The 121,896-nt window shown below is 34.6% G+C and overlaps 14 protein-coding genes across 15 annotated transcripts in view; 8 read left to right on the forward strand and 6 right to left on the reverse strand.

Moving 5' to 3' along the window:
• Positions 1-5,561, forward strand: part of LOC106715791 (putative phosphatidate phosphatase) — a 5,905-nt gene extending 344 nt beyond the window's left edge. Inside the window, exons 2-6 of the mRNA XM_045681563.1 lie at positions 287-438; positions 1,029-1,220; positions 3,993-4,160; positions 4,650-4,826; positions 5,420-5,561. Of these exons, the coding sequence (XP_045537519.1) occupies positions 287-438; positions 1,029-1,220; positions 3,993-4,160; positions 4,650-4,826; positions 5,420-5,524 (794 nt within the window). The 3' untranslated portion in view covers positions 5,525-5,561. The remainder of the gene's footprint in view (positions 1-286; positions 439-1,028; positions 1,221-3,992; positions 4,161-4,649; positions 4,827-5,419) is intronic.
• Positions 5,562-11,699: 6,138 nt separating this feature from the next.
• LOC106715810 (hillarin) lies at positions 11,700-46,544 on the forward strand. The gene is made up of 15 exons (XM_014509166.2): positions 11,700-11,925; positions 14,436-14,625; positions 19,004-19,030; positions 20,357-20,544; positions 41,632-41,748; positions 42,503-42,702; positions 42,982-43,204; positions 43,641-43,867; positions 44,027-44,245; positions 44,526-44,734; positions 44,910-45,040; positions 45,203-45,346; positions 45,506-45,619; positions 45,813-45,990; positions 46,243-46,544. Exons 1-15 carry the CDS (start codon positions 11,776-11,778, stop codon positions 46,377-46,379), a joined length of 2,454 nt encoding a protein of 817 aa, XP_014364652.1. The 5' UTR covers positions 11,700-11,775; the 3' UTR covers positions 46,380-46,544.
• Positions 38,215-40,374, reverse strand: LOC106715811 (probable methylcrotonoyl-CoA carboxylase beta chain, mitochondrial). Its single transcript, XM_014509167.2, has one exon. It carries the CDS (start codon positions 40,298-40,300, stop codon positions 38,627-38,629), a length of 1,674 nt encoding a protein of 557 aa, XP_014364653.2. The 5' UTR covers positions 40,301-40,374; the 3' UTR covers positions 38,215-38,626.
• A 2,381-nt stretch (positions 46,545-48,925) lies between the features above and the next one.
• On the reverse strand, positions 48,926-54,261 carry LOC106715737 (dystrotelin). The gene is made up of 11 exons (XM_045681555.1): positions 54,083-54,261; positions 53,868-54,004; positions 53,473-53,674; positions 52,630-52,861; positions 52,048-52,209; positions 51,363-51,494; positions 50,524-50,789; positions 50,336-50,450; positions 49,926-50,226; positions 49,499-49,705; positions 48,926-49,178 (listed from the first exon to the last, which is right to left on the reverse strand). The coding sequence occupies exons 1-11, from the start codon at positions 54,139-54,141 to the stop codon at positions 49,057-49,059; spliced, it is 1,935 nt and encodes a 644-aa protein (XP_045537511.1). The 5' UTR covers positions 54,142-54,261; the 3' UTR covers positions 48,926-49,056.
• A 5,421-nt stretch (positions 54,262-59,682) lies between these two features.
• LOC106715770 (inactive selenide, water dikinase-like protein) lies at positions 59,683-61,108 on the forward strand. The gene has a single exon (XM_014509120.2). It carries the CDS (start codon positions 59,802-59,804, stop codon positions 61,008-61,010), a length of 1,209 nt encoding a protein of 402 aa, XP_014364606.1. The 5' UTR covers positions 59,683-59,801; the 3' UTR covers positions 61,011-61,108.
• Positions 61,109-62,913: 1,805 nt separating this feature from the next.
• LOC106715796 (DET1- and DDB1-associated protein 1) lies at positions 62,914-64,338 on the reverse strand. Its single transcript, XM_014509150.2, has 4 exons — positions 64,211-64,338; positions 63,978-64,116; positions 63,507-63,568; positions 62,914-63,233 (listed from the first exon to the last, which is right to left on the reverse strand). The coding sequence occupies exons 1-4, from the start codon at positions 64,211-64,213 to the stop codon at positions 63,132-63,134; spliced, it is 306 nt and encodes a 101-aa protein (XP_014364636.1). The 5' UTR covers positions 64,214-64,338; the 3' UTR covers positions 62,914-63,131.
• A 312-nt stretch (positions 64,339-64,650) lies between these two features.
• LOC106715738 lies at positions 64,651-73,515 on the forward strand. The gene is made up of 16 exons (XM_045681616.1): positions 64,651-64,910; positions 65,118-65,288; positions 65,786-66,024; positions 66,272-66,362; positions 66,453-66,606; positions 66,763-66,923; positions 67,106-67,229; positions 67,649-67,770; positions 68,399-68,513; positions 68,600-68,782; positions 69,238-69,487; positions 69,839-70,063; positions 70,843-70,982; positions 71,542-71,769; positions 72,232-72,457; positions 73,508-73,515. Exons 1-16 carry the CDS (start codon positions 64,651-64,653, stop codon positions 73,513-73,515), a joined length of 2,697 nt encoding a protein of 898 aa, XP_045537572.1.
• Positions 73,516-73,876: 361 nt separating this feature from the next.
• LOC123721776 lies at positions 73,877-89,919 on the forward strand. The gene is made up of 4 exons (XM_045681472.1): positions 73,877-74,103; positions 85,988-86,079; positions 86,184-86,895; positions 87,068-89,919. Exons 1-4 carry the CDS (start codon positions 74,064-74,066, stop codon positions 89,695-89,697), a joined length of 3,474 nt encoding a protein of 1,157 aa, XP_045537428.1. The 5' UTR covers positions 73,877-74,063; the 3' UTR covers positions 89,698-89,919.
• Positions 89,920-90,247: 328 nt separating this feature from the next.
• LOC106715772 (activating signal cointegrator 1) lies at positions 90,248-101,598 on the reverse strand. Its single transcript, XM_045681474.1, has 12 exons — positions 101,531-101,598; positions 101,326-101,450; positions 101,046-101,237; positions 100,588-100,706; positions 99,747-99,895; positions 99,145-99,308; positions 98,429-98,604; positions 97,960-98,156; positions 91,532-91,653; positions 90,953-91,049; positions 90,618-90,715; positions 90,248-90,340 (listed from the first exon to the last, which is right to left on the reverse strand). The coding sequence occupies exons 1-12, from the start codon at positions 101,596-101,598 to the stop codon at positions 90,252-90,254; spliced, it is 1,596 nt and encodes a 531-aa protein (XP_045537430.1). The 3' UTR covers positions 90,248-90,251.
• A 234-nt stretch (positions 101,599-101,832) lies between these two features.
• LOC106715787 (WD repeat-containing protein 91) lies at positions 101,833-103,607 on the forward strand. 2 transcript variants are annotated; one of them, XM_014509140.2, is made up of 4 exons: positions 101,833-102,166; positions 102,240-102,389; positions 102,554-102,759; positions 103,081-103,607. In XM_014509140.2, exons 1-4 carry the CDS (start codon positions 101,923-101,925, stop codon positions 103,312-103,314), a joined length of 834 nt encoding a protein of 277 aa, XP_014364626.2. In that variant the 5' UTR covers positions 101,833-101,922; the 3' UTR covers positions 103,315-103,607. The 2 variants fall into 2 exon arrangements, with proteins under 2 accessions (XP_014364626.2, XP_014364627.2); XM_014509141.2 differs by lacking the exon at positions 102,240-102,389.
• Positions 103,608-104,421: 814 nt separating this feature from the next.
• On the forward strand, positions 104,422-105,844 carry LOC106715739. The gene is made up of 3 exons (XM_014509087.2): positions 104,422-104,622; positions 105,059-105,240; positions 105,587-105,844. The coding sequence occupies exons 1-3, from the start codon at positions 104,455-104,457 to the stop codon at positions 105,795-105,797; spliced, it is 561 nt and encodes a 186-aa protein (XP_014364573.2). The 5' UTR covers positions 104,422-104,454; the 3' UTR covers positions 105,798-105,844.
• A 2,727-nt stretch (positions 105,845-108,571) lies between these two features.
• Positions 108,572-115,449, reverse strand: LOC106715775 (MAU2 chromatid cohesion factor homolog). Its single transcript, XM_045681493.1, has 12 exons — positions 115,204-115,449; positions 114,845-115,024; positions 113,933-114,055; positions 113,261-113,389; positions 112,909-113,017; positions 112,255-112,419; positions 111,500-111,676; positions 111,172-111,281; positions 110,916-111,017; positions 110,659-110,762; positions 110,247-110,449; positions 108,572-109,715 (listed from the first exon to the last, which is right to left on the reverse strand). Exons 1-12 carry the CDS (start codon positions 115,426-115,428, stop codon positions 109,516-109,518), a joined length of 1,827 nt encoding a protein of 608 aa, XP_045537449.1. The 5' UTR covers positions 115,429-115,449; the 3' UTR covers positions 108,572-109,515.
• Positions 115,450-116,469: 1,020 nt separating this feature from the next.
• LOC106715777 (60S ribosomal protein L12) lies at positions 116,470-117,800 on the reverse strand. Its single transcript, XM_014509128.2, has 4 exons — positions 117,635-117,800; positions 117,486-117,559; positions 116,951-117,131; positions 116,470-116,691 (listed from the first exon to the last, which is right to left on the reverse strand). The coding sequence occupies exons 1-4, from the start codon at positions 117,669-117,671 to the stop codon at positions 116,489-116,491; spliced, it is 495 nt and encodes a 164-aa protein (XP_014364614.1). The 5' UTR covers positions 117,672-117,800; the 3' UTR covers positions 116,470-116,488.
• Positions 117,801-118,836: 1,036 nt separating this feature from the next.
• Positions 118,837-120,274, forward strand: LOC106715773 (tumor susceptibility gene 101 protein). Its single transcript, XM_014509124.2, has one exon. The coding sequence runs from the start codon at positions 118,969-118,971 to the stop codon at positions 120,160-120,162; it is 1,194 nt and encodes a 397-aa protein (XP_014364610.1). The 5' UTR covers positions 118,837-118,968; the 3' UTR covers positions 120,163-120,274.
• Positions 120,275-121,896: the final 1,622 nt, after the last annotated feature.

A 121,896-nucleotide genomic window follows, 5' to 3' on the forward strand; every position in this document is an offset into this window, starting at 1 on the left:
ATTTATAAAAAAAACTGTTTTAAACTTTCATTTTGCTCGTGTTTTAAAGCTCCATGGTATAAGGGAACAACTTTCTCGTAATTAACTTGTTCAGCAATTTACCGTTTCACGACGACTTGAAATTAACTGTCGATTTCCAGTCAACGCAAAAAAAGGATAGTTCTGATCAGATATTGGCTTCGGATTTTCATATAAATTTCAAGAGTTAATAACAATTATATATATATATATATATATATATATATATATATATATATCGTAATTTTTTTTTACTATCTCATTGTAGTGGCGCTCAGTATCTATTTCACACGGTACCTTTGGCTACCCTTCGAGCGTGGCTTTTTCTGCGGCGACGAGAGCCTCATGTTCCCCTACAAGGACGACACCGTCTCTACCACGGTGCTCAGAGCCGTCGGGCTTGGATTACCCATTGTCATTGTAAGTTTATTACAACATTAACATGTAAAATATTGATTATTTTAAACTTGAATGAAAATGGATTTGTTGTTCGAAATTATTTCATCTGCCTCTAAATTCAAATAAATTTAATCTTATTTACGGGGTCAACCATTAATCACGTGATGTTTTTCAGTAACATGTAGGCGGTGATATGTAGATAAACTTTCCCTCCCCTTATTCAAATCACGTGTATTTTTTTGGGTTCCAAGTGATATTAAAAATTTTATAACATTATAAATTTATAAATTAAGTGTATCTCATTTTAGGAACCTCCCAGCTCCCGAAATGTTTCGTGATTTTTCGAAAGCACTCTCTCTTTTCGAACCTCATATGATTAATTGACGATATCTAATGAAGTGTGGTGAGAAATAGATGCTGCATTAAATAATGTACACCGTTTATATGAAAAAACGTATCTCAGATTATTAAACACCAATATAACCTTTGAGCACAACTGCTAATATGACACGAGTTAAGATGATTCCAGTTTCGTAAACTTAAAATAACAGCAGAAATTTTTAAAACAAAAGATAACTTTATATTAATCATCACATCATGGTTGTTGACAGTTCCTTATATGCGAATGGGTGTTACTTCGGAAAGACTACGAGGATCAGCGTTGCCTCGGCCTGCGTGTGCCGAGCTGGTTGCGCGGCTTCTACTGCGCTTTGGTCTCGTTTGGCCTGGGAACCTGCTTTGTTGAGCTCAGCACCAACATTGCCAAGAACGTCATAGGAAGACCACGACCGCATTTCTTTGATGTAAGTACCTTTAATATAGTTCGATTGAACTATTTTCGTCCTGTCGTGTTTTCATACATATGTAGTTTACAGTCATAAAACTTAATTTCCCAAAGATCCCAATGCGGACAGATCATCATAAAAAATGTCATGTGATCTCTATTACTCTTGAATTTTTTTATTTATTTATTTTTTAAACTTTAAATCAATACTGATATCATAAAGAAGAAAGATTTGTTTGTTAGCATTGAATAGGCTCCGAAACTACTGAACGAATTTAATTTTTTTTTTTTTGGGGTTGAGAAGCCACACTACCCCCGGGAGATATGGGCTATATTACTAGATTTACGAACTAATGTAGAATAAAGAAGTTTAAAATAAGGACGTTTCGTTTCAAACTTGATTGAACTTAATTCGATAAAAATACATATTTCCTGCGCATACGCAGATTTAAGTGGTCCTTTGTTAATGCCAAGTACATCTACGTAATATCAGTCAGATAGTAAAGTAATAGGATATTAACGGTATAACATGAAAATTCAAAGGTCTACCAATTTGTACCCAAAAAGAAAACTTATCGTTGGTCCAAAATGTATGTACCATTTTCAAATCGTTTCAATTCTTACTAATATTATAAATGGGAATGTTTAGATGGATGGATGTTTGTTTGAAGGTATCTCGAGAACGGCTCAACGGACCTTAATGAAATTTGGCACTGATGTAGAACATAGTCTGGAAGAACACGTAGGCTTATTTCGATTTTCTTTAATTCCGCCGGACGGAGTCGCGGGCGACAGCTAGTTATAATTATAGCTGTGTTATTTTAAGTTTTCGTATGACATGTTTCAGTTAAATTGCGATTACATTTCGTCAACTAAAACATTATTTGATAAAAAAAATTGGTCATTACAGATAAATATTTTTTATTAGGATCAGATATTTAACGTGAACAGTATCAATATTGTCATTATCATTCAGTATGTATTAAATTCCGCACAGTGACAAGCGTTTTAATTTTATCTATGTGTAACTAGTTACCTCCCGCGACTTCGGTTGTGAGGAAATAAAAAAGGAAGTTTTAGTGGCCTATTTCAAACTGTAATCTTTCTTCAAACATTCAGCTCGGTATAGCCGTTATGAAGTTATGTGGTCAAATGCATCCATACATCCATCCAAACGTTTACATTTATAAAAATATCAATAAATCATTATTTATTATCTACTAGCTGTCGTCCACGACTCCGTCCGAGTGGAATTAAAAAAATACTTAATAAGTAGCCTATGTGTTCTTCCAGACTATGTTCTACATCTGTGCCAATTTTCATCAAGATCCGTTCAACCTTTCCGAAGATACCTTCAAACAAACATGCATCCATCTAGACATTCGCATTTTTAATACTAGTAAGATTATTTTAGTAAAATAAGTAGTATTGTAATTATTTCTATATTTCGCTCGAAAGTTCAGAAACATCAAATATAACACTGTCTCTAGCAATCTTAGTGTAAAATGTTAGTTATTTTAATTAACTTGTGTATGTATATAGTTTATCTTTTACATATCAGTTTCGCTTTTAATCTGCTTAGTTAATGAATTGATTAACAGGTCAAGATAATTGTATTTAATTATGCATCCTATTAATTATGACTGAGGGTCAAGTTTGCATCAATTAAAGCACGTGTTAATGCAAATTGAAACTTAAAACCGGTTGCATTAGGCCCTTCGTACACCAGGAAATTTAAATCTTCAAAACTAATATTATAACCTAGCGTTATGAGTATCGCGTTGCGCGCGGTAAACGTTGAATCTTCGACACAAGTCTTCTACCGACTTGTAGTCGATTGTACTGACCGATTTCATCTTTGTTCCGCCATCTTGAAAATCATGGCGACTTTTTCGCCACAATCTTTACAAACAGGTTGAGAGCGACTGACTTTGGAAGAACAAAATATCAGCGCCGCGTGCCTTTACGATGGTTTATGGCATCGTTTTGCATAAATCGCTTGATTGTTGGGTTTCGAAGAATTACATTGCCTTGTGTACTAACGGCCTTATTGTTACATGATCCGGAAACAATAGAAGATCAAAGTATATAATAATATCTGATGTTCTATTATATAAATAAAGCATAATGATGTCTTAAGTATTATCAAATTAGATTACGACTACTAAGTCTAGAAATATTACTGAAGTATTAGTTTTCGGAGTTTATTTAATTAAAATGTAATATAATAAATGGATAAATGAATGTAGTATAATTTCTCAGTGACTAAATGAACAAAAGACGATAGATAACGTAAAGCAAGAGTATGGTTGAGTTAATCGATTAAACTAATTCGATAACTTACAAATAATTGATATAAATAAATCGATAAATGTCGGTTATCGATGTTTTTTACCGATTAGTTATCGATTGAGTTATATTAAAGTCCGTAATGAATTTCCAAATTATTTACAAACATATATCAACTGCCGTAAACAATGTAATTCCTTATCCAAAAACATTTCCCTGTTTATGCTATATACTTGTTATGTAACGATGATTTGTATCATAAAACTTAATTATTAAATATGTGTTTACACATTTTATTATTGCACTAAGATAATACCTTTACTGAATTATCAGATTCATTAAAACCTAAAAAATTAAACAGATTTTGACGAGCGCGGTTTCATACGATTCGTACTCTTCCCTTAAGTATCACTAGGTAACACATATAATCCTACATCCATATAATCACACATAATCCTTAGGATTCTTAATTTTTTATTAACAAATAGAGTTTTTTTCTCAGTTATGCAAGCCATCAGTGGACTGCGGTATTGAGAGGTGGCGCGGACGGTACATCCAGGCGGATGAGTACACATGCACCGGCACTCTTACAGACAAGTTCACGGACATGCACATGTCTTTCCTCAGCGGACACTCAGCCTGGTCCGCGTACACTATGATTTATTTAGCTGTAAGTAAAAAAGTGTATCTAATTTTTTTTTTTTAAAGTTTCACTCTCAATTATACCATGCCCCGCAAAACTGCTTACGCAGTTTGACTGCGAGTTACTCGCTTTATATAAACGTACCTAACTATAAGTTATTAAATTAGGTTATATTAATACAATTAATTTACGTAAATGGTTACAACGTATTTAACAAGTGTTTTTTTAATAAGTATTTAAATTTAGCAAGACGTGAGCCTATCACGTCTTGTCTTCGGGTAAACTATTGGAAAATATGTGCTGTGGCGAAGGCAAGAGAGATTTAAAAAATTGTCAATTAAATTTTACGTACTTATTTAAGTCTTAACGTAATAGAGGATAACGTTCAATCGGTAAAAAAATAGGTATATGGCGGTAGAACTATCCACTGCAACATCATTGACAATAAGACAAACTTGTCAATACTTTTATCTCGCGCTGTGCACTTATCATATATATTTGTCTCGCTCTGCACAGCTATATCTAGAGAAGCGCATGGTTTGGCGCGGCACCCGAGTCCTCCGCCATTCTCTGCAGTTCGTGGTCGTCATGCTGAGCTGGTTCACCGCGCTTTCTCGTGTCTCAGACTACAAGCACCACTGGAGCGATGTGCTCGCTGGTTATTTCCTTGGTGTTACACTTGCTGTACTTGTGGTAAGTATCTATATTAGACATTTACTTAATATAATTATACCTACTAAAAGGTGATCAACACGCAAGAAGTAAGTGTGTATCACGAAGTAACCGCTGCAGTAGAAAGGTTGAAGAAACGTTGCGGTATAGTTCATATACAATTTGTGTAAGAAATGAATGTGAATAAAGAAATAAAAACAATACATTTTACTTATTTTACTAAAATAATCTTACTTATATTATAAAAGCGAATGTTTGGATGAATGGATGGATGTTTGTTAGAAGGTATCTCCTGAACAGCTGCATGGACCTCGCTGAAATTTGGCAAAAATGTTGAACATAGCCTGGAAGAATACATAGACTACTAATTACGTTTTATTTTAATTCCACCCGGACGAAGTCACGAGCGATAGCTAGTACAGAAATAAAGGATAAAACACTGTCGAATTCAACTTCTTCTTTAACTCCATTTAGTGGCGCGAATTTCGATGATTACTTTTCTTGAGTGACTTGCCCTCAAAAACTAAGACTAGTCATTCGAACAACTGACTGAATTGTAAATTTATTTTGAATTGTTATTATATATTGATGACTTGACTTGTTTTTGTTATCAGTGGACGTGGGGCACCGATATCGTACCTCAGAAGAAAAAACATTCCCCGTTGCCTCAACATGACTTTTCCATGGCAATACACCCACATGCAGCAGCGCCTGCGTAGCAGATACATAATTTAATAATTAATTTACGATAATACTCAGAAAAAATATTCTTTAAAGAAAATTGTAAATATTTTTAAATTCTATATGTTAATTTTCATGTATCTAGTATAGTACTGTTTTTGGTAAGATTTCTCTATAAATGTTAAATAAAAATAAATAATATTATTTAGTTTGTATTTACTGTTAAAAATAACTTAGATTATAAGATGTTAGTAAGTTACGTACGTTCTCATTTAATTGTAAACGCCTGACAAAAATATTATAACAATGTTATGAATATAAAACATTCTAATCAATATTTGCCGGACATAATAAAGTCGTCTGTGATATTAATGTATGCATACAATATTTTGCTTAAATATTCTGTAATAAATATAAATGAAGAAGAAAAATCGTTTTATTTTTACTCATATCTTAAAATTTACAGGTTTTGGATTTCATGGTCCACGCCATCGATAAGACAGCACTCCAAGGAGCTTTAGCAATTTTAATATACATTTTGATTTCTCAGCTTGTAGAATTTGCTATAAATATTTATCAGGCGTATGGTTACAAGGAGTAATAAATGGTCATTTTGTACTACTACAAATTCCGCTCAACCCTTTAACATAAAGTTAAGAGACGTAATGGTTGTTAAGTATGACTTTCTTTTTACGATTTTCTATTATTTAATGAATTGAATTTCTATTAGGTATTAGCAAATATTATCAGAAAGTAGTACAATATATATTTGTAAATGCTTATGTATTCCATGTATATTTCATGTTTCAATATAAATATTTAATGTGTATTGACATGCGAGCATTATTTTTATTTACCACGCTAGTCTACTTTTTCCGTTTTGAAAGCATACACTAGTAAATAAATGACGTAGTAAAAAGTATAAAAATAAAATATTTTTACTTTAGGTACATGATCATAACAATCGTAGAGTTTCGATCTAATTTAATTAACTACAATGGGACTATTATTCTGACCAATATAAAACTACTACTAACGGAATAGCACACGTGACATCAAATCATTCACAAATCGAAGTGACCCAAATCGCAGACATTGTCTTACTATTACTATTTACTTAAATATAATGCGATCTTCATTATAAAATAAAAAATATATCATGCTAATTGCATTTTTATTGTATTCCAGAATGAGATTTCTTTAGAAAATTGCGAATGGCCTTTCTATACAACTTATGACTCGTTGAACTCTTTTCTTAGAGTTACATTTCTAAAAGATTTCCGGTCTAAAGAAGACATCACGTATTTAACAATTCGCTAGGAAAACCACTTATATTAATGTTTTATGTGATTTATAGATTTCATTTAAGTGAAAATGTAACAATTATTTAATACTAGAAACAATAAAAGAAAATAATGGATATGTAATGGACGCTACAATTAAGAAGAAAATGCATGCTTTTTAGTATTAATGTTAAAATTCCTTCATCTCTACCAGAATTTATAATTTGATTAAATTGATTTGTTATAAGATTTTTTACAAGTAATTCATAAATAATTTAGAATAGTAGTGAGTTCGTGATGATGAGAATCCTCTGTTTAGTACTTTACTTTCTCCCGCGGACGCTTCACAGGCCGGAATGTCTCGCGGCCACGGCCCGTGCTCGGCCACTTTACACAAAGAACAATCAACATAAATGTTACACATAACTATGGGTTTCCACTGTCGAAACATTTACGCAAAACATATTGTTATCCCTATCTGTAACAGGGACATATTTATATTTGAATATATTGCAGTAGTAGAATATCGCGAATTTACTGAAAAAGTAATTAATTAATCGTAGACAAGACTAGAGTAGTAGTATAACTTAGTTGTACGCAAGAGAAATAATAATAAAGAGTATAAAAATAGAAAGGTTAGGTAACTGAATTGTTTTTAACCATTACTAATTAAAAAGGAATTATTAAATAAAGTTCAAAACGTGTGTAAAATTATTTTAAATCAATGTTTCTTTTTAAATTTCAAGAACTACCCCCACAACGCTTATAGGATTCAGAATATATTTTTAAAAAGAATATCATTTCGGAAATTCTCTGAGAGACAGCATAATACCAACCATAAAACGTGTACAACCTGCAAATAGAAAAGGCTCTTTGCGAGTCCGTGCCGGCGGTAAACAATCGCAACAGCAACAGTGCTCTGCTGACCGTCGCGGTGAACGCACGCGTGTCACCACAATGACCGTACTTATCGCATAACAGGTGTTTGTGAAAAATAAGTTATAAAACATTCTAAAACAAAAAGGCATAGACAAAGATCCGTTTAGATTAACTTTTTTTTGTAGTTTGTTCTCATTACAAAAGTGCGCAAGTGGTACCGTTGTTATTCCATTTCTTTTTCCGTTAAGCGTGTGCCAGTGGTATTGTGTTGTGAGATCGGATGGCTTTGGCCCGGCAATGTCCATCTAGAGATTGCCTCTATGTGGCAACTTATATTTTGATTGAGGACAGCTAAAAATACAACTCGTTTAGTTAAACATATGTCTACACACATTGAAGTTGTTGTGTAAATATCACTTACATGATGAATGTGGTGAAATTTAGCAAAAGTGCTCTTGGTCTTTTATTGAATCATGATTTCTTATGCTCGTTCAAGTTGAAGTAGAAAGGCCTCTGTCTTAAATAAAACTTCATCAAACATGACGCTAAAATTTCATTTACAAAAGTTTAAATTACTAGCCTACCAGATACAAAAAATTTAAAGAAATACATATTGTTAAAATTAAGGTTATTATGTTTTTCAGTAAGATTTAATCTTACTAATATAATAAATGCGAAAGTTTAGATGGATGGATAGATGTTTGAAGGTATCTCCGGAACGGCTAAACTTGAAAAAATTTGGCATATATGTACAGCATAATCTGGAAGAACACATAGGCAACCTATTAAGGTTTTTTTAAGGACACCTAGTCTTTCATTTATTCTTAATTTTAATTAGTTGCAACATGTTAAATAAATATAAAACATCAAACAAGTTTAGTTATATTCATATTAATGACATATATAACTTAAAGCTAACTTACTTTACTAAGCTAGGTCGGATTTGGTTAATCATACTATAACTATAACATTTATTATTTACTATATGCTAGTCAAGTTCAAGTTATAAAGGTCATCAGATATGCTTAATGAAATGTCAACATGCTTAAGTAGTGCGAAGGTGTAATACTAACTTAATTTTGTATAGTTTCAAAATGCTCTAGTTTGCCTTCGATAGTCTGCGTGGGCGCAGCACCGATGGCGTCCTTGCCAGATAGTGACACTAGCTTTCGCCACAGATATTACGTAACAATGTGTAGTTCCAAGTGACAGATGCACCTTTTGGATCTAGGCTCCCTCAACTTCTATGAAAGTCTAATAAACAATCTTCTAAGAATGGTGTTCCTGCTGTATACAATGGAATGAAATTTTTATCATTTCATTTTTTGGCGCATTTTTTGCACACTCTTCCTCTAATGTTGGTGGCCAGTGTCCTTTTTAATCTTTTATTTTTATTTATATGATTCATAATCACTGATTTGAAAATATGTATTAATAGTATTTATTTCGTGAAGTTATCTTAAACTTCGCAGAGGAGATACATTCTTTTCAGCATAATAGAGCTATAAAATGGTAAAAATAAAATCACATTATCGTTACTATCAATGTCACTTCAAAAACGGAACACGTTGGATAATAAAACGGTTTCATTCAGTTACGATTCATTGAGATAATGCAAACGAAGTAAAAGTAGTTTGCCCCTCAGCCCTGCACGTCCCACACGGGGCCTACGCGACTGTTTGCGGACGATTGACCAACACTCGCCAAAATATGCACCTACTACTCTCTCGTTTACGGTCCCAATAATTTTAATATTCGTAATATAGCTATAACTAATTATCACATAATATAATCGAAAGCTTCACCAAGTCTAAGTGTCTAATTAACATACACTCAAATTTATAAAATGAACGGGTGTTGATGGTTATTTTAGCAGAACTCTAGGTTAGATTTTTAGAACTGAATGTACACTAAGGACCTCCTTTAGTGAACATTCAATGAGTCTCAATGTGGTAATGATTCATGGGGAAGATTTCCTTGAAGTTGTATGATACTCATCATGTTTTTTCTTTCCTTCAATGTATGGTTTGATCCTTAAAAGTTACCAAATATAAAATAGACCAATTTACAAGTAATATGTATATTATCAAAGGAAACTTTATAACGGATCATTTCGTTTTTGGACGTTGATTATTTATGACAGTTTTGTGGCTCGTGTCCTTTTTTGCGCTTTTATTGGGTGTAACTTCGCTATCTTATTGTACCTCAGATGATGTCATCTTTTTATGTACCTGTTCTAGTCAACGCGAACGATTTCCTGATAAAGGCATTTACCTGTATCGTAATACGGCGTTTATATTATCTTTAAATGAACATTCATATGTTTTTAAATTTTCTAAACTCAAGCTTTCAAGTTTATTGGCCGATAATCTCAAAAAAATTAAGCTTTAGTTTAAAATATCACATTATATTATAACACAAAAAAAAGAAAGAAAAAGAACTGACAAACAAAAAGATTCAAGAAGTTTATTTCAAGTACTCATACTTCTTATGTTTCTTTTAACCAAATTGGGTATGAATTTCTATGTTCAATATAATTAAAACAATTAATTAATATGTTATTAATAATAGAAATAATTTTTTCCGACATTTTAATCCATTTCTAAGAAAGTAATATTAAATATCTATTTCTCAATTACTATGCTCTGTAATTTTAGGAAGAGACTTAAAATTTCTACCAATAATAGTTCTCCGTTTTTATTTTAAAAACTAGAAAAATATGACCACTTTAGAAATACTTTTACGGAAAAAAATTATTTATAAAATTTTGCTCCTTAGCTTAGCTTGTTTCCTCATTCCTGATTGTCACTACCTCTCTTCTTAACCTTTTCTTAAGATGTTTATAATATATATAATAGCTATTTATCTTAAATGGTCCAACTATGCGTTAGTTCTAATAACAAACATTGGTAAAGAAGCTTCGTAATTGCGTGAGTTTAAAACAATAGGTGTAGGTTACTTACAAGCAGTTTGCAAATTATTCTTAGCGTGTATCAGGCTGTAACATTGTATTCACGCGGTCCAATAGTCGATGCCGCATTTGTTGTATATCCCAAGTTAAAAGCGTAACTGAAGAAGCGGGAATTTCCAATTAACAAATATAATGTAATAATTCTGTCCGATCAATTTGTAGAATAGACATTGTCATCTTTATTTCTTAACTTGAAGGCTATGCATTTAAAAATCTAGACTTAATTACAGTCAAACTACAGTAAAAACCTCCAAAGCAAGAAACTCGTCTTAGAGAAACGAGAAAAATATAGCGGTCCCTTGTACTTTCGATTCTCCAGGTTCAATTGTTTTTAATTCTATTTTTAAAACTTTACCTTTCCTGTCAATCAGGCAAACATAAAATATTTACTAAAGAGTTTCACTAATAAATATTCTAAATAGAAATCGCTTCAGTGTATAATTTAGATCGTACCGATGCCCGAGGCGGTATGCAACTATCACGCATTGATTTGCAATAAACAATACCCAAGCACTGGAACGAAGCATTTGAAATTAGTCAATTGCGAAATCTTACCAATTAAAACGAAAACATAAATTACTCGATGACACTTAACTAGTCAACGTAAACACTCATCAAATGAAAGTTTAGTGACAAATGAAAAATTATCTTCGCTAATTTTTGTAACACAAGCTACACATCGTAGTGAACCTTAGTTATAAATGTATTTAAAATCAAGTGGTCAGTCATTTAGTTACTTAAACGAAGGGGCAAGAAAGAGGGTGCTTTGGATCAATACAGGCTAGTCGCTATATTACGCATTCTCGCTGCGACGCCATTTTTAAACAAAATTAATGTAGTTCTTAATTTAATGTTATTAATTTAATTTCCTAGGCATTTGTTTTTTGAATTATGTTATCTACTTAATAAAATCCTAATGTAACATTGCCAAAGCCAAAACCAAAATATTTTTGAAATACGAAATAGCTTTGTTGGATAAACTCATCCTCGCATAAAAGTAAAACACAAAACTATTGGCACTAAATCACTTTATTACAACAAAATATTGTCTAATAATAATTATAATGTTACCAGGTGTACAAGTGTAGACAAGTGAAAGTGACACTGAGTGTATCAAGTGTTTATTTTAATAATGAGTTAGTTGTAAAGTGCCGCCATGTATCGGCCTAACTTTTACGAGAGCACATGCTTTCGTTGCAATGAAATCGTATATCAGGTGGACCGCGTGGGCCCACTCAAAGACTTCACATTTTTCCACAGCGGTTGCTTCAAGTGTGCAGTATGCGGCACCAAGTTAACTTTGAAAGTGAGTAATTAAGTACATCATCATCACCTTTATTATCTTCTTATTATATTATTAAATAAATATTAATAGTTTGCACAGATTTGTACATTTGTCTAAAGCATAAAACAGTATTTTTTAAAGCAATTACGCTTTTGATAAGACAGCGAGGTCGAACAAACGACTAAATGGCAGCCAACAGCATCAAGATATTGCGTAGATCAAGGCCGCGTCGACAAATCACAACTTGTTTTGCGACGACTCTACTTGTCCTGATGTATAAACAAAAAAAAATTAAGCAATAAAAATCCATTTTTATAATACATTTACTATATTACAATCGCTTTATTAAAATAACAAAACCTAGCAAAATAAAGCCCTAGCCCTGCCTAGCACGAAAAATTGAGAGAAAGTACTCGTATGTCGTCGACAAAATTTGTTTGAAATTTGTCGTTATACTTCACATCTGATAGGGATACATACGTATTCTGTACAAATCTAATACAAATTTTGTCGATGAAGTTACGAATACTTTCTAGTAAATTTTCGTGTTAGGCCCCCAGATATTCTATTTTTACTTCTTACATATATTTCTTAATAATCATCCAATCAATCATTTAAGGTCACCACGAACTTAAATATTCTAGTTTTATGTACTTTCTATGTAATGTATAAAAACCGTAACATTAAACGTGTTAAAATAAACAAAACATGAACACAAAAGGACAAGATCAGCAACAGCTGTTCTTATAGAAATGATTAATACAATGTAAATAAAAATTTGTAAAAAAAATACGATCAGACGTTAATGAGTCATAGCTCAATCCTTGAGTTATCAACCTGAATTACTCATTGCTTGTATTGTATAATAGTGCTGTAATTTTATCAACTGTTATTATTATATATATTTTACACGGATCCCTACTGTTATTAATAAATTTATTGGGATTATAAAGTTACACGTGTATTTGCAACGATTTAATTTCGACGAAAGTTAAAACAACCCATGGCAATCTGTTTTATGCAACGTATGTATGCTTATAACGCTTTTAGTTTCTAATAAGACATTTAAAAAGCTTTAAAGTTTAAGAATTATTTTTTGTTACTTATAAAAACTACACAGGCATTACAGAGTTTAGACATAGTTTTAGGTTGAAATTTCATTTAACGTCTTGTAATTTTAAATAATATTCAACCACTATGTAACCATATTTTTTTTTTAATTTAAAACGTGGCCTGTAATTCTAATGCCTACTTTTAGAGAATTAGTATTAGTCAAGATCATCTCGAGCGAATTGCGCGCTAAAGTTACCCAAAACCAAGTGTCAGATAGCTGTAGTCAGGCGACGTAAGCGTTGATATTTGACATGTCTAGTGCTGCGCCGATACACCGGCACAGTGTTGATTTTTGTCTCTAACACTACACATTTAAAGGCAATGTTAAATGACTAAAAATTAATAATAAAATAAACCGAAGTAATCATAAAAAATTAACTACACTGCAACCATAAAAATATACAATTATAAAAGCGTAAGCGTAAAATTCGTTTCCCACAGTTCGCGGATGTGAGCGTTCAAAGTAAGAATTAACATCGGCCATTAACAAACTGGCAAACAAACAATGCAATGTGAAAGTAAATAACGGTACATTAATTTCATATGAATTAAATAACTATTTAACGGTGAGCTTGTTTCATTAAAACGTTGTACGTCCACTCTAAATTGATCTCTTCTTTGTCAAATTTTAGAAAATATTTTGTTACTGCCGGATAATATGAAAGGTTAAGTTTCAATGGTTTTTGTGCTATTGTGTTACATGATATGAATCGGTCGAAAAATGCAACCACATGTATACAATAGTTTTACATGATTTTTTTATCCTTTTCTATGCATTGATACAATTTGAATGAATTGACGAAGAAAGAAAACTATAAAATTTTGGGTTACGTTTCATTCGATCAGATCAACATTCTACATAATACCGACCACAATCAAATACCCCAAAAAAAACTTTATAAGATCAGTTTAATAACGTAGCATCAGGGTTGTTGTAGCTTCTTAAGATTGTATACGCAATATCTGGATTAATCCAGTGTACAAGTTATACTTTTCCTTGTTCATTACAGAACTATCGCAACGATAATTGTCACTATTGCGTGCAATTCACGAAACTATCATAATTATCTTTCACGCATCAATCGTGTGCCACGAAATTTTAAATACACCCACTTATTTAGTTTACGTGACAAAATGTACTGTCGGTATGTACTGTCACTTAACTGTCTTGTAACATTTTTTTGACACGTTAATTTTCACTAATCACTTCAAGCAATTATTAAGCTTCACTTGTTAGTTTCAAATTCGCTTTAATTCGTGCGATGACAAAGATAAATTGGAAGCGTGAGGTACAGATTTATTGAATAAAATTATCATTTAACATTAATGTACAATATTAATTTATCTGAAGAAGTTAAGAAATATTATAAGAAGTTATCTTTTCTATACAAATCTAATCTATGTTTTTCTCTTAACAGACATACTACAACAACCAGCACTGGACGGAGGATAAGGAAGTGTACTGCTCGAGCCACGTGCCTAAGATCGGGCCGGGCCATCTCGACAACTCCTCCGTCGGCATCCGCAGCGCCCTCAACGTACCGCGCACCAACAATTACGTCAACGAACAGATACGCGGACTGGCGCGCAACTCACATGACAATGATTGTAAGTTAACAAATTATGTTTATGATGTCCTCCATTACGCGTCTGTCAAATTTACATCCGATAGTGTATTCGGAGATCACTGGCGAATCCGAATTTATTTGAAAAAGTCCGGTCATATGGCAGCGTAACCTCCTGAGGAATCATAACTGAGGCCCTTCGTATACAAAACAACGTAAATCTCCGAACTCGACGATTTTAGTTGTTAAACGACTTACGCAAAACTGATAACTCATAAAGCAGGAACGCGTCACTCACAATTTGTTCCTTCGTCTCCAAAACCAGGCGCTCGAAAACTGTTTGTTAGAAAAGATCCTTGTGTACGAAGGGCTAACTAAATGTAGGTGTAGAAAGGTTAAGGTCGAGATCTTCTAATTAGATGTTAAAACTTATACAAATAAGTATAAATTATTGATATATTAGAAATGAAGAACCTCGTATCCTGTCGGCAATTACAAGTCGTCACGGAAAACGGAATGACGTTCATAGTACGTCAATCACCCCCTTATATGTGCGTTAATACTGTCACATTGAATCATCAACTCTCTCGCCTTATCCCCACTCATGTGGGTTCGGTTTTACTGTAGTATTGAATATTTTTTATTAAGGTTTATCAAATAAAGGTGAAGGACGTTTCAAAACATTTCACTTTGTTAACTTCGATAATAGTGACCAACCCATAGCATTCACATTGAAATGAAATCGAGTATTTCGTAATATTAAATCCTGCGCAATACGATTTATCAATATAAATACAAACAGAATGTTATTCACACATAAGTATACTTTACGCTTGTAAAACCGGAACACAGTCATAGGGTATTGTTGACAGGAATGAACAACACTTTATAGGTACTTACTATTTATTTAAGTGCAGTTACATCTGTGTCACAAATATATTGCCATCCCTCACATTATCTTTACGTTAAACAGAGATACAATAATATTCTAATACAACATAACTGTCCTTTAAATTACAATAGTTTAAATTCAGGTTTACTTTTTTTTAATATCATTCTTTTAACTTCAAATGGTTACAGACCAATGTGTTGATAATAATGTGTCCATATTAATACACTTGATTCATTCCAAATCGGATCCTGTAGTGAGGTGAGCCTTACAAGACGCCATTGCACCGAAACAATGGACACGACCTTGGTCTGTGCCGCATCGTGCTGTGTTGACTATTGACAACTTACAATGAGGTTACGATTTACACGCATACCAACCATCCACCGGTTGCATCTAATGATCATTTAATGACTTATTCGATACCACATTTGATGAAATATTCACTTTTCGACTAAAAGTATCCATACAAAGAAATGTTCCTAAAAAACTCACCAGACTACATTGACGGGGAGCGCCCATTTAGTTTAATTAACAATTCGCAATATTTTGACATGCTCTTGATACTGCGTCTGCGTTTATTTATCAAGTGGTCTGGACAATTTAATTTAATTTTCATATTTGTGCGTCGTAAACGAAATCTGCGCAGAAATATATTTTTTTTAATTCATCGAAAGATTATAGTAAATAGATGTCTCGGTATTGCAATATGTTTTTACCACAAAAAGTTCTGTTTAATATGAGGAAAACGAAGCACTTAAGTAATTAAAACGACGTATTGGTTATGACGACCAAGACTGTAAACCTCGGCCGAACGCCATCACTGCTTTTTTTAACTATAATAGCGGTTAAAAGACTATCAGACTATCGAAAATCATTATTACGAATATATTTATCGTCCCTTCGATGTTCTTATAACCTATTTGCGCTTATAAATTGTTTTGTTTGAATCTTATAATGTATTGTGAAAGAGAACAACGTTATTTAAGAGAGCAGTGGATTCCAAAGTCGGGCAGTTTTCAAAGAAAAATTCCGCCTCAGGAATGTTGTACATTCAGGCCTGCATTGCTTAATTTTTTAACTAAAAATTCTTCCATGTACTTTAAAATGTGTATAATAAATTCTGGATACTTTTTTAAATATACAAATAATGTCTCAATTGAATGTAAAAGACATCGTATATACGTTTCTGAAGAAAATCGAATAAGTACCTATGTATACAAACTGACTAGAGTAGTGTACTAAGAATACGTATTCAAAACTTTTGAATATTAAAACAAGATTTCGATTATAAACTTATTTCGGTTATAACGACCAAGACTGTCATATATTTTGTCAGGATCTACGGTTTTGGTAAACTCATTGGTAAAGGCCATCATAAAATCATCGGTTACTACGACTGAATATTGCAGCTCCTTTCGACGTCTTTGTAACCGGTTTTGATTATATTCACAACGCAAATATGACGTTTACTAAGCAAAGCAGTAAATCTGTTGAAAACACGAAGAAAACGTCGTATCTCAAATCGGCGAGTCGCTGGAATCCGGTCGGACTTCCGAAGAAGGTGGCCCCGCGGGGCTACGGTATATTCGAGAGCCGAGCACAGTTCGGCGATTAGAGAGAGACAAGTTATATTAGAGAGAGAGGCGGTTGCAAAACGACCGCATTCCTCGGCGACAGCCCAGTGACCTAAAGCTCAGGCACAGGGAGTGGACAACCTGTTCTAATCACACGGGCTCAATCAAATCCATAATTAAATTAAACAAATAATGAATTAATCTTTATTTCCGATAAATACAAACATATTCGGATTTCCTGCAAACTTTTTTCGTATAAGACACCGATGAAGAATTTGTTTTTGTTTTATAGAGTATGTTTAAGAAAAAATTAATGAATCAGTACAATTTAACAAATATTCTTCCAGACATATCTTAAAAGGAAGTCACGTAATAATGATATAGTAGGGAGGCGAAGCGGAGATTTTCGAAATTACTCGAACACGGCAATATAACATAATGGGGAAAGGTTTACCCCTAGCAGGTACTTCCACGACACATGGAACCCCTCATAAGGTGCCTCATATTTAAGGCCACAGCTCAGAATAGTAAAAATCTTTCTTTCAAGTCAAATTAATACCTGCATTAAAAATAAAGGAAACATATTTTGTTGAAATGTCACTGAACGAACATAATAGGTAGAGTCATTGCATTGCAAATACACTTGTAAATATTTAATGAAGTTTCTTGTGAAAGTCCAGACGATAAAAAAAACCTATTAATATCGCGTTATGTGAAATTTCTGCACGCGAAATTACGTACGTCTGCTTAATACGTAATCGTGTGATCAATCAATTGTAATTTTATTTTCTCTATAGATATATAATTTACCGTCGGTTTCTGAGACCAAAATCTCTGTTTAAAAATATCGTCATCCCTGTCATTATCTTTGACAAAACAGAGATAACAATATTTTTTAAACGAAGATCTTAATCTCAGAAATTCACAGTATATCTTTCTGTTGACTTTTTAGGATATTTATTGGATTTGAGTACGTTTTAAAATATGAGTGCAAACAGTTTTCTTAATGTAAAGTAACCTTTATCCGCCATAGTGAGTGTAATCTAGGCTACTTTTGACACCCTTTAAAGGCATCAAAAGTGTTTCGCTTAGATAATAGCATAGTTCGGCCGTGTTTGCATCAGGGGGTACACTGCCGCGTCCGCACATATTTTTAGGATTACGCAAATTAATGTTTTTTTTTAATATATAACAGAATGTTAATAAAAATAATGTAGATAGCAAATTAACACTTTAAATTCAATTTTAATGGTAAAACGTAACTTAAAACGTCATTTTAATCAACTACACAAACCGTAGAGTAGCTCTTAGCGGGGATTTCGTAAAACGTTAGAACCTTATCGGGATTATGTATTGCGTGAACTGGCCACTATTAAGCAACTCTATACCGTTTTAGAAAAATATGCGCGGCACTGGATGTTACTTCGCAACAAGGAAATAGCTCATTTCAACTCATTTGCTAATCTAACTTGTTAACGTTCACATAAGTCACAAAATAACCTAACAACTAATTAATTTTTATTGTGTAATAAATAGATAAACTAAATCTGTCATTGTTTTCATAAATTATTTTATTTCTATATTACATGGAAGAGAGTCGGTCCGGTTACGCTGTTATCTTGTATTCTGTAGGTCGTGGGTTCGAATCCTGCGATGTGATGTGGGGACGAAACACCAATGTGTGTTTCGATTCTTGATTTACATATATACAATTATCCGTCGTTCTTACGATGAAGGAAAACATCGTGATGCAACCTGCACATATCTGAGTAGTAATTCAAAGATATGCGTAAAGTCGTGGTTAACTATGGCCTAATCATTCCTAACTTAGGGTAGGCTCCGAGTCCCTCAGTGTGGACGTATAGTGAATGATTACGTGGGATCTTAGCTTAATAATAATTCAATATTGTACGAAAAAAAAACACTCTTAATTAATGTTTTATTGTTCTTTTCAGATAACATTTCAAGAGGAGATGTATACGGTATGTTTATTGTTAGTTTTACTTTTATAACATAAGTTAGATTTTACGCTCGCGGTGTCAACTAACGTGTTCTTGCTAAGACTAAAATGTCACTAACCTTCCCTAATAATTGTTCTGCTTTATGCAAAACTACTTATTCAATTCCGATTAGTACTTTCAGAGACTGTAACGTACAAACATAAATAGTAAAATGTACTACCGTTACTAATATTATAAATGCGAATGTTTAAATGGACGGATGGATGTTTATTTGAATGTATCTTCGGAACGGCTGAACGGATCTTGATGAAATTTGGCACAGATGTACAATATACAATGTACAACATAGTCTTGAAAAACACATAGGCTAGTTATTAAGTTTTTTTTAAATTCAGCACGGACGGAGTCGCGGGCGACAGCTAGTAGTACATAAATAGTATTCATGTCATTCGTCACCTTTTAACCTTGTAAGAAATGAGCCCAATTCTATAATATCTTCAAATAATTTAAATTTTAAATTAAGCATTAAATGATTTGACGTAACATCCTTCATGAATATACATATCAGTCAAACAGACGATTACAAATCGTTTAATATTACATAATTTGATATCAGACGAGGCATATTAATTGTGTTTTAAATAAATGAACCAGTTAGTCAACCTCTACCAGCAGATGGCACTACAAGACGCAAATCAAATGACAAACTACTGGACTTATAGTCCTTAATAGGTAGCCTTTTAATATTTAGTATTAGGAAACAACATTAAGTGTCACCCTTAGTTACCAATTAACGATTCTTATTGTTTTTAATTTTAATTAGTAACAAAGTTATAGTCTCACTGTGCAGTCTATTATTAAACTTTACACATTGTCTTACTTATCCGGCTGCAAATCACAGGCAAGCGGGCTCTAACGGCGGATCCACACGGCCGGTTTCACATACGAATAGTCACTAATCATTCGTTATTGTTGGTCCGTTATTGTGCCTGGACTACTTATAGCTAGCGATGCAGTTGCTTTTAATTAATTGATTGTTAGGAATGAACATTAACTCTGAGTAACTGAACCGATGAATTGTTAATCTATCAGTTAAATAACAGCTAATACTTTACCTTTTTAATCTTTTGGCATCTGCAACGATTAGAAGTAATGGTAGGAATTAAATACTTTGTAATATAAATAATGTACTTTTTAATGACTATAGTTTCAAGGTTCCTTGCTTACTTTCTGCATCTCATTGTACATGTACATATATTTTAAACAAACGAACCGTTATCCCCTGGATTCATAATTATTCACTAATAAGCAACTAAGTAATAACTAAAACATCAGAAATGTATACAGTGTCACCAACCCGAGCCACAAACGGCGGCAGCGTGCATGCGTCCCCAGCGCGGGATGTGTCCCGCGAACCCGACTACCAGTATGGCCGCTTCGACGCCAGTGCACTGCACATTGCACACGCACTCAAGCAGACAGAGCTGCAGAAGGCCTACCATAGGCCTAAAGAGAAACCCATCGACTGCTATTTGGTAAGTCACAAAGATTTATAACGAAAAGGTTGAAATAATCCAGTTCAGAGCGCCCAAAGGGTTCACAAATGACTGCTTTAGCAAGGCATTACTATTTTGGCTCATTTTTAGGTTAGATTTCTAAAATATCTAACAACATGTCTACTGCGAAACATCACAGAATGGTATATCTCAGATATATTATTATTACATTAATATTATAACAAACAGAAGTGTAACAATCAATAATAATAACTTCATCAATGATTTCTACCTAAAGAATTAACAATGTTTAATCATTAAACTGCCATAAAATATTAAAAACAAAAATCACATACTGATTTGTTAAAAACTCATCATCTTTCTGTCCTTGTCCCTCTTACGTAGGGTCGGCGCATCAGGTTTCCGTCCTCCATATCTATCTTCCGTCATCTCAGTCGTTACTCCCATCTTGATCATGTCACCTTTAACGCAATCCATCCATCTCAAACTAAAAACTATTATAGGCAAAATAAAGTGGCATAAAATATTGTATGAACAAATGACATGATTACGAGTACTAAGCTATTACGATTTGTGTAACGACAGACAATATTGGGCAAAACGCAAATTGCAAAGTCCTTCAGCCGCTGGGTGCTGGGAAACCGCGATATAAAGCGACAAAACGGCGTCGTTACCCGACTTATGAAAACGCAATACTTTACTATTGCGATAGTACAGTCACGCACAAATTACAAAGGTGAAGAAACTTATCAATGCTTAGAAAAACAAAGCAAAATTGCTTTCGAATATTTTTACATAAATGAAGATAAATAAGTACTTGCTGGAGAAATGGAGAATTTTCTATCACCATGACTTTCCACTGCTGAAACACATGGCCAAAAACATATTGTTATTTCTGATGTTTCGAAGAAAGGGATGACAATGTTTTGTACATATTTTTCGAAATCTCAAACTGATTGCGAAACACGAAGCTTTTTTTACCAATACCTCCAATTAATGCAATTACCAATTGTTGCATACATTATATAATTATTCCATTTTTTTGATGAAGAAGAATATAATGATAGAAAATAATTAATTTTTTCGTGACTGTACGCTGAGTTAATGCATATCGAAAGGTAAAAGCCGGACCAGTCTATAATATAGCGGCGCATGTCAACATTAATGCATGAATAAACGTTAATAGCTTTGTCCAAAGTGACAGAGATTATTTTGCGAGCTAAGAAAATCGACTGCTTCCTCTTTCTATATCTTTTTTTCTTTTGTACATTGTTACTCGGACTAGTTTTTCATTCATGTGGACATTAAACAAATTAAAATTTTCGTGTTGTTGTTTGATAATTATAAGCAAAAATTAAAATGTAATCATACGCAATGCAAAATACATCAGCAAATAATAATGAAACATTTACACCAATGCAAGATTTTTTCGAAGTATTTTTAAATATATTAGTGGGAAGCATATAACAAAGGTCTTAACTATAAAGTTTTATGAGTTCGTTGCAACAATATTTCTTATCTTTTATGCACAACGCTTGTCTTAAACCTACATATCTTATATGTATGTAGTTAACACGTTACACGCTGTACGTAACTGTACCTACGCTGATGCTCTACATATATTATTATATTACAAGAGTTTGTACTCACCTGTCATTTCATGCAATGTTTTCTACATTACTCATTAAAATAACAGTAGTTTTAAAATAATGCTTAATAGTAGAGATTTTTTTTTAAGTAGACATATTTCTTGATTATTTTTTGATGAAAAGATAAATATATTTTGGTAGAAAAAGTATTCAGTTAAATCAAACAGAAATGTTCCGTGCGGTAATATAAATTAAAACATTAACAGTCGCACTTAGATAATCAAGAGTCCAAGGGACCGCGATATTGTTCTCCGTTATGGAGATTGTCCGTTGGGACCGGGTAATGACACTCGCTTATAGATGTTTATCGATAATACAGGTTCGACTGTATGAATCACTTATTAGAAGTGTTTTTCTACTTTCATATGACGTACAAATTATTATAATAAAAAAAACTTTTCTACACTACTCCGTGTGATTGTACATACAAGTTTCATACCGTTATTCCTTACAATGTTATGCTCGTACAGTTCCGTTGTTAATTTATCGTTGTTGTTTAATTATAAATAGCATATTGGAGTGTTATAATAATGCAGGTGTGATCAACGCCTTGGTCATACATCCAAACAACTTAGCCTAGGTCATAGACACGCCGTTTTTATTGCTTATTTCAATAAAGTAGCGTTAATTATACAATAATTTCCTACACACCTTAACTTCTTAATAATAATAATAAATTTCTTATTAATAGTTATTGAACTGTTTCAACTATGATTCTGTACTAAGGAAGAGACTTGAAAGCAAAAATTCAGAAATAAGTAGCAAAATAATTTTCTCTACGCTGTCTATTTTTATAGTCTGTTTTCAAAAACGTTGATCATCAATATGTTAAAGAATTCGATTAAGTTTAGATCAGACAGTTTAAAACACTGTTTGATGTCAATAAAAACTTTACATTTAATTTCTAATCATTAATTCCAGTATAACATCATAATAAATAGTACGATTATTGTACTTTTTTATTAATATCATTGATTTTTCCCAGCAGTTAAACATAATTCATAATTTAATACAAAAAAAGTCAACTGCAAGTATAAGAGCGTTGCACAGAGTAACATCGCTGCAGACAGCACATTCCGCCAGAGATTGCGTGACTACTTAGTGGAATGTGTACACTGTAGATGTTGCAGTTAACAAACTACAGGCGGCATCGGTTATTTCTTGTAAAGAGATCGCAATTAGATTATTTTTAACATAAGGTTCAGAAACGGAATATTACTGTCCCAAGTAAAGTTTTTTTATTAAAATTTAGGCTAATGGAATCTTTTTGTTTATGTTCTTTGTGTAGGAAAGTCTATTAAGAAGTATTTCCCAGGCGATGTAGGTATAAAATATTAATCTGCTAATAGCTTTATTTTATAATTAGTGGTTAATTAGAATTTCGAAGCTCAAAATCTTAAATATTTCGTTAAAAAAGTATTTTTAATCACCCTTTGCAATGCAGTGTACTTTTGCCTTATAGTAGTTTTAGCTTGTATACATTTTTTTTAATTTCTCTTCGCTTCTAACTTAAGTCGTATCAAATTAATCTGAGAATAGGGAGCTATCATTTAAAGTGGCGAGAAATCGACGTAGCCGGTCAATTACAGGACGATTCATAGTCGATGCATCTCGACTCTCGACCACTCTCCCTCGGTATTTATGATAGTTTCACACGAGGGCACGACAGTGTGACAGAGCAGTACACTTTCCGTCAAAATTGTACTGTTTTGTCTCGGCGTTTTGCGTTCAAGCATAAGCAGTACCTACCGTCTTATGCTCTGCGCCATGGTCTGCCCTCGTGTAAATATAACCTTATGACACGTCTCAGACGGTCCGTTGATAATGCGTATGATTTATTCATACGACTTTTTGTATTTATTCGTATGTGATCTAATAAATTACATGAAGTAGAATTGCTAACTCGATTTGAACTGTGAGAACGTTGTAATATTGTTTTTTAGTGCATAAGATGTTTTAATGCGGCTTCCTGAACGTGTGAAAAAGGTTGTTATGATTGACTTTAAACTTATTACATTTGACTTCCGCTTTTTGCAATCAAAAACACTACCATACCAAAACTTGTATGTGTTGCATCAAGCAAATAATTTGTGTATATTAAACCATCTTACTAATGTTATAAATGCGAAAGTTTGGATGTGTGGATAGATGGATGATTGTTTTTTTTTTATGGACGACACTATTCCATCCTCTCGTTCTCCCCTGGCATGGTGGCCAAAGCCTTTATTTTCCTTTATTAACATTTCTTTTCCTATCTTACAAAGCATACAAGTTTCTTTCTTAGTCTAATACATTTAAAACTTAACTTAAAATACATTTACACTAAATATTAAAATTAAAATAAAATAACAAAAGTGTTGAATAGTAAGATGGATTTTTGTTAGAAGGTATCTCCAGAACTGTTCAACGAATCTCGATAAAATTTAGCACAGATGTAGAACATAGTCAAGAAGAACACATAGGCTACTGGTGTATATAGTTATATTATAATTACGATTAAAGCATGATACAAGAATGCATTAATGAGAGAAGTAAATTCCTTTCTAATAACATCCAACTTTCGTTGTCCGGATCCGCGTTTCACCAGCGCGGCGCAGGATGACGAAGGAGGTCGATTGGGACGTGCAACCTCTTTGCCTCACCCGCTCCTACATTATTCACAACGCGTCACACCTGCCTATGTTTTACTCGGAACGTGCCTCTATTTATAGTAGTTTATTTTTATATCAGATTGAATTACGCGTGTAATGTTTAATCTTACTATTACAGCATTATTTTTTGTAATATCTATAAGAATGAATTAATAGTGTATACATAAAATGTTGCGAAAGTAAATTTCAATGGTAAAACTCTTACTAACTATAGAATAAGGGCGCAATTTCATTAGTCGTTACAGCATGCATGTCCCCGCATACGGGCTTAAAAATAATGAAAATAATCGGTCGATGTAAAGCAAGCATCGTGCGGAGACACAGTTGTCAAGTATAATTGCGTTAAGGAAAAATAAGGACTATCGCCCAATGCATGCGGACCCTAACAACTGATGAAAACGGTTCTCGCATGCGAGAGAGCGAGTGAGCGAACTGCGCCCTTGAAGTATATACTCTAACGAGTAAAAATAATGTGAGACAAACTTTTATCGACCATGTTCATGACGCACAAAAGTTTAGCGGATTATAAGTTTAGTTAAACTATTTTAATAATAGATTATAAATAACTTACTAATATTATAAATGCGAAAATTTAGATGGATGGATGTATTTATTAGAAGTTATCCTCCGGAACGGCTCATTGGATCTTGATGAAATTTTGCTCAGATGTAGAACGTAGTCCGGAAGAACACATAGGCTACTTATTAAGTTTTTGTTCAATTCCGTGCCGACGGAGTCGCGGGCGAGAGCTAGTTAAATATGAATATGGACGTATTAGAATTAATCTGATGCCGCAATAAATAAGGCACACTTTTAGTACTAAGATTACATAAGTTGTTGTGTTCACGGACAACCGTTTATGGACGAGTCAGCAATAGGGCAACTATTGCTGGCTCGTCTCGCACGTTACCATAAAAGTCCATTATCACAACTCCGTGGACACGATCATTTCGATATACCCACGAAGACGAGTTCTGATGACATTCAAATTGCCTTCTTAAATGATTTTATTAATATTATTTTTAAAAAATCATATCCGTGTCTAAAATAAACTTTTACGAAACTTGAATATAAGTCAAGTAAATTTATTAGTTATGTATATTACATTCACTGCTGGATTGCACTTAACACCTTTGATATTTTTTGTAGATTTTTTTATTTCGAAAAAGTCAGTTACATAAATATGTAGCTAACCGCATCAAATTTTTTCCTACATTTTTATCACTACAACCCAAGATATATAGAAAGTAAGAAGGAAATTGAGCAGTATGACGTCATTGATGACGTCATACTGCTCAAGAAGAATTTATAAAAATGAATATTACACAAAAGATTTGATGTTACTCAAACCGATGTCTTGTGTTAGTATTTTCTTCTAGGTGTTGTCAAAACAAACAAGGTAATAAAATCCTGCGGAAGAAATAAATCGTACATCATCTGAGGCATTAAGATCGCGTTCAGAGATCAAATCGTACCGCTCTCTTGTTGCGACGCTCTGTGCATCTTAATAGTGCATTAGTGCGTACATCGTGACGAAACAAACTTCATCTCAATGCATACAAATCTCAAAGCTACGCAACGGACTACAAATGTTGATTTCTTGCCTGTTCATAGTTAAATTAATAATTTATTGTGTTAACATATAAATAGTTAACTTAATATACTTTACTACAAATTTAATATACTTTAAAATACTCTATAATAAAGTAATGTACAAATCACTAATAGTCGAATGATTTTTAAAGAGTGGTGAGTATTGGACCGGGCGAGCCGGACCATTCGTACAACAGATTTTGTTCCTGGCATCTAATTAATAATTGATTTAATTTTGAAAATGCTTCTAGAACATAGTACATCGCTCTTTCGGTCACAGTTAAAGATTGTTTCAGCGTACATTTTCTTAACAAACTGATAAATTTCAACTTACTATATTCCACAAATATGTAGTATGTCGCGTTATTTGCGTTACATGATTGTGAAAGTTTATATCAAATATAACATGTATTAATACAATTTGTCACAATCAGGTCTTACATAACGGCACACATTGCGATCATGCCTCGTGGTTATGAATGAATTGACGACCGACGAGCCGACCTTGCTTACAGTCACCATGAGGCAATATTTTGACGGAACAGTCCTGAAATAAATACAATTATTTTGGTACATTAACTGTCGCATTTGGAGTTAAAACTAAGGAAGAAATCTATGCAACTGTTTAAATAACTATGACTTTACTCCTAGTCAGTAAAGTCGACAGTTAGTCTATACAGGCATATCAGTGCTATGATATAATTTTACCTTCTAAATATTTTAATTATGTCAAAAACTTACAAAATAAAACAAAATTGATGTACCTAAGATGAATGTATTATGTACAAAGTATTAAAAAAAATTTAATACCGACTTTGAAATTATTACCGTAACTGTTGTACGGATTATCCCGGTTGCATTAAAATCATGGGAATCCTAGTTAAAACCCACGTACAGTATAAAATACGATACATCTGAAAGCCAAGACGGGGCTCGATGCAGTGGAAAATTACACGGCGAGGTAAATCGTTACCAACGTGAGACTACGACAGGAATGTTTCTCGTTAACTAATTGAAGACGAGGAAGGAGAAACTAGGATACACTAATCTAGGTACAAAGATATATATTACGTTTACCCTTAGAGTTATTAAGCAGTACTTAATCAATCCATCGAAGTTGTTATTTTTATTGAGCTTAGCATTTTCAAAACCCTATAAATTGTTTAAAATTTCAATTGGAAATAACATAAATCCTTATTCATCTACATAATTTCAAATACATTTATTAAGTTTGTAATGTTAACTTGTTATTAATTTTGCCAGATATTTAAATAAAATTTTTATCGACCTATAAAACAATTGACTTTAATTTCTGGTAATATGGAAACGCAAGTTTTTTTATCCATACCAAAATTAAAGTAGTTGTGAAGTGAAATCTTGAGTATACCGTTGATTTGCATGGGAACGTAACGCTATAGTACCATTTCCTACTGTAATTTAACCTTGATTGTATCTCCTGCTACTCTGTTCTTGAATGAAATACTTCGCTTTCCAAAACTATTGTGAGATTTTTCTTTCATTGAAATAAACAATGTATAGTAAAATTCTATATCTGATTGAATTTGTAATTAATTTTCAATTCTGAGTAAGAGCTTAAATATTACCCGAGCGCAGAAGCTCTGCCGATCGGCTTATGACGTCACGTGTTAATTGACGGTACTCAACATACGAACGCGGTGTTCATGGGACGGAGAGTCATCGGCAAACCTTCTGTGCTCGGCTAATACCATACATAGTGGCTATTACGTTTCATATTTTGATCGGAAATGTTGTAATTTTGTCGAAGTTAGCATAAAATTTTAGTCGTACAAGATGGTTACAATATGGCTTTCATTCGAAACACGGGATATTTACGATTACTTGCATTGTCGAGACTCGCAAATATCAAATATCAACACCCAACAAGGGCTACTTTTTTAGTCGACTTCAAAAAGAAGGAGGTTATCAATTCGACTGTATTTTTTTATGTGTGTTACTGCGAATCTCCGCCCCTGGTGGTCCGATTTTGATAAAAATGATTTTAATCGAAAGGAAGTGCTTGCAGATGGGTCCCATTTTTTTTTAAATAACTAGAAGACTAGTAGATTTCTATGTGAATATGTTTTTGGAAGGCGTGATATTTGTCAATAAAAGACTTGCTTAATCAATCGAGAATAATTGGTTGTTTCTTTTGTAAAATAGCGTGAATAATGGGAGTTAGCAATCGACTTTCTACATTCCAATTGCCAACGTTGTATCATAACAGATGTTTTGCAACGGATAGGCTTAAGGTGGTTACGACATTTTGTTAATAGACGATGCGTGTTTTTAGCAGACTTCAAAAACAAAGAGGTTATCAATTCGACTGTATTTTTTTTATATGTGTTACCGCGAAACTCCGCCTCTGGTGGTCCGATTTTGATAAAAATTATTTTAATCGAAAGAAGGTGCTTGCAGATGAGTCCCATTTTTTTGATTGTTTTAAATAACTAGAAGACTAGTAGATTTTGAATTTAGCTTCAAAATGTGTTGCGAAAATTAGGGACATTTTTGCTTTCAGCGCTTACGTAGGCTAAACTATAGGACCTACATAAAAATGATGTAAAGAAGAATTGTAGCTCTTTAAATGTCCTATATAAAAGTCCGCGATAGCATATATCTATCTATTATAGTTTTCTCACAATAACCATTTTATTTTAAAAATTCAGCTTTGTACTTTAATTTTTCTATGTTGTGTTAATTACATCAGAAAATTTTAATATCTTTCTAACTTGCATAAAGTTATTTAGGTACGTAATTAAAACTAAGAGTATATAACGATCTAATATGAATTTACTGCTTGCTTAAGTTTGTTACAAATAACTCCATTAAGAAGTTACGTAGTACATAAGTAAATTGAGTTATAACTCAACTGATCGGAAAAGCTTATTTTATGTAATTTGTCTTGTTACATGATTATAAATTATAATAATTTATACCTTGGAACATAAAGTAATCTAGTGAAGATATTTCACACAATTAGCTAACGTTCAATTTAAATATGAATATAGTCATGTAACACTACGACTATGACAAAATAAGGAAATGCTAGAAGAAAAATCAAGACTGCTGAGACCATCCCCCAAAAGTATTCCATGATAGCAATAGGTTAAGTGGCAGGTGGTACAGTCTTACTAATATAATATTATAAATGCAAATGTTTAGATTGATGGATAGATGTTTGTTTGAAGATATCACCGGTTCAACGGATCTTGATGAAATTTGAGACAGATGTAGAGCATATTCTGGAAGAACATCAAATTAACTATTTATTAATCTTGTTACTTATCAAATCGCGGGCGACAACTAGTAAGTCTATAAAGAGAGTTTATTTAGTTCCTCGTCCCTTATATTACGATAGATGCACTGATCCTGACATACCAGACATTCAGTTCCCCTAATGGTGTCCGAAGGGATTTTTTTCTGATAAAAAACATGCCAAATTATTAACGAAAAAGAAATAGAAAACGCAATAATTATTTTAAATGCTAAAAACATGTATGCATATAGAAGTATATGAATTCAATATTATTTAAAAATCTCCACAAGTTTAGAATTTCACAAGCCTTAGGTAGAATAATAACGTTTGCTCACTTCGATGTGATTGAGCAAAAACGTGTATTTATTTTTTATCCAAGTTATTACCACAGTAAATCAAACCACTACACCTCGTTACGTTAATAATTATATACTACATCAAATTACGTCTTGATTAATGTTGTCTTCGGTTTACATTAACGAAACATATTGCCATCCTGCTCATTTTCTTTTAAAAAAAAAACAAAGACAACAATAGCTGATAGGTACATTATGTAATTAATACCAATGTATTAATTAAAGATTTTAAGAACCGTTATACCTAGTTTTCTTCTTTGATTCTTAACTTTTGAATCCCTTATAGCCGAATACTGTAACGAATCTCAAAGTAAGCACCGCTTACAATCTGACAGACGTCAAAACAATGGAATTTTTGGAGTTTAAGCGTGTCCTTATCATTTAAGACGCTGTTATCTATTTAAATGTCATTTTAGTATTCGGCCGTGATTCTATAATATTTATTTATAGGATTTTAAATCCAAACGTATTGTAAACAATTTTTTTTCTTTTCATAATAAAATTTAATCCAATTATTTGTAACGGACAACGTTATTTGAAAAAAATCAACACAAAAACTTATAGCAGCTGCGTAATTAGTCGTTGATTAAAAACAAGTTTTTAATAAATATACTCATAATTAATCCAATGAAAAGGTCCAATTAAAATTTACGTGATGTTAAAAGTTTTTTTTTTCTAAATTATCAATTACGCTTGACATATTATAAAATTACTTTAACATTAATAAGAAAGTAAATGAAACAACGGAAACCATTTAAATGGTTTGAACTAAATTATATCAAAAGCTAAATTAACTCAATATACAGGATGTTTCTTAATTGCTGGATTCTTCTTACGGTCGTCAACCTTCAAAAAGCTTGTGACATTTCTGTTAAGAAACACCCTGAATAAAGAACTTTTCGAGTTTTTACCTCGAGTTTCCACTTCTGCAACACACATAAAAAATACTTGTCCCTTTTATGTACTTTGATTTATATGTGTCATTACAAACTAACCTAACTAAAAGTACCAACTTCATTCAATTCTTTGCTGTTGTAAACATATTAATGACCTTGAACTTATAACACTTTTGTACTTTTGTAAAAGAAGTAAACAACAGTTAACAGTTAAAAATATAAAACTTGCACAAAAATATTTTGATCCAAAAGTGTCACAACTACATGATCTTTTAAAACTTTACTTAACTTTTCTCGCAACTTAACATAAGCACGTAAAAGCAGCACAAAAGCATCTAACGGGTGGCAACTTATTTATAAACGGACCGTATTGTTATTAAACATAACAAAATATATAATAAATATATGTTTTTGTTATTTCGAATAGAACTCACTCGATCTATGTGAATAAAGCTGACAAGCATTACTAAAACCGGTTCAACTTAGCTGATTATTCCAAAAGTGGAACATATTATAGGTTTTATAGGTTATATAGGTCGGTTATATAGGTTTCCGTCTAACACGAGTATCTCGCTTATGGATGTTGGCCGTCGTAACCGGACAACGACTCTCGCTTAACCAGGTTCAACTGTAACTGTCAATAACTGAGATTAACATATTTTTACGATGTCCAACTACTGTAGAAACAGTTGAAAAAAAGTTGCTTAAAAAAAGTTTGTGCCATATTTCAGAGAAAACTCACGAATGTAGTTCGTTATCAGAGGTTATTTTCCTGTTTCCTTTATGGGATCTGATGCATTTCAACGATATAAATAAATACAATAGAAACATCTAAATAAAATTTAATTTGAAACTATACCTTACTAATATTATAAATGCGAATGTTTCGATGGATGCATGGATGTTTGAAGGTATCTCCAGAACGGCTCATCGGATCTTGACGAAATTTGGCATAGATGTAGAACACAGTCTGGAATAACACAAAGGCTACTTATTTTTTTTTAATTTCGCATGAACGGAGTCGCGGGCGACAACTAGTATTAATTAAAGGGAACTAGAATGTCAAATTCCGAAAGCCATGTGCGAGTGACTGTTTTATAAGAAATAGATTTGCGGTTATTACAACAGAATAATTCCTGTATCTACAGTATTTCACATTGTATCACCATCGTTTAACTTCACTTTCCTAATAAATACAAACTTATGGTCAATAAGCCGAATGTTTAGCAAAACGACTATAGTTTATACAAAACTGCAAATTAAATACAATGTCTGTAATATACTCGTTTAGAATATTAATTTCAACGGCATACCAATCTAGATTTATACTGATCGTTCGTTTACTTTTATGTTATTACGTGTCGTCGATTTTGTAAATTTTACATAAATATTTTTGTATTAGATTTTCTAATGTAAAAAAAAACAATAACATTTTGCTGTTGATGTAAAAAATAATAGAGATAATAAATAAACAAAAAAGGTAATGTGAAATAATTACAATGGTAAATTTAATATTCTTAAATATTTTTTTTGTTAAATAAAAACAAAAACTTTTATCGTATTATGTATCTGTATGCATATTACACGTTATGTAATCTTGATATCAAAGACTACAAAAGTTATTTATTTTAAAGATTAATTTATTCTCTATTTTATACAGAAAATTTTAATTTAAATATAATATTTAATTTATTATAAATGAGAATGTTTAGATGGATGGATCTCGATGAAATTTGGTATATTGGATGTGAAACAGGGTCTGAAAGAACACATAGGCTACTAATTAAGTTTGTTTTAATTCGTGCGGACTAAATCGCGGGCGACAGCTAGTATTAATATAAAGATTACAGATTATATTACAATCTCCATATGGGGTGACTATTATTATAGAAATCTGGAATAACTATATTACAAAAGAAAGCAATAAATTTTACACATAATAACTAAACTTATTCATGATTTATAAATGTAATTTCAATTACAATTCTCCATACAAATCTCACACTTCCGAAGCCCACTACAATTCTAAGATGTCAAGATAAATTAAATCGATATTTCTAATATTAAGCATTAAAAGGCTTAGAGAACGAGTATGGAAATGCAATTGAACAGTCGTCAGGCGCGGCGAGGCTCAAAGTCTAGGCAATGCTATAAATCATCCGGCATTCGTATCAACAATAACTTCTTATAAACATAAACGCTTTTTCCACTAAGCGTATAGCCGCGTGCGTTTGCTTTTTCTATTATTAAATCTCTATTTAGCAATTACGTAGAAAAAGGCTAAGCACAACACATATTTGGCATCAACAGTGAATCCAATAAATTACCATTTCCATTTGCACGATCGCGACTATTCATAGAAGTAATCGCGTACAGTGGAAAAGGGGCCTAAACCCGTAGGCACATGCAGCATGTCAATGCCGCCGTGGGAACAACGCCTAACTGTAACCAGTAGGAACCGCTCCTATTGTATATTTACAGTGCAACTTTTAAATGGCGGAATACCAAAATTTACCTTATCTAAAAACACACGTCACGCATTAAGATAGTTCTATCAAACAGAATTACGGCCAACAAAAGAATTTTTGATAAATGGATTATTGAATGTTTGTTTCCGCATGCTCCAGAACTGTCTAACGGATGTGGATAAAATTTAGTATACAAGAATATGGTCTAGAAGAGTGTATAGGCTAGCTTTGATTCCGATAAAATACGGTTCCCTCAGCATATATTTGTTTTTGTTCGTAGTCGAGAGCAAGAGCTGTCAATAATATCTAATCTATATATATAAAAGAAAGTCGTGTTAGTTACACTATTTATAGCTCAAGAACGGCTGAATCGATTTGACTGAAAATTGATGGGCAGGTAGCTTAGAACCAGGAAACGGACATAGGATAATTTTTACCCCGTTTTCTATTTTTTATTCCGCGCGGACGGAGTCGCGGGTAAAAGCTAGTTTGAAATAAATACCGTAAAGCCTTAAAAGCCGAGTGGCAATCATACGCGTGTTAAAGCAATTTTCGATGAATACTAATGACCCGTAGGTGTGTATCGGCTGAGACATCTGTACTAATAATGTCGTAAGAAAATAGTTGACCTTGAAAGCCCTTTGTTTTTGTACCTTACTTACTATGTTATTTTCATATCTTATGAATTAAACTTGTATTAATGTAACAGGTATTAAAAATTGAGTAATATCTTTATTTTGAAACATAATTGTATAATTTATTTTCTATTATTTTGACTTGTAAGGTTCTTTTAAACATCACATTGCAAGTATGCATCAGCTAGTTTAGGTTAAATTCGCTTATAAAGCGCTTGGCAAAAGCTTAATATATTTGATAAACTTTTCATGTTTGTCATAATGTTTTATATAATGCGGCTTTCTCTTGTCTTTATCAGATAAAATATTGATCAAAAATTCGACAGGAAAAATATATGGTTACCGGAGGATGTGAGTCGTCAGAATCATACTGACAGTATCGACAGAGTATAGTCAAACATCGCGATTGGTTCTGTCAGAATATATTATATAAAACCTACTTAAACATAGAAAGTTACATATAATAAGTAAATTACATTACAGCTACAGTACAAATAGGATCTTGTGACATTCTTGACGTTGACAGGGGGGCGCTACTGCGCTGTCATAATTTAGTTTGACTTATGCCCACTGGTTTAGATAGCCTTACGATCTATAACTAAGTGTTGGGCGCTGTTGTGTCAGGTCGTTCGTTGACTCTACAGAGAAAGTTGATAATTAAGAGCGCGGCGATTGGCATCGGATTGTATAACCGTACGCAACGGCGATGTTATTTCCTTTGTCCACACTATGTTGATGTTGGCACATTGTTACATTCCGATTGAAGAAAAGACAACAACAACCCAGCTCACACCTTTAACTAGGAGATATAGGCAGAGGCTCCAGATCTTTATGGCGTATTCGTCTACTCTCTAGAGAAGAATCAAGTTATAGACAATTTAAAAAAGCTACATAATGTGTTATTATCACTCAGAGTCCACAAATTTAATGACACATCAATGTAAGTAAATATAAGAATAAGTATACTTGCGCGAAAAATATATTACCGACATGGCAGTTATATAAATGTGGTAAAAGAAAGCATTATATTCTGATGATATATAGTTATATTAGTTTGTGTGCATTGTGGCATTAATACTGGGATTGGCACGCGAGTATGTGAGCTCTGTAGACCTTGACTATACATGAGGTCTAGATTGCTAGTTCACATAAATTTAAATCAAGATTAGCACGCGCCTTGACACAAGTTGTCTTGTGATTAAATTATGTATACAGTTGAACAAAGTTTTTTAGAATAACAGCATATAATATACCCATTTCTGAATTCTATAAAGATGGCGGCAATTATAAAACTGTTTATGATGTATCTGAATAGTTGAAGTCACATAATATAAAACATTATCTGAAGAATTTCCTCCTTGGTCATTTTCTGTCATATAAAATGTAATCGAATACTAGATTCAGGTCTACTTTATATTTATCAAGTAAAAACTGAAAAACATAGTAAGCCTATATGTTCTTCCAGACTATGATCTATATCTGTGCCAAATTTCATCAAGATCCGTTGAGCCGTTCCGGAGATACCTTAAAACAAACAAACATCCATCCATCCAAACATTCGCATTTATAATATTAGTGAGATAAGTTTCCACGATGGTTATTTATTCAATAAAACAAACACGGAAATCAATTCATATTTATATCTTGTGATGTCTACGTATATAAATCCATTTAGTATAGACATTGAATGCAACCAGTATGTTTTGCATTATATTCTAAATGTGTATTATTTTGTTATTTGAATAATCTATATATAGAGTGTAAATAGCTTCGATGTGGCAATACTATAAGGCATTATATTTACATACAATCAGTAATGTATGGCGTAGTTCACATTTATTTAATTGTAATATATAGGTACTATTTGTACATAGCATTATGTACTAATATTGGAATTAACAATTCCTACAATTGTAGTCGCTCGTAGTAGCGTTTATATTTTCAAAACTCAAATAATCTACAACAAAGAAGTCCTTAGTCCAAAGTTTTTGTATAAGAAATATAATAAAACAATAGAGACTGAATAAGTAACAAAGAAAATTTTGAGCGTATTAAAAAAGTTTTAATTTTAGGTCTAAAAAACTATCGTAAGGAACAGCAGTAATCAGATGTTATCTATATACCCTCCCTCACAGCAAATCAAACAATCACCATATCTAATATAAATAAATATTAGATAAATACCATATCTGTATATTCACGATAAAATGCAAATAGGATAATAACGGTGTCCAATTAAATACGCCCGCGCAAGAATCGTTTTCAACGAATCTAATCTTTAGCGAATTTACACCTCCCGATGAAATGACGATAAAGTTTGATGAAGTCACGCCTCGCTTGCAAAATTCTAAACCATTATCAGTCATAGACAAATAAATTATTGGCATTTGTAATAACAGTAAATAATTTATTGAAGTCTTAGGGAAAAAAGCTAGGTATGACAGAATAAGATAAGAAATAAGACTTTGTAAAGGAAATGTGTTTGAAAACAATTAAATTATGTAGTGATATTATCCTAATAGTATAGGGTACAGTTCTGTGAAGTGTACAAATCAGAATGAACAATGAATCAATGAGAGAATCTGAAATAGTAAAAAAGAAGAAACACGGATTCTCTAAAACTTTAAATCAAAATTTGCATTATTTTCCTTGAAGTACATTAAAAAAATCAATTATCATACAAAAGAGATCGATCAAATATTTCATCTATTAAATAGTATCAACAGTAATAAATATCACAAGAATGAGACAATATGATCATAACAGAAATTACGTAAACTTCCTTGTAGAAGTCGAATGCCTTGAAAGAGAATAAAGCTATGTTGTATAACTAAATATATTATGCGGTATGAATGAATGTAGATATTATTGAATACTTAATTACAACCACAATAGATCTGTTTATTTATTTTTAACATTCTTGGCTATTTTAACAGTAGTGGAGTTACAATGTGGCAATGATCCTTATCATCACAAATAATAATCAAGACATTTCTTACCTTCTTTCTGCTACACAGAGACTATGAATAGCTCTTTAAGCAGGTCAATAATGTAGATTTTTCCGTTAATTAAGGACACCCTTTCGCAAAATTCCTCATTCATTCTTCATGATTTTAATTGCAAAAAATAAATTCTAAGGACACTGAAGACCTACTATTCTTTTACATTCATTAAAAATGTATTTAAAAAATATATAGAATTAAATTTTTACATATAACTCATATTGCAATTTAAAAAATCAGCACGTCTCATAATAGATAAGACACGAACAAATAAAACAGAAGCACCAAAGCAGGTCGGACATGTGCATTCGGCATACAATTAAGTACGGTAATAGCTCTTATACCAGATTGGATTTCTAGTAAAGAATGCTATATAGAAAAAAAACTACGAGCACTCGACCACCGTAGCGAGTCTGGAAAGCGTAAAATATGTACGGTACTCTTGATTACAGACAATACTGTACACATGGTACCATTGGAAATACGTTCCGTTTTAAGCATCTGCAGATGGTACTTTTATTTGATCATTCTAGCCGAGCATTCACTGCCGAAAATAGCATGTCTAATAGAGCCTTGGGTAAGATTTCCACACCCCTATCTTTTTTTCCGTGCCTTCAGAGGGTTAACAGGGTTGTGTGAGACTGTTTAATTCGTATATTAGGCTGGTCAAACACAGACAGTGGCGCCCCTTTCTGTTCAGCACTCAGGGCACTCGCCTAACAGCGCCGGCCCTGGCCGAAGCATCTGTGTTAAAATATATTGTCATCCTTCTTAGTCTTCTTTGAAATTCAGAGACAATATGCTTATGAACAGGTTTTGTCAGCAGTGGATACTAAATTTGATCAGAACTCTCGGTAAAGTACAGTAAAACGCTCACTGAATATGACTATTTTATATAAGAAACATTTAAGAATAAAGTTTTTGGATAACGTAGAAATCGATTGTTTGTGACTATTAAATATACATATGTTAAGATAGTTAGGTAAAGACTAGTTGAAATTTCTAGCTTATAAAGAAACTAAGTTTTTTAAAAAATCAGTTCAAATTTATTAACTATACACAAGAATTTTAAACAAACAAATATAATAAGTACAAAAGTTTGTTTTAATAACAAACTATAACGTTAAATTTCTAAATAAAACTCACCAAAAAAATAACATTATCATGGCACGTCGACCTAAATGTTTAAATCTTCAAGGAATACTTGATGTAAGACTTAAATATATCCGTAGATATAAACAATCAGTTTCAAAGGTCTCATAATTTTTTTTGTATTTGTTTTCTATTTTTCCTTCTCAATATTAGTACCAACTGTCTGTGCGTTAATAACACCATTCCAATATGTAAAACTTTAACACCACACATTTTCGTAAAACTGTTCAATACAAGAAAATGTACATACCACAATCAACTATTATAATATATTCAACATAATTTAATCAAGTCACCTTTAATGATATCAAATTAAACATTTGCAACACTCAATGATAAGATAAATAAGTGAACTGTTACGAAACAAACAACGTCATCGTGATACAATTCACTCGAGAAGCGTTCAACTAATGTTATCAAATCACATTCTGAACACTCCAAATTTACTGTCTCTAAACGGCGCATTTAATGCCGCTGATAAGCTGAGCCCTATCACCTTTCTGGTGTCCTGTGGAGCTACGATACCATCGTCCCACAGACGCGCCGTACTGAAGTATGGCAGTCCTTCCCTCTCGAACTGTGCTTCCAACGGAGCACGAATCTTCTTCTCATCTTCATCAGTCCACGGCTTACCACCTCTTTGAGCTTTGTCTTTAGCAACTAAAGACAAGACTGTAGCTGCTTGCGGTCCACCCATAATCGATATCCTAGCATTAGGCCACATGTAAAGGAAATTAGGTGAGTAAGCCCGTCCACACATTCCATAATTTCCAGCTCCAAAACTTCCGCCTACGAGAACTGTTATTTTAGGACCTTTAAAGCAACTTACTGCGGTTACCATTTTGGCTCCATTTTTCGCAATACCACCGGCTTCAGCTTCTCTACCGACCATAAATCCAGTAATATTTTGAAGAAACAGTAAGGGAATCTTACGAGCGGCGCATAGTTGAATAAAATGAGCACCTTTCAGAGCTGAGTCCGATTGCAGAACTCCATTATTTCCTATCACACCCACCGGGTGACCGTAAATAGAAGCAAACCCGCACACCAAAGTCTCGCCATACAGTTGCTTAAATTCGTGAAACCTGCTTCCATCGACCACTCTAGCAATAACTTCTCTAATATCAAAAGGTCTCTGAATATTTGCTCCGACTATGCCGTGAAGGTCGTTTATATCGTGAACCGGTTCCTCAACTTTTTGAGTATAAATTCTCGTTTTTTGATCATTATTCCAATTCAAATTAGCGACGACATTCCTAGCCAGGTGTAGGGCGTGTTCATCATCTTGAGCGTAATGATCTGTAACGCCGGATTGTCGGCAATGCAAGTCCGCTCCTCCCAAATCTTCTGCAGACACCATTTCCCCGGTCGCAGCCTTAACTAGTGGTGGTCCGGCTAAGAAAATCGTCCCCTGATTTTTGATAATAATACTTTCATCGGACATACTAGGAATATAAGCGCCGCCTGCCGTACAAGATCCCATTACTACGGAAATCTGCGGTATACCCTCAGCAGACATATTTGCCTGATTGTAAAAGATTCTTCCGAAATGTTCTCGGTCAGGGAACACATCGGCTTGGTCAGGTAGATGAGCTCCTCCGGAATCTACTAGATAGATGCACGGTAGACGACATTCTTGAGCAATAGATTGCGCTCGTAAATGTTTCTTAATGGTGACAGGGAAATATGTTCCGCCTTTGACTGTTGCGTCATTAGCGACTATCATGCAATCGTGACCGTGAACTTTGCCGATAGCGGTGACGATGCCGGCGCTGGGCACTTGGTCCTTGTACATTCCGGTGGCGGCGAGCGTGCTTAACTCCAGTACGTCGCTGCCCTCGTCCACCAACCGGTTTATCCTGTCCCTCACGAGAAGTTTTCCTCTGCTCGTGTGCCTTTTAATTGCTTCTTCTGGGCCGCCTTTGATAGCGTCACTGGTTTTTAAACGTAGTTCCTGTACTAATTCCTCCATTTTTGCCTTATTTTCTTGGTAGTAGGGATCATTTCTGTTCGGCTCGGTTCCGATAACGCTCGCGGTGCTGTAGCGACGCCATGCGGCGTTCAATCGCCTTACTCCCTTGACCAGTTTGAGCATTTTCGCGGCGTAAATATTGATACGAAAGACGGCCGGTCGGCGAGCGGCTGCCTCGCAACTGACTACTTTAGTGCCATACCCGTTATCTACACGATTAAGTCGTATAAAAATATAAATTCATCAAGTAAGCGACCCTCACTGTAGATAAAACGCGCATTAATTTTAAAACAATAATTTTGTTCATTGTAAACACACGATTGTTTGAATGTAAACACATTTGCAAGTTATTTTTGTGAAATTTCTCTTAGAATATTAGATGTCATAGAATACAACACTACCACAAAATAATGAACTTGTATAGAAATTGCATGAATTATTAAGTCGTAACATTTTTCTCAGTTTATTGTTTTTTGATGAAGCTAACTGGTAGCTTAACTCTTATGATCAAAAAAGGTTCAGTTATATTAACACCCCATCACAAACAAATATTGAAAGCGTTAAATACCTAACTCATACACTCCCATAACGTGTCATTATTACTGGTTTAATTTATAAAAAGCATTTAGCAAAGCGTCCAATATTAATCCATTCTTATAATACTCACTCACGCGTATGTGTTTGACCTCATTGTAAGTACCACCATTGTTTGGAGCGCATATATTAAATAGCACTAAAAGCACTAGGGTCAATGAACGACCATTTCACTTTCTTCGATTCAACCGCAAGGTGGCGACACTGTAAGCAGGTGTTTTGAAGATAAATCGCTTGGTATACCTGTCACCGACTGATTATCATCTTCGTCATTTTGTTATAGAACTAGTTCACAATTTGCTTTTATCTAGATCTAGACAGATATAAAAGTGATGACGTTAACGAGATGACATATTCCTTGTTAAGTAACTTTGTAGTGTCTGCGTTTCCACTTTTAAAACTCAAATAGGTTAGAAATAGAAATGAAATTATATATGTACTATAAATTTGTATTGTTATCTATATTATTTTAAATAGGTACTTAATCTTTGATGACCTACATATGTTTAGTTAAAATTAAATACTAGCTAATGTTAGTACATTATCTGTATCAGGGATGGCAAACAAATGGCACACGACACAACATTTTGGCACGTTACAGATCACAATAATCATTAGGCACTACGGAAAAAGGTGTGAAGTTGACAAGCGAATGCAAGGATCACTTACGCTACAGAATGCTCCCAATAATCACAATGTCAAAATGATTCGGGCACGTCTACGACCTCATTAATCTAACAAAAAACGAAAAAAACTAAATGTTTGCCATCCCTCATTTATACAATTCTTATTATACTTTTTTTAACTGTGAGTTTATCATTATCTTTACTGAGAAATTAACATAATTTGGTCTGTTACAGGATCGAGATGAACAAACCAAACTTGAGATGAAGCACCGGCAAGAGGAAGATGACTTGTACAGAAAGTTCTCGAAACATCGCGAAGAGGAAAACAGGAGAATACGAGATGAGATTCAGGTAGATTTCAATTGAATCATACAAAATATTTGAACTGAGAGAAATTCCATATTGTAAAAAATATACCAGATTTTTAATACATGCGATGCACCTTCATACTGTTAAACAATATTTAATATACGAATCTTCCGACTGTCTCTTACGATTTCTAATTTTTTTAAACCAGTATCTAAATTCATAATTATACACACGACGTTTAAAGTTGATTGTGAGAAACATTGCCGTGAAAATGTTTTATAAAGTATCAAGCTAAAGGTGAGGTTCGTGATATTTCTACAATGACGTTGTCACACCTACAGCCTCGAAAACAACTAGTAAAGTATGTAACACAACTAGTGGAAATATTTACAAAACATTTCTATACAATCGCGTAACAGAAGTCTATCGTATAGAATTCGCCTAATAAATACTGCCGGAACAAAACAATATCATGACCATGTCCATTGAGAAAGTGAAAAAATTGTTTCAAACGAAGCGACGTTTTAACACAAGACTAGTTGCGTTCTCGACATCCGTCGACCTTGACCAGACTACAACAATATCACCTAAGAACCGGTTAAAAAAACATAATACACGGCTTTGTACAATATAATTAAATCGTTGTTGATGTTTTATGATATTGCATTTATCATTACACAATGCACTTACAAGCGAGAGTAGGTTAAAATCCGTTCAGGAATTTTTGAATTTAATCGAAACAAACCATCGCATTCTTCCTTTTCAGTATTATTAGAATAACATGACTTTTCCATAGGACGAATGGGAACGGGAACTGGAACGGTTAACATTAAGGTTTCAACAAGAAATGCAAGTGAAGAAGCGGAGACCGGACTCAGAGATCGGAGCACTCACGCTACGACACCAGCAGGAGAGAGCGGATCTCGAAAAGAATATGACACTAAGAAGAGATAAGAAGAAAGAGAGCTTAACGCGAAAGATGTTGGAACACGAAAGGTACGAGTAGAATTCGAAATAGTTAAACTGTCATGTGAGATTAGCATCAGTGAGATCATCTGGCGATGATCAGTTTAAAAATGGCAAATAATAGAATACAGGAAGTTATACGCCACCGTTGTCGATTTTGTGGCATCGCATTCATAATGTCAATCTTAACACATTCAGCAAATACTAACGACTAGTCATTCTAGTTCCATAGGTGAAAATTGTAGTGCCATTGAATGTGTTAATCACATTGTGCTATAATATCTAAACAACTAAATTACCTATCCACAGAGCGGCAACCGCAGCGCTAGTGGAGAAGCAGAGCCACGAAATGATGGAACTGATCCAGGAGCGGCGGTCAGAGTATATGGCAGCCAGCTCGCTGTACGTGGACGGCGAGGAAGCCCCGCCCTACCCTGCGCGGGCCCCCGCCCCGCAGCCCCCGCTCGTTTCCAAGTTCCACATATACACAGACCCCGCGGAGTTCGCGGATGTCGACAAGATAGCTATTTCGGTAAGTAACCCAGAATACCAACCTCTTAAAATGCAGCCAGTTATTTTATGACGGGTTACTCGATTTGGCAACTCAAGCTGAGTATAACAGTTACGTTATCGCATAAAAAAAATGCTGCCAGTTTTCTACTTACATCTCTGTTCAGCATGTTTTCTGTCTGTAACAATTTTGATTGTCGCAATAAAAACTAAAATCAGTATAAATAAGCAAATAATTAATTTGGCAGGGGATATTGAGTCACATAAACTGCTCGATACCACATCCGCTTCCTTGCTGATTAGACTTCGTGTGAATATCCCTGAGCTCTGCAAAAATAACAAAGCCGGGAAATCGATAAGCTATAAATATAAAAAGTAAATGATAAATTTAAAAAAAATGCAATTTTAACTAACTATAAAATGTGATATTACCGACTTCGACATTTACACAATTCTAGGTAGCACAAGAAGACCAGAAGACATTCACAGACCTGGTGCGGCAGCTGGTGGGGCGATGCGCCAGCGACGTGGAAAAGGCGCGGACCATCTTCCGCTGGATCACCGTCAAAAACCTCAACAACATTCAGTTTGACGATAACCTCAAAGGAGACTCACCTCTTGGTCTGCTCAGAGGCATCAAGCACGGCACAGAAAGTTACCACGTACTTTTTAAGAGATTGTGCAGGTAGATAACTGAGCAATCTATTGTTACTACTAGTTTAATTAATCCAACTGAACCCTACTGACACTCCACTAAATCTCGATTCTTTCTCTTCTCCAGAACGACACAGAGGTAGCCCAATGATGTTCTAATCTGTAACTAAGCAAATACTTATTTCTTTAGCTATGCCGGTCTACACTGCGTAGTGATCAAAGGCTACAGTAAATCGGCGGGATATCAGCCTGGCGTGCGCTTCGAGGATAACCGCTTCCGTAACTCTTGGAACGCGGTGTACGTGGCGGGGGCGTGGCGCTTCGTGCAGTGCAACTGGGGCGCACGGCACCTTGTCAACGCTAAAGACGCGCCGCGCCCCGGCAGCCGCGGCAAACAGGACAGTCTTCGGTAAAGTATTCACTAATAGAAGTGGAGACAAGGAAGAGTCTACTTTTATCGTTTTATAGCGTCCACAAAAGAAATTATCCAGCGTCTAAATGTTAAGTGCGAATCTAATTAGGCTCAATTATAGTTGATGTTACTGACTGTTAATTCTATCTCTATTATTAGTTCGCCATTGATGTAAACCACAGCCGTCAGCGCCAAAATGACAGAAATCAAATAGGTACAAAATACTAGGTCTTATAGCCTAATTATATTGACATTGGATGTCTGTATTGTATATCAGATACGAGTATGACGACCACTACTTCCTGACGGACCCGCGGGAGTTCATCTACGAATTCTTCCCGCTGCAGCCGGACTGGCAGCTGCTCAAGACGCCTGTCACGTTGCACGACTTCGAAGAGCTACCCTTCGTCCGCTCGCTCTTCTTCCGTTATGGTCTCTACTTCAGCGACCCCAACACCAAGGCGGTCATGTACACCGACTCAACAGGTAATGCAATGCTACTTTCAAAAGTTATTTACTAACTAGCGATCGCCCGCGACACTCAGAAAAAGAGTAGCCTAAAATATGTACTATGTATCTAAAATTACTACGTAATATGTATCTACTACAAGTACAGCTCCAATGTAAGAATCAGTGCGCATAATATGAGATTGTTTATAAGGTGCGGCGACTATGCGCATAGCCATGCCGGCACACATGCAGAGCTCCCTCATCTTCCACTACAACCTCAAGTTCTACGACACCGAAGGCGACGGCTTCGACGGTGTTAGTCTTAAGAGATTCGTCATGCAGGTGCGTTGTCTATTTAGCCAATTACTAAGATACCTTCAAATATTATTAGTTTTACTCATTCTTTTTTGCTTTTTCATTTTTTTATCCTGTGTCATTTTGCATTATATTTATGAAAAGTACTCATAAGCGATGGTTTCATTTCGAATATTTTGTATTTGTCAGTCTGTGGTTGGGAACGTGGTATCATTCCGCGTGCATGCGCCATGCAGCGGAGCATTTCTGCTGGACATCTTTGCGAACGCCGTCACGCCGCGAGAGTACCTCACAGGCGAGCCCATGAAGTTTAAGAGCGTCTGCAAGTTCAAGGTAAGGTATACTCACGGTTCAATTCAAACACTTCCTCATACAAGCATACAAATGGATTTATCAATGACGATTACATTTATAGAACAGCGCCCTCTATTTTAAAACACTTCACAGCACAACTAGACAGATCATATTTTGACATGCTCCAATTGCTTTTAGATCTGCTGTGCGGAACTCCAAACAGTAATGGTACCGCTACCGGACTGTGCAAGCGGAGAATGGGGACCCACCAAAGCTACCAGACTCTTCGGTCTGGTTCCAATCACACACCAGGTAAATGATAACTTGAAGGATGTTTTACTCTAAACTAAGACATTCGTCCTTACTTTAAGTTATCTGCTAATTATCTCAAAAACAAAATGTATAGTAGGGAATTACAAAGCAATAGTACTCAAAATTCAATTTAATTGAATGTTAAAATACTGAAAGGACTGTAATTTATTAACAAACTGTGTAATTGACATAGGAGGCGCTAGTGTTCGCTGGTCGGGAGTTAGAATTGCAGTTCCGCATGTCGCGGCCGCTGGCAGACTTCATGGCGACGCTGCACAAGAATGGCGTGGACGAGAAGCGTCTCGGCAAGTTTGTGCAGCAGGCGGTCTCAGACGACGTAGTCACCTTCTACATTACATTCCCTGAAGAAGGTACGTTAAATTCAATCGAACAAGTAGAAGATACGATAACTCTATACGCGGCGCTAGTGTGCGCGAATAGTGAGATGCAGTTTGTCATATCGTAGGGAAAAATATTTAGTATCATTCAAGAAGAGAGCGTACTTGGCCTCTAAATGGCTGGCAAAGCATCTGAGGTTCTTCTAGTGTTGCGATGTTTGAGTCCATTGCTCGTTTATCCTAGAAAAATGTTTTTGTTTTTAATTTTTTTTAATTATGTCACAGGTCAATACGGTTTGGACATTTACACGCGAGAACGCGGCAGCTCCTCTGGTCTACAACAGAACGGGTCTACGGAGAAGGAAAAGCATCTTCTCACGCACTGCTGCAAATACCTCATCAATAGCAGCAAAAGAAATTGACAATAACATGTTAATAACGTTAATGCACCACTAAGGGAGTCCCTAACAGTAGCTTTAATATGCAAAATCTACAATAACGGACTTCTTACTTAGTAGTTGAAATTAAGGATAAAGTTTTTCGCATAAAACGGAACGTTTTCGTTTTCGTGCTCAACTCAGAAAGGATGCCAATATTGAAACATTAAATAAAACAGCTTTAAGAAAATATAAAACTATATATATGTATTGTCTATAAAATTTTATCCGACAATATTTTTAACTGTCGTTGAGTCAAAAATTATTAACACCATTTTATAGTTTTAAAACAGATATGAATTTTATTAAAATTGTATACTTTATCCACTCATTAATATTGCTTAAAAACAGAGAAAAAGTTGTTATACGAACAAAAACAATGATTTATATTGAGTTATATTATTAAAATATTTTAACTTCGTGGTTGTGCTGAAGCAATTTAATTGCTTTATTTGCTAAGATTTTATTTACATTTAATTTTGTATAAAATATATCTAACATATATTAATCACATATGAAATAGTTATAAAAGAAAATGCACCTTCATATACGCTTAAACACGAAAAATAAATTGTTATATTTCATGAAAAATAAAATAAATATGGAATATGGCAATTTATAAAATAAACATAATAGTATTAAGGAAATAAAACACTTAAGAAATATACTTTTATATTCATTATATTTTTAATTTAATTATAAAGACGCAATATGTAAATTTTTTTTAATAAAATATATGGCATGTTACTTTTCTATATTAGCTGTTTAATTTGTTAACATTAAAGAAGAAAAAAAGAAAAAAACCAAAGCACCTCTTCTCGTTGGGACGGCATCAATTTTCTTATACTAATGGGCTTACTTAAATAATTTTTATTCATCACACAGTAAGTACATAATATTTTAAAACTACACATATTCTGAAGCAATCTAATATTTAGTAACAAAACATTCACTAAGGGGATATATTCAAATAAAATTACAAATAACTACATCAATATTCTATCAAATTATATTTCTCAATATTGAACCTTTTTGAGTAAAATATAATGGATATAGTTGAACCTGGATAAACGAGAGTCCAAGGAATCGCAATATTTTTCTCGCTCATAGAGGTATCTCGGTAGACCAGACAATGACTCTCACATATAGAGGCTTCCCGCTTATTCAGGTTCGACTATATAATAATTGGACCCTAAGCGGCTTTTATAATACTAAAAACATTTTAAACTAAATATAAAGTTTTGATTTTTTTTTTTTTAGACATACACATATTATGTTACATTTAGAAACAGTGACTTATGAATTAATTTAGGAGTCATTCATGAGTACATTAACTTAACTTAAAATTAAAAAAGCAAAAATCATTGAATATATAAGTAAAAAATACCTAAAATAAAATTTTACTAAACATGTCATACAAAAATATTTATTTCCTATAAACTATGGGCGGGCAGTCAAATTACAACCATAAAACAACCTGGTTTTAGTTTTTTCTTTTAGTACACAGTTCAATTTTAAGTAACCTATATTCACGTTATTTTTTATTTATTTTTTTAATGCAAATTAAAACTTAAGATTAGTAAAAAAGAAACTTATTTCATTATAAAAAAATATATTACATAAAAAAATCGATGATTTAAGGAAGAATTTCTAAAAGATAGAATAGAAAAAGATTCAGTAAAGTATTCGAAATATAAATTTAAAGAAATAAAAAAAATGTGAGTCTAAAAATATAACCAAATAATAATGATATTTATTAAATAAAATCTTAAAACTTATTCCATTCATTATAAGCCTTTTTAATTAAATTATTTTATTAAGTAATTTACTTAAAAATATCAACACAACCTTCAAATTAAAAAAAAAGTTCGAATACATTAAATGTGTTAATACCTAAATAGTTAATGATTTAAAAAATATTTTGAGACTTCATTGAGCAATGTTAAAAGATCATTTGAATCACAAAATTATTTTTTGAGTAGAATTTGAGATCTTAAACGAGATTTTTAACGTTTTTTATTAAATATATTCGAGTCCACATTACACGTTTATTTTTTTAATATGGATAAATTTTATTTTCGTCCTAAACTAAACTATATAAGTAAAAAAAATATGATATCTTAATACACTGTTCAAAATGAATACCAAAACTTTGTAAATAAATGTCACTATAGAAGTCTTAAGTGTAGGTTTCTAAGACCAAAATCCCCATTTTAAACATATTATCTCTGTTTTGTCAAAGACAATGACATGGATGTTTTATACAGAGATTTTAGTCTCAAAAACCCACCTTACATAAATATATGAGATAATTTACTTTCTAAAGGTTACAGAGAAAAAATCGGTGTCCACAAATATTTTAAATTTTTCAAATTTTCCTTAAAAGAAATCAACTGTATTCATTATTTAAAAAGTTAGATTTTTAATTTGAACGGCAAAAGAAAGTATTGTATAGTTGAAATCAATGGAAATGTGAAATTATATTTAAACATATCACTGGCTGACAATGATTTGTTTATGGTTTAATTTTTTAAAGATCCAGTGTTTAAATCAAAACATGTCTGTTTTAGTAAGGACTGTGACATAGACTTATAAATGAAAAATGGTTTAGAAAGGTTTGTTATAATTTCTCATTTCTATTGAATTCTGACTATATGAATGTCTATAACAGTCCTTTAGTTGCGTTGAGGGTTGCCCTCTGTTCGACGCCACGTATAAGAGTGCCGAGCAAACCCTCCATTTCATTGGCAGTCTCACGCAACTGAGTGTTATCGAAACACGAGTCTGGAATTTTTTTACGTATTATTAATGGCCACTTATAATTTTATCTGATTTGAACATTGTCTTTAGCTTATAAAAAAAATTAAGGACAGTTTTCTTAAATGGACAGGCTATAAGCCGTGGTATTTTGTGCCTACTTGATTTACGCCATTTTGGCGCTGATTGTTGCGGTCGGTAGCGGTGGTGAGGATTAGAACTAATAATAGAGATAGAATTAACTGCCAGGCCTTTCAACAGGTAATAGGATCAAAGAAAAAACTGTCATTTCCAAGCAATGACGTATCCATCTAAAAAATTACTGGACAAAACTCAAAATCACTTACCATCCATAGCAAAGTTATTGGTCAATATCTGCTGCAGTCTATCCAAGACTGTGTCCAGATCAGCATTGAGCTCCCGCATCTTATCATTGCTGGTCTCCACACTGCGGATGTCGTCTGCGAAGCGGCGCTCCGTCACCGCCAGGCTGTACTCCGGAGCCTTCGCCCCATGGACTGACTGCTCGAACTCCTTCGTCACTGCAGCTGTAGCTAAATAATCGATTTACAGATGGCGTTAGTTTCGTTTTACATACTTAGTAACGCCATCTAGCGTACAATTTTGTAACTATCTCCTCTATTTTGTAGGAAATCTATATTCAACGTGGTTCAGATAATATTCAAACGAGTATAATAAAGTTTAGCGTTAGTTTCACTTCATATCATAACACTCAAAAGACCAAAATGTATAAAAAAAAACTCGAATACTTACCATTATACCAATTACTGACATCACCAATGGAGACGGCAGAAATACTGTCAGACGTAGCATGCACAACTACAGGTTTCAGCTCATCTCCTGACATGGTCATCCTCGGTACCTCAGTCTGCTTTGACACAACTGAGAAGTTACCAGAATCCATACTCAACACTCTAGGTTGAGTGTTCATGTCAGGTATCCTGGATTGCTTCTCTTCTACTACTGGTATTGGACTGAAGAGGTCGAACGCTTGAGGTCGACAGACTTTATCAGTCTTCCCTCCTTCTTGTATATCAGCTTGGGTAAGGTTTTCCTGTAATATTTTCAGCTATATTACACATAATGTAACATAGATCACAAAAATCTTTCAATTTGCCTTAATTTCTGATATTTATTTCTATGTCTCCAAATGTTTTACTTACCTTTAAGGCTTTTAGTCTATCAATCTGTGCTGATAACAAGGAATAGTGGGCGTCTACTTTCACTTTTAAATCATCCTCAGGATTGACAGTATTTTGCAACAATTCTTTCAAAGCTCTGCAATAATAAGCACTACATGATGGATACTGGACTCAATTTTATCTTAACACATTTTTTTAATGTAACTTACATATTCCTTGCTTCCAATTGGTTGATGATGTCTTCCAAAATCGTAGTTGGATCGCTGTTATTATTGCCCGAAGCTTTGCCAACTGTGGACGTGAAGATAGCCGGCTTTCCCTTCCTACGAACTGATCCCGTCTTATCATTTTGTTTCTGTTTATCAGAACTTTGCTTCTTAGCTTCTTTTTTTGTCGTCTTTTTCTTTCTTGTCGAAGTGCAAAAGAAGAATCGCCTCATTCCACTCACAAAGCCAAGACATTCGGGTGGATTCATCTAGAAATTAAAAAAGCTGAAGTGAAATCAACCCTTAAATTCATCATAATCATTAAGGAGGCACTCCATATCAAGTAACTTTGGTATCGGAAGCCTAATTTAAGTCGTCTTTTCCTTCCCACCCTTTTCCTAATAGGAAAGGATGAGAAGGGGAAGTGGATTTGGCGGGAGGGGGAACGCATAGGAACGGCAAATATCCTCTTTCTGTGCGTCCCTTTCTCTGTTTATTAAAGGTAGGCAACACATCTGCATTTGCGGATATATATAGACAACGTTCGCCTCGCTATTTCGGCGATATTAGGTGGCCGTATGCCACCTTTTAATATAAAAAAAGTAAGTGTCCAATAGTATATTTCAAACAGATCATAAACAATACAATTATATTCTTCTTTATAATGTGATGAGAAAGCTTTGAGAATATACTAGGTACAGCAAATTTACTTATTACTGAGTATTTCTGAAATGAGCTCACATTGTTATCCCTTTCTATTCCTATTGGAAAAACAAAGATGAGAATATGTTTTTACACAGTTTTCAGCACTAGAAACAAAACATCATACAGTTGTCTCTTACCTCATCGTCAATAATTTCATGAACCAAATGTGTCTTCTTATGTCCGGACACTAATGTTACATTTTTGTCGTACAAGTAACAATTCTCACAAAAATATACACTACGGCACTTTGAGCACTTGAAGTGTAATACCTGAAACATGTAAGTATTAGAAAGTGTAATTCTTATGAAATGCTAGAACATTTGCTAAAAATGCTAGAAACTTAACATTGGCTCTTTTTTAGCCGACTTCAAAAAGAAGGAGGTTACAATTGTGTATGTTTTACCGCGAAACTCCGCCCCTGGTGGTCCGATTTTGATAAAAAATATTGGAAAGGAAGTGCTTGCAGATGGGTCCCATTTTATTGATTATTTTTTACAATAGCTAGTTATAGAAAATGATCAAAATATTTTTTTTAGGTATTTCCAAAAAACAAAAAAGTTATTTTGATGGAATGGACAAGACCCTGACTTTACAATCGTTTTTGAAGATATGGAGTTCCAAAAGTCTACCCTAACCGTTTCCACTACTCATTACATATATCATTTTATTAAAAAGTGAAGCATAAAATTTACACCCCTTTTAAAAAAAAATGCGCGAACGAAATGAAATATGGCACAGATGAAGATAATTTTGAAAAGAACATAAAGCAATGCAACATTTTATAACCATAATCAATGGATGACCACTTGCTAATATAAATACCTGTGCAAGTAGCTGATTGCAAGCTGAGCAAGACCCTGCAGAGGGTGATGCTGCTCTCCTTATGAGGATCCTCTGCAGCACCGGCAGCCATCTGGCACTTGCACTATTCTGTACCCCCCACTCGGCCACAGCTCGAGAACTAACTCCCAGCATACCAGCACTCTAACAATACAATGATTCATACATAGATGTCACTGACTGTTAAACTTTGCCATATTATAATCTAACTAGGTAAATCATACTTTTTGAGCATAATCGCTGAAATTTTTACTTGTTTGGTTGACAATTTGTTTAGATCGTTTCAAATATCTAGGCGGACCAAGGACATACATATGTTGCACAATGCCCTCCTCCACATACCACTATATCTAATATTGTGTGTGCAACAACTCATGCAAAGTTAAGAGCCACCAAGATATCTAAGACCTAGTATAGTCAATTTATAATAATATGCTTGTGAGTTTAAATATGTTCAGAATAATTCAGCAAGTGCATTTAATTGTTAAAGTTCATGTTATTACAGTAACATATGCACTATGAAAATTTATTTCAAAATAAAATATATTTACTTAAATGCCTTACCTTATCAAAGCAAGCATCAACATCAGTCTGTATTTGTTCGCAGTTTATGCCTAGATACTTAGGCAGGGCAGTTATGTAAGTCAATAAAGCGGCCAGTCTCCGTGGAGACACACAACCATTGTGGTCCGCACAGCAGTTGGCTAACGCTTGCCATTTATCTAACACTGTCTCTTCACTTAGTAGTATTAGTAAGCTTTTAACAGCCAACACCCTTATTGGTGTTGTTCTGTTTCTATAAAAAAATAAGACATATAAAAAAGTTTGATAATAACAATATAGCAACATGAAAATTTAAATACAAAACAACATGAGTATAAAAAAAACTAACATGCACAAAACAAATCTCTTAACCTTCAGGTAAAAATGGTATGGTATTTTTTATTTATTTACTGTAATAAATTACTATTAGCTGCTTGCAGAAGATTTGTCGATGATTCCATATCTCACTAACACCATACTTGTCTATTCAGTGTTGTCATTTAACATGTGACATTGCTCATGAAAATAACAAACAGAATAGCATTTGTAGTGTGAGAATACAAAACTTGTTTAACTGTCTATTACTATCTATACAGTTTATTCTTATTGTAATATAAATTTTAATAAATTTTCTAGATAATTAAACATCTTTATCTAATATATAAAACTCTTGTGTCACAGTTTTCGTTCCCGTACTCCTCCGAAAATGCTTGACCGATTCTCATGAAATTTTGTGAGCATAGTCAGTAGGTCTGAGAATCGGCCAACATCTATTTTTTATAACCCCCCCCCCATTTTTTAACTGCGCGCGGGCGGAGTCGCGGGCGACAGCTAATAAGATATAAAAAAACAATAAATACTTACTCGTCATATACATTTAGTAACAAATTGATCATCAAATCTACAGTCAGGTCAACATCACCGGAAAAAGCACCTTCCTTTTCGGCCGCAAAATATATGTCCGCAAGAACTGACTCCAATTCCGTTGGGTCTAGTGACAGACTACTCTCTGATAGACTTAACTGGTGTCTAGCAAATACTCCTGAAGTAATTCGAAGTGGTGGCACTGAAAATTGAAATCGACATTCCAGTGGCCTTATTTACGTCAAATATTAGGTAGAAAACGAGAGATAGAAGGTAAAAGAGAGTAATATAGTATTTCATTCTAAACCACATAATATGTTAAGCGATTTTGTAACATACATAACACCATTTTCTACTAATAAACATTAAACAATAGATACAAAAAGTTATTTTACCTTGGAGAAGTTTCTGTAACTCGAAAACTTTAAACGCTATGCGATAAGCGCTGTATTTTATCTCGTTATATTTCTCCAAAGATTTCAAAATAACACGGAAGTGAGGATGGTCATAATATTGTTGGTTGTTTGTATTACTGAAAAAGAAATGATTAAAATATACGATACAATGAATTAGTCCGAAGCTAAGTGAAAGTTGTTTATTTATTACTAACTCTATATAACACGGATATCCCGCTTCTGTCTCAATTTTATTACATTTATTCATTTTCATTGAAATAATTAAGCACCATCTAACTTAAATATTAAAAAAGCATGTTGAAATTTTATGACCAACTGCCAGAAACTTAAAATTTTATATTTGAATTGAAATTACTGTCGCACGCACAGCACAGTGACACCACGATAGGAAATTTTTAGTCATCTTCATTATTAATTTGACGAATCGTTTTATTGAATCGGGTGTTTTAAAAATCAAAGAACCAATATTTAAGCCGTCAGGAAACAAGCCAGCCAATGGCAAAAGTTTTAAAATTTTCTTGATTGGTCAATACAAGCATCTCAAAAAATCCGTTTAATATTTTTAAATTAAAATTTTCATTTGAATTGAATTTATTATATATTAGATATAGGCTACCTCTTAGTTTAGTTAACAACATGCACTATACAAAAAACACAGTTACAGGTGTAAATGTTATTTTTTGTTGAAGTAACCCTATGCGGCCTATTTTCCTGTATGGTTCTGTTAAAGAGATGGAATCTCTTGAGTGCTAACCTTTTTTTATGGTATGACATAAGGTTGAATACCTATTAGAGAAATAATATTTAGACAGAGAATGTCACTTATCTTTAAAAAAAATAATGTTCGTGTCATGTGTGTAACTAATTTATGTTATTTTAATATTATGTTTGTTCCTATTATATATACAATTCCTTAACTTCCACTGTGTATTTTTATCTTTGCTTAGTGTGCCACTAACTGACACACCATTAGGTTATAGACCAGCATCGAAGGAATTTGTTGAATAATGGACAACAATGGGAGTGCTGTCAGCACAGCACAAATCGACAGTAGGTCGCATAGTTCCCAAGGAAATAATATAAATTCGAGTCTGCCCGCCATGGAGAAACTTGACGGCAGTATAGATTACAGCACATGGAAGTTCATGATGGAACTATATCTCATCCATGATGACCTGTGGCAATACACAATGACGACACCAGATGCAGGTGACATCGCTGACGTCAGGAGAGATCAACGGGCAAGAGCAAAAATTTGCTTAATGATTAAACCACACTGCCTTGTTCATGTACGTCACGCAAAGTCTGCAAAAGAAGCATGGGATGCTCTCAAGGCCGCTTTTGAAGATAAGGGTCTAAATAACCGGTGCAGACTATTGTCTAAACTAGTCAGTCTGAAGCTAGAGCAATTTAATACAGTCAGAGACTACATCACAAGCATGATGACCTTATCGCAACAACTTAGCGATCTTGGTAAGGAGATTGACGATGAATTGTTAGCAGCATTGATGCTTCAAGGCCTGACTGATACCTTTCAACCTGTGAGATTAGCGTTGGAGAATTCAAACACAGAATTGACAACCGACTATGTCAAAACAAAACTTTTTCAAATGGAAGACACATATCAAGCAACTTCAAGTAATGTGTCAAATGCACTACAAGCTAAAGGCAAATGTCAGAGAGACAAGAAGCCACAGAAGTCTTCGAGTAGACCGCGCATTATCAAATGCTTTATATGTGATGGCCCGCATAAAGCGAAAGATTGTCCAAAGAACCCCAAAGCGAATAAAGAAGCACTGACATCATTTGCGATGGCGACAGCCGGCAGAGGAGGAACCGGAGAGTGGATCCTGGACTCTGGCGCGTCAAACCATATGACAAATAGAAGAGAGTGGTTAAGAGACATTAAGAAATTAGATAAGCGTGTAAAAATAGCTTGTGCAAATGGTGAAACTGTTTATGCTGAAGAAGTTGGTAATGTGGTCAATGAGGAAAGGGATGTATCGATTAGAGAAGTATTATATGTTCCTAAATTAGCAACTAATTTATTAAGTGTGAGCACAATCGCAAGTAGAAATTTAGTTGTTGTGTTTGATAAAGCTGGTTTTAAAATTATGAAAGCAGATGGATGTAAGGTGACTGGTGAAGTTTCGCATGCAGGCACTGTAGAGAACGGTGTATATAAAGTGCAGTATTGTTCGCAGGAAGTAGCATTAACCATTACAGCTACAGACCAGATGATATTGTGGCATAGGCGATTAGGACACCTCGGGGTACGCAACCTTACATTGCTTAAAAATCGAATGGCGCAAGGGGTAAGTTTTTCTGACACTTCTGCTAAACTAGAGTGCAAAGCGTGTGTTATGAGAAAACAGACGAGGCAGCCATTTAAGAAAACTGGTGCAAGTAGAGCTAAAGAGATTTTAGGTTTAGTCCATAGTGACGTCTGTGGACCTATGAAGGAAAAATCGTACGGAGGTTATCGATATTTCCTCACATTTATTGACGATTTCACTAGGAAGACGTTTGGTTATTTCTTAAAAGAAAAATCAGAGGTTTTCGAAAAATTTGTTGAATTCGTTAAACTGACAGAGCGTCAAACAGGGAAGAAACTAAAAGTGATACGATCCGATAATGGTAAAGAGTTTGTCAACAGGCGGATGGAACAGTTCTGCAAAGCAAGAGGAATTTGTCACCAACTTACGGTGGCATACACACCGGAGCAAAATGGAGTTGCAGAGCGTGCTAACAGAACTATCACTGAAAAAGCAAGAACTATGCTAGAAGAAGCTGGTTTGAGTCGACGGCTGTGGGCTGAAGCAGTAAACACTGCTATATATCTGAAAAATAGATCACCTACAGTAGCTGTACGAAATAAAACGCCAGAAGAGGCGTGGACTGGGAAGAAAGTTGATCTTAGCTTCCTAAAGGTGTTCGGTTGCAAGGCTTATCTACATGTTCCTGATCAGAAAAGGAAGAAGTGGGACCCTAAGAGCAAAGAGTTAGTGTTAGTCGGATATTGTGAACAAACAAAGGGCTACCGGTTGGTTGATCCCACAACATTCGAGCTTCATAAGGGTAGAGACGTCATCTTCTTCGAGAACCAAACATGTGGAAGCAAAAGAGAAGAACCGGAAAAGGAAACTGTACCGCCGACAGATACGGTCATTGAACTGGAAGGAGTTCCAGAAACAACCAACGCTGAAGCAATCCCAAGCGAAAGTGGACTGCAGGAGTCAATACACGATGAGAACGGAGATGTGACTCCCCAGAACGAAACAGCTGAAGTGGATGATGACGTATGGGCGACATCTGATGAGAGAGAAGACTCAGATGCTGAGGATAACTTACCTGTTAATGAACCTGAGGAGTCTAACAGAAGATATCCGCTAAGAGAAAGGAAAGCAAAGCAGTTTCCAGATTATATAACTTACCAAGCTACTGCAGCTTCGCAGGACCCACAAACTGTTCAAGATGCGTTGTCAAGGCATGACAGAGATAAGTGGAAAGCTGCAATTGAGGAGGAGCTAGAGGCCCTCAGGAAAAATAATACATGGACGCTTGTAAAGCCACCAAGCTCGTGTAACTTAGTTGATTCTAAATGGTTATTTAAAATCAAAGAAGAGGCGGGGGAGAAGACTCGTTATAAAGCACGACTTGTTGCGAGAGGCTTTAGCCAGCGTAGAGGTGTTGATTTCTTTGACACGTTTTCACCTGTTGTCAGACATAGCTCCTTAAGAGTTCTGATAGCTTTAGCAGCTAAGCTAAAACTAAACATTGACCAGATGGATGTGAAGACGGCCTTCTTAAATGGAGATTTAAGCGAAGTCGTCTATATGAAGCAACCCGAAGGATTTGAGGCTAAGGGCAAGAAGGATTATGTTTGTCGCTTACAAAAATCCCTGTACGGGTTGAAGCAAGCCCCAAGAGCTTGGAATACCAAACTACACAAGGAGTTGATAAAATTGGGTTTCAAGAGATCCGAAAATGAGCCGTGTGTCTATACGAGGTCACAAGATGGAAAAATTATCATTTTAGCTGTGTACGTCGATGACATACTCATTTTTTGGAATGATAAGCAAGAGATGCTTAAAGTGAAAAAAGACTTAACTTCTAGATTTGAGATGAAAGATCTAGGGAAAGCAGAGTTAATGTTAGGAATTCACATCGAACAAAGTTCAAATGGTATCAAATTGCACCAAGAGAGGTATGTGCAAAAGCTTTTAAAGATGTACAACATGGAGGACTGTAAACCGGTTGACACTCCAAGTGTTGTAGGTCAGAAGTTAGAGAAGCCCACACATGGTAGAAAACCAGATAAGAAACTACCTTATCGGGCACTTATTGGGTCACTCCTATATCTGGCGGTGTGCACTAGACCAGACATTGCACATGCAGTCAATTACTTGAGCCAATTCAATGAGTGCTACGAGGAGCAACATTGGATAGCAGCCAAAAGAGTACTTCGTTACTTAAAAGGAACGAAGAAACATGGAGTGATGTATAAAAAGGAAAAACATCACAAGATCCTTGAGGGATACGCAGACGCTGACTTTGCTGGTGACAGCGATCGACGTTCATACTCGGGCTGGATATTCCTTATTCAAGGAGGAGCAGTGTCATGGCAGAGCACCAAACAACGTACAGTAGCACTTAGTACTGCAGAGGCAGAATATGTTTCTTTATCAGAAGCAACTAAGGAGGCTGTATTTTTGAGAAGATTTATAACTGAGATGACTAATGGACAGGAAACTGTATCCACTACAGTTTATTCAGATAGTCAGTCAGCTATAGCAATAGCTAACAATCCGGTTCATCACCAGAGGACAAAGCATGTGGACATACGCTATCATTTTGTTCGGAATGCTATAGAAGATGGTGTAGTTAGGTTGGAGTACAAGCAGACAGAGAGAATGGTTGCTGATGCTCTAACAAAGCCTTTGTCGAAAGGAAAATTTGGGTGGTGTGTGATTGGAATGGGATTGTGCGAATGAGGGTGCATGAGTTATTATTAGTTCTGTTCTTATAGAGTGTTAAGATACAAGCACGCACGAGATTCAGGAGGAGTGTTAAAGAGATGGAATCTCTTGAGTGCTAACCTTTTTTTATGGTATGACATAAGGTTGAATACCTATTAGAGAAATAATATTTAGACAGAGAATGTCACTTATCTTTAAAAAAAATAATGTTCGTGTCATGTGTGTAACTAATTTATGTTATTTTAATATTATGTTTGTTCCTATTATATATACAATTCCTTAACTTCCACTGTGTATTTTTATCTTTGCTTAGTGTGCCACTAACTGACACACCATTATGTAACTGCGAAACTGTGAAAGCCTCTCCTGAAAAGTTGTCAATATTAGATATGTTATTAGATATTAGGTATATCTATGATCATTTTTAAAAAAAGTTTGTTAAAAAACCTGAGCGCATAAAATTATCCGTAAAAGTATAAAATAGTTTTTAACAATCCATTTCTCTTTCAACAATTTTTATTAAACCAATCTTTCTATAACTTTCAAACATTTATATACTAAACTTTTTATTCGTAAAATACGTAAAAACAAAATAACTAAATCCTTGCAAGCAACCTTATCATTTAGGAAATTCTTACCTCTTTTAATTTATTTAATTTCTTCAAAAAGTGAAATGGAACGGATAATGATTGAATGCGTTTTCTACGGCGATTTTAAAATTAATTTTGCTAACAACCAATCGTAAGACTGACCGTATTGTTTACAACTTATTTTGTCCAATGATAGATAAGTATTCACGGTGAATTTTGGCCAGAGCGTACTCTATGTAAAAGAGACGCCATTTTGCAAGCGTCACTTGGCGGCGTGTCGGGTTTCGGCATTGTATTGAATTTACTCTCTTAGTAAGCTTATTATTGTTTTGGTTTCGTGTAATATGTCGTATTCGTCTAGTGTAGCTCAAGATACATTAGCTGCAGCTCAATTAGAAATGGCGGGTAACCCCAACGCTTTGGCTCTTAGACGGCCATTCGATCCGGTAGCTCATGATTTAGAAGCCAGTTTTCGTCTGACAAGATTCGCTGATCTAAAAGGCAGAAGCTGTAAGGTACCACAAGATGTGCTCGGTAAACTAGTGGAATCGTTGCAACAAGATTATTCCCAACAGGAACAAGATCAGTTTATGCATGTGGCGATCCCGCGCATTGGCATCGGCTTGGATTGTTCGGTCACGCCTTTAAGACACGGTGGGTTATGCTTGGTACAAACGACGGACTTTTTCTACCCCCTAGTAGACGACCCATACATGATGGGAAAAATTGCCTGTGCGAATGTTCTGAGTGACTTATACGCTATGGGTGTTACGGAGTGTGATAATATGCTTATGCTTCTCGGTGTATCGACAAAAATGACCGAGAAAGAACGTGATGTCGTGATACCTCTTATAATGCGCGGTTTTAAAGACTCCGCTTTGGAAGCTGGGACCTCTGTTACGGGGGGACAAACTGTGATAAACCCTTGGTGCACTATTGGAGGGGCCGCCACGACTATCTGCCAACCAAACGAATACATTGTACCGGATAATGCTGTAATGGGCGACGTTCTGGTTTTAACAAAGCCTCTTGGTACACAAGTGGCTGTCAATGCTCACCAGTGGCTCGATCAACCAGAGCGTTGGAATAGAATCAAACTTGTTGTATCTGAAGAAGATGTAAGAAAAGCATATCACCGTGCTATGGACTCTATGAGTAGACTCAACCGTATTGCTGCTAGACTTATGCACAAGTACAATGCTCATGGGTCTACTGATGTCACCGGTTTTGGTCTGTTAGGACATGCTCAAAATCTAGCTTCTCATCAAAAGAATGAAGTATCTTTTGTGATTCACAATTTGCCAGTGATTGCTAAGATGGCAGCAGTTGCAAAGGCTTGTGGCAACATGTTCCAGTTGCTCCAGGGCCATGCGCCTGAGACTTCCGGTGGACTGCTGATCTGCCTCCCTCGTGAGCAAGCTGCTGCTTATTGCAAGGACATTGAGAAGCAGGAGGGCTACCAGGCTTGGATCATAGGAATTGTTGAGAAGGGCAACCGTACCGCTCGTATCATTGACAAACCACGAGTGATTGAAGTGCCCGCTAAGGATTAAAATATTAGATTTTTGACAATTAATAGCTTCTTATAAAAGTTATAAGAACTAGAAAAACACTACAACTTCGTATATAAGGAAATTTATTATTAAGTAATGTTGTCTGATTTAGACTTTAATTTTTCATTTATGTTTTTCTCTGATTTTATTTAAAAGTTTAGTGGAATTCAAATGGACTTCTGTAAAGCTTACTCAATTCTAATCTAGTGATTAAATGTTTGACACATAATATAGTCACTTATTAAAAAAAAACTTATTCCATTAGATATCCATTTTAAATGCAAATTGTTCAAGTTGCTAGTATTATAGCAAATTGTGAAATAAGTTTAATTTGAATAAAGTTATTTTTCAATCATAGCAATGCAGTTTTATTAAAAAAAATGGATTAAAAATTATATACCATCTCATTTCTAAACAAATGTATTTTAAGAAATTAAATGTTACAAAATAATATTACACTACTGTAATATGAATGGATAGCACATCTTATGTAAATATAATAATAGCCACATGCAAGTGTTCACAAGCAATAGACCGATACATTTAAATATCCCTGAGAGAAGTAAAATAAAAAGAGATGTCACAATTTTATCTAAAAATAGTCTACATGTGGTTCAAATTGATTATTACAGACATTAAAAATTAACTTGTGTTTTATTTTTTATTTATTGAATTTATGAACAAACTAATAAAGACCTATAAGATCATTTAACTTGTAAATTGCAAATTAATTTTGGTGCACATCAGCTACTTCAAAAAAATACAGCGACAACTAGGCATTGACTGACACATGGGCATTAAAACTGTTTATCTTATAATATAGAAACTATAACTACATTACATCAAAGCATTGTGGGAGTTCACAATTATGAAATTATTTACATAATGGATAAAATGTTGGGACTTGTTTTATTTTTAATCTATGTAGTAAAAGAAAATATTGACAAAAAAAAAGTTGCAACTAGAAAAAAATGAAGCCCAACCTTCCTAGATGGTAAAATATTGAAAATTCAAAGTACACATTGAATAAAAACTTTTATTTTTGCATAAAAACTCTTTACAAAAACAAAATTAGCAACAAATATTAATCAAAGAGTAAATAAAAAGTCTTTCATTTGTTTCTAATACTATACTCAGAAACACAAAATTATTGGGCATATTGAAATGAGTAAAGTATAAAGCATATACATCTAAAATAACAATTTAATAGTGTTATTTCTGCACCAATTGTTAAAAATGGAACACATTTGAAGATCTAAACAAAAGCTTAACATAAGTTTCTTCTATAAACTTTATTCAAAAGGAGAACAAAGATGCCATATGTATAAAGATGAGCAAGATGTTTGTGGCATTTTATTACTAGTAAATCTTATAAGAAAAAATCAATGTATGAAACTTCTTTGATTTTCTGATAATACCAGATAAGTTTTGTGCCCTAAAAATCTAAAAAAAGGGATAATTTTTGCTAGCACTAAAAACATTTAGATTTTTTGAATTTAGAAAGAAGTGCAGATTATGTCATGTTCATTTTCTTTATAAAAGATTTTATATTAGATGATATGAACTTTAGAGAAAAAAAAAACACTCATATAATTTACACATTGGAATGAAAATTGAAATATTAATTATAATAATCTAATTCAAAAACTAAAAATATGTTGAAGTTAAAATAGCTCAATTACTTAGTGTACAAACATGAAATGTCTTAGAAATAATCACTTATTTTCAGCATTAACAAAATCTATCATTTTTTCACAAAACTGTTTGAATGAATAATGTATTAATAAAAAAAATTATAATGATGTACACAACAGAAAATTACAATTGATACTGGATAAGTGAGTGTCCAAGGGACCGCACTATTTTTTCATGATATGGAATTTTTCTCTCCAAATCAAGTTTTTCACTTATTGAAGTTATCCATCAGAATAGGACAATGTACTGAAATTTGAGAATGGCACATAACACTATACTGCAGTTGGTTATCAAAAAACATAAAACCAATAAGTCTCAATTATTATTATATAATTTGATCTGTAAATGTGAAATACTAAGGTTAATACAAAACAATTGTACACTTCACACTGTCCATAACTGTAGCACAGAGAGTTGAAAGAAGCTTCAGTTTAGAGGGGAGTTAAGGCAGGGCCTCTTGCGGGGTCGGCTTTCATCACCATTTTGTTCTATATGGCCCTGATCACGCTTCTTTGGAGAATTATTGTTCTGAAATGTCATAAGTAGAATTTTACAGTTAGTCTGTTATACTATACAGTTGTTGCAGATGTCTATGGGTAGTGGTCACTAATACAAGTGCAACAGGCTTGCTTGTTTGTTATCTTATTGATGTAAATAAGTTTGTGTATAAAAGCATACAAAAAGTAAGTAAATGATATTAGTATGCAATGTCTTGATGCTCTATTGTTGCCAGTGGTTTTAACTTTTGCTCAGTCAACTAGATAAATTGAATTGAAATGAACAAATATTAAATGATTTTACCTTTTTCTCCCACTGTTGATGTAAATATCTTAATAGGATATTTGTTTTTTCTGTTACTATAACTGTAAAAAGAATTATTACATTAAGGATAATATACTACATTGGTCAAGAAACTTCCTTACTTTTCTTTCATCGAAGCCAATCTATCATATAATGCTCAACTATATTAGAGTATTTATATTTTATTATCACATGCAAACTGAATATTAGGAAAAAGATGATAGGCATTCAGTATCACAATTACATAATTTACAAATGACCCATAGTTGAGCAAAAATTACTGAATTCGATTAAGTAGTCAACATAACTACAAGTATTTTTGAGACATCAATAATTAAGAACTAAGGTGTCTATAATCTGTATGGTACGTAGCAACATTTTTGTAATGTAAGTGCGTAGTTCGTGGTGTGAAAAAGTGTCAGTCATACTTTAAATTTAAAACGTTCCCGTACGTACTAAGCATACACTTACTTTGATCTGAAGGAATATCCTTTGTAGGTAGATATATTGAGGGTCTCTTAGAACAATTTCTTATGCCAGAATCCGTGTTAAATAAGGTGAAATTATGTTCGTCGTACGACGGCAAGTCCTTCAGGAACTCCATCACCGACTGCAACAATGACATCCGACTAATTGTCACCAAAGCAAAGAACAGGGTGTGATACAAAAATTTTAGGTTCTATTAACAAAAGTCATAAACATACCATTGCGCCCCTATTTTACTATCGAATTAGTAAACGAAAAACAAGAAAGTTATTGCTTTCGCAAATTTATAGCAAATTTATCCAAAAATAAAAGTTCCAGTCGTCACTAAAAACACTAGTCCAGATGAGAATGACATGTTTTAAAAGTATTGCCCGTTGATTCAATTTATAGCTTTAGAATTACCATAATCTTGATTTACTTGTAATGTAAAAAAAGAAATCAATGTTTTCATTTTAGCATCAAAATATTTATTATGAAATCTATTCAATTTATTTAAAACCAAATAAATCGATATTAAAATGTATATGTAGTTTCAAGCACGTTTCAAGTAGCTCTTTGCCTGGTTGGAATAGATTATAAAAAAAAAATTCTGTCGTTGGCTTCAAATTTACCGCGAATTTTAAATTTATTGCTTCTTTGTAGTTTTATTAAATTTATAATGTCCAGCTTAGTAAACACTAATTACAGCAGGACCTACAGTCCTAGTGGTAGACAAAATGCTTTATCCGATATTAAAAGGTTATTAACTTGCCGGGATACCGCGTCTCAAAATAAAGCCTGTGGCTACTTGATAGAGGGAATTAATAGATATAAAGTAAAATCTCACGAACAAACCTATATAGTCGAATATTTCTTAGACAACGACATCATAGTTTTTCTTTGTGAGGCTATATCTAATTTGGATTTTTCCTTATTTAGGTACGTATAAATTAACGAATATTTTACTTACTCTATTTTTTAATTAACTTATTAAGCTACATATAATTTTTTTAACTGCTTAATAAGAATCACTTGATAAGTTTGTTCATTAAGTATTGTAATAAGTAATTATAAATTAAATTCTTACACTGCCCGTTTCATTTTATTTCACGCGTTAACACTTAACATAATAGTCGTTATGTTTAGATCAGTATTGACGTGTATGCGGCTGCTGTGGACTGGGAAGCGTTTCTTCGAGGAGGAGCACGCGGCACATGCCACGGCCGCGGTGCTACGTGCGCTCACCCACTACGCTGCGGTAGGCTCCAACGTCGCCGTCGAAATCTGTTTGCAGTTCATTACAGACCTCTTCAACGGGTAGGATAAAAAAATGCATTATCGTAACACTTTCGTTGCATCGTATTATTGTTTCTTTTTTTTCGGAAAATGAGAGGATGATGATAAATGTTTTACAAGAGATTTTACAAGATAAAACCAAAGATGCATTACTGCTTGATATGCTCTTTTTAAACAGTTTACCGTTCAGTTTACAGATATTTGAATAGTTATGGAAGGAGAAAAGAGATTCGTAGAAAAGAGTGACAAGAATAGTGTAGAAAGTGCCTATTTCTGGTTTATTTCTTCGATATTAATTTTATATGGAATATATGTATACCCCTTGGCATCCTTACATTATTCTTAATTCTCTTAGCCACTTACCACAACCGCGTAATCGCAGATGGCTAGAACTAAGGACAGATTCATTATCTATTAAATAAATATGACGGGGTTATTCCATCGCTATTAAAATAAGTAGACCAAAATAAGGTATTTTGTTAGAAATAGGATTTTCATATATTCTCATTTTTCATCAGCATCAGCTTGCACAAGAGTGCGTCACCGTTGTCCCACCAAAGCGCTTACAGCGTAGAACAGCTGTTGGCATGTTTAAAAGCTCAAGTGCAGTACTTTAGTAAGAATCCGAGCAGCATTTTATCCAGCGCTAAAGTGCTGCAAGCTTTAATATCTTACCAACCGTCAGATTTGAAAATAAGAGCATGTGTTGCGAATTCTCTTGTTCAGATATTAAACCCTTGGTTAGAGATGCTTGTGGGTAGGTGTATATTATTTTATGTAATGAACATATTACGTTTTTATTATTCTATGCTTCTATAAAATTAATTAATTACGATAAATAAAATGGTAGAGTTGAAGTCGGCGGAAAACATTTTGCCAAACTTTTTAATGTTATCATAAACTATTAGAACTTTATACATGTGAACTATTGCTCAAGGACCTAAAATAAAATAACTAAATTAAAATAAAATTAGAGTCAGATTATGCAGGAAAGTTTGTTTTAGGTGCTTTAAAGCACACATTGCTTGTGGACGGCAATGGTATATCAGGTAACCTGCTTGTCGTGACGTCACAAATCGGATTGGACACACTCAGGTCAGAGTTTTGTTATTTCTTAAAAAAAAATCCATGAAATCTTATTTAATTAATTAATATTATTTATCCGTTTTTTTAAATTATAAATAGGTTAATAAATCTCGTACAACAAAGTAAACAACAAACTGACTTCATACAAAGCATAATAATCGATGAACAAGAACTTAATATTTTAAAAGATACAGTTTCACTGATGACAACTGGTATACAGACCACGATTTACGAGTTGGCTTTGTTTGTTAAGGTAAAAAAAAATATCAATATACAAATTCTGAATGAAATCCAGGGTTAATTTTATTCTAAAAAACCCATTGTGTGTTTTGTACCATATTTTTCACATTTCACCTACCACTTTCGTATTAAAACGTCTCTTTATTTATTTTATACCACTCGTCTAAAGGAAAACCAAATCCAAATTACTACAGAGGAATATAGTGTGTTCTTGAAGTTTTTACTCAACTTTCTTCAACACGACTCAAATTCGGGACAATTACCGGAATTCTGTGACATGCTCTTTGCTAAAGAATACTTAACAATATTACCACAAATTCAAATAAAAAGGTAAGGTTTTTTTTATTTTAAAACGTCACCTCTCATCGATCACCTCACCCCCTTCTAAATATAAAAAAAAAAAAATAACAATACGTAGTATAAAACTTTACAGTTTTTATTAACATATACAAATCCATAATATAGAATATTTTACTGAACTAGACCATATTTATTCCTGTAATAAATTCCAGAAATGACTCGACAATACGTAAACTAACTACTCTAGTTTTGGGTGAATTTCTCAAAGTGCTAGCTTCCAAATATCTATGCGTTAATGATAACGATAACAAGAAAATGTGCGCTAAGGATATATATGTAAGTGTATGAGAAATAATTTTCTTTATAGTTAACATAATAACTGAAACATTGAATAGTTTGCAGTGGGCCTAGCACGAATATTTCTGTCAAACAAACGTCACCGTTTCGTAAACGATAAAATTTGTGCAGCGCCCCGTATGGGGCATAAAGTACGTCAAAAATCTTAACATAATTGACGATGACAATACGAAAGCGCTTGTCGCAAATTAATCGTGCTAGACCCACAATTTAGGACAGATTTCTCGCTCTTACCGTGGGTTTCCGAGACCAAAATCTCTGTATAAATTATATCGTCATCCGTGTTATTATCTTGGACTAAACATAGATAACAATATGTTTTAAAAGAAAATTATGAGGTTACTTTACTTTACTACTTTGAGTTTGGTAGTGAATTATTACTGTATGACTATTTTCAGCACGGTCTCGTGGAGTTACAATACGGGATAGAAAATCCTCAAAATTTAGGACAACAGCTCGAAAAGACTCGTCCATACAGTTTGCTTATTTACATCTACTTTTCTAGCCAATCATCTGACAAGTATTTTATACACTTTTTATTTAGAATTACAATCGTTCTCTGCTTATTTCATAGCTTGATATTACATCCTTTAAAATAATTAAAAACAAAATAGAAAAAGAATTGTTCAACCATTGATCCTTTTGGAAAAGAGCGCACACAAAGTCTTGCATCTTTTTTTTAGTAAACTATAGAATAGATGTAGTGTTAATGGTACTGTTACCGGAAATGTATAAATTATATAAATTACTAGCTGCCGCGCGGAATTAAAAAAAAACTTAATAAGTAGCCTATGTTTCTTCAGACTATGTTCTACATCTGTGCCAAATTTCATCAAGATCTGTTGAACTGTTCCGGAGATACCTACAAACAAACATCCATACTTTCACATTTATAATATTAGTGAGATAGTAAGAAGTAAGATTTGAAATTAACATTCTGAATGTATTACAATTTATATTTAGGAAATGTATGGATTTAATACGAAAAGTGTTTAATATAATTCATTTCACACATTTCCTGGCGATTTCTGGAATTATATACATTTCCTAGGAATGGCGAAATGTAAACAACGGTGGATTTCATACATTTCCGTTAACAATACTAAAACTCGCCAACTATTTCATAAAAAAACCTACTACTTTTTCAGTCCCGAAGAAGCAACAGCTAAGCTACTGCCGCACTTAGTAAAGCATATTTTACATCTACCCGCAACGTTAAAGCCACCTTTTTATATTATTAAAGCTCTTTGGCTGGTTTTTGCTGTAAATATTTTCACTTATTTAAAATGTTTTTTTAATAAGAGTAACCTAAAACCAGTTGAAGTTCAATTTTGTTTTCTTTGATTAAGATGTCTACAATATCCAATACTTCGTTGAAATCTTTAGAAGAGCGAGTTTATTTAGAAAAGGCTACTCAGCGCTTGATCTTGTTATTACAACCGGACCCAACTGTATTTTATACACACAATCCTGCTATATTACTGTGGTCGTTCTCCTCTTCAAGGATTCCTGACTACATTCGTACTGAAGTTGTAAGTAGTAAAATTTTACATTTATCTCTGTTTAATAAATTACTCGACATGTCATCAACCTGCCCTTCTCCTTATGTAGGGTCGGCATAGTATGTATTACTCCTCCATACATTTCAATCAGCCGTCATATCTGAATTTACACCCTTCTTACGCATATCATCTTTCACACAATCCATCCATACTTTCTTTGGTCTTCCTCGACCTTTATAGTCATCCAAATTCAGTTTCAATCGAGCCCGACCCATACATGTCTAGTACAATCGACTCGATATGCTGTATAGACTGGAAATAATGCTTTTATTTATTTTTAATTTCATAGAGTAGTGTAGATTTTTTTTTTTACATTTTAAACAGAGTTATGTTGACACATGCACACGCATTACAAAATCATCAACACGATCTTTATAATTTTTACTAATTTCATACCAATCAATATGAAAAAAATTATATTCTAGCTGTCGCAATGGCTAAAAACAGAAGATTCTTTGCCTGAGGATATGACCAAAGAATTTGAAGTGTGGAAATTATTATTGAATATTCTTATTAAATGCAAAAATAAAGAAGTTGTAGCAAATTGTATGGAGACATTAAATTTGTGCTTGGAAGAGGCTGACGAGGAATCTACACATGCATTTTCTACTTTAATATGGTCCATGCTACCTGAAATTCTGTCTAAATATTTAATAGACTATAGCTATGAAATAGGTATAATAAATTGCAGCTTTAATATATTTGTAGTGCAGAAATATTTTACTTTCAAACGTAAAAATAAAAAAACTCAAGATTCACGTTATATACATGCTAGCTGTCGCCCGCGACTCTGTCCGGGCGGAATTAAAATGAATACATAATGTGTGCCTATGTGCCCAGACCATGTTCTACACCTGTGACGAATTTCATCAAAATCCGTTGAGCCGTTCTGGAGATACCTTCGACACACATCCATCCATTCATCCATTCAAACATTCGCATTTATAACATTATATAAGTAAGATTTGTAAGAACATATTATTTTTATTAAGTACAGACTCTACAACAACTTGTAAATATTTTCAGAGACAAACACATGTCATTTAATGGATTTAGCAACATCCTTATATCCTTCCGAAGTAGATCAGAATGTTTGCATTAAAATCGCAGCATTGCTTACCGCAATATTTTCAAGACATAATGTTGATAATCCAAAAGAGAGAATTGAAGTTAGATATCATTACGAATACGTTTGTTTAAAGTTGTGCCTGATTTTATTGAATTTAGCTCACAATCGTCATGACAATAGAGGTATGGAGATACATTTTTAACCGTTTACTCAGTTCTTACGTCCATTGTTAGATTATTTTCGCACTCTTGAGTTAAGCTTAGTTGACGATTCTCAGCTTACTTAAGCGGTGCTAAGTGTAGGATTATTATACTAATTTTACACACTTAAGTAAGTTTTTTTAAAGTGTGGCAGATAGATCCAACGAAATCATCATCATCATCATCATCAGCTCACTATACGTCCCCACCGAGGGGCTCGGAGCCTACCCCAATTTAGAGGTGACTAGGCCATAGTCAACCACGCTGGCCAAGTGCGGGTTGGTTGACTATCCAACGAAATCGCCTCATTGATATACCAGTCGTATGCAACATCTATGCATTTTAGGTCTATTACTACCTAGTTGCAAATTTCTCCCCCACTAACAAGCCACACGGAATTTACATTGTTAAACGACTGTTTAAGAACTGTACCTCTAAAGAGAATGTTTTTATATTACAAGACCGCTGCCCATAGACATTCGCAATTGCAAATGCGTTGCCTACCCTCAATCGACTAAGGAGGAGACGCACAATCAAAGAATATTTAACCTTCCTATGCATCTCCTCCTCCATCAAATCCACCTCCCCTTTCCATCCTTTCCGTATAAGAAAAGGGTTGGAAGGGAAAGAGGACTAAAATTAGGCCTTCGGCACCACACTCATCAGACGAAACGCAAAGAATATGTTTAAATACAAGTGTTTCGACAATGGAAACCCATGTGTAAACAGAAAAAAATCAATCATTTTATTTCTTCATCCAGTTCTATTGATCTTCACAAATCGAGAAGGATTCCTTCCCGCTGTCTTATATACATCAAATCATTGTGACGATCGCGTATCTTGTGTTGCTTTGCAACTCCTCTCTTACGTGGTTCGTTACTTCACCAAAAACAACTACCAGGTCAGTGTTACAGTGCAATAACAATTTATATATTGTTGTAAACATATAAAATGTAACAATACTATGAAATAAAATAAATTGTTATGATATGCAATAAACATGTTATGTTACGTTAATTTAATTTTGCTGTAAGTATTAAATGGACGTAAAAAAACTGTATACCAAATGATTGTCAATCATGATATGTTGTTCAAGTTGACATAATTTATTCATATATATAAAAACTAGCTGTCGTCCGCGACTCCGTCCGCGCGCAGTTAAAAAAAACTTAATAGCGGTATGAAAAATAGATGTCCGATTCTCAGACTTACCCTAGATGCACACAAAATTTCATGAGTTTCGGAGGAGTTTAACCACAAACACCGCGACACGAGAATTTTATATATTAGATAATGCTTTAAATAAACTTTTTACTTTTATTAGGGTTAAAATGTGAATGTTTTCTGTCTAACTTTTTGATTTCGGAAATCAACAAAGAAGTTTATATAATTAATAACTTATTATCTTTTTTGTTTCATTGTACAATCTTTAATTTCTTATTTATATTTCACAACAATAGCCAAGATATGTGCTGCAAGTTCAAACTGAGCAAGTTATAAAATCTCTACGTAGAGACAGTGCGAAAGAAAGATCCGCTTTGCTCCTACAATTCGTATGTGCTATGCTAAGCTCTGTCAGTACACCGCTCGCTTTGTCTAGTGAACTTAGCACTGCAACTTCGGGTAACCAGCAATGTAAGGCGTTACGAGCGCTCATGTTTAGGATTCAACTTAGCCTTTGCTGTAGGGTAAGTAAAAGTGCATGTTCAATGTAATAATAAAATTGAATTTCGTTACTAAATGTTCAGGTTACCGTAAAGAATTACTTATAAAAATCAGCTCAGCATCAAAGCACTTGCACCTCTAATATATAATAATTCTAAATGTAACGTGGTCAAGTGAATTTATTTTTCTATAAACATTTCCATGACTACTCACATTTTGATAAATTTCATACATGCTAGAAGTATAGAGGTTGTCATATATCTTGGTGGCTCGAAACCTTTGTACGAGTCGCTGCGCAGAATACAATGTTATGTGTAGTGGTCGTAAAGGGATGCAGGGGTAGGACACTGCGCAGCGCGCCAACGACCTTGAGCCGTCAACATATTTGAAAAGACGTATACCATCAAAAGCGACAATACAAGAGTATCAAAAATTACAATTCAATTCACAAATTAGTCAATTTTTATACATTGCATCAAATGCAGGATTCGGACGAACAGAGAGCAGTTGGATGGAAAACTTTAACATCGATTTTCAAATACGCAGTATTATATAAAGGAGATGCAAAATTAGTTGCAGTACTAACATCACAGCCATGGACACACACACTAATAAGGTTTCAACTCACACAAAAACTGACGGACGAATTTCTATCATTTTTATCCGACTGGTTGACACTTCTACAAATAACAATACAAAACTCTATAGCCGGTAGAAATTGTTACATATCTAAATACAATCCATTATCTAAAACTTTGATGTTATTAAAAAGTAACTTACAAGTAAATGAAGAAAAAGAAGTGAAAAAACAAATTTTGAAAATCGTTGACAACATTATCGTGGGCGGTAATATTGATTTCACATAAAAACCGACTGTGTTAATTTTTGTACTTTGTCATGTTATTTTTGGAATTAAATTTATAACAAAATATATGTACGCGATTTTTTGTTTTGTTTTATTTTTGTCGTTAATATACAAATTATATTTTAAACACGGCAACGAAAAACTAACTATCTAAGAAACACACATAGTGTTTCCTAAAAGCCCACATAAAACTAGAGAAGAAGCCCAAATAACTTATTTGATTAAAATCAAATTCATTTCAATTCAATCAATCATCATTTCAATCAAAGTCGTGTTAGTTACACTATTTATAACTCAAGAACGGCTGAATCGATTTGACTGAAAATTGGTGGGCAGGTAGCTTAGAACCAGGAAACGGACATAGGATAATTTTTACCCCGTTTTCTATTTTTTTTATTCCGCGCGGACGGAGTCGCGGTTAACAACTAGTTTTAAATGAAACATATATTAAGTACTTGGAGATGATCAGACAATGAAAATAATAACAATAACATTGTTAACTAATAAAGTATTCCAATTAAAAGTGACCGTAGTTATAGAAAGCCATACATAGTTCTAATTAACTTTCTATTTTTATCGATTGCCCAAAAAATAAGCAGACACTTTCCATGCGTTTTGCATTCCAAAGGACGAGAGAAATTATAGTTGCATAGCTATAGGCGTAGGAGCTTGCTTTGAATAAAAATGAGAGTGAAAAGCAATACTCGATTATTGTTTGTTTTATTTTATAGAAGAGTCTGTTACATAAATTATATTTTCTTTTCAACCCTGCTACATGAAGTGAACGTTTTACAATATATCTAAGGTGTATTGGAAGATAGATTGGGATGAAGTGATGTGGACCTTTATCTGTTAAAAATAGATTACATGTAAAATGCATTTCCCTTTTATGGCAGGAACTTGACAAATTATTAAGAAAAAAGATCTTTTGATACAAACAACAAACAAGTTTGGATTCAAATTGCAGATATATCACACAGGACTACTGAGACATATTACATAATATGGTATTGTAAGTTTGTGAGTATGTATAAGTAAAACAATAGAAATTTACTTAGTTTCCGCGTTATTCACTGCACAGATAAATAAAATAAATTTCTGATATTAAGTTATCAATTAGTTATTTTAATGAACCACAATTAATTCAATCGTCCACTACCAAAGGATATTTTATTACAGCCATACTTTTGGATTGCAAATATGACGTCACACTTCACAACCATTATGGTTGCTACAAATTTTCCGGCAGTATTTCGCACACCCACCCTCCACGGTCTTGGTAAACAGTCGCTGCAAAGCGGCCAACGTTCAGTCCTCACTCAGCAGTGTTCAGTCGTGCAACACAGCACGCGCTCGTTAAAGTACGATCTAAATTAGGTCCGCGCCAGACAATACATTCAGTTTTGTGATAGTGATGCTGCAGTGTGTACACGCCTTTATATTGTGACCGTAATGCTAATTGTGAGGACGATAAATAGATTAAGAATGAACAGTAAGTTTTATATTTAATTTTTATATAATAAATATCTGGACAAAAAATTATCTTTCATACAGAAGCAGCCTTTGCTCGAACATTTTATAATTACGTTAATTTATCATTATTTGTGATTACTTCTTTAAATTCACGTAGACATAAATCCAATTATTCTTTGAAAATATAAATTTTCAAAATGCTATATGCTGGAAAGAAAGTTTATAAATTAGTACAGTATACATAAATCAATTAGCAATCTAAGTCCACCGTTATTACTAAGTGGTGCGTTCAGCAAATGTTAAGCATAGTGCACACGATCGCTCTCGTACCTGTTTAGGAAAAAGTCGGCTGGCGATCCGCTTTTTACTTTGATTTCTACTGATACATATATCAAGGATCGGTTTTCTAGAAGATTCTATATTACGTTCTAGTCAACTCTATTATTGTCTTAAATAAATCTCACATTCTTCATCAGAATTTTTATTATTATGTCAAATATATATATTTTTGGCAACATTTGTTTGAATCCATCATCTTAAGTTACTTTTATATTTTAAAAGAATATTTACCTTTTATACTCTTTAAAAAGAGAGAGAGAAAAGGCATGACAATGCAAATTATTCGAAGAATTAAATTTATATACTTGTTGATATTTGAATAATCATCGTGCCCTAAAATAATTTTACTAAGATAAATAGAAAGTGAAACATCATCGATTAATAGCAATTTCACTTCCATTATACTTGATAACTGAGACACGAATTAAAATCTATTGTAAAAAAAACTCTTAGCAAACAAAATTATTACTTTACTAACGCAAAGTCGTGACTAAATATTTCTTTATTGTTCCCATCTTGTTAGTGACATAAGTTTCAATAAAACACTTCGGACAAACAGAAATTTCTTCCCCATATTTTTTTCTAATTTCAACAGTTTCTTGAACAATTTTCTCCGCAAAATCACAAGTGCATTTGTTAGGTATATTATAGTTCACTAGTGGAATCACACAGAGATTCCGAAACACTCCCAGGACGTATTTAAATAATCACCCAAGTAGTATAAGTTATAATTAAATATTTTCTCCGAAGGTAAGAAGGCTATGTTTCCACTCTGTTAGTGTTCTATTTTACCTTAAATTTTACAGTTAACACATAAAAATTCTAGAATATATTTGGCTATAAGCTATAACATGTTTTGTGCAACCACAGCTTGTTAAGTGAGCCATCACGTGCTTGTAGGAAATTAATTGAGTTATACAAACGGAAGCAAACGTACATTTTATTGCTACAACTGAAACGCAAAAAACATCAAATACCGTAAAATTGTATCGATTGATTATTGCATAACGAACTAGATACGCATAAAGTATTCGTAAACAAAAATATAAATCACATTTCGATTTTTTTGCGTCTGAAAGAAGAAATGTGTTTACTATAATTTCATTGACCATTGAAGCTTTTTAGTTTACTGTCCTGTAAGTGATAATTAGTTGCCATAGGCACAGTAACACTGAAAGAAAATGAATTGGCTTATGTTTGCTGTCAAAGAATTAAATTCGCTTCCCACTTAGCGGATCGAAGAGCGTACCGAAAACTCACTGTAAAACCGAAAAGCACGCTTGCAAGCATGTTGGTACAAGCTATGAGCCTAATTGTGTTGAATTGTCTAATGATATTTCTTCAATGGGTAGGAAATAAACGTCCTTGACTGTGAACGTGAAACGTCTTTAAAATTGATCGTGTCCATACTATTTAAACTTTCTAATTACACATGTCCACTGCATGCCAATAATAAGCAATAGCGTAACGTTCGTTGAAAATACTATTTAATTAAACATAAACAGTCTTAGCACTTACTGCTGAAGCTTTTTTTTTAATAATTAATTTTAAAAACGCTTATTGTGGATAACGCACCTTATATATTCAATGGAACCTATAAAAATTTTGCTGAAAAAAACATATTTTAATTGATAAACCCTAAGGGTTGCCGCACATGGGCCAAACGTCACAGCCACAAAACGCTGCCACCGTCATGTTTCCTATCATTTGCACTCGTTGCACACGGATGATGTCAATTGCCGCCACAAATCGTCGCTGCTCGCTTCTTGTAGCGACGTTTGTGGCTGTCGCGTGTGGTCCTTGTGCGGCGACCCTTAGGTTTGGTTCTTGTCTGCACTAACAATGTGTAAGTTAAGTGTCCTAAGTTACATAACATTTAAAGATAAAGGTAGAATATCACAGGTTCACTATGAAATAAATATCCCCTACGAGTGTTGTTGCAATAACCTAAGTAATAAATAAGTTACTGTATTTAAATAAGATAAACTTTCTTTCGACTGTCTTACTTTCGTTAGCATAAACTCCATTACAACTTGGTCATTACTTTACGCTTAGTGTAGACTATTTTAGTTCGACTAAAATTAAATTAAATTAAATTAAAATTCTTTATTCGTTGTTCGACTAAAATGGTAATAAAAAGTACTTAAATTTAAAATAGTTCGCGCAACAAAACTATGTATGTTTTCCTAACATTTATGAGGTCAGAATGAATAAATATTTTAAACTAGCTTTTACCCGCGACTCCGTCCGCGCGGAATTTAAAATAGAAAACGGGGTAAAAATTATCCTATGTCCGTTTCCTGGTTCTAAGCTATCTGCCCACCAATTTTCAGTCAAATCGATTCAGCCGTTCTTGAGTTATAAATAGTGTAACTAACACGACTTTCTTTTATATATATAGAGATAGATATCAGTTGATATTTTTTTTAGTTTAGCCGTAAAAATAGAGCTTTTATTTTGAATATTAATATTATAAAAAAAATTAATGTATTTGTCAAACGTTTCAGTATATTGACTAGTATATTCCCTAATAAGGAATAATTTTTCTTTCACTGAGTATACCAAAAATAAGATAATTAGTGTAAACAGACTAAATTCTATGTTTAATCAGCTTTCATTGTAAAAAAAGTGAGGGAATATTTCGTAATCGGTTTACTGTAATCATGCATCACGCATTTTATGCAACTTTGATATTAATGCATTGTAATATCTTGTTCCTGTTTCAAAGATTTAATTATAATTACAGACTTACATCACAGTATTACTGTTAATTAATTAATTAATTAATTATGCAGTTACTGTTTGCATCGTCGAAAAACTTAAAAAATAAATTTATTGCCGTTGTATTTATACAAAAGAAAATGAGAGGTACCATGGGTTTTATAAACGAAAGTTTTGATAGTGGAAACCTACGGTTATGTATTTAATCAGTCAGGTCAATAACCTTAGAACTCCTTACTAAAAATATTTTTAGAATCATCTATGAAATCTTCGTAAGAGTGATTACTCTTTTTAACATTCCTATTGAAACGTCAATCATATTAGGAATGATTCGAAAGGCGTTTGCTTTCCGTTTAACTTTTGTTTGACTGTTAATCGTAAAATGATTTCACTTAGCCTATGTATTTGACATGTATGACTCATTATAAAAAAAATTTAAAAAATGACTAATAAATCATCAATATATTAAAGTTTTTTTTTTTTAAGAAAGTAAAACTAAAATCGAATTATGCTATGACAAGCACCAACCTCTAGTTTGTTATAACCTTTTTCATTATTACTTCTCTTCCAATAATTTCGTAAAGTTATGTAAAGGAATATCTATTCTTTCGAGTCCATTTTCAAACTTGAATTTACACTTATTTAAGTTAAACTTTAACTCTCCTGAAGGAATAAGCTTGCTTTTTTATCGTTACAGTGAAATATGTTTTAAACGTTACTATATCAAATCTAAAGAAAGTGTCCACACGATCCGTGTAAAGTAAACACATCGCGTAGCAAGGAAAGTGGTGACGCAGCCAACTCAGACGGTAAGGTCACGGGCACGGAATGGTAATCGACCTCAGAACGATACTCGAATATATTCACACTATTTGCTTATTGTTATACTTTACAAAGTGGATTATCTTACTCATAAATATTACATCGATTTTTACTTTCTATGATTCTCTTCGGGGTCTTTTCTCTATTGATTTTACTTTTCTCTTATGTTCATCCATTCTTACTATTTAAAATAACTTCCTGTCGCACTCAAAGACTGATAATTAGTTATCGGTTTTCCAATCGTTGATGTCTAATAAACTACGATTAAGCACTAAAACAAAAGACATCAACGCTTGGGATTTTTAGATACGGTTATTTAAAATTTCTTAGAATGAACAATTTATAATTCTTTTTCAATTATGTATTTATTTATTTATTTATTTGTGTGTTGTGATAACAAAATTTTAAAATAATTAAAAGCAAATCTTTTCATTAGAATAATTTTACATTTATTTCGTTTATTATTTTCAGTAACAGAGCCAAAACGGTGAATAAAACAAACCTCGCCTTTACTCTTTTTTATTCTATCTTTAAATATTATAACGTAACTACAATACGTATATAACATAAACCATTTAGTATCCGGTATGCTGATTAGGAGAAAATAAGAAAGAGTTTATTTTTTGTACTCTGTAGGAAGTGTTATTACTAGAATCCAGTGGTTGACAACCTTGTGTTAATATCACTATGTTTTTTTTATTGACATGACATTGCATCACATTTATTATCGTCTTTTCTCATACGCACAATAAACTTCCCACAACACCGCGTTAAACAGATCATATTTTGTTTTTAAATAAAAAAGTCCAACAATGGCAAACAAATCAGACATACAATATTGTGGGAACATTTTGTTCTGTTTTATTGATCAAGGAAGTTTTCGACATGTTCGGTTGAACATTAAGTACGCATATATTTATGATTAAACAAGCAGTTGTCCGCGACTTCGTCTACGCGGAATTAAAATAAATCTAGTAATAAATAAAGCATATGTCACCCGGGGATAGTGTAGGTTCCCAACAGTGAAAGAATTTACAAACAAACAGTCAAATATTTTCTCTTTATTAATATTAATATTAGTTATTACACATACCTACCCACGATCTAGTATTAAAATCGTCAAAAAAAGTTGTGGTATATCAATTTATTACTATTTGTATGTAAATAATATCATGTTTCGCTTAGACTTTCTTTTACTTAAAGCAGATGTAGAGTCGAAATGCAATATGTTATATAAAATATACGGCCATTTAATAAATTCAGGGCATATCATAAACAGCTCACGATATCTATTGAAAAATTATATAACAAATTGCCACATTTCTAATAGATTGTTGAAAATTTGCGAATGTATTATATTAAAATAATCCTTTACATAGTATGGGTATTTACATAAATAAATACATAAAAGTTAGGATTGGGTTCAAAGTTTAAAATTTACGTTACGTTATAAGCTATTGAATTACGTTGTTTGATTGAAAGTGGATGGCTATAAAGGTAGAGGAAAACCAAAGAAAGTATGGATGGATTGTCTGAAAAAGGATATGCGTAAGAAAGGTGTAAATTTAGATATGACTGCTGATATGTATGGAGGAGTAGTACATACTGTGCCAACCCTCCATAGGGATAATGACAGGTTGATGATGATGATGATGATGTTACGTTGTAAGCTATCATGAATAAAACATTTATTCGTATAAAATTTTCAATTGCTGTATTTCAAAAGAAATGTAAAACGAAATAGTGAGCATTCGACAACTTGCCCGAACCGATAGTCTGAAAATTGGTGCGATTATTTTAACCGCAATAACAAATACTGTTCTATGCGACACTATTAGAAACAGAAAACTAGTACATTAAAGAAAAACAATTTAAATATACATTGCCATAAGTATTAAATCTAATCTTAGTTTTTCAATAACTTTATCGTGAACAATTTTATATTCATAAGTACTCTCCCAGACGCTATTATTATTGTTAGAACAAATATTATAAAATTAAACAACTATAATTTTAAAGTAAAAGTAAACTCAATAATTATATCTAGATACTGAAATTAAAATGATATCAGGTGATTTTCAAAACAAGCGTGAAGAAATTTCTCTGTTCAACCAATGATTCGCATGAACGTACATTATGTGCCAGTGACAGTATACCATATTGCCCGCTTGCACGCTCTACAACGCTTGCTATAACAATACATGTAAGTTTTCTGTTGCAATCCAACAACTAACATCACACAGATTATTTGCCAGCAACTAAATCTAGCACAACATCAAAAAGCCTTTTTCAATTTGAAAATATAAACAGATTGTTGAAATAACTTATTTTTCTTTTAACCATTTCATCTTGGTTGACAACAAAAAAAAAACTAAGGTTACGTCAAAGTATCACGTACCATAAGGCTACATATATTAACGCTTTCAGAGTTTCCGAGCTTTACGAAGTGTTCGGTCTGTTTTCTATAATAAAATAAATAATTAGTAGTAGTATATGATCCCGTTACTTATTCCCCTGGCCATATTCGCCTGTGCGCGTGCTCTCTCGAGCGAGATAAGAGCATAAAAATGTATCTGTTGGTTTCTCGCGGCGAATAGCTCGAGTGAAACCCGACACGGTCGGCGGCGCAGCGGCACGGCGCGTGCGCAGCTCCTGTGCACCATGTCACCAATAAGTGTTTGTACACACACGAATTTTTATTATACGAATTGTAATAAAATAGTGACCTGTGAGTGAAGCGCTGTTATTGAGATCAAATAGTGATTTAAGTACGTCTATAGTAATTTTTTTTTCTTTAACTTCCAGATTTCTGACAAAATTCAATGCGACCAGCATCAATCAAATTATAATTAATTTAAAAGTCTGTTCTAGAAATCCTAAGTACCTATCTAATAGGCTATTATAGCTTAAAGTAACTCTCGCCACACAGACCCAAATACGATAAATAATTTGTATGAACCTTATTACCTACTTTTATCGCTAAGCTGTAATTATTATTCAATTGAAAAGTTGTTCGGATTATAACTCTCGCTACTGGCTCTTCACCAAAGAGGTCGGTACACACGGACGCTGCTTAGACACTATTAAATACATTATTAATCCAACTGGCAACAGCTTTTACTATTTGACACAAATAGTCGTAAAGAAAAAAATATTACAATCTGTTTCACGTTCGAGGCTTTGCGTTGTGTATGTTTAAATTTAGAAGAATCTAGAAATAACATTGTAAACGTACAGGTCGTTGATTCTATAGATTTAATAGGCCCAAAGGGGAAAAAGTCCCCACTGTATTGATCGGTAGGCTGATCGGCCCAACGGTAAACACCCTACATTGTATTATATTTATTTTTAACTAGTTAAAAAGATTGCTATTTATTTATGACTAAGGCTTCCTTTAGAAGTATAGTTATATTTGTCAATGAATTTCACTTTCACTGCAACATAACTGTCAACTAAATAGGATATCTTATTATGACTTTATTACTAACTGCTGTCATAAAAGCATACCTTAAAAGTAACACGCGGTCATAATTCGACTGCATTGCGACATGCAAAAGTATAACAAATATAACGTGTTTTATTACTTATTGCATAATAAATTATGCTAATTCGAATCCAAACACCACCGATTTAATTTGATTAAATTAATTACGATTTCATGTAAAAATAAGCATCTATTTTATTGCTCCTTCGTATATTTTTATAAGAGGAAAGATTACTTTGTTCATTTATTAACATCTAGTAATCGATCGTCCTGTAAAAATTACAATATTAGGTTTTCACATGATTGTACTAATAAAGTACGTTTAATAATTAATATGAGATATTACAGGCATGGGACACGAAGTGCGTTAAACAATGTCCGATCAGCATTACGCATATACTCACAATTAGGCAACTTTCGTAACCGAAAAGTCCGGGTTCCATAATAAATATTCACAGAGTGTATGGTGACCATAACTCTATGGTATGGGACGTCACGTAGGACGAAGCACGTATCACTAGAAAGTGATAACGTACATATTATTGTTATAAATTACGGAACCTTAATTTCTAATGGTACTTTATGAGTGTGATTATATAAGATGGCAAACTTTTTAATGCTATTTCAAAACTAAATCCTATTGGAGGAAGCTCTATTTTTGATATGATAAAGTCTATTTATAAATCGATAAAGGATAAAAACAACGCAATTACATCTAATGTTTACGAATGCCTACATGGCCTTAAAAACAAATTTCTGAACCATCTAACTAATTTTACTTCATTTTTATATAGCGTCACGGTGAGTAATTAAAAATGTCCATTGAATGGTTGGATCTATGAACTTGGCGATGTCTAACAGCAGAGAACTATAAGCTAAGGCAATCGATATACCTATAATGTGTTGAAGCAAATTGATCTGTAATCTACATTTAAAAATTCCCACGTGTCTTTCACATTATAAAGAAATATTATCAATAAAGGAAAGGGAAATTACTTTTTTATATTTAATTAAATTATTACGATAAAAAAAGGACTTTAATAAGCGATTCTGCAAGCAATCGTGGGAATAAAAATCGTGCGCCGCCTCCGTCTCGGTCAGCCGATACTCTGACACGCTCTAGATACTAAAACCTGTCCGACCGAGTTTTTGTATAGTTTATTTACTTCCACATCCGTATGAGAACAACTAACGCACATAGATTGACTGTGCGTTATTTAATTTTGAGTTTGTTTTATTCTAATTCTGTCTTGCTAGCAGAGCGCCAAGTTCCATCGACACCTTCTTGATGCTTGGTATTTTATTACAAGATTTTCGCATAACTTCCTATCTCGTACAGTTGCGTTGTGGATAACTTTGTCCTTAGAAGTATATTTAAACAGTAATCACTTAAGGGCATTCAAGAAAAGAGCGTACACTTCGCTTAATGGCTGCACGCATCTGCGATTCTTATGATGTTGCGGATGTTCATCGGCATCGGATAAATTAATAAAAAGCGATTCGCTACTCATTTGTCCTTCTCTCCTATAAAAAATAGTTTAAATCCCAGTGTATGTCAGGTCAGCTTTCTTTTTTATTTCTTTATTTTTTTAAAGAGATACCTCTATTTATATAATTACGAAAAGTCTACAATACCAATAGACATCCAGTATTTATTATACTCTATTTATTAAACTCTACATATGTATACATGTATTCATATGTAGAGTTTAAGACATATGACCACTATACTACATTTCGTAGACATTTTAATTGAATTAAAGTACACGGTTATAATTGTTTTTCTTGCGTAGTATAACTTTAAAGGTAAGACTTAATAGAACTAGAGGTTAAAGTTACCTAATCTTTTACGTCAAAACCGTACTTTAAAAAAGTAAAATACTAACAGGAAAGCATTGAGGTTAGCGGATCATTTTTGGTCACGTTGGATGCGCGAGGTTCTCCCGACCCCACAACCACGTGAACAGCAAAGAGGCAACCGCAGTCCAACAGCTGTTCAGGAGGGTACCATAGTGATCATAGCTAATTTTAACTTGCTCCACGGTACATTTTTGCGACACGGCCTCGTGGCCATGTTCTGTATTTTCCATCACTGTTTGAAAATATCAAATATATGGTACGTTTATGTATGTAACAATCACAGATACATAACAATCAAGGAGTCGGAAGTATATAATGACAAAACATTGGGACTGTTTGTTACCTCAGTTCCCACGGGCATCGTTATTATGTTTTTAAGTGACAACGGTTGAATTTCACTTTCGCATGAGGTATATTACAAATTGCAGTTGACAACTAACAACCGGCAATTCAATGTGCCGTGCGACTTTCATACATCACCGTCAATCGTAAGGAACTATTTATGTGACAGAAACATATTAACTTAACAAACTCCTACAGACTTTGCCTTAGCTCTTAGAATCAGAATCAGTACAACTCATCTTACTTCTTACTAATAAATGGGAATGTTTGGTTATTTGCATGGGTGTTTGTTAGAAGCACAGGTGGGCACAGTTAATCGAAAAGTTAACTTCGTTAATCGTTAATCCGTTAATTAAAAAATTAACTTCGTTAATCGTTAAAGCGTTAAATTCTCGAAAATTTAACGCAAGTTAAAGTTAATCGTTAACAGTTAACCATACCAAAATTATACATACTAATTTCGCACTTATTGTGGCGACACTTGTTTAAAATAGTAATTTGACTGTACATTCTATAACACATTAGTATTAGAGATAAGTATGAATGCATTATAGTATATTTCATTACGATTGCAGAAAGCCTGTCATTGCAAAGAGTTCCGACAAATGTCTACCCGAGCCGAGGCGCAGCCGAAGGTGAGGGTTGACAGTAGGAGCCAGTTGTAATGACAGTTCCGCACGTGTCTTTACAACTATTTTAATACGGTTGCGAAAAAATTAAGCAATTTAATAGAATAATAAAAAAAATACAGTCGAATTGATAACCTCCTTCTTTTTGAAGTCGGCTAAAAACACAATAAACTCAACTAACTAAAATATTTGGAAAATGGCGCCAACCGTAAAAGAATACAAACAAAGATTTTTTTGTTTTCTTCGCCCATTCTGGGTAGGCAAAGGGAACCATGCCCAAACAGCCAAGGTTTCAGTAGATTATTTTTATTGATATGAAATGAAAATGAAATTTAATGAGATGAAATAAAATGAAACCTAACCTAATTCATTGAATCAAATCATTAAATCTGATATTGTAACAAATTAGGAGCTTCTTTTTAGAAATATTTGCATGAATCATAAAAACTTAAATGATTTTTTTTTTTTGTAAAAACTTCGTGGTTGGTTTTTTCTTTTTAATAGACATCATTTTTTCAGTTGGAAAAGAGAAGGCACGAGTATAAAGTGTTTTAATACAGTTGCTCAAAAAGTGGCGTAATGCAGGGGCGAAGAGCGTTCGGAATGTGGGCTATTACATACTCATGCTTTTATATACTCGTAATGAAATATACTATTTCGAACCTTCTTTTGTTTTGGTCCTGTTGGTCACGTCTTTCCCGGACGCTCTGATGCATCACACTTGAACGCGAACTTCACATATATCAATTATCAACTCGTTGGTTCACCATTCGAGTCGCCGACAGTCGCCCAACATAGTTGAACTTGCGAGCGTGGCGTGGCACGTAATTTAAACAAAATGACAGCTCGTCTCCAAGTTTCTAATTTAACGATTAACGGACTTTTATTAACGGAAGTTGAGTTTAACGGAAGTTAACAAAAGCGTTAACACTTTTTGAAGTTAACTTAAAAGTTAATCCGTTAAGCAAAATGTTAACTTCGTTAATTAACGATTAACGGATTAACGAGTTAATGCCCAGCTCTGGTTAGAAGGTATACCCAGAACGGTTCAACGGATCTTACTGAAATTTGGCATAGATGTAGAACAAAGTCTAGAAGAACAGATAGTCTACTAAATAAGTTAATTCGGTCGGATGGAGTCGTGGGCTTCGCATTTGTTTTTCTAAATTTATAACAATACTGTAGCTGTCGTCCTCGGTTCCGTCCACGCGGGACTAAAAAAAACTTTATAAGCAGCCTATTTGTTCTTCCTGATTACGTTCTACATCTGTGCTAAATTTCATCAAGAACTTTTTAGCCGTTCCGGAGGTACCTTCAAACAAACATCCATCCATACATATAAACATTCGCATTGCGTTGCACACACGCATTTGCGTTGCTCACTGTCGGAAATACAATAATTAAGATGTTTGTCTGTGTCTTAAGCTAGGTGATATATAGAAGAGTAACTTAAGCGGACGACCGCTAGTATAAAATAAAGAAAGTAATAACAATATATTTATATCTAAATCGAGTGAAAACAACAAACGTGTCGATTAAATTACTTCAATTAAGTCGTTATAAAGCGATTGTCGCATTGAATGGAACAGAAGCATGTTTTAATTTAATATTCTAGCTACTTGGTTAATGATTTTAATTTAAAATATTAATCAAAAATGTTTCTTGTGTTTTTAATTTATTAATCAAATATGTATGGTTAATTCCAGGTGTCGAGCTGTGGCTGTGCGCGGCGACTCTACAGCTTCTGTTGCTGACTGGGGGCTGCCAGAAACATCATCGACGCGCAGCATCTCATGGAGTATGATACAATTTTATATTAGAATGTCAAAATGAGCAAATACTTTATCAGCTCCTCTATCAGCGCCTTTTTGTAGCAAATTTTTATTGATTACCTTGTTACAGGCACTACCAGTTTCGAAAAGCGGTTGGAGACCAGTAGTGAGCTCTAACGGTCTCGTATACGGATCATTTGGCACCGCTCCACTTCACGCGCCACAGTACAAGCTGCCCGTATATGACTTGTACCCTTCATCGGCACGTCCGGTTGCTACAAGAGACGCCGCCAAACTAACATCGATCGCGCAGTCCTACCGACCGACTACCCACAGGACGGTTTCGGCGCCACCCGCCGCTCCTGGCAACCAACCAATAAACTCCTACCTCAATCCTTTCGCCCTACCGAACAACGGGCTATCACATTTCAAATACTTCCAAACTTACCCCTTAGATAGTTACGTCGTAAGGAACTCACATAATCAGTTCGCACAGCGTCCCCAACAGAAACACCCGAATAAACATAAGCAGCCTACAAATAACAATCTCTTGCAGCAGTTGACAAGTATCCAGCCGATACACTTCGGCCAGTATCAAACGCAGAAACCATTAGACTTGTACTCGAACCCAATAGATTCGTACGGAAGGCCAATAGAAGGCGGCAAGAGGCCACAGACTGTCACCGAAATCTACAAGCCCGAAGTATACCAACTGCCGGATACTACGAGCCAGCAACAGGAGGTGAAGACCGCGCAACAGCAGACGTTCTCCGGGTACCACAGTATTAGCCCGCTCGCCAACTATGCTTTCCAGGACAGCGCCCTGCCATCAAGCTTATTAGGTAATGCTAAATATTACATTCACAAACATTTTCTTGTTCCATTAAAACCTACTTTACAATATACTTGTTAAAGAATAATTATAATAATAATTAAAACCTACTTATCTATTTCAATCTAATACTTAAAAGTATGTGTAACCTTTTCATTCTTAATTCATTACTATCTTTTCAGGATCTTTCGGATCTTTTGGCGTGCAATCAGTTAAAGCAAGGGAACCCGCTTATCCAACTACAAAATCATACGTATCACCTCAGCCAACTAAACAGACCATATTCAACTCGTTCAGCTACACGTCAAATAACAATTTCAAATCTACTCCGAGCCTATTCTCGGTCACTACACCGAAACTACAGACGATACAAAACCAATACCAATTCGGCACGACTGTTAACGATTTCAGAAATATACCAACGCCACAAACCAAAGTTTCCAACCATCCAAAGATAGACCCAAATGCGAACGGCAAAGGAATATTCAAACCAAGCCCCCAGGATCCCTTTATAAAACCGTACCAAAGTTTAGATTTCAACAAAATAACAACATACAACCCTGTAAGTCAGACGACGACGCTGCCGAATAGTTTCTACTATACCACACAACATAATGTACCAATTCATAACAATCAAAATCAACAAAATGCACAAATACAAAACTACCAAAGTCAACAAAATCTAAACTACAAATATGAAAATAAAAAGAATATTATTCACGATAACATAGCCGCTGGTGTAAATCAGCAAAATGCACAGAAATACGCCGATCCGCCAAAAACACAGCTTCAAGAGACTCCCTCTAAAATATCTAATCAAGGTCATTATGAAGTCACTGAAAATCACGAAGACATCATTACTCACTCATCTCCGTGGATGTCGTCACCTGAAACAAATCGAAACAATCTAAAGGCGAGTGAAGAATCAGCACTTAAGCAAGAAACCTTCGATGCAGTTTTCCGTCAGACGACTACGACGCCCTATCCTGATGTCACTGACGAATTCGTCATCGTCACCGAAAGCGAGAAAGGCTATGAAAACTCTTTGAGCTACGACGGTCAAGTCGAAACACAAAGTAGAAAGCCATCGGAGGATGAATTCGAGCCGATTAACAGGAATAAACTAAAAGACTACTACTACAAAGTATCCACACCTTCGTACGGTGATCATACGTACGCTAGACGAACAAAGAAACCAACCGAAGCGTCTAAACTGGTCCAACCTGATGTAACCACTAGTCAAAGCACTAACAATGACATTAATGTACCAATAGAGGCTCTACCGACGCTGCCTCCGAATAAACACTTCAAACGTCCGAGCACTCCTGAACCATTGGACAAAGATAGGATACGTAAAAGGAATAAAATACGTAGACGCCGTCCTGGCTTCGCTAATGGCAATCGTAACAACCAAAACAAGGAAGAAACTACCACTCGTAGATATGAACAACCGTCGTCTGAACCGACGCTAACCACCACAGTTACAGAAGAAGTTTATACAATAAGACCTCGAGTCAGACCATCTAAACAAGAGCAAGGTCAAACAACACCGAGTGTGACCACAGATTTAACAACAAGCGCCTTGCCCACCATATCGCCAACTGTACCGTCTGTTGTAAGAAGGAAGATCGCTTACCGGCGACCACTGACCACGCCAGCTGAAAAATTTGAAACAACAACAGTTGCATACCGAGAACCTGATACAGTCAAAGAATCACCGATTATGAAGATATCGTCCCGACCCCAATTAATGAAATTAACGTCAAGTATTTATGAATATAAATCCAGCGAGGTGCCGGACTACACTCACAAGCAGGACGAGAAAGATACGCCCACCAGCGATGTATCTGTCAGCTTAACTGACTCACTCAAGAGTTCAGATGAAATACATAAGGAATTTTCATTCCATAGAGATGTTAAACCTGTTGAAATCAAAGAAACCACCACGGATGTATTAAAAGAGAACAACGACTTTGCTTTCGATGCAACCACAACAGCCCGACCAGAAACTACGACACGAACAGTAGGGAAAAGGTTAAGACCAAAGAACAAACTTGATCGACCCAAGTTTAACGTTAAAGACTACAGGAATAGACTTAGCAGTACTACTAGCACTACAGAAAAAACTGTTGAAAATACGCCTAGGTTAAGATACGCTCAAAGAAAAGTTCCATACACGGAAAACTTGAGTAACGATAACGATAATGCCACAGATAGAAAACGATTCACACCCAAAGATCCTAGGCACAGACATAATAGAACTGAAAATAACGAGCAGCTAGAAAGAGAGATACATTCCACACGCCAGGCAGGTAGACAGAGACAGACCACTATTGAAAGTGAATCCACAACACAAAAAATATCATCACGAATTCGAAACGGTTCGCGAAGACCTCGCCCTACGGAAGACACTACTGAAACGTCCAGTACCTCAGCTTACAGCAGAAGACCTTTACGTAAAAAGATTAAAGATTCAGAGACGGGGGAATCCGTACAAGATATTAGTGTAACAGATGCCTCGCTTAGTGATGTAAAGAGTGAAATAACATCAGAAAGGTCTCGTTCAGAGAGCGCTATCATGAAAATAGCAGATAAAAAACACCAAGATCATATAGAACATTTGTTTGAACAATCGAAACGCGTTTCCGATTTAACATTAGCGGCCAGTAAGGATTACAGCAATCCAGGAATGTTCAAAACTGTATCAGGTAGCAGTAGAAGAATACCTAACTACTTTACTATAGCAACAGACGACCCTATATTACCTATAGAGGCGTTCTTCCCACAATTAAACCAAAAGAAGGAATCCTAATATTCTAATTAGTTTTTCATTAAAACCAAATTTTCTTCAATTGCCAAAGCGTGCGGACTATTTATTAAAAAAATTTAGTGAACAGTGAATGCGTCCAAATAAAATTTTTACCTATATCTGTTTATAAATACGCTTTCTCAGAGGCTCTTGTACTTTACTGATAGTTTGTATGTATGTCGTGTCGTCACAACATAATAGACCTACAAATATATAGATAAAAAAACTACTTGATTATCATGGGAAACCGATTACAGATAATTGGGGGTTATTTTCCGAGTTTTTTTATTACATTTACTTGGACCATTTGAAAGTCATGGTGTTTGTCCTTGTTTCCAAAATCGACCTATTATATTATGACGACTCTAATTATTTTGTAAGTCTGTGTGAGATTATATTAATCTAATATAGTTAGTGTGAGTTATTTTTCCTTGTTTGTATGTGTGTATGACTTAAATATTTATGTAAACTTAGTTATATAGCTTGTAAATAAAATATTTCTCTTAACAAAAAACTTTTATTTGAATAACATTTCTTTTTATATTTATTTTATAAATTTAAGCAGCATTTGCCTCTATAGCTTGTAATTTGGACATTTTCTGCATACATTTTACAGCTGCTTGATGAATGCTCTTTTCTAATGAATCTGTAAAAACAAATTATACATTATCACAAATAAGGAAAAATTATTTCTAATTATTAAAAATAAAATTTTAAAGCGTCTTAATTCCTTAGAAATCCGTAAATTTTTTTACACAAAAAGATGATTCTATGAAGTAATAAATAATAGAATGTTTTCTATATTTATTTATTTTTTCAAAATGAAAGACAGGGATTACAATATGTTTCTGTAAATTTGTTTCGACGGTGAAAACTCAAGATGATGAAAATAAGAAAAATATATTTCAATTGATGTTACTTACAAATTTTATGTTGACCCTTTATAGGGAATCGAAGTCGTAGACTGATTGGATTCGAACATATGAAAACATAGGGACTATCACTTTCTCCATCCGGGTACCTGCAGAAAATTTCCAACATCATATTACAACGATTTTTATAATATGACCCTTACATAGTATGAGAAATTAATTTCCTACCCCATGGTGACCTCACGACTCTTTCCTTTGGTCATTAAAATTTTCAATAGTGTTTGCATGACCTTTATTTGCTCAAATATTTATGAAATAGACATATAATATAGTAAAATTTGTTAACATTAAGTCTTTTCGTATAATAACAATAAAAGAAAACTTACAATTTCTCATACTCCTCTTGCGGTAAACAATCATCTACATGTACACAACCGAGCAGACAACCAGTCGGATAGAATGTAGGGAACTTGATTTGTTTGTCTGAAAGTTAATAAACTTTTTAATCCGTCCCATATAAATTAAGGCAAATTACATAGTTATATAAATGGGTCTTATGTATAAGGACCAAAGTAACAAATTGATGATTTTTACTACTTCTTTGTTAAAAGACACCTCTTTGTTTAATTAATAATATGCATTAAATACAATACACATTTACATGTGTAAATATTTTTTTTAGCTGAAGTAAAAGGGTCTATGTGGCCTATTTTCAAATATGGCCATATACAACCACGCTGACCCAGTGCGGGTTGACTTCATACATATCATTGAATTTCTTCTGAGATATTTGCAGCATCACAATGTTTTCCTTCACTTTAAGAACATCAGATAAATGTACATTATAAAATCGAAAAACACATTGGTACATGGCAGGATTCGAACCAAAGACCTGTAGATTACAAGTCAAGTGCTTAACCCCTGAGGCACCGACGCTCCTACGTAGTTAGTGTAATATAAGTTACCTGGATAGAGCACCCTGTACTGGTTCTCAATGGCTCTGACTACATCTTGGTCGGGCGGCTTAGCAGTTGCTGCTATCCAGAGCCGGCCGCGGTGATGTGTGTACCAAGTGCGACCTTCATGACTGACACAACTCATTGTTACCGCGAGAAGTTAGAAAAATCTTAATAAATAACCTATATGTTCTTCCAGACTATGTTCTACATCTATGCCTTTCAGCAAGATCTGTTTATCAGATACCTTTAACTAACTTCCATCTAAACATTCGCATTTATAATATTAGTAAAATTAAAAGGACGGTCTAGATCAGTGATTGTCTTATTTTTTTCACCGCCCCCTTTAAAAATCAATTATATTTCAGACGACCCTAATTTTTATTCAGCCCTAAAACTTAAAAACCACAATTTCATTACTTTAATTAATTTCAATGCCCCCCATTTTTTGGACCCCTTATCGCCCCCTCCTAGGTTTCAAACGCCCCCTTGGGGGCGTTATCGCCCACTTTGGGAAACACTGGTCTAGAAGTTAGCGTTTTGTCTAAATCGGTAAACTAGAGACCTCTGGTGGCCGCAACTGCTACACAAATAACAGCTTACTATTCAGTGTTAACTTATATAGAAACGGCTAAAACACTCAGGTATATATATCCGGTGTCGTCACCGACTAGTTTCGAGCCCTACGGGGGCTCTTCATCAGGGTGAGTGGGATTGGTATTATTTCGCGGACGCGGCCCGTCGCTCACTGCGCGCCTGCGCTCTTAGGGCGCGTCTTGAGGGGGCGGGGGGCGCGGGGTGCGCCGGCGTCGTTGACGAGGTTGATACCAAAGCAGTGTTGGTGTTGTTATTAGCGTTTCCGGGGGCACAAAATGTACTGATTATATCCACAATATCGTCTTCAGCACTGTTGATGTTGTGTCGCGCCGCGTTCATTAAGACGGGTTCCCATGTACGCGACAGAGCCCACCCCTTGTCTCTGTTGAAATTAGGTCGACGACCTATTTCAATAGCCTCCCGAAGCTTCCGAGACACGAAGTTCCTCTCACGGGCCAGCACTTTAACTTTGTCGAACCTAATATAATGCGAGGTTCCGGAGTTAAGTGCGTGATCCGCAACCGCCGAGGTGTTGCCGTCTAATTTACGCATACTGCGGATATGCTCAGAGAGTCTCGACTTTATATTGCGCCCCGTTTCGCCGACGTAACTTTTACCACAGTCGCACGGGATCTCGTAGACACCAGGACTATCTAGGGGATCCCGGTCCTTTGGAGATCGCAGAAGTTGTTTGATCTGTGTCATTGGGCGGAAAATTGTCCTGATGCTGAACCTACGGCGTAACAGGTGTCCAATTTTGTCCGTAACCCCTCGCATAAATGGTAAATAGACCGGGACCCGCTCTGCAACCTGAGGCCGTGGTTTGCTGGTCGTGTTCGCTATTCGGTAACTCTGTCGCCAGTTGTATCCATTGCTCTCTAATACGTGCCGTACGTGCGTCAATTCAGCCTGCAGGAATTGAGTGTCGCATAAACGTATTGCGCGACTTATAAGCGTGCGCGGCACTGAAGATAGCTGAGATGGATGGTGATGAGAGTCCGCCCTCAAGTACCGATCCGTGTGTGTAGGCTTTCTATACACGGTGTGTACTAGATTACCACTAGGTTCCCTCTTCACTAGTACGTCCAAAAATGGGAGAGTTCCTTCATTTTCCTCCTCCGTAGTAAAATGGATTTTTGGATGTACGTCGTTCAAATGGTTTAGTAGTTGAGTGACGGCTTGTCTGGGAACTATAGCGAACACGTCGTCTACGTATCTCCACCAGTATCTGGGTTTAAAAGGTGCATGCTTCAACGCCTCCTCCTCGAAGTATTCCATAAATATATTAGCCGCAACTGGTGCTATTGGCGAGCCCATCGCCACTCCATCCATCTGAAGGTAAAAATCCCCTCGCCAACGGAAATAGCCACTCGTAAGGCAGAACTCTATTAAACTCATGTAATCAGTAGGTATATTGTGTGATATAAGGCGTTGTCTTATAATATTTATAGTTTCCGCTACCGGTACATTTGTAAATAGAGACGCCACGTCGAAACTCACCATTATCTCGTCGTTTTGGATTTTGACGTCCTTCAACAATTGAATAAAGTGATTTGAGTCTCTTACAAAGCTCGTTGTTCTGCCGGTCACCGTCTGTAATATGCTCGCCATGTGACGTGAGCTTTTGTAAGTGGGTGAGTCTATTTGACTCACGATGGGACGTAAGGGCCAGTTAGGTTTGTGGATTTTTGGCAGTCCATATATTTTTGGAGGTGTCGGATTCAGTGGCCGCAACTGTTTTTTGTCAATATCTGGCAGCGTGGATAGGATCTTATTTAACCTAGAAGTTACACGGGATGTTGGATCATAGCTTACTTTTTTTTGTATGTATTGGTGTCACTTACCAAGTGTGTAACTTTCTGTTCGTACTCCGCCGTATCTACTATAACAGTTGCGTTGCCTTTGTCAGCCGGTAATACGAGGATATCCGGATTTTTGCGTAAAGACGTTAATGCCTGGACCTCCTGCCTTGTCATGTTCTGATTCGGACTATGGCATTTGCGTAAAATAGCTGATGTGTCCTGCCTAAGGCATTCAGCTTCCGGTCCGGGCACCTTGTTTCGCATCAGGCAGTTTTCGACGCTTGAAATTATGGACTCCACCGGCACTCTGTTAGGAGTAATGCAGATAGCAAACCACGGCCTCAGGTTGCAGAGCGGGTCCCGGTCTATTTACCATTTATGCGAGGGGTTACGGACAAAATTGGACACCTGTTACGCCGTAGGTTCAGCATCAGGACAATTTTCCGCCCAATGACACAGATCAAACAACTTCTGCGATCTCCAAAGGACCGGGATCCCCTAGATAGTCCTGGTGTCTACGAGATCCCGTGCGACTGTGGTAAAAGTTACGTCGGCGAAACGGGGCGCAATATAAAGTCGAGACTCTCTGAGCATATCCGCAGTATGCGTAAATTAGACGGCAACACCTCGGCGGTTGCGGATCACGCACTTAACTCCGGAACCTCGCATTATATTAGGTTCGACAAAGTTAAAGTGCTGGCCCGTGAGAGGAACTTCGTGTCTCGGAAGCTTCGGGAGGCTATTGAAATAGGTCGTCGACCTAATTTCAACAGAGACAAGGGGTGGGCTCTGTCGCGTACATGGGAACCCGTCTTAATGAACGCGGCGCGACACAACATCAACAGTGCTGAAGACGATATTGTGGATATAATCAGTACATTTTGTGCCCCCGGAAACGCTAATAACAACACCAACACTGCTTTGGTATCAACCTCGTCAACGACGCCGGCGCACCCCGCGCCCCCCGCCCCCTCAAGACGCGCCCTAAGAGCGCAGGCGCGCAGTGAGCGACGGGCCGCGTCCGCGAAATAATACCAATCCCACTCACCCTGATGAAGAGCCCCCGTAGGGCTCGAAACTAGTCGGTGACAACACCGGATATATATACGTGAGTGTTTTAGCCGTTTCTATATAAGTTAGTGATAATGTCTCACGAAAGTTTGAATAATTTAATAGCAAACCGTTACGGCGAGGTTTGGAAAGCTAGAGTGAAAAAGTTCGCGGCTTTGAGAATAAAACGTAATAGACTCGAAAGCGGTTTAAACTTTGTGATACAGTGTCGTGATAATGGTGTTTTACCGAAATTTGTGCGTGTCAAAGAAGTGAAGTGCTTTCGGGGTTACCAAGATTTCTTCCAAACGACGAGCAAGAAAATACTAAAGCGGGTAATTCAAGATTACCGACGAAACATTGCGTATGTAAACAAAGATCTTTTCTCGTTACATATGGAATTGTCGCATGGACTGGGTTTAGATGAATGGCAGAGGTTAGATGTGATGACGTTCATTAGAGCTGAAACGATAAAAGTAAAGATTTCCAGTACACACCAACAAAAACTCGAGCGCCTGATGAAAAATGAAGGCAAAAGTACAAATACACGTTCCTGCTCTAATACACCGGTAACGAATGTTTTGAATTTATCGTCACACGAAGTGTCAGCTGTGGCTTTGAAAGTGCTGTCACGAGGCTTAAACTATGCCATTACTCCTAACAGAGTGCCGGTGGAGTCCATAATTTCAAGCGTCGAAAACTGCCTGATGCGAAACAAGGTGCCCGGACCGGAAGCTGAATGCCTTAGGCAGGACACATCAGCTATTTTACGCAAATGCCATAGTCCGAATCAGAACATGACAAGGCAGGAGGTCCAGGCATTAACGTCTTTACGCAAAAATCCGGATATCCTCGTATTACCGGCTGACAAAGGCAACGCAACTGTTATAGTAGATACGGCGGAGTACGAACAGAAAGTTACACACTTGGTAAGTGACACCAATACATACAAAAAAGTAAGCTATGATCCAACATCCCGTGTAACTTCTAGGTTAAATAAGATCCTATCCACGCTGCCAGATATTGACAAAAAACAGTTGCGGCCACTGAATCCGACACCTCCAAAAATATATGGACTGCCAAAAATCCACAAACCTAACTGGCCCTTACGTCCCATCGTGAGTCAAATAGACTCACCCACTTACAAAAGCTCACGTCACATGGCGAGCATATTACAGACGGTGACCGGCAGAACAACGAGCTTTGTAAGAGACTCAAATCACTTTATTCAATTGTTGAAGGACGTCAAAATCCAAAACGACGAGATAATGGTGAGTTTCGACGTGGCGTCTCTATTTACAAATGTACCGGTAGCGGAAACTATAAATATTATAAGACAACGCCTTATATCACACAATATACCTACTGATTACATGAGTTTAATAGAGTTCTGCCTTACGAGTGGCTATTTCCGTTGGCGAGGGGATTTTTACCTTCAGATGGATGGAGTGGCGATGGGCTCGCCAATAGCACCAGTTGCGGCTAATATATTTATGGAATACTTCGAGGAGGAGGCGTTGAAGCATGCACCTTTTAAACCCAGATACTGGTGGAGATACGTAGACGACGTGTTCGCTATAGTTCCCAGACAAGCCGTCACTCAACTACTAAACCATTTGAACGACGTACATCCAAAAATCCATTTTACTACGGAGGAGGAAAATGAAGGAACTCTCCCATTTTTGGACGTACTAGTGAAGAGGGAACCTAGTGGTAATCTAGTACACACCGTGTATAGAAAGCCTACACACACGGATCGGTACTTGAGGGCGGACTCTCATCACCATCCATCTCAGCTATCTTCAGTGCCGCGCACGCTTATAAGTCGCGCAATACGTTTATGCGACACTCAATTCCTGCAGGCTGAATTGACGCACGTACGGCACGTATTAGAGAGCAATGGATACAACTGGCGACAGAGTTACCGAATAGCGAACACGACCAGCAAACCACGGCCTCAGGTTGCAGAGCGGGTCCCGGTCTATTTACCATTTATGCGAGGGGTTACGGACAAAATTGGACACCTGTTACGCCGTAGGTTCAGCATCAGGACAATTTTCCGCCCAATGACACAGATCAAACAACTTCTGCGATCTCCAAAGGACCGGGATCCCCTAGATAGTCCTGGTGTCTACGAGATCCCGTGCGACTGTGGTAAAAGTTACGTCGGCGAAACGGGGCGCAATATAAAGTCGAGACTCTCTGAGCATATCCGCAGTATGCGTAAATTAGACGGCAACACCTCGGCGGTTGCGGATCACGCACTTAACTCCGGAACCTCGCATTATATTAGGTTCGACAAAGTTAAAGTGCTGGCCCGTGAGAGGAACTTCGTGTCTCGGAAGCTTCGGGAGGCTATTGAAATAGGTCGTCGACCTAATTTCAACAGAGACAAGGGGTGGGCTCTGTCGCGTACATGGGAACCCGTCTTAATGAACGCGGCGCGACACAACATCAACAGTGCTGAAGACGATATTGTGGATATAATCAGTACATTTTGTGCCCCCGGAAACGCTAATAACAACACCAACACTGCTTTGGTATCAACCTCGTCAACGACGCCGGCGCACCCCGCGCCCCCCGCCCCCTCAAGACGCGCCCTAAGAGCGCAGGCGCGCAGTGAGCGACGGGCCGCGTCCGCGAAATAATACCAATCCCACTCACCCTGATGAAGAGCCCCCGTAGGGCTCGAAACTAGTCGGTGACGACACCGGATATATATACCTGAGTGTTTTAGCCGTTTCTATATAAGTTAGTGATAATGTCTCACGAAAGTTTGAATAATTTAATATTCAGTGTTACTTTGAAAAAGACATTCTGTGTGATGTGTTCCAGTGTAGGTTTACATTGTTGTAATCCAGCGCTCATTTCGATCGCTGAACTGGAATAATGTTAACTATAAATTAAAAAATATTGTTTCTTACACAACACAAAAAACTTAAATTGATGCGTTTTTCTATCATATCCTACCATAATAAAGTAACTCACAGTTTAATCCCTTCAACGAGAAGCGATGCCCAGGGCTGGTGCATTGAGAGGCAGCGGCCTGTGTCGCTCATCTCCTGCAGCTCGGCGTCCTGAACTCGGCCCCCCTGCCCCAGATACTGCCCCGGTCCCTGCCCCTGTTGCCCGCCCCGAACTGCACTGGAGTAGCCCCCGCCCCCGTACTCCACTGACTCATCAAACTGAACACAAATATCACTTTTAATAATACATATGAAGATGCTTAGTATTTTAGAACATCTATATATATTAAACATTTAACAACATCCTGTATAATCAGAACGCATAATTATACAATACTTGAATTAAATACTAAAACGAATGATAAATCAAATTTTTCATTAAACATAACGAAATTATTTTAATTTCAAAGACAAAAGCATTGTACAAAGCCGTATACTATCAAATTTTGACAAGAAACAATTTTTTTTTATATGTGTTAGGAAATAAATACCTGTAAAAGTGGTGCATTAACTCCGGGGGCGACGTCTCTATCAGTGTCAGTGAGCAGTCCCTGCGCCAGGAGATGAGCCCCGGAGCCCCCGCTAGCAGCGCTCACACTCGTCATCTGACGCACTTTCTCCTCGTCTACTTCATAGTCTATTGTATTATCTTCTATCACTTGACGACCTAGGAACAAAAAAAAACAAACAAAATCTCTATAAAATGGATAGATTATTGCTTGGAAATAACAGCTTTTACTTTACGATTCAAACGCATCTATTGATATATCTGACAGTTAATTTTATCTCTTATTAGTTCTAATCCTCACCACTACTAACAACCTCAACCATCAGCGCCAAAATTGCTAAAATCAAATAGGCACAAAACACCACTATTTATAGCCTGCCATGTATAGAGGTCAGTGAAGAAAACACATTATTTTTAAACATCAAAGAATTATTTCAGCTTATTTCGTTTGATTTCGATTTCAACATATAGCCTTATGAACTAGTTGCCTAACTTTAATCAACGGAGAACGGGGACGCACAGAAAGAGGACATTTCCCCTTCCTATGCGTCCCCTCTTCCGCCAAATCCACTTCCCCATCCTATCCTTTCCTGATAAGAAAAAGGTGGGAAGGGAAAGTGGTCTAAAATTCCTCCGACCTAAATACCCCCTACTCTAGTTCATTGGTCACTAAGGGAGACCTTTAGTTGGAACCTTTACCAGCAAAGTCAAAGGTCATCTTCTTAGTAAGTCTGGATGCATGTTTCTTGTCATGTAATGTCTGCTGGTATTTGGCCAGCTTGTCGCGCTCCGCCGCACTCAGCCACACGCTGGACGCACTGAAGTAGTCACTGTCGTCGTCTGTTACACGTGTACGACGCTCGCTGCATACATAGACAATTTATTTCAAAGTTGCCAAGAATAGAGCGAAGTGGAAATTAAGAAAAAAAGATAACTCCTCCAAATCTCTTCCCCTTCATAATCTTTTCTTATTAGAAAAAGATGGGAAGGGGAAGTGTATTTGGCGGAGGAGGGAAGGGGAAACATCCTCTTTCTACGCGTCCCCTTCTTCGTTGATTAAAGGTAGGCAACGCATCTGCATTTGCGGATGTCTATGGGCAACGGCCGCCTCACTATTTCGGCGAATTCAGGTGACCGATAGCTCGTTGGCCACCATTTCATAGAAAAAAAATTATAAACGCTAAAAAACATTAGCGAAATTAAACTCAATTTAATTACTACATATTAACAAAATTTTAGTCAATGTTGCCAGAATTAAATGAACGATGACATTAAAACTATAATAATAAAGAAACATTTACCTAGTACGATCATACTCTAGCAACCTATTCCTGTGTGATACAGCCGCCTCCCAACCTTTAGGTCTATTCCTTTCCATTAAAGACTCCACCAGTTTAGCACTTGCTTTTGTCTTAGCATTGATTTCTTTCTGCTCTTCAGGTGTGCACACCTGAGTAAACGAAAAATAGGGTGAATACCAAAATATTACTAATATTATAAATGCGAATGTTTGGATGGATGGATGGATGGATGGGTGGAGGTATCTCTAGAAAGTTTTACAGATCTTAATAAAATTTGAACATAGTCTGGAAGAACACATAAGTTACTTATAAGTTTTTTTAATCCGCGCAGACGGAGTTGTAAGCGACAGCTAGTATGTCATAAATGCGAAAGTTTAGATGGATGGATGTTTGTTAGAAGATTAGAGATTTGGCAAAGATGTAGAACATAGTCTAGAAAACATAGGAAAATTATTAAGTTTTTAATTCCGCGCAGAGTCGCGGGCGACAGCTAGTGTTTTATAATTGTTACTGTGAAAAACCCACTATTGCTGTGGATTTCAAATGACATGATACATGTTTAAGAGTATTGTTGCTATCTCAATTTTTTTCAAAGAGAGTTATAGACGTGGCAATATTGTTGTAAAGTAGGTTAAATTAGGTTAGTGCATATACACCAATGGTAATATAGGGGTTAGGTGCCTATTGATATGTAGGTTGATTTGGGACAATCAGCCTAATGGGAAAAAAATATCTATGGATTCAATCAACCCAATAGGGAGTTTTTTCTCGTTGGGGGATGATCATTATCCAAAATATAATGTACACATGTAGCAGATTCATTAGTAATGCAAATACTTACAAGATTACCACAGAACAGGCAAGGACCTGAACCCTCCTGCTTGCAGACAACTCTGCCACACTGCAGGCAGTTGTTGATCAGCTCATGTTTGGATGCTTGACAGTCACAATGGTGCCTCCCTTAGTGTGTGATTTTATAATTAGTGTTAAAATGACCATATTCATAAGTAATGTACTATACAATCATTGGTGTTGTGAAAAATGTTAAATAAAATGGCTGTAAAAATTAGATCAACCTAAATTTGTATGGCTACACTATTGAAATTAAATGGAACCTTTTTGGATTCTCTCTCATAAGAATCTATTAAATTTTTAAGTCTCTCACAATAAAGTATACTTGATGGCACTAATGGTCATTAGCTTGGCCAGATTCATGACATTGTTATTCTCTTTTGCTTAACTTATAAGGAATTATAACTTATGGTAATGTCTAGTTTATTTTAAAACTATTTACTTTACCTTTAAGTAGAACAACTTGTGCATTCTTTCCCTCTTGTGAATACAAGTTGACATATTTAGTTTTCTTCTTAGCTTTGTTCTCTGCTTCAGGTGCCTGTGTCACTTGTGGTGCTGGAACTTCTGCACTCAAGAAATCTTGTTGTTGTTTATTTTTAGAAATCTTTTTCTTTTGCGGTCTTGTTATTGTATTACCTGATATTATATTAAGTTATTTTATTATACTGTACAATTTATTGTTAATTCTAGTATTTAACATGAATAGTAACTCAAAATAACATACTCTTATTGGGAAACTTCTTTTTACAAAGTTCTAGGAAAAATGACTTATGTTGTGAATTGTCGAAATCCAAAAGTGTTTTCATGTATTCATTTAAGTCATTTTCGTTTTCAATAGAATTAATATAGCTGAAAATATGAAAAATGAGACATAAACATAGGAAAAAAATGTAAATAAAAATGTACGTAAAAACAAAATTAAAAGTCACTTGATGAGATCTTCAGGAATTTGAAAATCTAAAATTCTTGATAAACCTTCTTTAATCCACTGATCCATTATGAAATAATTAACAAAAAGTACATACAAATTGCAATAACTTAATACAATTTGTGAATTAAATTTTTGACAGTGACAGATATGTGACAATTTTCATCAAAATGTCAATGAACCAAGAGCGTAAATGTGAGCTTTCCCAAAAAATGGCAGTAGTATTTTGACGTTTTATTGGTCCTTCTGTATTGTTTCATAATCTGTAGGTCAAGAACTATCACCTAACTCGGATATGTCAAAATGTACTTTCCAATTCAATGTCGGTAACAATTTGTAAATAAATATTAATTCTTATAAATAACATTTATATAATTCCATATCGTATAAACAATGGCTCATATACAGTTTGTGGATGAGTTAGTACGAGAATATTTACTTTTTCGTGGTTTTACATCAACTGTTAAAGCATTTGATAACGATTTGAAGGCTGATAAAGACAAAGGCTTTAGAGTTGACAAAATTGTGGACCAAATATTACATTACGTTAATGTTTCTGACCTCGCTGGGCTCAAGGAATATTGGTCGCACCTAGACAGCTTAGTATTTTCAAAATTAGAAGTACATGTGCAACCGGGTAAGTTGACGAAATGTCGTATGAATTGTTTATATTTTGTGCAAATAATTTTTTTAATAATTATATATTGCAGCTGTACGTAAAATAGAATATAGCCTGTACAAAATGTACTTAGTAACAGCAGCACAGAGCACTGGGGGTGTGAGAAATGAAAAAGTATCAGAATTTTTATCAAAAATGCTCACAGAACTGCAAGGTCAAAATGAGTGGAAAGAATGGTTTAGTAAGTAATTGCACAAAATTAAAAGTACAAGGCCTTATTATTTAAGTATTACATATTTGATATTTGCCTTCATATTGCTACAAAAATCTGTTTTTAAATAAATTAAAAAAATGAACACTTTTTTAAGATGTATTATTTGACACATCATGTATGTTTATTTTCAGTGTTGCCATATATTCAAAAACCAGAAGAAAACCCATCATTCAGCTTATACTTCACACGAGCTTGGCAAGACAGTGTACTTGTGTCGCTGCATAATTTGTTGGCTACAGTCTTCCAATGCATGCCACAACCAACGCTCACCAGTTATGAAAATGATGCAACATTGGTGAAGAAATTACAGGATGAAATTATAGCACTCAGAGGCAAGGTGATATACAGTTTATTTAGATATATTTTTACCACCATAAATTACAATCAAACTAATCATTGACTGGTTGGACATGCACAACACCAGAAGTACTGGTGCAACCATATTGATAGGTGTCCGGTCATCTCTTACTGATATATTATATGAATGGGACCCTTCCAATGTACTTAAACAATCAACTGTGAAGAATTGTGATTTTAGGTATTCATGTTCCTAACATTCTTTTTTTCTATTATGGCTTTCCAATGCTGACTGAATAAGAAGAAACGACTTATTTTTTTAACTTAAATTTTCTAATAAATGTAATTATAATATTTACAGATGCAGCAACAATCTATAGACAAGACATCACCCATAGGCCATCAATCCCGTTTAGCTCAGTATTCTGATAGACTCAGTGGGCCTATGCCTCTAGTTGATGACTTCTGTGCTGTCCCAGCGGAACAACTGGACAGTGGCCTGCGAGAAGCACGAGGGTTACGAGGTCTTCTCCGACAAATGGGTGGCAGTCCAGTTATGGGACGAAAAACACCAAGATCTCAAAGTCAAAATTGATCCTGGGATATTTTTTATATTTCGAACATTGTGAAGTTTTGTGATTTGAGAAGGTTATTCAAAAGTTCTGCGCATTCCGATACCAAAGTTGAAAAAGACGAGTTTGTAGAAATAATGTGATGTGTTTAGTGATTTATTCTTCTGATAGTTAAACATTTTGCATCTAGAGATCTTACTCTGACATGTCCAAAAAACAAAATATTGTACATTTTTAATCATATCTCCTTTGTTATTAATCATACTTGTACCCATGTTTTAAAATATTGACTTTATTTATATATTTTGACTTTTCTGCTCCCTACATTTAATTTAATACAAAAATTAATTATAAATTTGTACAATTCTAAAAATGACCTTAATGTATTCAAAATATAAAACCGTCCACATCAAGTAACATGCATTTTCCCAACCTCATAACAATGTTCTAACACTAATAAGTATATTTAATAATATTTTTTTGCATGTCCTTTAATAAGACTTACTTTTTGGTATAGAATATCATAAAACTATCTGATAATTGTTATAATCTAAAATAATAATTACAGACGTAAAATATAAGGTACATTTTATAACGTATTGTGAAATAATGTGCGACGAAAAATTTAATTAACTATTTATGTTTGCAGTAAAAGTTGTTTTATAATATGTAAAAAAAAATGCGCCATTACTATTTCATATATTATGTAAGGTGGGACTATAAAGTTTAGTTATGTATGAGTAATCTTAAGTATTTGAATAATCTTCTAAATTTATACATTCCGTCTAAACGCGGGTATGCATATAAGACATTCATTTCATATTGTATAGGTGTTAAAAATTAATCATTTTGTTTAGTTTTTATTAATAAAATAATTTTTATTAAAGAAATTTCAGTAATTATTATGTGCTCTTTACCCAATTGTGACATTGTCCCGACTTTTCATTTGAGTTGAACTTTCAGGATATAACCTATTTTTCTTAGTAAATATTCCGCTATATTAAATATTTCTTTAATAGAAAAAAAAACTGTATGAAAAAGGAATTATAACAAGTTCAGTAGGATTATGAAAAATCCATGGTTTTTTTGCAATGGCAACATTCAAAATAATCAATTTTATCCAAACTGTTTTTCAAAATTGTGTTGTGTAATTTACCATTAAAATGGGGTCACCAGAAATTGTTGCTTTTTATGCGGACGCCTTGATCAAGTCTGAACACAGAAATAGAGAGTGGAACAAGAAAAATTTACTTAATGTTTTAGAAGCCAATAAAGAGAAACAAGTCCGCGAAATAGACGCCTCTATAGCTTTGGCAAAGAAGTACTTAGCGGTACCGAATGAAATTTACAAATAACGTTTTAAAAAGTGTCCAAAAACATTAGTCCTTTTGATACCTAATAAAAATTGTTGTAAAAATTAGTTTTAGTTCCTGTCAAAGAGTATACAAGCACTTCATAGTTCCATCTAGCGTTGCCAGGCGTACGGACATAGGTAGGCTTTTTGATTGCGTGTCCGGCAAAAACAAACGGTTTTCCGGTTTTTGTTAGGCTTTTCACATTTCCCAAACGAGAGTGTACCTATTAATACTGAGACAAAATCCTAAATAATATAGGTGTCCGACCTTTCTACCCAAATGTCCGGCCAAACTGGCTGGTCTGTCCGGCTATTATGTTTGGCGACCTGGCAACCCTAGTTCCATCAGAAGAGATTTTTATCTACCGTAAATTTTTAAATTATGCGATGATTTGAATTTTTACTTGTTTTAGTTATTAGACGAGCCTCGAATTTACGCGAGGCCAGTTCCACCACACGAATTAGATCAGTCTGAAGAATGTACTGAGATGAAATTTGTCGAACCTGAAGTGGTCAACTTACTGTACGGAAGTACAGAGAAAGGATCAACCTTCCGATATTTGAAACAAAGATATAAAAAATCACCGGAGGAAAAGTTAGTGACGGTTTAATTTTTAAGAACTACAACTCTTGTTCCTTAATATTAACTTGAAACTAAAGTTTCACAGAACGGAATAAGACAAGCATAAAGTAATCACGAAGATTTTAAAGTCGTATTATATTAATGCATAATATAGTATCTATGAAATAAGATAAATAGAATAATGAATAGCCTTGATCAGTAAAAATAGATATATTTTAACAACAAAAAATAATTTTTGGACTCAGATTTAATATTAGTTCAAAAATATTACATTTATACTTTGTTTACTCACTTTGAGTCAATTTAACGCGGGTTCATACACATTTTCATTTGAAATTCACTATAATATATTTTCAAGGTTCAACTACCGCGCGACCACAAGCTGTGACTACGGCTGGCAACAGAGCAAATCTAGAATACCAGCTAGAGACGTGAACAAGGGGCGTTGTGCCATACTGCGTGACACCTTCTACAGAAAGAATAACCTCGCGCCCGATCCACCACATTACTCCGAACCTATTGGGGGAGAATTCTCTATTTGTAGTGTTTATTCATGCAGCAGTAATTAAAATTAATTTTTATTCAAAAATTCTAGACAATATTAAATAAGCAAACAATTTAGTTACAGATATTAAGTAACTTTATATCTTATAGAGATTTTTCTTCATTATACATAAGTAAATTAGACAAAGCGTTTGTAATGATATAAATAAAACGATATTTACCAAAAAACATATATTTATAATTTTATTATTTACAATAGTTTAACTTTTATTTACATATTAACAACAGCAAATGTACCCCTCTCCGTAAGACCGCATCTGACTGTCTCATAGGAAATTGATTAAATACTTTTACAAAAAAAAATGTGTACATTGTCAAATATTGTTGAGAGGATTGAAAATAATAAGTGGTTGCTCAAATAATAGATATTTTTTTAACAACCATAGCTACAAGTTTATATTTTTTTACATATTTTATTTACTATAATATAAAACATTACATCCCTCAACTTGTTTTCGACTAATCTACACAGTTCAAGTTCATCTCGCCAGTGTAACAAATTTTGTGGAACAATATTACTCATGTAAAATAACAGACATAAATCCGATGACGTCACTGAATGCAAAGAAAATATAAAAATTTCGACTTTTACTTGCTCTTAGAATCATACAAATCTTCTATATTATCTACATCATCAAACTTAGGTAGCATGTTATTGCGCACGTGTATTACAAACTGGTTATTCGCGGACACCTCTGGACAGAGCCGCCGTGTAACGGAAATCAGTTCTGCATTTTTAAACATAAAAATTACATGGATTTTTTTTTTAACATTAAAGGAGAGACACCATCCACGGCAACTGCGTTGAGGGAAACATCTATGAGATATTATTTAACTATAATTAATTAACTATACGCAAACATTCGCTTGCAAACTAAGAATTTAATAATAATAAATATTAAACGTCTTTGTTCAATGGATTTTGTAAGAGACGTGTATATGTACAATTTTATCAGTCGACAGTGCACAGCGAAACCACATACAAGAAACATATCAATAATTTAATAAAAGATTTCATCATCTTTACAACATGAAATCAATTTAAGTTAAATTATTTAGTAATTTAAGGAATAGATAATTTTGCAAATTATATAGTGACAATTCTAATAATTTATATAAAAATAACAATAGGACAGTATTATTAAGCTTTATTTCGACATATATCAGTTAATTTCAAACCAATTGCAATTAACATGTTTTACATAACTTTTAGATTTTGTTTTAACCCTTATGGTCCGGGAGCCAGGTGCATTTTTTTGTCAATTATTTCCTCTCGAGCGAAACTTCGTAAAATGCATAAGGGACTTATACTATGAATACTCGCGACCGTCAGCTGCGACTAGGTGGGTGGGGTGGGCAGTGGCAGCCTCCCAAACATGGAGAAAGAAAAAATTTTTTCAGTCATTTCCTCTCATTTGAAAATTTATCAGAGTATAGTATATGTTGTATTTTGAAAGAAAAACATAGTCAGCTGACCATAACACGGTGGATTATACGTCATCTGGCTGTGCTAGTGTAATGTAAAGTGTGTCGTCACAATATCCGCGCTAGTATATACAATATACTTAAGAAACGTTATTTCCTCCCGGATGAAAATTTATCAGAGAATTGTTAAAATACTCTAGTAAATAATTAAAAAAATCAGCTAGCTGTAAGTAAAGGGAAAAGTCGTCAGCTGATAAGTTTCAGTGGGTCATAGATGCTGTTGCGTTACACCTTTCAAGGTGCCAGCTGACAAACTTTCCACCGAGATACAGCAAGCTGACATTAATTTTCATTAATAGTAGCATATAAACGATCACCAGGTAAATTTTTATTTGAGAGGAAATGACTGAAAAATTTTTTTTTTCTTCATGTTTGGGAGGTTGCCACTGCCCACCCCACCCACGGAGTCGCAGCTGACGGTCGCGAATATTCATAGTATAAGTCCTTTATGCATTTTACGAATTTTCGATTGGGAGGGGATTGGTCATGAAAATCTGTCACTGGCTCCCGGACCATTACAGGACCGTAAGACTAAATATGCCAATACAACACAATATTTTAGCTACAATAGCTTAGCACAGTTCTTTTTTTTATTAGTTCAGAAACACATTTGCTGCTTAGGACATAAGTTTTATTTTGACATTCAGTAAAAAAATATTGATTAAATAATAATTGAACAATCAATAAATATTTTTGTAGAAGGGAAAAATATTTCCCTTGAGCGTGAAAGGGTTAAGAAAAAACTTTTCATCAACTGTATTGTTAGGAATGAGTTTTGATAACTTTTAAACCCAACTTTTAAAGGGAAGCCTTTGATAAATATGTCTTACATTAAGCACAAGTTTTTCCAATTTGAAACAAAATTATATTGAATCATGGATAGTCAAATGGAGTGCTTAGGGCAAAGAGCTAAAGTTAAGTTAAAGACTAGTTAATAAAAGATAAATATCTTATAAAAAAATCAATATTGATTGTTGATATATTTAATTAAAAAATAAATAAGTATCTATTTACGTTTTCGCAGGGAAAATTTTATTGTTTCTTAGTGTCTGCAATTTTTTATACAAGCTTATTGCATTTGCTTGTCATAAAAGTATTAAAAAAATTTAGCTTTAAAAGTTGATTTTATATAACAAAGTTAATTAAATGTTTCTATACTTTGCTCGAAATGTCTTAAAAAGACTTAAATTTTTGTAAATCATGTGTTCAGACAAAATTTTACAACTCAGAAAATTATAATATTTCTGTAGAAATATCATATAATGTAATAATAATAGTGACCTTTCTTTATTAATAATGTTAAAGTGTCAATTTGGAATTGTATAGTTGAAAATTTAGACAGACAAGGCTTTGTGAACCATTGTTCAGCCAAACTAAATTATGACAGCTCATAGAGTGAGGGCTCATTGTCGGAGGGTAAGGTCCATTTTGGGTCACTTTGTCACCCTAGTTAGTTTATGCCCACCAGTTCAGATATCATTTTATGTCTATAGTCTTATTTAGTGTAGTCATGTAATGTTGAGCAAATGGATTCATTGTGAGACTCTAATTAAGCCCTTTTGTCAGTCATACAAAAATGAATGTAATTTTATGGTTAAGCATTGCAACATTATAGATCTATAATATTTGATACATTTTCAAGATCCCTGTCCAAACTGAAGACAATGTATTAATAGAATTAAAACTTTTACGAATATACACATATCCTAATACATAAAACTCTTCATTGCTGAAATAATTTTACATCAAAAAAGGAATATACACATTCAGTTGTGACATTAACACTCTGTATGTACTATAGGGGATTTTATAACTCACATGTCTAAGCACTTACCCGGTTATTTCGGATGACACACTATTAAGTTTTTCTGTCTTGGTGTATGTACTATAAAAGTGGTTTTTTGATAACACAATCAATTCATATCGTAACATGTGCACTAGTCCTATATTCACTGACATGTAGGTGCACTCATATATAACTGACACAGGAGCACTATTCAAGTTCACCGGAGCTGTGTTACATCTCATTGGCCCATGACTCCATGTTGTGGGTTAAGTGTTGCCGTCACTATATACAATTGGTTACTTCAATGAATCAACTGACACATGGATACACTGATTACTGCAATATATCACCGACACTGATACAAGAGCACTGTTAGTCTTTAAGGCGCACAGTGGCTTTACATCTCACCCGGGCCAGGACTCAGTGTCATGGGCGGGTGAGTGGTCCGACCACTATGTGGGGTTGGAAAGTGCGGAGGGTGGTGGCAGCGATGGTGGCAGTGCGGGTGGGGGGCCACTTGTCCACTGCACCAGCACGTGCTGAGGCAGCTGAGTCGCTTGGAAGTGGTCCTTGAGCAGCGCCTGCGAGTAGTTGCAGTGCATCTGATACGCCTCGTTCTCGCGCTCAGTGTCACCAGCCAGCCGGTATAAGTCTACAAAAAATAAATCATATTTGACTATATATAAACAAATGCAAGTTTTTCTGTAATTTACATTTACATTTAAAGCATGAAAGACAAATCTTGATTTATTACAACAGCAAACAAGTTGTTACCCGCGACTCCGACCGCGCGAAATTAAAAAAAGTTTAATTATATATTTGAACACCTTGGTGTTCCCACTGCTCGTTTGCCCCTTCTGGTATAAAAAAAAAAAATTAAAAAAATATATATATAGTCTATGTCACCTAGGGATGACATAGCTTACGAACAGCAGAACCATCAAATCTTCCCTCTTTATAATCATACTAATATTATAAATGTGAATCTTTAGACAGATGGATCGATAGATGGATGGATGGATGTTTGTTTGAAGGTATCTCCGAAACGGCTCAAGGGTTGACGAAATTTGGCACACCTGTAAAACATAGTCTGGAAGAACACATAGGCTACTACTACTTTTTTTTATTCCCGCGTGGACGGAGTCGCGGGCAACAGCTAGTATTAATATAAACGAAGTATAACCTTTAAGTATAGCAGAGGCCCAGAGCTGCACATGGACATCAGGTATCTTGCTGGCCAGCTGCATTGCTGGGGTGACCATGTTCATGCTCTCGCGGGAGTTGTTTATGGACAGGAAAATATGACCAAGCAGCACGAGTGAACATGATGTCAGACGGTTCAAGTCCTCAGCATTCGCCATCTTTAGAGTCTCACGAAGGTATCGTCTGTAAAAAACTTAACTTGTTATACCAAAGCCTAAATAAACTAAAGGCACTTGTATTAAGGATAATGTCTCCTAGATCTGGATTTTTAAAAAGAATGCTATCTAATCAAGTAACAATAAGTTTTAATACAAGTATTTTTAAAGTAACACACAGTTAAATACACCTTCAAAGTCCAGTCCAATTTAATAATATTAAAAGACTATACTTACTTTGCCTCATTATATCTTGCTTGGAAGAACGCCTGCAGCCCCAACACGTAGTACGAGGCCGCCCGAAGGCCGTGCGCGTACGCAGGCAACGCCTCCGGTCGCACCTACAGTACCAAAAAAACTTACTTCCCTCACTTACAGATGTTTAATTGTTAAACAATAATATATTGTAGATATCTAATACTATACAATAAAAGACTATTTTAATAACAATAAGTTTGATGGAAGCAATGAAAGTTGATTTTACGATAGGTTACCTGCTCCATCAACTGTGCCAAGTCATTGTCTCTCCTGCCTCTTAGGTATACAATAGCCAGGTTGAGTTTTGCGAACATCCATAAGTCCCGTTCTTGTGACATCTGAAAATATAAAAGAAATTTGTTAAATATATAGCAAAAATTATCATCTTATTTCAATTTTATAACCTGCAAATGTGTTGAGTATGAGCTATTGGTGTCAATAATGGCTTGTTTACTGATTTCAATATAAATAAGTGAATAAAATCTCGCATACTTGTATAGCTGTGTGGAACTGCGACTCTGCAGCCTCCATGCAGTTCATTGACATCGCGTACAGGCCCAACAGGCAGTGCAGCTGCGGTGTGTGCGCCGCCGCACTTCCCGCTGAAACCGAACAAAAAGATAAATTAAAAAACAGTAACAAAAAAAAATTACTTAAAAGAAATTGACAACAGACAAAAAAAAATTCTGAATAAAAAAAAAGAAATAGTATAAATTCCACAACTATTATACACAGAATAGTTTCTGTTCTTGTTTAAGAATTTCTTTCCAAACAATAGTAAGAATGAAACATATTAGTGCTGTAATATTGATGTACATACGAGTAGGTGCAACTGCTAGTAGATGTGCAGCTCGTGCAATCTCATGCAGCGCGTTAGCCTTGCCGCCGGTGACGAGTCGACAGAGCGCAGAGTGCTCCACCAGCGCCATGCGCAGCCTCCACGCAAGCACCGCGCCGCTACGAGCTCCCCCGCTCTTACCCTCCTCACAACCACTCGCTACACAAAAGAAATCAAGGTAGTGAACACTATTTTTTTTTATATCAAAAAGTGGCAAACGAGCAAACCTGAATTCGCCGAAATAGCGAGGCGACCGTTGCCCATAGACATCCGCAAATGCAGACGCTTTGCCTACCTTTAATCAACGGAGAAGGGGACGCAAAGAGAGAGGATATTTCTCCTTCCTATGCGTCCCATCTTCCGCCAAATTCACTTCCCCTTCCCATCCTTTCCTAATAAGGGTGGGAAGGGAAAAAGGACTAAAATTAGGCCTCCGGGACCACACTCATCAGACTGTATGCGGAATGGCTTCCACTTCACGCCTGTTTTCTGTATGGTCGTGGTATTGCACAGGTCAACCCGGCCCATTCATGCACCCAACAAATATTGTTGTTGCGGGATCTACCACTGTTAATGTTGTTAATGTACCAGGGGATCATTTAAAATTCTGAGTACGGCGGTAAGATTCAAACAGTTCACCAAAACCTAATAAAATAAATTTTAAAATATGGTAGATCCATATCTGGCATGATTCTATAGTCCTTTTTTTATTAGGTAAGCTGAAAAATGTAACTTACATGTAAGCTTGTCGATCTGTGCGAGTGCCTTTTCAGTGTATTTGTGCGCTTTGTCCATGTACCCAGCCTGTGCGGAGTGCATCACTGTGACGAGATACACCAGCACATACAGCTGCTGCCGCGACATCCACACGAAAGACTCACCGGACGCACTACCGCAAACCGCTGTAACATAATGCCATTTAATAACTATGATTTTAAAATCTATATATATAAAAGAAAGTCGTGTTAGTTACACTATTTATAACTCAAGAACGGCTGAATCGATTTGACTGAAAATTGGTGGGCAGGTAGCTTAGAACAAGGAAACGGACATAGGATAATTTTTACCCCGTTTTCTATATTTCATTCCGCGCGGACGGAGTCGCGGGTAAAAGCTAGTTATTCATAAAATTTAGACCAGTGATTTCCACTGTCTTGTACAACTTGGTCTACATAAAAATAAAATTAAAGATTAGGCAGAAGAAAAAAAAGTAGAAAGGTTCACGAAAACCAGTAAAATTAAAAAAAAAGAAAAAAAATCGGGAATCTCTGAAACTTAGTATTTCAAAGTATTTATCAAAAAAAAAGTAGTATTTTACCTCACAAGACTCCTAAATATGACAAGGATTAAAGAAATTATAGATGTATAAATAAATAAGCATGTGTCGTCACCATCATCATCCGGCCATGTGGGTGCCATGATTGTCTGGATGCTCTGCTGCAGCTGCTTCAGGCATGGCTTCACACTCTTCACCTGTCCTGCCATTAGATAGTGGCACACCTACAACAATTGACATTTGTAGTTGAGACCCACAGCTTAGACCACATTCAATTAAAAAAAAATAAGTTAGCAGAATACGGGCTGATCCAGACTAATCTATCTCTATAATAAATTTCATTGACATAAATTTGGCTGTTCTGGATTATCAGTTTTCTTGTCTTAAAACCATACTGCAGAAGAAAGGAGTCACTTTTCATCATAGGCCCAAAACATATTTATCACAACTATGTGACCAATAATTACCTGTAAAACAAGGAAGAACACTTTGAGGTACTCCTTCTGGTGTGGACTTCCCGACCATGATTCCACAAGATGTCCCGCTTGATTCAACAATGGCAACACTTCTTGTATCTTTTTGTCTATTAACAACAACTGGAATGGTAAAGAAAAATATTATACTATTCCATTAATTATGTAACTTAACTGTTAGAGTCATGCCATATGGTATTTTGCATTGCAGCAATGGTACAATAAAAAAACAAAACACAATAAAAAAAATAATGTGGCAACACATCAGCAATGGATCTACGATGCAACTCTGTTACCATTATTATTAAAAATAATAACTATATTTTCGATGAATACAGTTGATATGGATAATTTTTTTGTGACTGAGTAGTCACTGTTTGCCTTGAAGAGGCATTTACAGTTTCATAAGGCTTGAGGTGGCCGGGCGTAGATGGCGCCGAGCCTAAACCTGGTTTAGGAATAACTAGGCTTGAGGGCTGTTACTTCGTTATTATTACAGGATTGGACATGTATAAGTGAGAGTCCAGGTGACTGGTGTATTTTTTTTTTGCTTAAAAAGATTTCTCTTTCTTACTTATGAAGGTAGTCCATTAGTACCAGGCAATGACTCTCGCTTATAGAGGTTTCTAGCTTATACAGATCTGATGTATTTAAAATTATACATACCATAACTCTACTCAATAAGAACAGTACTCTGGTATATGCCGCATTTGAGAGCTGTGCATAGTCGACCCCAACACCCAACAAGCTGCTTGCAACTTCATATTCCCGTTCGGTTGCATGGATTTGCTACAAATATAAAACTAAATATTTAAAAAAAAACCTTTTACACATCCTATAAATGCATATACATGAATTACATATTGTTATGTTATATTTATTTTATTTTAGTAGGGATGAAAATGTGCCTTATTTTTGCAACTATAATTTTCTAATTAATTTAGTTTATGATATACAAATAACACTAAGATTCAATAGTGAAAATTAACATTTTATTGAATATATTAACTAGCTTTTAAAAGGCAAGCTCAGGTATTTTTTTAGAACTTTAAGATATTTTAATAAACATAACACTAAAATACTTAAGAAGATAGTGGGAAATGTAAGTATAACATCATAACCTGTCTTGCAGGGCCGGTAGGCAAGTAAAAGTAAGCCATCTTGTATCAATAACTAAGTAAATTTTTAGAGAGAAAAAGAATGTGGAACTTTGAAAATAATAGTACAAAATAACAGTATTTATTAGTAAGCCATATAAAATATGTTTATGTAATGTTTGTTGCTTAATTTTAATTTAGCAAACTTAGTAGAATTGTCAGAAAATGAGTTTTAAAGAAATTAGTAAGCAATTTATAAACTCAATTTCATTGTATAAACTTATGAATAAAGGTAAGAATCTCTTACCATTGGTTTTGAAGACCAAAATCTCTATTTAAAACATATCATCCCTCTCATTATCTTTGCAAGCAGACATAACAACATTTTAACAGGAGGATTTGGCTCTCAGAACCCAACAATTAATGGAATATAATATATTGTATCTGTAAATATCCTAAAAGTATATCTGAATATTCTTACCGCAAGTTGAAAAATTAATCTGCAGTGCCAATACACGCTATGTTGCGATAACTCAATGGCCTTCCTTAGAATTGGTTTTGAATGAGTTGGTTGGCCCTGCTGCTCAAATAACTCGGCAAGTACACTCGCCGCCTCGAACTTTACATCATCAAAAGCATTGATACTTTGTGACAGGAACCACTACAACAAAAACACCAAATGACCCACTTCAACATTATTGTTTACATTCTATAAGTTATCCCCATAAGGAAATTGATATTTGTGTTCGATAAAAATATCAAAACTTAGGGGCTAATAAAACAATTTTCTAGCATCTTAAGTTAAACAAAATATGCAAAAAAGCAATTAAAAAAACTTACACTTTGCTCTAAATGCGTTCTCGCCAAGTCAATGTTTTTAGTGTGTGTCAAAAGAATATTTCCGAGTTGTAAGTGAGTTCTGGCTTCGACCCTTTGGGGTGGTTTAAAATTAAATACCGCTTGTAAACACTGTATACAACTTTTTATGTCAGGAGGATTAGATGTACGGAAATGTTCTGCTAAACCAAGTAAAGAAATATACCAAGCGTCCTGCGTTGACGCCATTTTGACATTTCTGCTTGGAGGGAACAGTGTTGACAACAGAACAGTTTTTCTGAATTGTCACAGAGTAAAAAACTTACCTAACTTTTAAGTCTTAAAACTACCAATTTTGGAAAAAAAACTTCTAATTGATGAAATCATAATAACAAATCAAAATTCTTACCTAAACGATTATCCACGGGGAAAAATTTTGGGATCCAATTTATCTTGTAAATAATAAAGTCACTGATTTTTATATTTGATAAAAACGTAACACCTAGATGATACATTTAACAATTTTGTATATCATCCCAATCCAAGTCTAATACTCGACTCAAATTGATACCTGCAAATCAGCTTTTGATTCGCATTTGTGAAGCAGATCAATAAACAGGCTCATAACTCAGCTCAACTTGTATGTCTCCACATTTACGATCAGCAAGTCACCGGACAAGGTAAGATTTAAGCGCGAGGTCTATTTTAATGAATCGCTGACACTATGAGATCTGATATTTTTGAGCCGGTGACTATTAAGCCACTTTTAAGTATTTTTCACTATTAAGTCACTTTTCACCGTGAGCTCTTGAGCATGTAGGAACTTTGCGTTTATTTTGAATGGGGTTTATAAAATTTTAAACATTTTTGAACTAGGTAACCAAAACAAGTTGTACCCTATTATTTTTAAGTTTAGGTTTTCACAAAGAGGTGTTTGTTTTATGTATGTAAATTCCATTGTGATGGCCTCGGAGCAGGCAGAACCGATTTTGAAGAGTTAGGTGCTTTCCGATTGGTTGAGTATATTTTAAAATAAGTGTTACAAATTATGAATTAGTTAAAAAAATGTTTCATACAGACAATATAAATAGATTAATCAGGCCCACAGGCCCCATTTCATTTTTTAGAGGATGTCAATCGGGTTTTTTAAAAGGTTAGGCTAGTCCTTTTTATAGTGTACATATGTACTGATGTCTCTAAAATTCATATTCTAAATTCACATAAAAGAATCCGAAAAAATTTATGTCTTCCACATTTACTACTTTTTTGATTAAAAATAAAACAAGTATAAAATCAAAAGAGGTCCCATTTATTCATCAATAGTTAAGGCTCCACTGTTGATGTCATCAATGAGGTCATGTGGGGGCCTACCATCAATGGTGCACCCAACAGACTGTGCTGTGCCGAGGATCTCCTTTACTGTGCCAGACAGCTCTCTCGCCATTGATCGTGGCCGCATTGTTTTGGCAATTGTTACAATGTCTTCTAATGTTATATTCCCATTGTGTTTAACTGTAATTAAAATTAAACATAACTTAAGTTTATTTACAACACATACAGCTTTTTTTTTAAATACAATATAAAGTATAGCAATAACCATCTATTACTACCCTTCTTAAGCTACTTTTAACAAGTCATTAAAACACCTAAAATGGTCAGCCTGACAGTTTTAAAGCGTCTTTAAAAATGTAATTGAAAAAAATTATACATAGTTTATAAAACCTTATCTTATTTGCTTACTAAAATTTATGTAATTATAATTCATACTCACTGTTCTTTTGCTTCTTCCTGTCACGGGGAGGTTCTTTCAAAGCCCTGATGATTAGGGCAGCAGCAGACGGGACCACAGAAATCTGAGCTTGCCTGTTTTGCACAACAAGTTGTACTGTGATCTTAAGACCTTTCCAGTCACTGGTAGCTTTAGCAATGTCATCACCAACCTTTTTAGGAGACTGAAGAACACAAAATTAATAATTCAATTATTATCGTAACATGCAAAATTTCTCAAAAAACACATGGCCTGGTCCGCGACTCCTTATTGGACATTCGGAGTAGCCACGACAGGGAACGGGCTAAAAGCACGATCCTGAGTCGTGGGTTCCTTCCATCCGCCAACCGGAAGGACGCGCCTGGTAGGGTGGCGCCCCCCAGGATGTAGACAACAAGACAAGCATTATTATAAGATCTTAATATCTTTATTATTAAAATAATATACAAACAATTCAGTGTCTTATTGCCGTAAAGGTTATGTTTGAAAGATAGAACATACTGGTTGAGAACCCCACACGATAATATTTAATACTCACAAGACCAAGAGGACCAATTTTAGGGGCCAAAGACGACGTGGCACCAACTTCTCCACCAACACACCTTAAGTTAACTAAAACACAAAAAATATAAACTTAACATCACAACACTTATTAACTCATAGAAAAAAATGTGTCACTGGCCTTACCGATTTTAATTTCGTTTGGGTCAAACTTAGGCGGCATTGTGTAGTTATACTATTTTGTTTACACAAATTAAAATATAAAATCCAACGAGATTACTTCGGATTTAAAATACGAGCCGAAAAGCGCTCCGTAAACGCTGACAGCTCGTTGAAAAAGAAATGTCAAAAACGAAATTCGGGCAAAGTTGCCAACTGAAAATTAACAAAGAGTATAACTACTTTTAACCATAAAATGAACAGCAAAATTCTGAACAGTGTTGGTATGAATATTAATTTTCCGTGATCTTTTACATTTATTTTATAATCGTAGTTGTAAATGTGTTCTAAGTGACCAAAAACTACAATCTGCAGCTCTATTAGGGAGGTTATATTTAAATATTTGAGAGACGGCATTCGGATTTGAAAAAACTGATCCGGCATCGCAGAATCCGATGCCGGATCAGTTTTTTCCAATCTCAACAATGTTTAGTTAAGGTAAGTTATGGTTATTTTTAATTATTTAGTTCAAATTATGGATTTTCAAATGTTAAAGGCAACATAAACCATTCAAAAATTTAAAGTGATTGTTTACTTTGAAATATACGAAGTTATGTTTGTTTACAAAATGTTGTCATGTAGCTGTAGCACGTCGAAACTATGTTAATACTTTTATGTTGATTTTAACTTTTTGTCCAATGTAATAATGTTAGATGAGCTTGCATGTGTTTATGTATCAATCTTGTATTTTAAATAATAGCAAATGAACGTTTGTTCTACCTAAAAATAGGTATTAATTTATATTTTCCATTTTAGTCCTATGAGAAAAATGGCATTGTACTGTGTAAAAAATAAAGCCGGTTTCTTCGAACCAGCGGAGAATTGAACTGTGCGGCCAAGAAAAGTTGGCTAATTTTGACCGTTGTAAAATCAGAAAAAGCAATTCAAAAAAAATGTTCAATTAAATAGGAGAACGAAATAAGTTACATTTTATTTACTTAAAATAGTTGCTAATGAAAAATGTACATACAGACTACATAATCTTATTGTAAATAATATTTTTAAAAACTGAATTACATTGTAGTATTAATACGATTACTGCTATCGTCTATGGGGTGGTCATACGGAAAGTAGTGTCGCCCCTATTAATTTCACGACTTTCATGCCAGGCTATAAATAAAACAGTATTTACTCTGTGACTCACCGACAATTGACAACAATAGACATAGACAACAGATGATAATTCATACAAGATACAAGAAGATGCTAGTGTGTCATTTTCATTTTTCCTCTTAAAACTATATATTTGAGTGCTTAATTACAACAAGTGCATACATTTTGGAGATAAATTTTTGTTCGCTATGGCAAACGATGAAGTTGTGTTGAAACAATATCTTTCTAAATATAAACACCGTGATTACACTGCGCGAGAAGTAATTAGTCTGATTCAAGTGTATCGTAGCCTCGTATATCGTTTAGAAGCCTTTGTGTTCAATAATGGCACTAGGAAGGATTTACTCAATCTCGAAGGCACGATACCCGTAAATTACAAAGGAGCTTTCTATAATATTCCCGTCAGTATTTGGCTTATGGATACTCATCCACAAAATGCGCCGTTGTGTTTTGTAAAACCTACACCTGAAATGACTATCAAAACATCTAAATGGGTTGACAGTAATGGTAAGATTTATCTACCTTATCTACATGAGTGGTCACCATCTGGTTCAACTCTACAACGTTTGGTTCAGTGGATGATAACAGCATTTGGAGAGCTGCCTCCTGTTTACGCTAAGCCACGTAATCAGCCTCGACCTCCGTACCCATTTGATCCATTCATGCCGCAGCCATCAGGCTATCCATATCCTCAAGTTAACCCTCAGCCAGGTTATTCAACAGCTACTCCTTATCCCACAACTTCAAATCCATTACCATATCCAAACTTTGGCACACCATACCCTGGTTCAGTTAGTACTAATGGTACACCTTATCCTGCAGCCACCCCTTACCCACCAACAACCAATTTTGGACCTGGTACTGAAGCAGGTGGTACCATCACAGAGGAGCATATAAAAGCCTCATTATTATCGGCAGTTACTGATAAATTGCGCAGGAAGTTAAATGAACAGTCCCAGCAATCACAGGCAGAATTGGAAACATTGAGGAGAACACAACAAGAACTATGTGAAGGCAAATCTCGTCTTGAAGATATCTTTACGAGACTGCAACGAGAAAAAGCAACACTTGAGAAGAATTTAAGTACACTTCAAGAGAAAGAAAAAGAGTTGGAGGCTGCTGTAGAGAGACTTGCAGAACAGGATGGCATTGAAGCGGATGAGGCTGTTGTAACAACTGCCCCATTGTACTCACAACTTTTAAATGCATTTGCAGAAGAAGCAACATTGGAAGATGCTATTTATTATATGGGTGAAGCATTACGCAAAGAAGTAATAGATCTGGATACTTTCTTGAAGCAAGTACGTACATTGGCTAGACGGCAATTTACTTTACGGGCATTGATGCATAAATGTAGGCAAAAGGCTCAGCTAGCTTGCTAGTGGTGTCAATGTTACATACACAATGCAATGATTACGTATATCACTATCCATGATTGGATTAACAATGGCTTATAAAATACTGCCATCATAGAGGTATGTAAAAAAAAATTGTGTGATTACAATGTTATATTTATTTTGTAAAATTATGTATTAAATTCAAACTGGTTAAATGCTTGTTCATAGTTTATTTTTACACCAAATAGTAATAGCATTTTAACTGCTTTCAAATGTAAAAAAAATCTTTTATCAAGTTCAGTTACCATTTGGACATATTATGATATAACTGAAATCTTTTGTTTTGTTGGTTCCTGTTATTTTACAATTAAATTGAAACTGCTTATAAACTTTGTGTTATTCCTAATTTGAGAACAGAGAAAACTTTACAGATATACATCTCGCCTGAAATATGGTTTTCATTTATTAATTTTTTTTTAAATGAGTATGTCAATGCATTATTAGTTTAAGTAAGCAATTTTGCCATCTGTTTATCGATCGGTCCTATGTATAAGGGCCAAAGTAACAAATTGATGATTTTTACTTTTTTACATTAAAAGCAACAAATACACATTTACAGGTGTAAACTTTTTTTTTTTGCTAAATTAGTGTTAAAGTGCTTATGCGTCAACTTTTACAGATGGTTGTAACTTTGAGAGCCTCCCCTGTAAAATTGTCAATTTGCACATTGACCTTTATTTGTAGGAGCCATCATTATATGAATGCTTATTAATTGAACAGAAAGATTGAATTAATGGTTGTTAATTTGTAAGCAAGTGTATGAGGCCATTTAGTTTTGAAAATTTTTGGATGCTGTATACAAAACTGGATTTTTATTGTATCAAATATATATGTTATGTAATCATGCTCTAGTTTCTAAGGCATGATAGACAATAATGCTATGATAGAAAATATGAAACAGTTGAAAATAACATTTAATATTATACTTACTGGTATATTATAAAATTTATGCATGTATTCAGTATCAGTTTTGGCTATCAAGCCTTAAGTCTGTTGCACTATTTTTAGTAGTTCTGAATTTGCCTTGTATAATTATATGAAAATATTCAATCAGAAAGAATATCCTATATGTCAGGGATAGCCAAATTGTGGTTCACTACACACATGGGAAGAATTGGAAGTTCTCGATAAATGTACATGAGTTCTGCTTTTGTGTGTTTCTTCTTCTTAAATTCCTGACAAATATGAAATACTAAATCCCACAATTTAACAAATTTAATTTCAAATTTTGATAAATAGCTAACTATTGTGGAGCTTGGCCACCCCTGCTTTATATTATGTAAAAAATCAAATAAAACTTATAATTGTTGCCATTATTTGAATCATTCTATATATTTAAACAAAATTGTACTTTGTATGTGTAACATGGTCTTAATTTTACATTATGTATTTACAACATTATGTTTTCCTTAATGTGAATTAAGGATGTAAAAGATAATTCTATAACTGTACTAGCTGTCGCCCGAGACACCGTCCGCGCGCAGTTAAAAAAAAAAAAACTAAATGGGGGGGGGGTATGAAAAATAGATGTTGGCCAATTCTCAGACCAACTGAATATGTTCACAAAATTTCACGAGAATCGGTCAAGCCGTTTTGGAGGAGTTTAACCACGAACACAGCGACACGAGAATTTTATATATTAGATTGAAGTATGCCTAATCTTCAGTAAATGTAAAGTTTAATGAAGATTTGAGCAAATGAATTATACATTTTAACAAT

The sequence above is a fragment of the Papilio machaon genome, chromosome 16 (assembly GCF_912999745.1).
Source record: "Papilio machaon chromosome 16, ilPapMach1.1, whole genome shotgun sequence".
In the NCBI taxonomy this organism is placed as follows: Eukaryota; Metazoa; Arthropoda; class Insecta; order Lepidoptera; family Papilionidae; genus Papilio; species Papilio machaon.

What these genes read in the sequence shown, in the direction of transcription:
- LOC106715796 (XM_014509150.2), bottom strand. An exon ending in GGATATTCCTTCAGATCAAA is followed by an intron (nt 63,569 to 63,977) that starts GTAAGTGTATGC and finishes TTCTTTTTACAG; the next exon opens with TTATAGTAACAGAAAAAACA. An exon ending in ATCAACAGTGGGAGAAAAAG is followed by an intron (nt 63,234 to 63,506) that starts GTAAAATCATTT and finishes ATGACATTTCAG; the next exon opens with AACAATAATTCTCCAAAGAA.
- LOC106715737 (XM_045681555.1), bottom strand. Translation starts at nt 54,141, where the DNA reads ATGAAAATGAATAAATGTAATAAAATTGAGACAGAAGCGGGATATCCG. An exon ending in ATGAAATTATTGACGATGAG is followed by an intron (nt 50,790 to 51,362) that starts GTAAGAGACAAC and finishes TTTAATTTCTAG; the next exon opens with ATGAATCCACCCGAATGTCT. An exon ending in CAATAACTTTGCTATGGATG is followed by an intron (nt 49,179 to 49,498) that starts GTAAGTGATTTT and finishes AAAAAATTCCAG; the next exon opens with ACTCGTGTTTCGATAACACT.
- LOC106715777 (XM_014509128.2), bottom strand. Translation starts at nt 117,671, where the DNA reads ATGCCGCCTAAGTTTGACCCAAACGAAATTAAAATCG. An exon ending in CCCAAACGAAATTAAAATCG is followed by an intron (nt 117,560 to 117,634) that starts GTAAGGCCAGTG and finishes TTTGTGTTTTAG; the next exon opens with TTAACTTAAGGTGTGTTGGT. An exon ending in CAGGAAGAAGCAAAAGAACA is followed by an intron (nt 116,692 to 116,950) that starts GTGAGTATGAAT and finishes TTTTAATTACAG; the next exon opens with TTAAACACAATGGGAATATA.
- LOC106715772 (XM_045681474.1), bottom strand. Translation starts at nt 101,598, where the DNA reads ATGGATCAGTGGATTAAAGAAGGTTTATCAAGAATTTTAGATTTTCAA. An exon ending in GCCTGTTCTGTGGTAATCTT is followed by an intron (nt 99,896 to 100,587) that starts GTAAGTATTTGC and finishes TCGTTTACTCAG; the next exon opens with GTGTGCACACCTGAAGAGCA. An exon ending in AAAGGGTCAACATAAAATTT is followed by an intron (nt 90,341 to 90,617) that starts GTAAGTAACATC and finishes TTGTTTTTACAG; the next exon opens with ATTCATTAGAAAAGAGCATT.
- LOC106715773 (XM_014509124.2), top strand. Translation starts at nt 118,969, where the DNA reads ATGGCAAACGATGAAGTTGTGTTGAAACAATATCTTTCTAAATATAAA.
- LOC106715811 (XM_014509167.2), bottom strand. Translation starts at nt 40,300, where the DNA reads ATGCTCAAACTGGTCAAGGGAGTAAGGCGATTGAACGCCGCATGGCGT.
- LOC123721776 (XM_045681472.1), top strand. Translation starts at nt 74,064, where the DNA reads ATGCTAATTGTGAGGACGATAAATAGATTAAGAATGAACA. An exon ending in AAATAGATTAAGAATGAACA is followed by an intron (nt 74,104 to 85,987) that starts GTAAGTTTTATA and finishes GGTTAATTCCAG; the next exon opens with GTGTCGAGCTGTGGCTGTGC. An exon ending in CCTGCCATCAAGCTTATTAG is followed by an intron (nt 86,896 to 87,067) that starts GTAATGCTAAAT and finishes CTATCTTTTCAG; the next exon opens with GATCTTTCGGATCTTTTGGC.
- LOC106715775 (XM_045681493.1), bottom strand. Translation starts at nt 115,428, where the DNA reads ATGGCGTCAACGCAGGACGCTTGGTATATTTCTTTACTTGGTTTAGCA. An exon ending in TGTTCTTCCTTGTTTTACAG is followed by an intron (nt 113,018 to 113,260) that starts GTAATTATTGGT and finishes CAATTGTTGTAG; the next exon opens with GTGTGCCACTATCTAATGGC. An exon ending in CACATGGCCGGATGATGATG is followed by an intron (nt 112,420 to 112,908) that starts GTGACGACACAT and finishes ATTATGTTACAG; the next exon opens with CGGTTTGCGGTAGTGCGTCC.
- LOC106715738 (XM_045681616.1), top strand. Translation starts at nt 64,651, where the DNA reads ATGTCCAGCTTAGTAAACACTAATTACAGCAGGACCTACAGTCCTAGT. An exon ending in ATTACAGACCTCTTCAACGG is followed by an intron (nt 65,289 to 65,785) that starts GTAGGATAAAAA and finishes ATTTTTCATCAG; the next exon opens with CATCAGCTTGCACAAGAGTG. An exon ending in AGTTGGCTTTGTTTGTTAAG is followed by an intron (nt 66,607 to 66,762) that starts GTAAAAAAAAAT and finishes ACTCGTCTAAAG; the next exon opens with GAAAACCAAATCCAAATTAC.
- LOC106715739 (XM_014509087.2), top strand. Translation starts at nt 104,455, where the DNA reads ATGGGGTCACCAGAAATTGTTGCTTTTTATGCGGACGCCTTGATCAAG. An exon ending in TGGCAAAGAAGTACTTAGCG is followed by an intron (nt 104,623 to 105,058) that starts GTACCGAATGAA and finishes TACTTGTTTTAG; the next exon opens with TTATTAGACGAGCCTCGAAT. An exon ending in AAAAAATCACCGGAGGAAAA is followed by an intron (nt 105,241 to 105,586) that starts GTTAGTGACGGT and finishes TATATTTTCAAG; the next exon opens with GTTCAACTACCGCGCGACCA.
- LOC106715770 (XM_014509120.2), top strand. Translation starts at nt 59,802, where the DNA reads ATGTCGTATTCGTCTAGTGTAGCTCAAGATACATTAGCTGCAGCTCAA.
- LOC106715787 (XM_014509140.2), top strand. Translation starts at nt 101,923, where the DNA reads ATGGCTCATATACAGTTTGTGGATGAGTTAGTACGAGAATATTTACTT. An exon ending in AGAAGTACATGTGCAACCGG is followed by an intron (nt 102,167 to 102,239) that starts GTAAGTTGACGA and finishes TATATATTGCAG; the next exon opens with CTGTACGTAAAATAGAATAT. An exon ending in TTATAGCACTCAGAGGCAAG is followed by an intron (nt 102,760 to 103,080) that starts GTGATATACAGT and finishes TAATATTTACAG; the next exon opens with ATGCAGCAACAATCTATAGA.
- LOC106715810 (XM_014509166.2), top strand. Translation starts at nt 11,776, where the DNA reads ATGTATCGGCCTAACTTTTACGAGAGCACATGCTTTCGTTGCAATGAA. An exon ending in TTCAAGAGGAGATGTATACG is followed by an intron (nt 19,031 to 20,356) that starts GTATGTTTATTG and finishes AAATGTATACAG; the next exon opens with TGTCACCAACCCGAGCCACA. An exon ending in TTAAGAGATTCGTCATGCAG is followed by an intron (nt 45,041 to 45,202) that starts GTGCGTTGTCTA and finishes TGTATTTGTCAG; the next exon opens with TCTGTGGTTGGGAACGTGGT.